At 49.4% G+C, this 141,780-nt stretch overlaps 3 protein-coding genes across 9 annotated transcripts in view; 1 reads left to right on the top strand and 2 right to left on the bottom strand.

Annotated features, from left to right (window-relative positions):
* Nucleotides 1-66,670, top strand: part of TTC7A (tetratricopeptide repeat domain 7A) — a 125,686-nt gene extending 59,016 nt beyond the window's left edge. For 5 of the 6 annotated variants that reach the window (XM_033838581.2, XM_073791382.1, XM_073791384.1 and 2 more), the window contains 12 exons: nt 8,128-8,265; nt 10,048-10,131; nt 13,908-14,012; nt 22,609-22,726; nt 24,212-24,269; nt 25,457-25,529; nt 28,198-28,358; nt 40,684-40,800; nt 44,217-44,314; nt 46,025-46,159; nt 51,938-52,140; nt 64,445-66,670. In XM_033838581.2, coding sequence (XP_033694472.1) covers nt 8,128-8,265; nt 10,048-10,131; nt 13,908-14,012; nt 22,609-22,726; nt 24,212-24,269; nt 25,457-25,529; nt 28,198-28,358; nt 40,684-40,800; nt 44,217-44,314; nt 46,025-46,159; nt 51,938-52,140; nt 64,445-64,666 — 1,512 coding nt within the window. In that variant the 3' untranslated portion in view covers nt 64,667-66,670. The remainder of the gene's footprint in view (nt 1-8,127; nt 8,266-10,047; nt 10,132-13,907; nt 14,013-22,608; nt 22,727-24,211; nt 24,270-25,456; nt 25,530-28,197; nt 28,359-40,683; nt 40,801-44,216; nt 44,315-46,024; nt 46,160-51,937; nt 52,141-64,444) is intronic. The other variant, XM_033838582.2, reaches the window with a different exon arrangement.
* A 14,363-nt stretch (nt 66,671-81,033) lies between these two features.
* On the bottom strand, nt 81,034-123,722 carry STPG4 (sperm-tail PG-rich repeat containing 4). Of its 2 annotated transcripts, XM_073791385.1 has the most exons (7): nt 119,767-120,231; nt 117,873-117,929; nt 116,475-116,732; nt 103,320-103,384; nt 102,476-102,530; nt 83,801-83,905; nt 81,034-81,176 (listed from the first exon to the last, which is right to left on the bottom strand). In XM_073791385.1, exons 1-7 carry the CDS (start codon nt 119,800-119,802, stop codon nt 81,060-81,062), a joined length of 693 nt encoding a protein of 230 aa, XP_073647486.1. In that variant the 5' UTR covers nt 119,803-120,231; the 3' UTR covers nt 81,034-81,059. The 2 variants fall into 2 exon arrangements, with proteins under 2 accessions (XP_073647486.1, XP_073647487.1); XM_073791386.1 differs by lacking the exons at nt 81,034-81,176; nt 83,801-83,905 and adding an exon at nt 83,914-87,033 and having other exon boundaries at nt 119,767-123,722.
* Nucleotides 123,723-123,867: 145 nt separating this feature from the next.
* On the bottom strand, nt 123,868-137,673 carry CALM2 (calmodulin 2). Its single transcript, XM_019942772.3, has 6 exons — nt 137,552-137,673; nt 131,662-131,692; nt 126,038-126,181; nt 125,845-125,951; nt 125,291-125,426; nt 123,868-124,524 (listed from the first exon to the last, which is right to left on the bottom strand). Exons 1-6 carry the CDS (start codon nt 137,552-137,554, stop codon nt 124,496-124,498), a joined length of 450 nt encoding a protein of 149 aa, XP_019798331.1. The 5' UTR covers nt 137,555-137,673; the 3' UTR covers nt 123,868-124,495.
* Between the last annotated feature and the right edge of the window lie 4,107 nt (nt 137,674-141,780).

Below are 141,780 nucleotides of genomic sequence, written 5' to 3'. Positions count from 1 at the left end.
TCAGTCTAATACTAATATGTTCCCATCTTACAGGTGAGAAAAGTAAGGTCCAGGACAGGTACATGTCTTGGTCAAGGTTACATACTAATAATCCTTGCAGCCATGATTCAGATCACGTCTGTGATTCACTGACGGCTCTAAGTCTTGGTTTTCTCATCTGTCAAAGGCTCAAGGGGGTAACTTTGAGGATCAAGTGCGACAGAGCTTGGGGAGGGCTTTGTAAACAGGGAAGGCCTTGGCTGTCTGTGTGAAAATGGTCAGCATTTTGATCCCTGGCAGGGATAGAGGCTGGGCTCTGTCTCCCTAAGTATTTTCTGTGGCCATTGCTTGATCCGGGTGCCCAGAACCAGAGCTGAGATGCCTTTCCATTAAAGTTATTCCCCCCAAACCCTCAAGCTGCCCGTAAATCTCAAAGTAGAGAATGGCCTTTTACTAAAAGGTGACCCATACTTGGAGCCAAGGTGGTTTCCCTCTAAGCAGCTCTTTCAAGAGGGTATGTGGCCGGCTGGCCTCCACTGGCCACTCGGGGGATCCAGGCCGGCTGGCCAGGCGGGTGTCGTGGGACTTCCCTGTGGCCTGCAGAGCAGCAGAAGTGCTCAGACGCCGAGTGTGCCGTAGCTGGGAGGAGGCAGTCTTCCAGGGCTGGCTGGTTGGTTTCCTCCTGCTCACACCCAGCCTGTCACACATCTAGAAGCTTCAGGTATTTGGGGGAGGATGTTGGCGATGGACGTAGCTTTGGTGTCTCATCTATCGAGGGCTTTCCACCTGGGATCCGGATCTGGCCGCTGTGGCTCCGCGCGGTTTCTCAGAGTGACCAGACCGCCTCTGACTTCTCACTCGCCCTTATTTTACGCCCTCCTTTCCTGCAGGTCACATTCTCCGTCAGGTGTGGGCGCCAGGCTCCTGCCCTGACCCTTCAGCCGACCCCTGAGGCTCAGCCCGGCCTCCATGTGCCAGCAGGGTTTTCCTCATCTCCCTTTAGTGCTGGCTGGCTTTGGCTCCAGATGATAGGGAGAAACCTCTAGAAGCAGCAGCTGCCTTGGCTGCTCCTTGGGTTCTCCTAATCCCTGCAGAATTCTTTATGCGGCAGTAACAGCTATTCCAGCACAGGCAGCCCAGGAGGCATAATCATCACAGCTCTCCACTTCTCCACAGCTAGCTGCTTCAGGAAAGGGTGTTGCAGGTTTCCTGAGCACGTCCGCCCCTATTTTGTGGTTTGCAGCTCAGAGGAGTAGGCTGCCTGGGGGCTGGGTGTGGGGTTGGTGCCTGAAGTATGGTTTTTGTTTCGGGCTGAGTGTGATCGGAATGAATCGGGCAGCCCTCGTCTTTCAAGAGGTAAATAGAAACCTTACAGATGCTTTCACAGAAGCGCAAGGGACGTGAGTTCTAACTGGCTAAAGGAGATTTGTGTTTTGAACTCAGTTTTGAGTTTTCAGCACCGAAAGGACACTTAAAAATGCCCATCCACCCACCCACCTACTCATCTCTCCACCATCCAGTCTTGTTTGAGCAGCGAGAGTGTGCTGAGCTGTGCCCAGCACCGGGGGTAGAATGAGGAATGGTTAAATCACAGCGCTCGTCCCAGGCGTCTTCCTACCCAGTGGAACATGTATGTGTCTGGGGACACGGAGGAAATCCTGGTCCCCAGATCAGAAGGAATTATCTCAGTCTGCTGAACCTCAAATGCATATTCTAGTTGTTTTTTTTTTAACACCTTTATTGGAATATAATTGCTCCACAATGGTGTGTTAGTTTCTGCTGTATAACAGTGTATCAGCTATACGTATACATACATCCCCATATGCCCTCCCTCTTGCGTCTCCCTCCCACCCTCCCTATCCCACCCCTCTAGGTGGTCACAAAGCACCAAGCTCATCTCACTGTGCTATGCGGCTGCTTCCCACTAGCTATCAGTTTTACGTTTGGTAGTGTATATATGTCCATGCCATTCTCTCACTTTGTCCCAGCTTACCCTTCCCCCTCCCCGTGTCCTCAAGTCCATTCTGTACATCTGTGTCTTTAGTCCTGTCCGGCCCCTAGGTTCTTCAAAAACTTTTTTTTTTTTTTTTTTTTAGATTCTATATATATGTGTTAGCATACGGTATTTGTTTTTCTCTTTCTGACTAGTGGTTGAAAGAACCATGTGTCAAAATCAGCCTGATTTTCTCAGTTGGGTAACCAGGAGGTACAGGACTCTGCCATTTCTCAAATCTTGATCTAAGGCATAAAAATATGTGTTAGAGCAAACTGAATCCTCGAGCCCCAGTTCCGTTCAGCTGGGGGAGAAGCTTCTTCCGGTGTCAGGCTTTGGGGAGCTGAAAGGACACAGAGGCTTGGGTTGAGAGAGGGTGGGGGGGGGGTAAGCCCCTGGGGCCTGGGATCCTGCAGGTTAACAAACGAACTGCCATCCGTACCCAACATCAGGCCCCCGCGACTTGCATCTTGAATTGGCCGTTCACAGCCTGTGCAGCCTGGGCAAGTCTCTTACTGCCCTGATCCTCAGTTTTCTGTAAAATGGGGCTAATAAGGTCTCTCTTGCAGGCATTGGGTGGATGAAGTAAGAAAATGAGCACGAAGCTGCCTGGTACATTGTGGGTGTTGAACATGTATTCGTCTTATCCTGATGACTACCTGGTTCTGAGTCATTAATTTTAGAAAACATTTAGATTCAGGTCTGGTTGGGAGAAAAATTGGTTTGAGGATATACTGTTTGGTTAAAAAAACAAAACAAAACAAAAACGCTTCTCGGGCTTGATTCCATTCGGGTCTCAGCAGATGAGCACAGATAGTTTCAGCTTCTGGCGCCCGGTTTGCTGTGACGTGAGGCCCTGCTGTGCTGCAGGCTGCAAGCAGAAAGGGTCTGTTAATGCTGCCAGCTCAGAACCCTCGGAGCAGTGGAGGTGGGAGAGCCTCGCGCCCTCGTTGGCAGGAAGATTTCTGCTGTAGGAGCCCGATGCGCAGGAGCATGGGCTGGCGGGGGCCTGGCTGGGGCCGCCGTGTAGATGGGACACAGCACAGAGCATGTTATTCCTTGGCTCTGTGGACTGGCGGCTCGAGAGCCGGTGGTGATGATGGCTGCCGGTGGGGGTGACAGCACGAGCAGAACGGGACAGCATCCTCCAGGGAGGAGGGGCAGGGGCCAGGCAGACTGGCACCAGGAGACTCCTTTCTGGGGTGATTGCTGGAGGTGAGCAGTGGGCCCTGAGGCTGGGTCCTTGGCCAGCAGAGAGGTTGTCCCTGAGAACAGGGCTGACGTGGTCCAAGGAGCTTGTTCTCTGCAGAGAAGCAGCACCTGAGGCCTGACTGAGAAAGTCCAGCCTGTGTTTTGCTTTGGTGCTTCCCTAAGCAGAGACATCTGAGGGCCTCTGATGGCATGGGCGGGGCTAGTGGACACTTCCTTGGAAGCACCTGGAGGCAGGGGAAGAGCCAGGGGTGAAGTCAGAATGTCTAGGCTCTAATCTGGGTCCTAAACCTCCTATATGTATGCCTCGAGGAGCCTCCCTGGTCTCTCTGGGCCTCAGTTTTCTCATCTGTAAAATAGGACAGTAGAACAGGAGATGTTGTTGTCAGCATTATGAGATACCACTTACAAAGTGCTCTACAAGTTAGTTTCCTTTCCTTCTCCTACCCTGCTTGTGTCCAGGATCAAAGGAGACACAGGACTGGGCGAAGTGAAGGTCAGTGCTGTCTGTGGCCCTGCAGCCAGCAGAGGGTGGGGACCAGGGCTGGCAGAGGAGCCCACAAGACAGCAGGTGCTCAGGGCAGCAGAAGCCATCCTGGACTGGCTATCGGAGGTTCAGCCTTAATTCCTGGAGACCCCGCACACGTTAGTACACCCTCTGGGGCTCAGTTTCCCTGCCTGCAAAGGGGGCATCAGCAGTTTCATCCTGCCCCTCTGTGGGGTTACTGTGAGATCATGGCAGTGATAATTCAGTTCCTAAAATGCATGGCACACACATGAGGGATGGCTGTTTGAGCAAGAACCATCTTGCCTGAGGTGTCACGTGGGCTGCCCCCACCTCGGGGAATGGCGATGCCCTTGTGGCCCCGTATTTGCTTCATGGATACGTGTCCAAAGACCACAAGTGGGTCACACTGGATGATGGTGGGGTGGGGAGGACCACGTTTCTTTGGCTTTTCCTCTTCTGACCTGCTGGAGGCCTGGGGTGAGCGTCCCTTAGTCTGGGGAGACTGCCCCTGGGAGGACAGCAGAGGGTCCAAGGCTAGGAGCTTGTCTCAGGGACAGCTGCTGAGCCCTGCCTGGGATTAAATGCATGGATTAAATAAGAGCAGGGCACCCCCAGAGGTGGGGGACCTGGGGGTTTTGCAGGGGAAAACAGAGGAAAATAGCCTGCCGTTATCCCCAAATCAGTAAGGAGTATGGTGTTGAGAAGACCATTTAGTTTCTGCACAATTCATGTCTGTCACTGCATCTGATCTGGAGGATTTCCATGTGAGGACTTTTTTTTTTTTTTTTTTTAACATCTTTATTGGGGTATGTGTGAGGACATTTAAATGGTGGAAGGGAAAGAGTGTGACTGGGACTAGTTAAAGGCAGGCTGCTGGTGGAGCTGGGAGCACTGTGTGGCCTGAGGGAGGTGAGTGCAGCAGAGGAGGGAATGGGACACCTGGGATGCCCTGGGTGGGGACTTGAAGCCCCCCGAGGGTCTGAGGCCCTGTGCACTGAGGCCTTCTGTGGCCCCTGAGCTGCACGTGAATTCCTACCCTGTTGCCAGCCCCCCCGAGGCTTCTTTTTTTTCTGCCCCAGTTCTCCCCACCCCACCCTGTTGCATGGTTACGTACACATGCTGCCCAGCTGCCCTGCACGCACTGGAGCATTTCACTGCAGCCCTGCCCCGAAGCCACAGCAACCACTCGGCAAACTTCTGCTTTTGGCTTTCCTTTGGGGACCCACGCTTTCCTCTTGGCACAAATGCCAAGTCCTGAGGACCCCCGAGAAGATGCCTTCCCCACTGTCTGTGTGTTGGGGGGCGGTCCCCAGGCAGAGGAGATGCTGCTGTGAGCCCCTCTTCTGTTCCTGTCCTGCCGACCTAATGCTTGCCCAGAGCTGGAAATTCATGCCTCCCTCCCACCAGGCACACACATTCAGAGACGCTGTTCTCTTAAAGGTCAAGGTCTAGGGCAACAGGAGGAAGTTTCCACACCAGGCCCAGAGATCCTTCTCTTTCTAATGTCACTTGAGAGTGCTGTGTGCAGGCCTGTGCTGGGGCTGGGAGGCTCGAGATGAGCGAGATGCATCCCTGCCCCGAAAACCCATGAGCCAGTGGGGTGTGCAGGGGCCCGGGTGTGTTCCCAGGGTTGGGAGAGGATGGGGGGGTGGGCAGCCTTGCCTGCTGAGATAAGTCGGGGACAGTGGCAGAAGGAAGGGATCCTTGAATTGAGTTTGAGGAGCCAAAAGGCATCCACATTGACAGATGGAACAAAGATGGGGCTCGGTTAGGAGAGGGAGCTGCAGGGAAGGACTTGGGAGCTAGTGGAGAGAAGCTGGCCAGGTGGGCAGCGTCTCATGGCAGCCACAGAAAGTGGGGGAGTTGGGAGGTGGGACCTGGCAGGGGCTGCGCACAGATAGGGTGACCAGAGCTCACTGCTCACCATCCCCTGCATGAGACTAGTCTGCATGGGTGGGTCCCGGATCCTGGATGTGTCCTGCAGGCAGCCTTCCATCAGGACCTCTCTCTCCCACCAGAGTTCTAGGTCAGATCCGCTCACTGTGTTCGTTGTGTACTGCGGCTGCGTCCCGTTTCCAGAGCCCCTCCCTGAGTGCAGGGACCGTGTCTCCCATCCTCTCATTCCCTGACCTCCTGCCCCGACCCCACCCCCATTGCTGCCTGGTGGGGGCCGCCTCTCCGGGGCCCACCCAGGGCGGCGAGAGCTGGGGCGTTGCTGGAGGTGGAGGAGTGGGGAGGTCCACGGCCAGGCGCAGAGCGAGTTTTGTGCTTCTCACTATAATAGTTCCTGCCGTGGCTCTCCTTAGAATCTCTTCTCTCTTCCTGTTGCTGCCTGTGTGGGTGGATATCACCAGGAAGGAGGGGGATTTCTCTGGCCCTTTCCCTCTCCATTCCTCTCCCTTAACCCTTTGGCACCTGACCGTCAGCTCTTGTTTACCAGGCTGGCACTGGTGCTCAGCCTTTCTGGGGATATCCTGGCATCCCCGGCACCCTTTCCTGGGGCAGGTCCACGCCCGTCAGGGCGGTGGGCAGCCCTTGCCTATTGTACCTAGAAGGGCAGCCATCAGGACCCCTGGCCCCTGGCCTGCCTTACTGAAATGCCCCCCCGGGTGAGTCACGTCCTTGGGTCTTACAGGTATTTTGGCTTCCAGAAGCCTCTGTGGGAATGTGCTTCAGGCCTGCACGGTAGGACACGTCCAGAGCCTACAGTCCAAAGGCCGTTGAGCTTCTGCCTCTGCAGTCATCACCCTGGGGAGCCTCAGCCCCTGACCAGGAGGAGGGGATAGTAGTCCTGCCCGGAAGAAGGTTGTGAGGACCACCTGTTGAAGCATTGTTTGAACCTGACCAGTGGGGATCTGGGTTTTAGGAGTCAGCAGGTCCCTTTTATTCTGTCAAAAAGGCCAAGTTCTTGGATCTGCAGTCCTTTGTGGGGAAGTAGAGGAGGGCGAGTCCCAACTCATGGAAGGGGGTTCAGCCTCTTCTACAGACGGAGGGGGATGCTGGGAAGAGACCCCTTTGGCAGAGGGGAGAAGAGGCAGGAGAGGGGAGGATGCTGGGAGCAGCCAGTGGGGGCGTCTGGCCAGAACCCAGCTTCGCTTCAGCTCAGGCACAGCCCTCAGTGTGTGTGTGTCTGTGTGTAGGAGACATGGGGGGCCCAGAGCATCCCCAGCCTGGTCCCCACCCTGCGGGGGATCCCCGTGACTCCTGTTTAGCTACTCTCGAGCCTGAGTGCTGTCCCCAGGATGTGAGTGTACAAGAGAGGGTGGGACCACAGGCCACAGAACAAGGGTCCCCGGTTCCTGATGGGGAGATTTCACCCTGATGGGGTGATAGAGTTCCCCCCTTCAGATCGTACAGAATCGCCCACTCCTAAAGCACGTTTCCCCTCGCCCCTCCCCTCTCTGAGCAGCAAACCCCGCCCCGCCCAGGCAGCTCTGAGCTACTGGACTCCTAAGTGCCACATGCCCAGCACAGAGACCCCGGGTTTTGAGGAGGGACAGAGAGGAGGGTTCCGTAGTCAGAAGGAGTCAGGGATAGGTCTGGGCTGGACGCAGGTGTGATAGGAAGGAGGTATGAGGTTCCTTATCAGAGGGACTTGGGGGGCCTGCAGAGGAAGAGAAGAGGGCACAGAGGGGCCACAGCCCAAACGCCCGTCCTGTGAGTCAAGCTGCAGAGCCGCCCATCTGATCTAGTCAGTCCCAGATGCTATCTGAAGCTCCTTCTGTGAGTGGACGGTTACACACACACAAGGAGCTGTCCCCCAGAACAGCTGGCCTGTATCCTCAATAATGCCAGTATCCTGGAGCCAGGCAAGGGCTGCAGGACTCTTCCCATTAAAGGGGGCACGAGAGACATGGCACCAATCCTGGGTTGGATCCTGGCATGATGACTTTACCAGAAAGGCCATCAATGGGATAGGCGGCAAAATCTGGATATGAGCTGGTATTAGAGAATAGGAATAACGGTGTTCCACTTCCTGAATTTGGCATTTCTGTTGTGGTTATAGAAAGACTGTCCTCTTTTCTTTAGGGGTGAAGGGCCAAGTTGCCTTAACTGACTACTACTACTACTACTATTATTATTATTAGAGAGACAAAGCCAGTGTGCTCAGTGTTAACAATTGGGTTTACTGCTGTGGTACTGTTCTTGTGGCTTTTCTGTAGATTTGACTGTTTGCAGAATAAAACACTGAAGTTCAGGAGCATGGGCCCTCAGGACTGCCGTCTCACCCCAGCCCGGGCTGTGGGTGGAGGGTTTGCTCTCACCCCAGGTTTGCTCTCCTGGGGGGTGGGGAAAGGCTCTGGCTGGTTCTAGGAGTGTGGCCTGGGTCAGCGGCGAAAGGGCGACGGTCACTGGGCCTCAGAGGCAGGGGCCCTGTGGGGACAGGCACCTGCTCATTTTCTGTCCTTGCTCTTTCCTAAACCGTGTCTCCCCACAGGCTACTCGGGATGTGGTGCTGAGCCGGGCACCGGAGCAGGAGGAGGACCGGGCAGTGAGCCTGCGGAACGCTGCGGCCATCTACGACCTCCTGAGCATCACGCTGGGCAGGAGGGGCCAGTACGTCATGCTCTCCGAGGTACAGCCTCCTCCGCTGCCCCTCCCCTGCCTCCACCAAGGGGTACAGCTCTGTTCTTGGGAGACCCAGCTGGGGACTGTCTTATTTCCAGTGCCGAGAGGGCTGCCCTTCACTGGCAGGGTGGTTTTTGTTTGTTTGTTTTACAGATTTTTTTTTTTTTTTTTTTTTTTTTGGCGGTAGGCGGACCTCTCACTGTTGTGGCCTCTCCCGTTGCGGAGCACAGGCTCCGGACGTGCGGGCTCAGCAGCCGTGGCTCACGGGCCCAGCCACTCCGCCCCATGCGGGATCCCGGACCGGGGCACGAACCCGTGTCCCCTGCATCGGCAGGCGGACTCTCAACCGCTGCGCCACCAGGGAAGCCCAGTTTTACAGATATTTTCATGTGTTTTTTTCTTGTGAAAGAACGCATGGTGTTGTATAGAGAAACACAGGAGGAAAGTTACGCACCCCTCAGTTTCCCCCAGAGGTGATGCTGCTGTTCTGTGACTACCTGTCCTGGCAGGGTTCTGAGCTGAGTGTGGTCGGGAGCCTGGAGCACGCCCACTGTACTGGGCAGACACTGCCGGGGCAGTGCTCCATGGGCTGGGCCCAGAGAGTGGTCCCTCTCCAGGATGTGGGGACCAGGAGCACAGAGCTGCCGCTCTCTCCTGCCCCCTCCCCACAGTGCGAATGGCTTGCGCGCTTCTTTGAGCTTTCAGATCCAGGCTGGGATCAAGGGTGGCATGGGGGCCCTCGGCCCCTTGTACAGGTGGCCTTCTCTTTGCACGTGTTTGGGAGGGCTCCCGAGAGGAGGGGCGGTCACGCCTGCTGAGCCCTTACTCACACCGAGGCACCGTGCGAGGTGCTTCCAGAAGATACCTTCTTTAACATGGGGGGATAAGCGGTCTCTCAAGTTCACCAGTGAGGAAGGCGAGGCCCAGAGAGGTGGGTTTCTGCCCAGGATGGTGCAGGGAGTGCAGTTGAGCCAGCATGGGGGGACCCAGGCCACCAAGCTCTGAAAGTACCTGCTGTGTGGTCCTGTACCCCTCACCTCTGTCCCCCACCTGCCTGACCACAGCCACACAGTGAATCCTGGCCTCGAATGCTGGCTTCTGCCTCTGTCACCTGGAACCACTTCTGATGGTGACTGTCAGATCTCGGAGGCAGCGTCTGACTTGGAATGGCCCAGGATCAGAGAGGCCAGGGAACAGACGGTTTTTCTCGGTGGTCGTAGAGGAGAGCAGAAGGAAGCGTGTACATTTGGGCAGCGTTTTATGCACGGGCTTTAGAGTCAGTACGTCTGCCACTGACTGGCCCTATGACTGTGGCAAGTCGTTTACTGAGCTTCCGCTTCTTCATCTGTGAAGTGGGGGGTAATTAGAGAACCCACTTCACTGGGTTGTTGGGAAGAGTAAATGAGTTAATACACGTAGAAAGCTGAGTATGGTGCCAGGCACAATAGTAAGAAGAATTGTCAGCTGTTATTATTTTTATTTGATGTTTACATTTTGAAAGCACTTTAACCAATCTCATTTGGTTTTCACCATCGCCCTTGTGAGGTGTTCACATGATATGGAGGCGGGAACCGAGGGCCAGAGAGGGTGAGAGACTTGCACAAGGTCACACAGCATGCAAGTGGCAGAGACAGGTTACCCCTGGAGTTTTCCGACAGGAACCAAGTGTGAGCTCTGGCGACCTCCTGCGGGAAGCGACTTGGGCAGAGATTCCCCTGGAAGGGTATGGGGTGGGCTGGTGTGGGAAGGATCCCTGGAGGGGAAGTACTGACCGTCTCCCTCTCCCCAGTGCCTGGAGCGAGCCATGAAGTTTGCATTTGGAGAATTTCACCTTTGGTACCAAGTGGCCCTCTCCATGGTGGCTTGTGGGAAGGTAAGACCCAGGGTGCGCTGGGGGTTGTACACTCACCCTTGGCGGGGGAGGTGGTCTGCTCTCCTCTAGTCCTTCCCAGAGGTGGGCGGAGGGCGGGGCAGTGATTCAGAAATATCGTCCAGCAGCTGATTTTAATCTCCAGGGAATGAGGGGCATGAAGGGTCCCACACAGACCCCTGTGTGAATCTGGTGCCTGCCTGTGAGTTACGACCGTGCCAGGTAGGCAGGTGTGTCTCCGGATGCTTTTCTCCGAGTATATGTGCACGCCTGGGGCATCGTAGCGTTTCCGCCTGTGAGTTGGTTGGTGTGACTGCCTGAGGCAGGCATGGACATGGGTTCCAGGCGAGGGGAACGTTGTTCCATTGGGGCCGCAGCTCTCTTCCTGCCCAGGAGGGAGCGTGGCATCAGGATAGGACATCCTGAACTCACCTAGGAGGGAGCAGGGGCCCCCCCCTCCCCTGAGGGAGTGTGGAGGGAGCGCTTCGAGGAGAGGAGGACGTGGCCGGGGGTGGTCAGGAGGAACCCTGCTCAGCGCGGGGCTGACCTTATTCCAGTTTCCAGAGCTGCGTTTGCTCTCCACCCGCCAAGCTCTGCCCCAGCACCCACTGGTTTTCCCTCCCATGAGAATCACACTTACGTAAGCCGCTATTCTCAGCAGTGACATGAAAGGAAAACCTTTCCGGAGCTGGGCGCTGAGGGTGTTGGGGCCGAGGATGCTACGAAGGCAGGAAGTGAGGAGGCATGAGCTCGCAGATGGTTCCAAGAGCTGTAACACCCGGAGCCCATTTGTGGGGCTGAGGGGATTCCTCCCTGCCCCCCGTCCCGCCCCGACCGCGCCACCTGCCATTTCTAGCCCCGCAGCCATCTCTGAGGAGGGCCCTCCCGGCCTTGCCAGCCGCTCCTCCATGAATGGAGGGTGGCCAGGTCCTGGCAGGAAAGGGCAAGAAGGGCAGGTGCTGCAGCCTGACGGGTGGGAAGGGCCCGGAGAGGTGAAGCCGAGAATCAAGTGGGAGCCTTCTCTGCACCCCACTTCCCTTGCCAGGCATTTGTCTCCCCAAACCTCTTCCCCTTCCCCCATCACACGGGCCACCTCCCCAAACATCCTGAAGTCATGACATGACGTACCCTGGCTCTGCACTCCGCAGAGTCTCGTCGAGGCTCAGAGTTCAGAACACAGACAGGGTGAGGCCCTCGGGGTGGCGAGGTGCTGGAGCTCGTGCGGAGCCTGGGCAGACAGCTTGCAGTGGGTTGCGACAGCTTCTTCCCACCTCCAGGGAACAGAGAAGGAGCCTCTAGTCTTGTAATAGTGAGTATGGTCCAAGAGGCCCAGGGCCAGGTTCTCACCCTTCTGTGGGTCATGGACCCCTTTGAGATGCTGAGGAAAGTGGTGACCCCTCCTGAGAAGAGTGCACTGTGCTCAGAAGTTATCTTTAATTTCTGAGGGTGCTCCTGGAAGCCCCCCCAGTCTCAGGAAAAGGTGTCACGTTACAGGGTCTTCAACCTCCTTACTGAGAAGAGCCAGGCTCAGAGAGGTCCAGATGCAGCCTGGCATACCCCTGGCACACCCCAAGATCCGGGGAGCTGGTGCCCAGACCAGCAAGGTGGATACGAGAATGGCCTTCCAGGCAGGAGGTTGGGGTGATCAGTGAGCTCCTCATGCGTGAGGCCCCCCAGGCTGGGTTACACCCGCCCCTGCCTTCAGTGCAGCAGGAGATCGTTCTGGAAGCGCACTCTCCACCCCCCGCCCCTCAGGAACCCCGCGCACTGGATCAGTCTGCCGGGTTGGCTCAGGCAGCCCTCGGAAGCGTGGCCAGACCTCGCCTTTGTCAAGAGCCTAAGGTGGGAATCAAGGTTCTGCACCTGCGATTGTGCGCAGAAGGTGAGGCTGAGTGGATATCAATATATCTGGCACCTCCACCTGCAGGAAGAGAGGAGGAGTCCCACGGCATGATTTAGGTCACTCTTCTCGGTCTCCTCGGCATTCACAGTGGCTGCGTTGCTAGGTAACCAGAATGACAAAAAAAGAGCCCGCAGCTCCGACTGTGGAGTCCTCAGATGGCTCCTTAAATAGCAGTGTTTTGTGGTCTGGGTAGGGGTGGGACGTGGAGGGTCAGGGTTAGAGAAGGCTGTGTTTCAGGGATGCAGAGGTCAGCAGCCAGGGAGGGGGCAGGCCTGCTGGAGTGTGTGGGCAGAGGGGGCCGTGCTGAGGGAGCTGGGAGCGACCTTCACGGGAGGGGGTCTCCGGAGAGGGGGATGGCCTGGTAGCTCTTGCAGAGTCCCTCACCGGCCTCCCTCGCCCCAGCCCAGGCACCTCCCTCCCCCGCAGCCTCCCAGCCGGTCATATGCTAACACCCTCTTGGTCTCATAGCCTCTTCTTTCATGAGAGAGCAGTGTGGTGGGGACTTTGTCGTCTCTCCCCAGCCTTTCTGTGGGCACCTGACAGGCAAGAGCCATGGTCTCTTCCCCCTCCGTGCAGTGACCCCACATCCCCCAGCCCCATGCTTGGGGCTGAGAAAAGCTCTCCTTTCTCAGGGGGGAAGGGAAAGGGAGCTAGAGAAAGGCAGGGGTCCGGAGTGGACACAGACCAGTGGGGCCCCAGGTCTCCATCAGCCAGTCTCCACACTGTGCTGTGGACAGGAGAGTCCTCTAGATCCCCCATTTCCCCAGCGGGGCCTGGGGAGGATGAGAGCTAACTAACGGCAGGGAGCTAGGCCCACTGCAGGGCCCAGCTTGTGGGAATTGTAGTTACACTCGCGCGCGCGCGTGCGTGCGTGCGTGCGTGCGTGCGTGTGTGTGGAGCAGGGAGAGAGAGGCCTCCTCTCTGGCCAAGGTAGTCACCACAGAGGCAGCATAGGGCAGTGGTTACAAGCTTAGAGCCAGACTGCTCAAACCCCAGCTCAGCCACTTAGGGGCAGTGTGGCTTCAAACACACTATTTAAGTTCTCTGCATTTCAGTTTCCTCATCTGTAAATAGGGACATAGCTACCTACCTCATAGAGCTGTGAAAAGCAAATGACTTCATATTTATAAAGCAGTTAGAACAGGGGTCAGCACACTTTCTGTAAAGCGTCAGAGAGTAAACATTTTTGACTTTGCGGGCCAAACAGTCTGTCTGGGAACTACTCCACTCTGCCTTTGCGTCACAAAAGCAGCCATAGGCAATATCCACATGAATGGACGTGGCCAAGTTTCAATAAAACTTTATTAACAAAAGCAGGCAGAGGGCCAGATTTGGCCTGTGAGCTGGGTTTTGCAGACCTTCCGCACTTAGCCATCCTCAGCACGTCTAGTGTGGCCCCATCCCCACGGCTTCTCTCCTGCTGCTTCTCTGCCGGCCTTTATGTTCCCCGCACTCCCCACCACTGGTCCTGCCTCCAGTCCCCATGTGGGCTTATCCTCATCTTGCCACCTATAAACTGAGGGTGTTGAACTCAGGGGTCTGAGAGAATTCCTTCTACCTCTAAAATTTCTGTGGTTCACATTTGAATTCATTTTGAAGAGCTTCCCTCTGTTCTCACCTTAGCTCTTATCACATCACTTCTGGGCAAGGGTCACAGCCTTCATTCTCCAGATGAGGAAACTGAGACCCGGGGAGGGGGACTTGCCTGCCACCACCGCCTGGGCTCCTCCCGCTGGGCCTCTTCCTGGCTTGGGAGGAACAGGGTGCAGAGCCGGGGCTGGCTGTTTGGGAGCTGCCCCCACTGTGGGCATGAGGCACCCAGTCTGCCACAGCCCAGGGCTGCGAGTGACTGTGTTGCCCACCCTTTCTCCTGCAGTCATCCTATGCCGTGTCGCTGCTGCGGGAGTGCGTGAAGCTGCGGCCCTCGGACCCCACGGTGCCCCTGATGGCCGCCAAGCTCTGCATAGGGTCCCTGCACTGGGTGAGTGAGCTACGGGCTCAGGGCCCAGGTCCTGGCGGCTTCCTGTGGGAGGATGGTGGCAGGTGGGCGCCAGGTGATCGTGTGGGCACCTCGCTGTGTGTGTAAGGGGTGGGGGAGCGTGGGGAGCTTCGAGGCGGGCAGGCCTGGAGGGGAGAGGGGGGTGGAGCATGGCTTCTGAGAAAACTCCAGCCTCCATCCCCAACTCAGGATGGTGTCAGGTTTGTGGTTCAGCCTTGAATGTCTCCAGGGAGCCAAATGTGGAGTCAAAAGTTGGGGTGCCCCCCGCCTGTCCAGCAGCAGGGGCAGTGGGCAGGACCTTGGAGTTACCTGGGCCAACGCACCATTTGGAGTCAGAACCAGCTCCTGGCCAATGGGAAGGTGGCCTCTCTGTCAGCCCCCTCCTTCCTCTGGGCTCCAGCCCCCTGGTCCCTGCCTTGTGCTCAGCTCCCTGCTTACCGCTCTGCTGAGGCGGCTGAACTAAAGATGAGCTCAACGTGTGCCCTCTGGCCAGCAGCACTTTACCTCGAGGAGGTCAGCAGGGGGAGTGAGCAAAGAGCCCTGGGCCAGGAACCCAGAGCCCCAGGCCTCGCCTTGGTGCTCCCTCCGCCAGGCTCCCAGCTGCTGCTCCCAGCCTGGGGGGTCTAGCAGCAGGGCCTCTGCACGGCTGTCTCCTCTCGCTGGGAGCTCCCTTGCCTACATTCCTGGCTTCCTCAGGTCCACATCAGCCTCCTGATGTCAGGGGAGGTCCTATTTCCACCCTCTTGAGTGACATAGAACAGTGCAGCATCTCTCCCATGTGTTGGCTGTCAGCCCCACCCACATCTCCTCTCTTCAGGCTAAATAAGCCCCGTTCCTTCACTGGCCCAGCGTCTCCCAAAGGGGGAGCTTCTCCCATACATGGTCCTCCCCTTCCTGATGTCGTGACACCCCAGCCTACCCTCGCTGTCGGGTGCCCAGCTTGTTCCAAGGCAAAGGGGCCAGGCTCCAGGTGCCTACAGCAGGCACTTCAGAATTAGCAGCCTCTGCAGCTCCTCCAGTCCTGGGGAGGGAGACTCCGCCAGGTATCCTGAGGACCCTCTCCGAGGGGTCCCTGCCTCACGGCCCAGCGGGCCTCATCCCCCCTGTGCTGCAGGGACTGACTCCCTCGCACGATTGGTGGAGGGGGGAGGAAGCAGCGCCTTTCCCTCTGTTCCCTGGTCCTCAGGTCCCCATGTATGATATGCACACATGGCCCTGCCTTGGCCCCAAACGACTGTGGATGATGGGGGAGGGAAGAGCCTGGCTTTGGCCCCAGGCTTTATGATGTTTTTCTATAAGACTGATCTATAATAGGCTCTAGGCATTTGGAAGAGGCTTCGGGATGAGGTGGGTAAGAGATTCACTGTTCCTCATATGTGGCGTAAATGGCATAAAGTATGGAGAGGGCTGGACAGGTCAGGGAGGCTTCCAGGAGGAGGAGGCCATGGACTGGGCTCCGAGGTGGGCCAGCGGCGGGCCCTTCCATCACAGCTTGCTTTCCTCAGCCGCATGATTAGTGGGGAAACTCGTCCCCCAAGTGTTTTTAGGGAGACTATTAGCGCTTACACCCCAGAGGGTAGGGTGCCGTTGAGATGTGGGTGCCGGCAGAGTGGGGACCCAGTCTGAGCGCATTGCAGCAGTGGGTGGTGGCGTGAGCCGGAGGGTGGGCTCGCTGACCCGTGGCTCACACCCCTGTGTGTTCCCAGGGCTCCTGAGAGGGGCCTCAAGTGCATCCCTGGGATGAAGCCCAAATACCCGCCTTGCCAGGAGCGGGGCGGGGAGGGCTTCTGTGCTCCCAAGGGCTGCCAGCTCTGAGTTGGCTGTGGGTCCACCCAGCCAATGGCCGCCCTTGCTGGGAAACCCTAAATGTAGGTCTTTCCGCAGCGGAGGAGCTGTTTCCCTCAGCAGCATAATTACAGTGATTATGTGCATTCAGATTACATGGTAATAAAATTAGGATCCAATCAGTCCAAATTGAAAACAGATGAGTTAGGAGCAAAGTAATCAATGACAACATAAATAGAAAAGCCCAAAAGGAAACTTAAACATGCAGACTGGACCTCAGAATCGGGGAGGAGGGTGAGTTGTTTAACCTCAGCGGAGAAGTTTATTTGGGTTTGGGGGCTGGTTTGAGCCAGGGTTCAACTCGGGTACAGGCTAGAGCGTGGTCCTGCTGGAGGGCTGGGGCTGGGCTCCAGGCAGCCTTCCCTGCCCTGAACAAAACCTCCTGTGCCTCCCTACCTGCCTTGGACACTTAGCACAAGGCATTGCATTTTTTGCTGCGTGTGTGTTTCTTGAAGGCAGGAACTCGCTCTCTTCTTTCTTGAAACCCTAGCCCAGAGTTAATGCCTAGTGCTTACTGGATGAATCCTACTTGCCAGTGAGCACAGTCACTTGTCAAGGAATTCTGCCTTGTTTGGTACTTGCCTTTCTATCTAAACGGGGAGCTTCTTCACTTACTGTTTCTCACACCCTCAGCCCTTCTCTCCCACAAAGAACCCTGCACATAGTAGGTGTTCAGAAATACAGAATAACACCTGCTTCAGCAGTCCACGAGGGACAGGTGTGGGAGGTCTACATCTGGCTCACGGTTCTCCCTGGCTCCCTGGGTTGGTGCTGGGCTGAGAGCAGGCTGTAGGTGGCCCAGGGCAGCCTGTTCTCCTAGGCGGCCAGGAGAGGGGCAGCCCAGCACTCTCTGTCCTCAGGGCCGAGAGCAGGAAGAATGGGTCTGACGGGAGGGCAGAGGGGTGCTGGTGCTTTATAACGGGGCACAGATCCTGCAAGGCGACCGATGCCACCTCCGCCTCCTGCCTTCACAGCTGTCCTGGCTCACCTCAGCCCCCAGCAGGCCCGGCCATTGCCCAGCCAAGCCCCATGAGCTGGGGCCCGAGATCTGGGGATAAACAGTTTGGCCCGGGTTGCAGGAAGGGAGGCTGAAACTGGGACACTGGAAAAACGAGTTGTGCTGGGTGAAAGCGGACCAGGTGGCCGTGTGCCCAGAGGTGGAGCACCTGCTGTCCCCGCGTCCCGTCCTTATGCCCAGAGCCAGCGTAGGATGCTCCAGACTGGGTCTGGGTCTGAGATCAAGGTTGCCCCTGGGTGAGGGCAGGTGAGGAGGGGCCTGGGCAGAGGTGCCGGCATTGTCCCATGCCGGCTGCCCTGGGTTTGAGAGCACTGGCCCCGCTGCTTAGCCTGAGGCTTGCCTCAGTGGGGGAGGGCGTCCCAGGCTCTGACCCAGTGACAGCAGTGGGGCAGCCCCCTGCCTCAGCATGACCAGCATCTTGCCGGGGTCCCCAGCCAGTTATTTGGGGCAGGAGAAAAGGGGAGCTGTAAATATTTTTTCACATCCCTCCAAACACAATTAGTTCAAATTCATTTAATTAAAAAAGTTAAAACCTTTCTAGGAGGACAGGAGATGGGGGTGTGCCTGTGTGTCACACACAGAAGGAGAGGAGGTTGTGGAATGGAAAAGCAGGCCATGCTCATCTTTGGAAAGGTCTGCGGTGCTGTCCCTCGGCCTCTTCCCCTAAGGGGGTGGGATGGGATGGTGGAAGGAGTGCAGGCTTTGGAGGCTGAGAGGATAGGGTTCAGATTCCTAGCTGTGTGACTTTGGGTGAGTCAGTTACCCTCTCTGTGCCTCATCAGTAACCTGGAAACAGTCACATCCACTGTTACAGGGTGGCTCTGACTATCAGAGCTGAGCAGTGTCCCTCTTATTTAGCATGTGGGAGGTACCTGGTAAATGGCGGCCATCCCTGTAGCCGACTCTCAGGAAGGATGTGCCTTTGTGGTTTTGCCTTCATTTTTGAGATTCAGGGATGGGGAGGGCCAGGAAGATGGATTAAGTGTTCAGGAGGCCAGAAAGAATGCCAGCTCTCCTGCCACGAGCTTGTGGAAATTAGGAAGAGTACCTGTTCCTTCCAGGAAGAAAAAAGTGCATTTTCAGTAGAGCAGATAACAACAGGTCCTGGATCCTATGGGAAGCAACTAAGGAGAAACTGGAGGTGCTGTTTAAGCAGAGCTCTGGGGGCTCAGAAATGACCTTTCTCTGGTTCCCAGGGAGGGAAGAAAAGGTGAAGATTCCAGGGGTACAAGCTCTTTGGCCCACTGCAAGATGAACCGGGCAGCCTGAGCCGGAGCAGAGTGTACAGGCCAGGAGCCTATCTGTGTGGGGACCAAATGAGGAGAACTGGAGAGATGCAGGAACTTGGAAAGGTGTGGGAATGCTTTCCGTACTTACAGAAAGCAAAAGCAAAGCATCAAAACATTACATCCTTCGATGCGTCCTTTTCCCAAAGGGACAGAGAGGAGAAAAATGAAGACCCACAGAGGGCAGCCATGAATCAGGCAGCTCAGAAAGATCCAAACGTAGACTCAGAAGACCTGGGTTGGAAATTCAGTTTTCTCACTTACCAGCCAGGTGACCTTGGATAGGTCCCCTAAGCACCCTGTGCCTCAGAACCTAAGCTGTAAGACACCCATTCCATCAAGTGGCTGCCGTGCTATGACACGCCAGGTGGGCACCCAGCTGCTCTAGAATTGCAAGGGAGGAAGAGAGAAAGGATCTCCACGTGGGTTTTGTGACAAAGTTACATGGCCTCCACAGGAAAGGAGGTATTAAAAAGCGGTGTAGGAGGAGAATGGTTGAAAGTTTTGGAAACCCCTCACCCTGGAAGTATTTTGATGAGCAAGGAGGTCCCAGTGCTGTAACCCGAGCAAATCTTGCAGAAGCAGCAGCACAACTCCAGAGCCATTAGCTGTTAACTTTGGAGGCCACAGGAGGAAGTATATGGAGATTGGAAAGGGCAGGTGAGGTGCTAGACGGCTGGGTGGTTGTAGATGGGCAGGCGCTGGGTGGATCAATCAGCCATTTACTTTTCACACTGTAGGTTGAGACCCATTAGTGGACTGTGAAATAGAACTTTTTCAAAAAAGAAATAGACAATCACAGAATAGCATAGAAAATATCCGAGTGTATTACCCACAGTAGAGGTGAGTATTGTGACAGGGTGGGTGGGTGGTTACACGTATGTGTATCCCAGACCACGGGACAGAGATGTTGACCGACCTGGCGCAGCTGACTGCACAGGGAGACCCCGCTGTCCTTGTGTAGAGTTGCTCCTTATCTGAGACGAAGGGTCAGGCCAGAGACAAAAGGCAGACAGTGGTGGCCCCTCTCTGGATTCCAGGAGGGTCTTTGATGCCACCTCCTAATTTGTCAGTGAGCTCATGTAGCCTTAGGCGACAGGGACTCTATTCAGATGGCACTCACCCCATGCGTGAGGCTGAGACTTAAAAAAAATTCTGGAAGATTAACTATAGATCTAAAATCACAACCAATAATAATAATAGTAGTTTATGTTTATTCAGGCACCGTTCTGAGCATTCATTGTGTCTTTATCTCATTCAGTCCTCCCCGCAACCCTGTGAGACACACGCCCGTTATCCTCATTTTACAGAAGAGGGAACGGAGGCACAGCAAAGTGAAGTGACTTGCCCAAGGTCACACAGTAAATAGCCACGCCAGGGTTTGAGCCCAGGAAGCCTGGCCCCAGAGCTTGTGTTCTAAGCTGCTAGGCCGTCCTGCTCTCTGCATGGAAAATTTACCCATGGACATGGTGCTGACTCTGGATTTAGGTGGGATTATCATACTTCAGAACAAAGGTGGCAAAGCCATATTTTCAAGGGCTTTAGGATTCCCCCTGCTGTCTTAGATGAACAGGACTTGTGCATTATGTATATATATTTTTAATATATATTTTATATTTGAAATACATACATATTGGGGTTTTTTGTTGATTTTTGATGTGACTTTTTCCCTTTTGCTCGCTAGTTAGAGCACCCATGTATAAATCTATTAATACTGTATGGTATCATATTGTATATTATCACATTTAAGAGAATTGATGATACTTCTTTTTGTTCATAATCCCATGACTCCACATGCAAAAAACTGTTTTGTGGTAGGTAAGAGAAATCAAAATGGTGTCGGCCATGTAAGAAAAGGGTCCATGGAAGCCTTGTGGGTTTGATTTGAGACAGATGCTGACACGACACCTGAAGACCATTTTAAACTATGTGGGCAAGGCTGCAAGTACTGGCCAAGGACAGCTACTAACCTGGGGTCAGAGGGGACCACAAGTTGGACAAGCTAAGGATGTACGTTGTCACTTTTTAAAGCTAAAGGAGGGTGAGCTTTGGTAATCCGGGATATGATATGTATAAACTGGAGAGGAATTTTCCCTGTTTGCCAGTAATTGCCGAGCTTTGTTCCTGGCACCCTCTGTACCTGGGCTGCCGGAGGTAGAAGCTGGCATTTGCTGAGGAAGGACATGGCCGTGAGAAGAGTGTACACACGTGGAGTGCAGGAGGTTTCTGAATTCTGTTTATAATTCGTACTTGGTGGTTTATAAAAAAGCTCGCTCCTGTTTGAATGGGGCATAATGATGCCTAAAGACAGTGTGGGAGACCAGCTGCACCAGCAGTAGGGATATTAACAAGGAGGCAAGATGCTGTTGCTCACCTACCCTTCCCTTGGTGCCTCCTGCCCGCCCCCGGCCACGAGGCCTCCTTGGACAACCCCAGCCAGGAGGTTGCCTGCTCCTGGGGAGCTCCCATGGCCCCAGGCCAGCACCATACAGTGGAGCCTTAATTAAGAGCCACCTTGTCCTGTGGGGTCTCTCCCTCCTTAGGGGTTCCGTGCGTGCTCATCCGGGCATCCTGCCCCCGTGTCACTGGGCCTCCCCAGCCAGGCCCAGCATAGAGCCTGGTGCTGCAGAAGCCTCAGTGGAGGTTTGTAGGGAGGAGTAGTTACATTGTGGGAGGGGGTCCAGCTCCCCATTTTGCAGGTAAGGCCCTTTGGGACGTAGAACTGAAGTGACTTGCTCAAGGCCCCGTGTCTGTTGGGCCGAGCCTGTGTCGCGAGGCTTGTCCTGTGCTTTTCACTCAGCCTGGCTCCGACTTCAGGGCCCCGCGGCTCTCCTGAGTCCTGCTGGGCCACGTGCTCCAGGGGACAGATCTCCGCATCTACAGACTTGGGTCCACCCGGCCAGCGGACACTGGGCAGCAGGCAGCTGTGGGGTTTACTGAGCTGCTGCCTCCCCCGAAGCCCGAGTCCTCAGGCCTGATGGTGTTACAGGCCCAGCTCCCCAGACTCCCATGTCCTTTCGGTGACCAGCCCACCCACCTGGAGGTGGCCCACTACCCAGGCCGGCAGCTTGAGCTCTGCCACAGGGGGGTAGAGAGCTGCCATTGTCGCCACTTGTCAGGGGTGGTGGCCAGGCCGCTGGGATCCAGCCCCCCTTCCACCATCTCCCTCTGCGCTGCCACCTCACCTGCTCTGCCTCTCTTGTAGTTTGAGGTTTTTTATCCCCTCTGTTCAGTGGGTTCTCTGCTCCATCAGCCTTTTTCCTGCACATAGCGCACCATGGCTGTGCCCAGATGGTGAACTCAGCCCAACTCGCCTCCCCACGGCTAATGGCCTCTATCTCAGGGTCCCCTCATACTCCAAGGAGGGAGAGTCCACCAGTGCCCCCAGCTGTGGCCAGTGGTGAGGCCACAAGATGCACAGAACTGTCCCTCTCCTGCTGGGTGGGGTGCGCCTGAGCAGGGACGGGAGCAGAGTGCGGGCTCACCGGCTGGGGTGCCAGAACCCAGCTTCACTTTGTGGGCCCCTCCGGATGGGGAAGGGGAGATGTTCCACGTAAGGGAGCCCTGACACCTGGGCAGCAGTGGGGCTGTGGGCATGAATCATTCAGCCCCTTGGTGAGGGCAGTACCAGTTGTTCTTGGTGACACTGCTACCGCAGGCACACGGGCAGATGACATTCCTGGGTGGGTAGGAGGGAGGAGCCCTCTGGGAGGCCTGTGGGCCCTGAGTGGGCACAGCTGAGGCCCCCAGCTGTTCCCGGCCTCCCAACAGGCCTGCCTGCCGTGGGTGCCCCGGAGGGCTGCCTGCGCGCCCCTCTCTCCGTGTCACATGCTGTGTGTGATGTGCACACGTGACCTGAGCCAGTTGGTCCCTTTCCAACTGGAACAGTCCCTCCTGCTCTCAGGACAAACACAACCCCAGGCCTGAAAAGTTAGAGCTCCCGGTGTCAGGGAGCAAGCCCACAGCCGGAGCCAGCATGGTGGCCTGCCCGCTCTGCAGGGCTGGCGGTGTCCCGGAGGCCCAGTCCCCGAGCCCTGCCTGCCCCCGGCTCCCGCTTCCCTCTCTCTGCCGAACGGGGCAGAGACGGACACGGGCAGAGTGAGGAAAGGAGCTGGCACAGACTGGCCTGCTCCTGGGTCCAGGCTCTCAGCAGAGCAGCTGTCGGGGAGCTGGGATCCTTGGAGCAAGGGAAGCTTTCCCTGTGAGAGGTGGCGTCCCGTGATCTTGAGCACAAGGCCTCTGGGTGGGGGAAAAGGTCCAGGTTGGTGCTTGTGGAAGAAGCAGCTCTCCTTCCATTCAGTGACTGTGTGGCCTCAGGAAGGCGCCTGGCCTTTGTGGTCGGGCGCAAGGAATTGCAGTTCTGAGGGTCCCGGGCTGGTGACTATGAATGGCGGCCCTCCGCGGTGACCTGCACCTCTCCTCTTTGCAGCTGAAGGAGGCGCAGCACTTCGCCATGATGGTGATTCAGCTCGGAGAGGAAGCCGGGGAGTTCCTCTCCAAGGGCTACCTGGCACTGGGTCTCACCTACAGCCTGCAGGCCACCGACGGTGAGTGCTGGGGCCGAGGAGCCTCTGCTCGGGGTGACTCAGGCCTCCTACTTGCCCCCCGGCACAGCCCACGCGGACCGCTGCCCCTGGAACTCCTGTGACGCTTGCCGTTTGTGATGCGCCACCAGCCCTTGCCCGCACAGTGTCTTCTTTCTGGTTCACCTTTACCGTCGGCACCACTGTCATCTTCTGGGGTCTTTTAAATCCCCCCAGTGCATGGCATAGAGCTGGGTACGCAGCAGGCGTTTGCTGAATACTTGTGCTTGGTGCGTGGGTTTGCCGCCTGGAGTCTGGTGTTCCATCCCCAACCCCGCCAGCTCAGCCGTGTGTTCCCCTAGGGATCGGCAGCCACCTACTTCTGTATCCTTGCAGCTTGAGGGAAAGGGAGTGATAGGCCCCCACCCAGACCAAACCCGGAATAGTAATCAGCTCCAACCCACACCGCCTATTCAGGCGGCGCCCCGGGAGCAGGCTTCAGAGGCCCCGCACAACGAGAGGTAAGAACAGCTGGCAGTGGCAAGACGAGGGCAGGAAGAGGGTGAGATCCTGGTGCCGTGCCAGCCGCTCGTTCTTGAGTGACAGTCGTCACTGTGTCTTCAAGGTATCGGTGAGGCTCTGATAAGGAACCCTGGGATCCCTCCACACTGGTCCAGTGAGGGAGTCATCAGTCCCTCAGTCAGAGTCCAGAGACCCTCCATGTGCCTTTAATCCTCTAGAAGCAGGGCTGCTTTATAAGCCGGGGACCCCTGACACCCATCCATGCCAGCAGCATCTTGACCTGGTCTGGTTGGAGGCTGACAACAGTCATTTTAAAGCTTCCCAGGGGTTCAGTGTGCTGGTAAGGCTTCGAATGCCTGTGCTCCCCTATTTAAAGTGATTTAATTTACCAGAAGGGTGCCCGGTTTGGGTTAAATCAAGAAGCCTCATGGGGAAAGTACAATAGAGGTTTCTGGTGGCCTAGTGGGAGGGGAGTTGGTGTTCAGTGGGTACAGACAGTCTGTTAGGGGCGATAAGAAAGATCTGGAGACGGATGGTGGTGATGGTGGCACGACATGGCGAACGTACTTAATGCCATGGAATCGTCCACTTGAAATTTGTTGAAATTGGTAGAAAAGAAGAAGCCTCATCAGTAAGGAAGCCCAGGGAGGCATGTGGCCAGGACAGAGGTGGTAACTTTTCCCTAGAGGCTCGGGCCTTTGGAAGGGTCAGGGTGGCCCAGGTGGCAAGGAAGGCAAAGGAGTACAAGGATCTGTTGTGTCAAGAATCATGCCAGGAGGCTAGGACCAGGGCGACACCTGCCCCCCTTCCCCCAGTAACCAGGGCAGACGGTGGCACCATTCTGGAGCTGCTCGAGTGCAAGCATTTGCCGGATGGGGTCCCGGGGGGGCCTCTCCCCGCAGAGCTCTGTGCCCTGGGTGGGACAGAGCTGGGTCGGCCCCCCTCCAGCAACCCCTCATGGCTTCGTCTCCATCCTGTCTCCTGCAGCGACTCTGAAATCCAAGCAAGATGAATTGCACCGGAAGGCACTGCAGACGCTGGAGAGGTGAGGGAGGCCCGACTGGCAGCGTTGCTCGAGGGGACTCCTTCTCCTGTTCTCTTAGGAGACCTTCTGGTGTAGACAGAGAGCAAAGGTTTCTGTCCCCATGTTGTTGACCAGCTGACCGAGGCTCTGAGAGCTCACACAGGAAGCAGGGACAGGCCTTTGGGGTTGGGTGGGCGGGTTGAGCCCTTCCACATGAGTAGAGCTCCCCCCAGGCTCAGCTCCCGTCCCCCTGAGCTCAGGGGACGCGAGCTATAGCAGGAAAGCACCTTGCAGTGACCTACAAGTATAGCAGGGACTCAGAAAGAGTGTTTGCCTCCTCCCAGCCCCTCTGCAACCTGAGGGCTGTGAGGAGCCCTACCCCAGGTCCTCACAGAGATTTCCTGGGAGCCCAGAGTCCAGGAGGGAGGAAGGGAGGGAGGGGGCGGCAGAGAAGCCCCTCCCCCAGCAGCAGCCCTTCCTCCCTCTCCAGGCCCATCCTGGCTGAGTCCCCTCTCCACCACAGCCCGGGCACCCACCTGAGCACCCCTCCCCTTCCTTCCTCTGGCCCATCGCAGGGCTCTTCCCCATGAGCCCCGTGTGTCTTTGTCCCTCAGAGCACGGATGGCGGCTGCTGGGTAGGGGCCTGCCCTGGACTCCTCATGCCAGCTTCCTGGGAACTCCCCTCTGGGGCAGGCTGTTCTCAAGCCCAGGGAGGAAGGAGAGGCCCATCCTGGCAAACCCCCTCTGAACTCCCAGGATCAGGGGACATCTCCTTCCCTCCCCCGCTGGCTCTTCATTCCCAGCGCTTCTTGCCCAGAGAGGCCATCCCAGCCCCACATCCTCCGGGAACCGTTCCCTTCTGTCGTGCGGTGGAGAGGGCAGACTCCAGGCTCTGTACCAGGCCACAGCCGGGTCAACAGCTGCCCGGAGGAGAGGGCTTCCCCCACCCAGCAGTCCTGTCCTCCCAGACGGCCCCCACCTCAGCCAGAGCCAGCTCTCTCGGCACCCACTGCCCCTGCCTTGGGCTGCCCGTGGGCTTTCTGCCCCAGCCATGGTCTCCCGCGGGGCACCCTCCAAAGCGGGCCCAGGCAGAATCTCCAACATTGGGCCCTGCAGCACCCAGCACAGGGGCGGGCACGCTGGAGACCCACGTCACACACTGGTTGTCGACGTTGATGGCTGACTTGCTGCTCCCTTGCCCCATACAGAGCCCAGCAGCTGGCGCCCGATGACCCCCAGGTCATCCTCTATGTCTCCCTGCAGCTGGCCCTCGTCCGCCAGGTGAGTCCTCACAATTCTAACACCCAGGTCTCTGGGGGCTGCTGATCTTCTCCTGGCTCCACTGCCTTTATCGGCTGTGTGACCCTTTGCAAGTGACTTGACCTCTCTGAGCCTCTGTTTCCTTGTCTGCTATGTCAGCACCTTCATACTCCACCTCAGAGGGCCCTAGTAAGGATTAAGTCAGCTAACGTGGTAAAGCCCCTGGCCCACGGTGGGCGCACAGGAAGGGGTTATTCTCTGCCCTCACTCCTCCTACAGTGTGTCCGTCTCCTGAGAAGTTGACAGGTGACCACAGTAAACATTTGCTTGTGTCCTCACCTTCTGTTGAGCTTTCCCCAGGGGTCTAGAGTAGAGTGATTGGCACGTGGAGCTGTTTCTGTGTGACCCAGAGCTTCCCTCTGACCCTGTGGACGCCACCGGCAGGCTCGGCCTCTGGGGCCTGACGGGGACCTGCTATCCGCCAACCATCTTCGACCTACATGGCTCTCCAGGCCGACCCACCTTCCTTCTCCAAGCTGTCCAGGGAGTGAGGCCGGGCAACCCACCCGGCCATTGCCTTTCAGAAGCGAGCGAGAGCTCCCGTCGCCCAGGCCCCTCAGAGCCTCTGCTTTCACATGTGCCCCGCAGGCTGGTGCTCTGTGTGAAGCAGGACCTCTCGGTAGCTTTGATCGAGTGGGCGTGGACGCTGGGCCACTCGGGACCTGCAGACGAGCCAGCAGGGACCCGGGCTGGGCTGCAGACTGTTGGAGAGGAGTCCACAGAGCCCCCATCTGCTCGTGGTCAGGTGACAGGCAGCCTGGCTGACGAGGGTGCTGCCGTACCCCCACTGGCCTGGGCGAGCCCTGCATCTGATGAGGAGGGCGCCGGTGGCCCCATTTGACACCTGAGGCGCTGAAGCTCTCCTGAGCTCAGGAACTGGGAACTGGCCAGGCCAGCACAGTGGCTGTTCCAGAGCCCACCCTGACCGAGTGAAGTAACCCCATGGGGCTCTAAGTATCCTGTCCCTCTGTCCCGTTTGGAGACTGGGCAATTGGAGCCTTGTCCACCGGCCGGGTGGTTGGTTTTACTGGTCGATGTCAACTTCTAGCCCCTGGTCTCATCTTCAGGGAGCTGTGTTCCCAGCCCCTCTCCCACTGTGCCCCTGGCTCCTGACTTCCAGGTCCCGGAGGAGGCACCTGTCCCTCTCTGCTGCTCTCTCCAGAAACATCAGTCTGCTCTGCTGCTCCCAGGAGCGTGGACGCAAAGATACCCGACACCAGTTTATTTTTAGCCCTCTGTAAAAGAACCGGTGCTTTCCTTGCCAATCAAGTTCCTGATAAACCTTCGGTGATGCATTTTTTAATATCTTTAAGTATTCAGCCGCCTCTGATGAATGGCGTCTGTCCTCCCAGAGAGATGGCTGGGCCGGGCCAGTGGAGCCTGGCACCCATTGTCCTTGGGGACCCAGATCTTGGTAACCTCGGGGTTGAAGGTCCCTGAACGAACTCTAAGCTAGTCCTGCTGCCTGGGTCCCTGAGCTCCTCTGGCCCATCCTGCCCAGAGCATGCATGGCTGCTCAAATAGTGAGGACCGAGGATTTGGACACCCAGCCCAGAATAACGGGGCAGGAGCAGCCCTGGGGAGGCATGGGCAGGCCAAGCCAGGAGCCACACTGACCTTAGCTTCCTCCTTTACTTTCCATGACCTTCCACAAAGGGAGGTCCCCGTGGGAGGACTCTGGGCCTGGCAGTAGTGCCCGCAGCCTGTGCAGAGGCTGGGTGGAGACGGGGCAGGTGCCGGGGACCAGAGGCCCCAGCTGACCTGTGTCCTGTAGGCCCCTCAAGGAGCCTTGGAGACCGGGGTCTGAGGTTTGGTGAAGAACAAGACTTCCTGAAAAGGGCTCCCGAGGTTCCTGGGAGGACGGGGTCCTGGTGTGGATAGAGTCACAGGAGCTGACACAGCTGCCAGGCCTGAGCGCCTGAGAGAACACGTCCCTCAGGACTGAGAGAAAGGGTCTTACCTGTTCGTTAGTTGCCTGGGCTCTGGGGGCTTGAAGAGGGAAACTCACATTTTCAAACGTGTTCAGTACTCAGCAGGACATTTTTCCTACGTCGTCTCACCCTCTCGGCCACTGTCATAGGTATGACCGTTATCCTCACTTTGCAGCGTAAGGACTGCAGCTCAGACAGGCGAAGTCCCCTGCCCTGGGCGCCAGCTAGGAAGTGGCAGAGCTGGGATCCATGCCCCCATCTGACCCCAGAGCCTAAGCTCTTGCCACTGTGAACCTCTGAGTAGGAGGCAGCATCTATCTGTCAGCCCCCAGCACTGCGTGAATAGGTTCGGAGAAGAGTCCTGTAGCCAGTGGTCCGGGTGGCCTCTCCTCGCAGCCTCACTCCTCCGGTTTAGTTGGTGCTTCCCGGCCGATCCTTCGTGGTACTCTGTGAACCTGCCCCTCTTTTCCCTCTTGCGTGGGCACAGCGCTAGCTTCCAGGGCCTGACTTTGGACAGCAGATCCCTCCTGGCCATGTGATTTGGGGGCGTGTTTTCTCATCAGAGCCCCTGCCTGCCCCACAGTGCCTGGGGTCTCATTGAGTCTGCTGCACCCTTGTTGGCTGGCACCTGGCCCCAGAGTCCAGGCTGAGGTGTGGGCCTTGGGGAAGGTCGCTCAGCTGGTGCCTTTCTCCGGCAGATCTCCAGCGCCATGGAGCAGCTGCAGGAGGCCCTGAAAGTGTGCAAGGATGACGCCAACGCCCTCCACCTGCTGGCGCTCCTTTTCTCGGCCCAGAAACACTATCAGCATGCCCTGGACGTCATCAACATGGCCATCACGGAGTATCCTGAGAACTTCAAGTGAGTTCCCCATGGACACTGCTGGGCTGGCGGGCTGGTCAGTGCACACACTGAGCGTCAGGGTGGGGCGGGGACCTGTGGGGGCAGAGCCTGGCTCTGGCATTCTGTTCTGGCCAGGTGTGAGCAGAAGGCACACACCTGCTGTGTGGTGTGAGGGCAGCTCCACATAGCCTGTTGTTTGTATTCGGGAGACAGCCCTGGCTCTTGGTCTGCACCCTGCATTTGAGAGATTATTAGAACTGAAATCGGTTCACTTTAAAAGACAGGTCGCTTAGGGAACACTACACGTAGATAAAACAACCTGTGCGGACAAGGGATTAGTTACCTAATCCCAAATATAATACAGCAAGACCTACTGTGTAGAAGTTTATTTTTTACTTTTATACAAATACACGAAGGACAAAGGTCCTCCTCTTCCAGTACCAGTTACCTGGCTTTTTTCCAAACTCCATTCTCACGCCTATCTGGCAGGGTCTGACGCACGGTCTGCTGCCAGCCATGTGTGTGCACATACGCGTGTATGAGTGTGCCTCTGTGTGTGTGCGTTTATTGTCGGTTACGCTTCGGTGGAAACAGAAACTGTCACGATGAGAGGGTTAGAATCCTAGAGCGGGGAGGGGTTGCCTCACCCGGCCCCTGGGTCAGAGTGCGTGTCACAGAAGAAACAAGAGGCTGGGCCAAGCATCAGACACTGTCCTTTTTCTGAGTGAAATCTTGCATGCAGGTGGAAACTGAACAGATGGGAGCAGAGCTGTCCAGTGGAAGCCAGGGAAGGGGGCCCACATGCTGGCCCCTCGGTGCCCCCAGCCCCGTGCAGGAGCCTCCCGTGCCCGCGTCTCCCATCTGACTGCACGAGTTGAGTGGGGGATGGAAAATCCACCTGCCACGCAGCCCTGTGGAGTGACCCTAGGGTGTGACCGTGGCTCTTCGCAAATAAGTCCGTACTTTTCCCCATGGATGAGACCCCTGGATTAGCAGGAAAGGTCGCTGAGTCCATTACTGGTCAGGGATCACTGAACAATGTCATTGCTCTTCAACTGAAAGTGCATCCTGCTTCTCCAGCTGCGTCCTGCATGGGGAACAAGCTGCGTGTGGCTTCCGCTATTGCCACGGCAGTTAATTAAACCCCGGATCCAGTAAATATCACTGCAGCCAAACAAAAGTCAGCCTCCTTCGCCCTGACCTCAGCGTCCTCAGCAAGGTCTGTATTGCAGGCACTTAAAGGCCCCTGGTCTGGGTCTGTCTGCCACCCAGTGCCTCGCTGGGCCCAGGTGGCTGAGACCTTGTAGAGGCTCTTCCTTTCTGCAGAGACTGCCTTAGTGTAGGAGAGGCTGGCAGGCTGGTGTCAGGGGTCTGGGAGGCCTGGCCCAGGGGGATGCTGCTGGGTGGAACAGACCCCTTTCCTCTTGCGCTTGTCCCCATGTGGGAGCCACAGCAAGTCCCTGGCTGTCACTTACCTGTGGTGCCTCCCGAAGCTTGCCCCTGCATCTTCTCAGCTGCTGAAAGACTGACATCTGTCCTGCCTCCAAGGACTATTGTGAGACTCAGACAAGAAAAGATCTCACAGTCAATTTACAACTGGTTTCAAGGACAGCAGTGGGGGTGGGTCTGGAAGATGGTCCACAGTGTAAGGCCGGGACCTGGAACCCGAGGGAGACGAGTGCCCTCAGTGGGCCGGAGTTGGGGGAGGGCATCCTGCACGTGAGGGCCGGTGTTCAAGCTCCTTAGCTGCACAGGAGGTTGCCGTTCCTGGGGGGCAGACTCAAGACTCCAGGAGAAAAACCCAGCTTTCGTGGAGTTGACTCTTGAAAATCTTCCTGAATTCGGGGATTAGAAAGCAAAGCAAAGAGAATCTTGATTTCCAAGCTGTGGGATGACCTTTAGTTAATGGAGCTTGAGTTTAAAAAGGCAGAAACGTGGTGAGGCAGAGACTGATGGGCCTGCAGGGACAGTGGGAACCTGGCACGGTGGGAACCAGACACCCGAGCAGCTTCCTGAAATCCTGAGGGCTTCCGACGGAGCCCTGGACACATGTGCTGGCCTGGCCGTTGCTGGCCAGTTTGCCGGGGGCCTCAAGGGGGCAGCAGGCTCCCTGTTTGCACCTGGGTTCCAAGCCAGGCCAGGCCTCAGAATGCAAGAGATCCCCACAGCAAGCTTGGAGATGCCTTTGCTGGTCCCTTCTCCAGTCCTGGGATTGGGAGGCTCAGCCGGGAGGGTCACGGGGAACAGGCCACTGCTAAGCTTGGTCCCTGAAGCCATGGGCTCCGTGGGGTGCTGGTTTTAGGTAACAGATTCCTTGTGCTTTAGTCAGGCCGCTTGTAGGGGAGGTCGCCATAGTAACCAAACAACATTCCTGGGCTAATGATGGGAGCTTTCCAATAACCAGCCTGTCAGTCACTGCTCCCACCCCAGACCTGGCAGCCTGCCAGACGGGTTTTGAAAGCCCAGGCTCTTGGGCTGACAGAAAAGGAGCAAACTGGTTTGCCCTTCCCTTCCCCTCCCACCCCTCTTGGGTTTCTGGCCAGCCCAGCCCAGGTCCTGGGGGCCTTGGAAGGTCCTGGGGAGAGGGGTGTCGGAGCGCTAGGGAGCTCTCCCCAGAGCAGGAGCTGTATGGCCCTCTTGACAAGCCAGAGCTCACCACTTGTAAGCAAATGGAACCGGTCACAGCATCTCCCCCAGGAAACCTGGGCTGTTTTGGAAAATGTTTGAGCTGAGAACTAGGCATTAGCTGGGGCCAGACCGTGACTGAATCCAGCCAAGGCCAAGTTGGCCTCGAGGGTTACCCCTCTGATCTCTCCCTGGCCTGCCTCACCTTTGTCTCAGGTTGCATGTGATAAATTTCTAGTGGTGCATTCCACTGAGCAGAAGGGATCAGAGTCCTGGGGCTTCTGTTAATGTCTCTGACTTAAACCCAGCGTGTTTATTGGACGGTTCTTATTAGGGACTTGGAGTAGATCAAAGGGACGCTTAAAATACCAGCACTCCAGTGAGGGGGCTGGAATCAAAGGTATTAGCACAAACATAGTTTATCACTTTGCCAGGTTCATGAAACATTTTTGGCTGCCACATCCCCTGATGAGGACAGGAGCCATGGGGTAAACTTGCAGGCCATGTGGTGGAGGGAAGTGTTAAACCAGGCATAATCACTGGCACCGGCACACTCTTCCCCAAAGGTCAGTTCCTCATCGGCGAAGCTGGTCTGACATTCAGCGTTTCCCTTTGCTGGTGGTTCTTTGGGGCCCTCCTGAAACCTCACTCCACGTGACGCTGCGGTCAGAGAGTCTTCAGCTGACCCTCCAACTAGGAGGGTAGATGATCTAGGTCACTTTGTTTGGGGAAGAATAAGGAAAGGAAGGAAGACAGATATTTGCAGGTTTCTCCAGAAGGAATTCTTTGTTTTAAAGCCATTTGAGCTCTTTGCTCCCTGATCCTCACGCCTGTGAACATTTTCTGGTGGCAGACACCGTGGCCTGGGGCCCTTGGCTTTCAAGCAAGAGTGGCCCAGCCTTTCTGCCCCTGGGAGAGGGCTCAGGAGGTGAATTCGTGCCCATGAAGTGGGGCTGGCCTCCCCTCTGCAGTGGGTGGTCTTCAGGTCCCCAGGTCTGCTCACTGGGCAGAGATTATAGACCAAGCCCAAGGTGTTTGCTTCGTGGTGTCTTATACCTGGCTGGGAGCCAACTTTTGTTCCGTCTGAGGACGTGCTTTCCGGAAGTTCTTCCACCCCAAGGTGGTTATGGAATGGCTCTGTGTGGTTTGTGCTCATATCTTTCAAGGTCAAGAATTTGTGTTTGGAGAGTCACCTGGAGGTACCTGGAGGTGACCTGCAGCTGAGGGAAGCTGGGTCAGCCATCGGTCAGCACAGATAAGGCCGGGGATGCCGTGGGCGCAGACGGCTGTTCTGCCGGTGGGCCAGAGCTTCTGAAGCAACAAGGCGCTAACTCCTGGATGTGGAAGCTTATGGGCTGTCGATTTTAAACGTCGGATCACATTGAATGAATTCATTAAGAGGTAGAGGATCAGTGTGAACCTTAAAAGGCTGGGGGACATGAGTCAGTGTCATCCTCCAGAGCCAAGGAAAAATTACTGTTTTTTTAGGTCTAAGAAAAGCTGCCATAAGCGTCCCTTGCAAGTTAGGGATTAGTCTATGGGAAGGTAATAAAGACGGGCCTGACTGCGGCCCTCTCCCTTTTAGGGAGGTCCCTCCTGTTAGAGCTTTAAAATAATACCCTCAACGAGCAAGTGTGTGAGCTTAGCCAGTTAATTGCCCTGGTGGAGTCTCTCCCAGGGGCATGGCATTTAGAGGAGCCTGAGACCTGTGTCCTTCAGCACTTCCCTGGCCAGGGTGAGAGCCAGGTGATGACAGCCCTTGGAGGCGAGGGAGCGGCTGGTTCCTACTCATATACGGGCTGCCCCTCCCCTTCTCCCTGAGCCCCACCTCCAGGCCTTCAGACCTGTCCCTGCCAGTCCAGCCCCAAGGAGTACCTTACCTCGCCTTGCTTCTAAATCCTGCCCATCCTCAGAGACTCCCCTTGGGCTCCACTTTGCCTTGAAGCTCCTGTACTCAGAGCTGAACCACTCAACTGAGTGTCTGATTCTCTTCTTCTGTTTCGTTTCCTAATGGCCTTGGATGTGTTTCTTGAGCTTCCCCGAGTGTGGAAGCACCTTTGGGGCAGAGATTATGGCCTGTCCTCTGCCTCCCCTTCCTCCCTGTAGGGAACCCACAGCTGGACACCCAGCACACCACTAGACCCCCCGACGGGTAGACCGTAGGAGTTGTTTTGTTCGTTGTTCTGGAAGGAGGGAAGGGAACACATGGGGATGCTGGCGCTTACAGCCCTCAGAGCACTCTCATACCCCTTAACCCTGTTTGGTCGTTGCTTTGGTTTGATTTGTTTACTTGGTCTTTACAACCCTCCTGCTCTAAAGGTAAAGACGCTAACGGGAGAGTTAAAGCGTCTCTCAAGGTCAGAAAGCTGATGAGTGGCAAAGCAGGGACTAGAACCCGAGGCGGCTGATTGACTGAACAGCCCCGGTACGCTTGAACCCCAAGTGCTTCAATAATGACAGAATAACAGCACACCCGGTGCTTGCTCTGTGCCAGGCACTGCTCTAAGCACTTTCCGTGCATTAACTCATCTCATCCCCTCAGCAGCTGTGGGAGGTGTAGGAACTATTGTTACTCCCACTTTCCAGATGAGGAAACAGAGGCACAGAGGGCTTAAGTAAGCAGCTGTACATAATAGGGGCTAGGTGAGTAGTAATGACAGGTCATACGTGGACTGAACCGTTTATGAAGTGCTAGGCCTTTTATGTGCATTGTTTCCTCATAACAGCCCCCAGGGTGTAGTGATACCATCATTCCCATTTTCCAGATAAGAAACTGAAGCTCTGAGAAGTTGAAATGACTGGCCAGAGGGTACATGGCTACAAGAAGGGCAGCTGGGATTTGAACTTGGGTCATCAGACTTGGGCCCCGTTTTCCGGGACAAGACCCACTTCCTGTAGAAGCCCACGCTGCATGCAGGCTCTGGCCTCCTGGCTGAGGACTTAGACTTTCCAGAGGCGTGGCCGCCTGACTCAGAGAATAACCTGCTTTTTCCACTCAATTATGTGTTTTCTATAAAAATAGAACTCTTCATTAAAACAATGCAGCACAGCCATCAGCTGGAATTACTAATTACCGTCCTTTAAAGAGATAATACCCCTTTTGTGCATTCACCATGCTTGCCGCCACCCTCTCCTCCACGACAGAGGGCCAGGAGCCAGAAACCAGGGCCCCGGAACGCACACGTGGGGCAGTGGGACCAGAGGATAGAGCTTCTGCAGCAGGCTCTGCAGCTTTGGTTGCTGGTCATGGGGACCCCACAGCTTTCCAGGCCTCCGTGAGTCCTTGTGACTCAGCTTTCTTCTTCTGTTATCCAACAAAGATTTGTTGAGTGACATTAGGTGAGGCACTGGGGAGACGGAGATAAGAAAGACGTGGTTCTGCCCCGAGCGTAGGGTCTGGTAGGAAAGACCGGTAATGATGGAGCGGTCTCAGGCTGAGGGCTGACCTTTCTTGAGGGGTGGCTGTGCACCAGGGCTGGCTGCCTTGACAGTTTCTGTTGCCCTTAGTCCTCCCAACAGCCCTGCTTGGTGGTGCCGTTACTGTCCCTATTTGACCAACATCCGGTAGAGCTCAGAGAGGTGAAGGCACCTGCTAGGAAGCAGCGGGACCTGGGTGTACCTGCATTGCCTGATGCCAAAGGCCGTGTTTCAGCACGACCTCCTCCTGTTTGCTGGGGAGTGAGTCAGGGGCCAGAGGTGCTTCCCTCAGGTACGCAGCAGGTATCGTGTTCAAGTGTTTACTGCACATGCTGAGTAAATTTTATAGGGAACTTCTTTCAAGGAACGTGGAAGTAAAAACGTGGGCCCGTTGTGCGGGCCCCCCACACAGCCCATGTCCCTCCCTGCAGCCAGCTCTGCTCTGCCAGCATCCCCCTGCCACCGAGAGTGGGGTGCTGGGAGGGAACGCCGGGGAAGATGGTTGGAGGCCCTGGGTGAGGGGGATGGACGAGATGACCTCTGACCCCAGGACAGTGCTGGCTTAGCCAGAGCTGCTGTCACAAAAATATCCCCCGTTTACAAAATAATTCTTTTTTTAAAAAAAAGGTTTTGGAAAGGCTCATGCTCACCCAGTTCTGAGGAGGCCCACCCTGAGATGGTTCCTCTTCACGGCAGTGGAAAGAAATGATTTGTCTTAGCCTCAAATGGGAATAGCTCCAAGTCTTAATCCTTTTGACAAATAATTAGCAGGCTGATCCCGGCCCAGGAGTTCAAGCCAGGCAGGGCCTGGGAGGAGAGAGAGGAGGCGGGTGCTAGGCCCACCCGAGCTTTCCCCTGGGAACCTCCATCATCAGCCCTTGGCCAGAGCTATCACGAAGTTTGGCAAAGCCAGTGACCTGTGGCGACACCCAGAGACGCTGACCTCGCTGGTGTCTCTCTTCCCCCACTGGAGGAGGGCTGGCCCAGATGCAGACAGACAGACTGACTGACTGCAGGGCTGAGATCGTTCACGGTTCAGCAGGGGCTGGCTCTGTTCAGGTGTGATGGGCACCTGTCTTTGGCCCCAGGTGCTGACCCATATTGGTGACTCGGAAGGTGGCCGGCGAGGGCTGCCAAGGCTCCAGTGGCCGTGAGGGAGGGCATGCGCTCTTAGAGGGTGGGCCCACGGCTACACTGGGCCTCCTTGCTAGGAACAGGGTTCACATGCCTCAGCCTTTGGAGTGCACAGAGTGCCAGGACCCGGGACTCTCCTCCCCGCAGCCCAGCAGCCTCACGCCTGCAGCGGGGACAGAGGGCATGGCGTTTACACTGACGCTTGCTCCTTCGCCTTCCCCAGAGAGAACTCTCATCTTTCACATCTGCCTTCAGATGCAATGGCGGCGCTGCAAAGGCGTTCGGCCTTAAAAGACCTCAGTGTTTATTCTGCAGCTTAAAAAACAGGAAGGTGCTTGCAAGACAAGGCCACAGCCGGCCGAGGTTCGTTCACCCCGACCGGGTTGGCTGTGGCTCTGTCCCTCCCTTCTGATCCTCTTCCTTTCTCATGCCCATCTTTGGTCCCAGGAACCACCTGGAGCCAAAGGTGCCACCTGCCTTGCTGAACAGGCCATGAAGCTCTGGGGTTTTCTGAGAGCCTTCAGAGACACCTGGCCTGGACACTGCTTTGGGGGGTCTGCTAGGCCTGCATTTTTAAAGGAATCCCTTCCCTGAGCCTTGGGCAGGCCTGTGCTTAAGGACTTAGTACAGCTGTAGGTTTCTCAGCTGCTGCTTCTGGGTCATCACAGTTCATGCTGCAGGAGTCCCTGGGGGCAGACAGGACAAGAGACTCCACTCCTACTTCACAGGTTTGGAACCTGTGACATGCCCAGCTGGGTAGCAGCAAAGCTGGGACTTTGGCTCGGGTTTCTCACTCCTGGGCCAGTGTCTGTCTACCGAGTGACGTTACAGTGCAGGGTTAGGACAGCAATGTGGCCATTCCTCTTCCGGAATGGCTTTTGTCAGGTCGTTGGAGGGCTGCAAGATTCCAATACCCCAGCCTTCCTGTCTCAGAGACTCTCCTCAGTTGTGCTGTTGGCTCTGCCTGGGTGACTGTCCTCTGGGATGAAGACCCCCAGTCACATGGAGCCAGACGCTTTCATGTCACGTCCAGAACTCCCTGTTCCTCCCCAGGCCTCAGGAAGCTTTGCTTCTGGACAGCTTAAAGTGGAATCAGCCAGCACTTTGCTTGTGGGCTGCGTGAGTCCAGCCCTCTCTGCAGTTCTGAGACATCAGTGAGCAGATTCCTCGCCTGCCTCCTAGCCAGGAGCCAGCAGCGGGACGTGGGGCTGTCACAAGCCGGCTCTGATTCAACAGGGATTGCGAGACGCAGAGCGTGGCTGGAGGGTTGTAACAACACGCATTTTCATAGTGTTAAGCTAAGCGGACACCATGTGCTCAGCTCCGTGCCAGGCACTGGGGAGGCGAGGAGGGCACTGACATAGAGGGAGGCAGGGTCCTGTCCTGCAGGCAGTCGTCATCCGGGTGGGGACATGCGGCAGGACACGGGACGAGATAAATGGTAGTTTTGCCATCTATAGGCAGGACTGGCTGCAGACTGTTTCTAGAGTATTTGAATTTTTCAATGCTTGATATGAGTTTATCTTCATTGTTAAAAGCATAAGCCTATGTGGCAAAAAAAAAAAGTGTGTGTACACACACACACACACACATACATACATACATACATACATACATACACACACACATACATACATATATGAGAGAGAGTAATTAAGTGCTAACTGAAGATTGTCCTGAGCGTTCAGAGAAGGGCAGGGGTGGCCACGCTTCTTGGAGGAGGACTGGAACCGTTGGATTAAAATTGTGGGGTTTTTTTTAAGTCTCAGAATCCTTTCTTCCGATGACATTTTAGACTCATTCAGCATATAAAACAGGTATGCCAGGGGCTGGGCTGTTTGCAGGGGGCGGGGAGCCCGGGCTTGCCCCCTCTGTTCCCCAGCCCTCACTGCAGCGGCCTCCGCACGGCCCCATCCACGAAGCACGGTGCTCTGATGAGGCTTTGGCCTGTTGGTGTGGACCCCAGCAGCCACAGTGGCATCTAGCGCACTGCCAGCCTCCTCGTACCGTTGTGTGAAGAACTGGGCCACCCATCCCGGCAGATGGGATAGAGAGGGAGACCTGTGCTCCAGCAAGACCAGTGGTTTGGTTGTCTCAGAAGAGTGGCAAGGAGTGGGGTTGTTTGCTGATCCCCGTTGCCAGGCGGAAAGAGTTCAGTGGTGACTTAGAGGCGTGGCCGCTGTGTGTGGATGACTAAGTCCCTATGATGTCGTAAAGGCCGTGGGGGTTGGGGCGGGGTGCAGCCCCCATGGGGACGCACAGAAGGTCAGAGGGTGACATCTGGTTAGGAGTTGGCCAGATGTCAGAGAGGAAGGGTGAGCCCCAGCAGGGGCGACAGTGTGAAACAAAGCCTGTCCTGCACGGCAGGGAGCCGCTTATACCCTGTGAGCAGCCCACAGGTACCCAAGGTCACGGGGAGAGGTGGCGGGAATGGAAGGTGGCACGGACAGTCGGGGCAGGGCCCCTTGCTGAGGAGGACGGTTCTGGCAGCGCGGAACTGCGAGGCCAAGGAAATCTCAGGAGCTAATCTGGAGGCTCCCAGGATCTGGGAGTGAGGGATCCAACCGGAGTGTGACTGTCGGAGTGCTTGCCCCAGCCCAGAAAGGATGTGGTTGGGTTGAGAAATTCCGCTCTGGGTCACTCATGCTAATGGAATGTCAGGGTCTGCGTTGGTAGAAGTCACTGTAATGCCAGCTCAGCATTCAGCCGCTTCTGTTCCGGGCACACAGTGTGGCCAGGTCTGCCACGGACCCCCGCTGGCTCTCAGGGGCGCAGGCAGCAGTAGGGGGAAGGGACGGGGCGGAGAGGGCCGAGCTGCAGAGGAGGCCTGTCTGGCGGGATTTGGGAGCAGGGGAATGCTGCAGGGCTGGTCTGCCCAGGGACGGCTCCCAGTGGCCCTGCCCAGGGGAGGTGCAGCCTTGGAGTGGACAAAGCCTGGGTGACCCGACCCTCCAGGGGGAGGAGCTTTCACTCACACCAACACCTGTTCCAGCCGCAGGCCCTCCTCCTCCCCCATGCTTCTCTTCCCTCCCCCAGCTCCCAACTGTATCTCACCCCACCCTCCTCTTCATCAAACACCAGCCCCGGCAAGACCCCTCATCTGTTCTTCCCTTGCACTGAGTCTGATCCAAAAATACAGCCCTGGATTCTCTGGGCACTTTGTCATCTTTAGCCCTGGTTGTCGCCTTGAAGGCAGAAATCATGTCTTCTATTTCACGTTCCTAAAGCAGAGGCTCCTGAAACTTGTGGAGTGTCGGACCTTTTGAGAGTCCGGGAGAGGGGAGTGGGGATGGCAAGACCAGGGTCCCCCGCAGCTCCCACAGGAGTCCTGAGACCACGTTCCTCACCAGGCCCGTGCAGTCTGCACTGCGGGGAACACACTTCCTGCCCTCTGGACCTCGTAGGCCTGCCGGGCGATTCGTTAGTAGATGTTCTAGGGAGGGTGCAGGGCATCCTGAGAATCTGGGAGGGCTTCCTGGGGGAGGTGGGATTTACAGTTGAGCATGGGGGAAGGGATGAAAAAGGAGAGGAGATGCCATGTGGTGGTGGGGACGACCCTGTGAGCAGGGGCAGAGAGGGACATGGATTTTTGAGGGAAAGTGAGGAAGAAAAATAATACTTGCCCAGAACCCAAACCCTCTCCACCGAAAAGGGGCAAATTCCACCCTTTTAATTCTCTGCCAACAAGTCACAATCTGAGAAAAACAAGGTGTGAGAAGAAAGGAATGGAGTGAAGCCATCCAAGTCCTTTGTGAGGCTGGAGGCCCAGGACTCAGTGCAAGCAGGGGAGGCCAGGGCCCTGACTGAGGGGGAAGGTCAGAGGGAGAAGCCCCCAGTTGGAGGCCTGGCCTCCCAGTGTGGGGCCTGCTCTCTGCTGCAGCCTCGGTCACGGGGGCGCACCCTGTCTCCAACGCAGGACTCGGCTTCTGTGATCCGCGAGGGCCCGTGTGCCACCCTCAGGTGGGCCGGCAGCACCACCAGGCAGCAGTCAGATTCAGGGCCTGACACTCGGGTCTGCCCAAAAGCAGTGCCGTGAACGGAAGGGCGTCACTGCTCACCACCCACAGAGAACCAGGAGTCGCAGCCTTGTTTGGGCCTCAGTGGCTCGGCCAGGTTCTCCGCAGGCTGGTGCGCGTCAGTGTGGCTGGCAGTACCCGTGGTAAAAAGATGGCAGTACTTCCGTATGTGTGGGTAAACAGCCACTGCCTTGACCGTCCCCAGGACCCCAGGCTCCCCAGCAGTTAAAGATCTATCGCTTGGCACCACAGGGCATCCAGGCCCCATCCTGGTCCTGCTGAGCCAGTGTTCTGCCGGTCTGTCTGTGTCCTGGGCAGAGGGAGGCAGCCGGCCAGCCCTGCGTCCTGCCTCCCGGTGGGCCAGCACTTTCTCTCTCTTCCCAGGCCCTCTCAGGGCCACATCCCCACTGCTTTTACCCCAGAGGACTTCAGGGTTGGGGGTTGAGAGAGATTCTCAGCGGTGACGGAATAAGACTTCACGTCACTTTCATCCTATTGAACGTATAAGGAGGGCTGGCAATTTGGGGCTATCCAGGGAAGCATCCTTCCACAGAGTACAACCTGACCCTCCTCAGGTGTACAGGGTCAGGATACAGTTTGCATTCAATTAGGAGATGTTGCCTGCTGGCGAGGCGGAAAGCAGAGCCCTGTGCCCTTCTGTGACCTTTTCACCAGCCCCTTGCTCAGCCTCATTCCTTGAGTCGAAGTTTGCTTCTGGGTCTGTCTCTTATATAAAGCCCCGTCATGGGCCTGGTGGGCCATATAAGTAAAAAGATAGGCACGTGTTCAGTGAGGATGCTGCGGAGCCGAGGGTGTGGAGGGAGAGGAGGGGCAGAGAAAGCAAGGCCGTAACCACCCTGGACAGTGCTTCAGAGGCCGGCCGGGCTAGTACACCATCGGGACAAACGTGAGCGACAGGGACACTGGTGAATGCAGAAGAGTGCTCTGCGCTTTGGCAGAGAGGATGGAGAAACTGAGGCACAGAGAGAACACGTGGTCCAGGGATACAGCTGAGGCCATTGTTCTTGTGGGCACTGTACCTTCTAAGGGCTGGGGAGGTGGGCAGAATCCCTCGGGGTTCCACCCTGGGAGGAAAGCCAGGGGAAGGGGGCCCCCTCAGGCATTCTCACTGCCGTGCTGTCTCCCCACAGCCTGATGTTCACCAAGGTGAAGCTGGAGCAGATACTGAAAGGCCCAGAGGAAGCCCTTGCGACCTGCAGACAGATGCTGCGGCTGTGGCAGACCCTGTACAGCTTCTCCCAGCTGGGGTGAGTGGCGGGTCCCTCCAGATGGAGTTGGGAGGCGGTGGTTGCCAAGGCAACAGCACACAGCTGAGTGCCCATGATGCCTGGTGGGTGGAGGTGGTGAGGATGTTTGCATGAGGGAATGGGACTTACTGCTTCTGGGGCCTTTTACATCCCTGCTCTAATTTTAACCTTTTGACAATCCTCGATGAAGGACAGAAAGAGGCTGTTTAGGAAACTAAAGTTCAGAGGGGTAAGAGGGAAGAGAAATCATTATTAAGCATCTCCCCCATCAGCTGCTTTTATCTTATCCACTGTCAGATGTTACCTCACCCCAGGGGGTAAACTGGGACTCAGAGACCTTATATAACATGCCAGAGCCGCTCCTGTAAATGGTAGCGGTGGAGCTGGAACCTGGCTCTCCGGAGCCCCAGCCTATGGAGCCTGTCACTTCTTTCCTGGTTCCATTTGGAAGCTGGGAGAGGAGGGGAGGAGGAAGCTGAGTGCTAAAAGGGCCCCCCACTCCTCCCCACTCACCCACTGACCCCACACATCCCATCTCCTTCTCCAGTTCCCAGCCCAAGCTCTGGGATTCTCCTGGGCCAGAGCAGGGCACTCTTGTCCAGGCTGAATCTGCAGAAAGTCTTTGCTCAGACCTGCTGGGACACCTGGGCTCAGCCTATACAGCCCAAAGCAGAAATGGGCCTCATTTCCAAGTGGGGCAGTGCACTGCCCCTTCCGGGTCCCTGGTACCACCTCCTCCCCTTGTCTGGCTGTGTCATCTCCTCAAGGGACCCCACTCTGGTAGGTATATGTATTTTCACAGGGACCCTGGCAGCCCAGCAGCCTCTTAGAATCCCCAGAGGAATATCTCTAAAGGTGCAATTTACAGAGGAGGCCTCAGGATAATCTGATGGAATAAAATGCTTGGGCAGGGTAGGGTCGGCCCTCTCTCTGCAGGCCTTTGGGCTTGGGAGATTCCAGGGCCCAACAGGACCGGTGGGTGGAAGCTGCCAGCAGGCGGCTCTGGGGTGAGGGACTTTTCAGAAGGGAAATGGGGAACCACCTGGCAGCTGGGTGCTGTGAGGGTGAGGGCCAGACTCTGGTGTGAGGGGGGCCCACATTTGGATGCCCCTCGCTCTGCCACTCACTGGCTGTGACAGGTCCCGCAGGTGCACAGCCTGGCTCCCCTTGCAGAGAGGAGCTGTCGCCAGAGCTGGCAGAGAGCGCCTCTTAGCCGGTGGCCAGTTGCCTGCTCATCCAGGCGATCATGATGGGGCCCCTCTGAGCTGCAGCCTCATCTCCAGCGTGTAGGGCTTAGCCTGGGCCACCCCTGCGGGAGCAGCAGAGCTGTGAAGCTGTCAGGTGCTCTCCAGGATGGGGCGGTCGGGTTTGCCTCGGGGTCTTTTCAAGTCACCACCTGCAGCCTCATCTCTGGGGAACTCCCCGGCAAACGGCCCCTGGCCCCACCAACCCAGGGTGGAGCAGAGCTCAGCCCCGCCAGCTACCTGCAGGCAAATTGTTGGAACCAAAGGATTGGATCCAGTCCCCTCCTGGCTTGCCCAAGAAGAGGAAGCATTCTTTCTGAACCTGGAGCCACAGAGCAGGAACTAGGGCTTGTAAAATCTGGGCTCGGGCAATCAAGGATCAAGGCCAGAATCCACAGCCTGAAGGTCTGGCCTGCCCCGCCCCACCCTGCCGGCTCCACCTCCGCTCTGCTCCCTGGCCGCCTTCCTCTGCTCTGCCTGGCGCCAGCCCACACAGCCCCTCCAGGAGGCTCCAGTGCCCGGCCTCTGATGGCCCAGCACAGCCCTCTCTCCATCTGGGTCTTTGTTAAACGCTCAACTTAGACTGTCTCCTTCCATCTGGCTGTCAGGTTCTTCAGGGTAGGGGCCTAGGACCAGGAGGCAAGAGGTCCCCAAGATGAGCTGTTTCTGGAGCCCTAGGAGAGCCCGCTTCAGGACGAGGAGCTGTGTCTGTGCATCTGCTCCAGGCCAGCACAGGCTGGGCACCTGCCCACGTTCTCATTTAGTCCTCACAACGACCTCGTGAGGTGGACATTCTCATGCTCATTAACTGCACAAAATAACTGTGATCATCTCAAGAAGAGAGGGCTAAGATCTAGAAAGGTTAAGCAGCTTTGCCGAGGCTCACATAGCTACGGAGGGCAGCCCCGTGGCTTTCCCCCAGTGTCCCTGGCTCTGCACTCAGGTGCCTCCCGGGAATGAGAAGTGGGTGTGAGAGGTGGGAACCAGCCCGACCAACTGTGTTTCTGTGGATGGTTTCCTCTAATGCCCACAAAGATGGCTGTGCACCCAAAGAACCAAGTTCAACGTGAACCGGAGTTAGGATGGCAAGGATACCCCGGCTCTGGCGTTATTTGTGGGACCATCGTCTTGGTGCCCCTCTGAAGGGAGGAGGCCTCTGGCCCCCAGCTGGGCCTGCCTTCTCCTCTCCTGCCCTTTCCGCCTCAGTCCTCTAAGCTTCCCCAACCAGCAGGTTCAAGGCCACAGACCGCCCCCCCCCCAGCAGGGGGCAGGGGCTGCCTGGGGGCTGTGTGTACTCCAGGATGGGCACAGCCAGTTGTGCTGCCTTTCTGAGCTGGTGGTCCCCCCGCATCCCCACTCTTGAGAAAAGAGGAGCCTCCCTAGCCCTGTGGGAGCTGCAAGGACCTGGGGAATTGGCGGGGCTTGTTTATCTCCCACCCTCGGGCCCCCTCTGGCTCTTCCGGGGCCACCCTGGCAGCCCCGGGGAGGGGGAACCTGAGGCAGGGAGCGGCATCTGGGCCTTCCTTCCCTGGAAGGTAGGGAGCTGCAAAACTAGGCTTCCCTTGGAAGCCGGTCCACAGTGCCTGTGGCTCTCTGCTAGACGTTGAGAGGGTAACGAAAAGTAGAAGAGGGAATAGATGGATGGGAGAGGTTCTCATCCTCGGCGTACGTGGTCCTGGGATCCACGCTGATGGAGAGCAGAGAGGGAAGGCAGCGTGAGGGCAGGGGAGCCACAGGAGGCCTCTGGATGGATGTTGGCCCTCGGGCTGGGTTCTAAACAATGCGGGGTTTGGGTGGACCGAGAAAAACGGCGAGAACATGCTTGGTGGCAGCGGCATGAGTAAGCATGTAGCTTTGGAAACAAGATGTGGCAGCGTTAGGGAATAGTGAGGGGGCTGACAGCCCCACAGGCACACAGCGGGCACCCTGTGCGTGTGTGTGATCAGGACTAACATGTCGGTTTAGCATCTGGGGTGAGCCACATTCTAGCATCCCAAGCCTGAGCTCCGCTCTGCCTGCTGCTCTGGTTGTCTCCATCCTTCCTAGTGGGCTTTGGCTCTGTTCTCGGGCCTGAACTCTTCAGCCCCAGAGCCTGCCTGGCATAAGGCTCCCCTCATTCTCCATGCCAGCCCCCTCCGCCTCACCGGGGCCTGGCCCTCCCTTACCTTCCAGAGGCCTGGAGAAGGATGGCAGCCTCGCCGAGGGCCTCACGCTGAAGAAGCAGAGTGGCATGCACTTGACTCTGCCCGATGCCCACGACGCAGACTCCGGTAAGAATGTGCCCTGTGGGCAGCCGTCCACGTGAGCCCGCAGCTCCCTCTCCCAGCCTGAGCATCTACCCGCCTGGTCAAACCCACCCCACCTCCTGCCAGCCGCTGTGCTAAGGGACCTGTGCTACCTCGGGCCTCTTTAGGGCCCATCTTGGCCGGATGGCTGCTGGCCCTGGGGCAGGAAGTGGGCAGCTGGTGTAGGCGAGCGAAGGACCCCACCCCCTGTGTGGGGAGTGAAGAGAGTGGGGGAGACTGGGGTGGAGAGGGCGCCGTGGAGCACGGAAACCGTTTCCCCTTAGGAAAGCTCCAGGCCAAGGTCTGCCGTGATAATGTCCACCGTAGTTCCATCGAGTAGAAAGGAAGGGCTGAGCTTCTGGTTACAACTGCAGACCCAAAGCTGACTTGTTTCCTGGAAAAACTCATCCTGACGTCCACGACTTGTGACATTCAAACAAGTTGGGGATCTGCAAACTTAACATGTTTTAACCCAGGACCTGATTAAAGCAAACACCTTCCTTAAAAACACAAGCAGAATTAGTCACGGGAATGGAAGCATCAGGGAGCTGTGTTTGGTGGCATTGCTCATCTTTTCCACTCCTGTGGCGGTGAACCAAGTTGTGCCTTCGTTGTCAAGTGATGGAGCTGATTTCCAAAGCCACGCCCAGCACCTGACTTGAGAGGCAGGTCTGAGGATTGCTGGGCTGGACGTGGAGCTGCGGACGCCAAGGAAGCAGTGGTGACGGAGAGTGTAGCTCCCTTGCAGTTAGAGAGGGAAGGACCTGGACAAGGTTATTAGGACTCTGTATACACTCGCCTTATAAACTGAAACCATCTGTGGTTTGCCCTGAGGTCTCCTGAGTTTACTGGAGCCTCTACTGCCTCTGAGAGAGAGGGAAAAAAGTGCTCGCACTTCACCTGCACGTGAATTGTAAATGTCAACGGCTTACATATCCTGGACGGGGACCCATGTCACTCTGAACTGCCACATGGAGAAGTTCTCCAGAGGGCACAGGGTCTGGCCTGAGCTGCTGCCCAAGGATCCTTCACAGCCCAACCGCCAATGGGACCTTTCTATCAAGAAATAATAGGCACTTGTGAAAACAGGAAGTAAAAATGTAAAAGGAAGAAAGGAAAAGTCGTCCGTCAGTTCATCACTCAGACCTTAATAAATGGCCTTTCAGACTTGCGGAAACATGGCCATATTTTCTTGTTTGTAAAAATGTGATCATACTCTTTTGCAATCTGCTTCTTTTTACCAAACTCTATAACGTCAGCCTCTTTCTGCATCAATACCCATATTTATGCATCGTTATTTTAATGACTGCATAGTCTTGTATGATTATACTCTCACTTATTTTTAATCAATCCCAGTTGGCAGACAGTCAGGCCATTTCTGTCTTCGGTATCCCAGGCAGTGGTAGAATGCCCGCAGTTGCCGACATTCATGGTGTTCTTCCCTAGTGATTAACTCCTAGAAGTGGGCTCACCGCCTGATTGCCCCTCAGAAAGCTCCTCTCTCCGGCCTGGGTGAGGGTAGGAGGTGGGCCCCTCCTAGTGGGTCTGTGCGCTGTTTAGCGGCTGCTGGGCCAGGCTGCCCTGCCCTGACACGGCGTGCCCTCTCGGTCCCGAGGGGCTGCGCAGCCTCTGTCCTGGGGCCTGCGGTGGGGCACTCGGACTCTGTGGCTCAGCCCCTCCCACCTTGCTCTGCAGGTTCTCGGCGGGCATCGTCCATCGCAGCCTCCCGGTTGGAGGAGGCCATGTCGGAGCTGACCGTGCCCAGCTCGGTTCTGAAGCAGGGCCCCATGCAGCTGTGGACCACGCTGGAACAGATCTGGCTCCAGGCTGGTGAGTGTCCCCAGCCTCAGTGACGCCCAGCCCCCTGCCTGCAGGCCACCAGGGCCCCCTCTGGCTCCTCCGGGTCTGCCCTGGCGGCCCAAGTTCGGGGAGCTGTGTCCTGAGGAAAACTAGTTAGGACTCAAACCCCCGAGAACTCATGGGAGAGCTAGAGCAGAGGTGAGATGTGCTGGCCCCAAGAAAGCGAGGCCTGGTGGTCAAGTTCGTCGAAGGCAGAGGGCTGGTAACCCTAGGGTTGCCATTCGGGTGACAATCTCTCTTGACAGCTGGTGGGCACTGTTGCCACCATGGAGTTTGAGGGTCTGTTAGTACTGGGGAGGCCGGCGGCTTCAGAGCTGCACGGCTCACTTACTGCCTGTCCTGATCTAAAATGAGCTAGTGTGTGTCAAGCAGTTAGCACATAGGAGGTGCTCGGTAGATGGTCCTGGGCTTCTGTCCTGTCCGCTATAATGACGGCAGAGGCAGAGGCAGCATGGTACCCCCAGCGGTGAGGTTCCTTGATGTTTGGCTAAGGGATGCTGAGGAGTGACTCGCTGAAGTGATAGAAAATTTAATCCCACAGTGGGGTGAGAGGTGGATTAGAGTGAAAAAAGAGAGAATCAAGGCCGAAGATGTACCTGAATGAGATAGAGTGGCAGCAGCAAAAGAAAGAAGAAGGCGGTAGGATAAGTGGAATCCTAAAAATGCACGAGGCCAACACGCTCCCTTGACCCAGGAGTGAAGCTCCTCACCTCTTACTGATTACCCTCCTATCTGCCCCGTCTCCAGCAAGGGGGTGGCGCCGATAGCCCCGAGGGCAGATGGAGAGGAGGCAAAGTAGATATTCCCTTCCTGGGACCTGCGGATTTTGCAAGTCAGAGTTAGAATGTGCTTGTTGATTGAGGATCTGAGGTTCCCCGCTGCATGGATTTCACATATGGACACATTAGTATGCAGGACGCCCCCGCTCTCCCCTCCACAGGCTCTAAATCTGGGGGGAAAAGTTGGACCAGGATTCACAGAAAGACTAGACCGGGAAGCATGTTAATAATGCAAATATTGCCCCAGTTAGCACATCAGGTTCCCTTAGGATGCTAGGGATATGGGGCTGTGCTCCACCGTCAGCTTGTTACATCTGAAGTAGGAAGAGGAACTTTGAAAAATCCAGAGGGATAACAAACAAGGCCTTAGTCTGGTTCAAGATAAATTGCATCCCAGTCTGTTTTGGCAGTAAGTTCCGTCATTAACCCAGTCTTAAGTTGGTTAACGTTATATCCTTCATCTCCCAACTGTCATTCTCCTCCCCTCCCTCTGCAAGCCTCTTTCCCATTCCAGTCTGATGTGAGAAGCCTCACGGAGGGTTTCCGCCCGAGAGATGAGTTTCAAAAATGTTGCCTCTTTGCCAGTGGGTTCATGTGAAAATGGGAGAGGCACCCGGCCCCATAGATGCTCCAGGCTCCTGAGTGTCAAGAGATGCCTTCCAGAAGGGCAGGATGGCCCACCTTTCTCTCTCACTGCAGCTCATGTCTCTGGGAGCTAACAACGTGCTAGAGAGAGGGAAATAGGTGTCGGGAGAGTTCCCCTGCCCTGGAGGTCCAGGGGCTCACAGGCGGCTGTGGGCTTTCCCTGGGTCAGAAGTTAGCCGGAGTCCCAGCTCCCAAATGGCAGGTCCACACTGTCTGGGCTGCCCTGGCTCTTTAGGTGGCCCCGAAGGTGGAAGCTACCCCTGCTGTCGGCCGGGCAGACTGGGGACCTGGGGTCGGGCAGTCAGGGCTGTGTCTAAGAGCGTATTTATTATAAAGATACAGTTGAGACGGAAGCTACGTCTGGCCCTTGGTCCGACAGGCTCCTCTAATTCTAGTTTCCTTCTTTCCTCCTCATTCTTCCCTTATCTTCCTCCACGCTCCATTCTTTCCCAGCTCCCTGCCCTTCTCCCTCCGGCCTTCTGTGCCCGCTTCCCATGGCCTCTTTTCCTTTGCTCCTGCCTGCCCTTCTTTCCTCCTCTCTGCCCGTCAGCCCCTCCTCCTGAGTCCGTGAGGAGAGCGCTCCCGGGGCAGGAAGCCGGGAGCCCAGGCCTGTGCAGCCCTGACATCTGTGTGGCCTGAGGAAAACGGTGCCCCTCGCTGCATCCCAGGGATGGAGGGTCTCAGACCAACCCGAAAAATCCCTTCAGACCTTTGCATTCTCTGTGTTACTCTCCCGGCCTTTCTCCCTTCCGGGCCCCTGCTCTTCTCTCTCATTCCTCCTCCCCCACCCTTCCTTCTCCTTTTTTCTGGGCATCCATATGTCCTGAGGGTTTGCTCCATGGGGAACTGCTTATTTCCTTTAGGGGACAGTTTGGGGGACCCCTCCTGGGGCTCAAGGTGTATTCTTTTTAGGGTCTAACCTTCTCTCCTGCCCTGGGGGCCCCTGCCCTTTTAGCTCCGGTGGTCCCCCTTCCTTTCTGGGGCCTCACGGAGGGCCTCTAGGAAGCGCATCTCCCCTGGCGAGGCCCCTACAGGCCTTAAGCGGGGCCCTGGGCCCTCCCTCACCCTGCTTCTCAGCTCAGCAGCAGCGAGCGAGGCCTTCCTTCCTGCAAAGAGGGCTCGGCACTGGCAAGACGGGCAGGAAGACTGCAGCCAGCGCTGGGTGCAGGGTTAGATCAGGATGCCTCAGAAAAACATCATAAAAGGGACTGTTGCAAAGCTCCAGGGAACAGATGTTTTCCATTTGGGGCCTGCTGAGAGAAAGCACAGAGGAGGGTGGGTGGAGAGGATGGAAGGAAGAAGAAAAGCCGAGACAGACAGACAGACAGGAGAGGAGGTCAGGAGCGGGCAGAGAGGGAGACGAGAGAAGTGAAAATCGGAAGGGAGGGGGAGAGAGAAGGAACCAAGGGGATCAGAGAGGGGCCTCTGACATGGAGCGGGCAGCAGGGCCCCTGTTTGCTGGAGGGGTGACCTCGACTATGAGAATTCAAGGGAAACCCAGTAACAGTGGTTGCTCATCCAGCCCTGGCCAGGGGAGGCCGGGATGGGTGTGGGCACCTCGGGGCCCTGGCAGCCAGGACTGGGACGTAGAGGATCGGGCAGTGGGTGGGCACCGTGCCACGCGGCTCCTGCTGCAGCCGAGGCCGGCTGTCTGGGGAGCACCAACTGCCCAGGGACGCTGAGGCTAGGAAAAAGGGGTGCATTGCAGCCCCCAGACCTGTGGGCCTGTGTGTAGGTCAGGGACCCCGCCCTGGAGGCTGGGCCTGCCAGGCTATCCATAAAGCGGCCAGGAGCCCTCACTTCTCTGGCTCTGTTCCGTGTCGTCTGGTTCCCTGCCTAACTGGTAATGTTCATCGGAGCAAAGCAGTCCTACCTATTTTTCAGGGTATGTTCTCTGGTGTGGGCCCAGGACAAGGCCCAGGGCCCCGAGGAAGAAAGAAGGTGGAGGTCCCTATAATTGAAATCTGTTGATGTGAAGGCACTGTGAAGAGTTCCCAAGGGAGTGACCGGGGCCAGCCTCCAGAGATGGGGCTCAGGAGACAGGGCAGCAAGTTGTAAACAGCTTAATGAGGCGGGCCAGGACCAGGTGGGCAGGTGGGCCAGGCCTGGGGAGGGTCAGCTGGGACAAGGTCCAAGGGAGTGGCGAGCTGGCCTCTGAGCTCAGCTCCTGGCGATGGAGGAAGCAGCCCCAGGGGCTGGTGCAGGACAGGCCTCCCCACGCCCAGCACTCACACCACACACTTCCTTCTGCTTCTCCCTTCTCCTCTGTGACCCTGAGAAGTCCTGCCGCAGGGGGTCCCAGCCCTCCACGTCAGCACAGCCTCCCTTCTCCTCTCTGCCAGTCCAAGTGTCCCTGTGCCTTCAGGCCCTGGCTCAGATGCCGCCTCCACCAAGAAGACTTCCCTGACCACACCAGCACAGCTAGCCTGACCCCGTCCGAGCGCCCAGAACACTCAGCGATGGCACTTGTCACTCCGCTGCCCTCGGTCACTCCAGTGGCTTGGTGGCTCAGCTGCTCTGCTTTCCCCTCCTCCTCATGGGAGGGCCAGGCACACGGTCAGTCCTCAGCAGCTGGACATCGGACCCACGTATGAAGGCAGCCGGCGGAGAGCCCCAGGCGGCAGCTCCGGAAGGGAACACAACAGCAGAGCAGAGGAGAGCGAGGCCGAGATAGCCAGCCCTCCCTGCCGGGCCCCAGGTTCAAAGCCCACCCCTCCTGGCCTGGCCTTCCAAGCTTTTCACCGTGGGAATCTCCAGTTCAGGCCGTCTCTGAGGACAAGAGCCTGTGCTTCTCTCGCACCTTATCATGGGAACCTGGCTCCTCTGAGTTTAATTAATTCTCTGATTCTCCCAAATTCTCTACTCCAGAAAAGAGAAAGAGTACCCTGCTCAGAATGCCTTCTGCAGCATTCAAGCTACTTTGATTACAGTGGACCTTAGGCCACATTCATGCTGAGTGCCCCCTGTGCTGTGTGCTACAGTCAAGGCCTTAGGCCTCCTTCCTGCTTCTTGTTGGAACCAGAAGACGGGCTGCCTGGGCCCAGGTCTTCCACCTTTTCTGGGAGCTTTCTTTGGGGAGTCTGTTATCCGCCCCCAGCCCCTGGACCTAATCTGAACTCGTGTAACCTCAGCTCTCGGCCTGTGCTGGGAACAGCTCTTGGCAAAGCCCCCAGCCAGGCTCTGCTTGCCCTTCTGTGCTCCCTCCCATCTGTGCGGGGCAGCCGGGCCCGCGCTGCCACGAGACGAAGGCTGAGTGGGCTGCGAGGCACCTCCGGTGCTCCGCGCTTCTGAGGGTGCCTCCAGTAGGTGTGTACCTGTGCAGCGTGGGTTTGAAATGCGCGTCTGTGTGGGTGGGCCCGCAATTGGAGAAACTGCCCTATTTTCTACTGATCTGGGGGAAGAAGGCAAACTGGTTGTGGGGCGGATCTTCCCCACCTGTTGGTTGAAGGGCGTGTGCATCCCTGATTCCTCTCCATGCGACAGAAAGTCCCAAGTTTGGAGGGAGGCCAGGAGCTGCCCCTTCCAACCGAGGGACTGGGGTGAGGCCCCCCCCCCTCAGCCTGGGGCACGGGAGAGTCTCCCTCCCAGACTCCTGAGGATTAAATGAGAGGAGATGCTTGCTTGGCCCACGGTCAGCTCTCAGTAAGTGCAGGCGGGTTTGTAGCTCCTCAGCGGGAGCCCCACCCCTGCCCTCCACGGGCGCTCCCTGGGCCTCCTTCCTCCCACCCCTCCGTGGTAGCATCACTTGGCTGTCCTCGTCCTGACCACGCAGGTGGATTAGCTCTTTAGTCAGCAGCCCTCCTTGGAAAGCGACCTCATCTGCCTCCCGCCCCCTGTTCCCAGATACGTGATGAATAGGTGAAGTGACGGGACAGAAGAGTCCCCCGAGCAAATGCTTAGCTGCAGGGGATCCCACTCGTGCCCCCACTGCCAGGCTCTGAAGTCAGACAGCCCCCTGCAAACCCTGGCTCCACTGCTTACTCTCCCTGTGGCCTTACGCGAGTTCCTCACCTTCTCTGTGCCCGTATCCTCCTCCCTGAAGTGGGTAATAGAAGTGCGTTGTTCACATAGGGTTTTGTGGGTGTTGGTGGAGTCGGACCGCGTGTAGCACAGAGCATGAACTTGACACAGAGTGAGCGCTCAGAAACCACGGCCTGTGCTACCGCCGCACCCCAGAGCGAGCCAGTCCCATGCTGGGTCTCGGTGGGGTGGTTTCCATCACCCAAGACCAGTTCCTAAACTCCGGGGGCTGATGGTCGGATGCGGGAGGGGGCCGCTGCCTCTGACTTTTCCCACCGCCTCACCTGCCCGTCTCGTTTCACAGCCGAGCTGTTCATGGAGCAGCAGCACCTCAAGGAAGCAGGCTTCTGCATCCAGGAGGCCGCGGGCCTCTTCCCCACATCACACTCGGTGCTCTACATGCGGGGCCGGCTGGCCGAGATGAAGGGCAGCCTGGAGGAGGCCAAGCAGCTGTACAAGGAGGCGCTCACGGTGAACCCCGACGGCGTGCGCATCATGCATAGCCTGGTGAGTCAGCCCCACACCCGCTCCGGAGGCCTCGGGGCCCCCTCCCTACCCCGCAGCCTCCACTGCCTGCAGCGCCTTTCTGCCACTGTTCCCTGCTGTCCTTCCTGCTCTGCTGGGAGAACAGAGACTGTTCTCTGTTCTTGTAGAGACAGGCCGTCCCCCTTCAATCAGAGCCTGCCTAAGGGGATGAGGAGAATTGGTTGATTCTTGGTGACTCCCTTTTGCTGTGTTTCTGTCAGGCGATCTAGCCCCAGAGGTTTTCACTGTTACTCATCAGGTCCCTGCCCTGGAGACTCTAGGCAGATACCAAAATGCGTTTTTTCGGGGGTCCCCAGGCCCTCCCTGATCACGGGGCTGCCTTGCCCTTTTGAGAGGAGCTCCATGCCTCCTTGTGGGATTCAGGCGATGTTTTGGGGTGGGCTGTCATGTCAGGCCTGACTCAATCAAGCACACATTGAGAATGGCCTCGGGGTGCTAAGAGGGGCCGGCAACCCCTAATCCTAGGGCACGGAGCCCAGGACTTGGGTGCCCAGGGCTCGGTGACTCTCCTGTGGGAAGGTTCAGAGGCTGGGAGCAGGATGCTGGTGCTTTTGTCCTGGCCTTGCCATTCTCTTCCTGGGTGATCACGGGCAAGTCAGCCCCTTCTTGGAACCTCAGTTTTACTCACCTGTGCAATGGGGATTCTCTGGTCCAGGAAACATCTAACAGGTGGCATAGCATACCCTAAGGAAGACTGTTTTTCCTCGCCTTCCTTATCTGCTTTCAGAGAGCAGGTATCAGGATAAATGTCGTGATTGAAAGTGTACAGGCCTGCATATGCACAGTGATTTCTGAAGTATAATTTAGGAGCCCGCAGCAACACAGTCTTTCCCAGTCCCAGGGTCTGGGTTCCACCTCAGACGTCTCACTTTGAGAGCTCTCTGAGGAGAATGGCCGTGAGGGTGTCACTGATGTCTGCCCCATGGAGAACACAGAAGCATCAGGAGCATGGCTCCAGGTGGCTGAAGGATTATCATTGACAAAAGGGGTCGCTTTGTTCGTGAGTAGAAGCTACGAGGAGTTAGATGTCAGCTCAGTGTCAGGAAAAACGACTTAACTCTTGGCATAGTCCAAGCACAGACTCATGAATCAACTGGTGAGGATGTTGCCCAGAGAATGTAAATGTCACATGTGGGAGGAGCTGGACCAGGTCATCTTCATAAGGTCCTTGCTAACCCTGAGAGTCCTTGAAAACAGACCAGTACGGAGATTCCCATCTCAGCCTGATCTCTTAAAGGATTTCTAGCTCAGGCCCACGTAGCAACAGCTTGGCCTGGTCTAGGTTCCCTCCACATGACGCCGTGTTGCCTTCCCGTCGGCTCAGCAAATGTTTGTTTTTTGCAAGGCACATCCTCCTTCCTCCCACAATTCAGATATTAGCTCCTCTGATAAATGCCTCCCCGGAGGTCACATCCAGAAACTTGATTAGGGATCTGGGAGGGGGGATGTGGGCTCTGTCGTTAGGCCTGCAGGCAGGCAGACGGCTGCCTTTCCCTGTGCTCGTGTATATGAGCCTGCCGTCTCGGTCTCGAAAACCCGACCAAATCCAATAACAAGTACAATTTTGAAGCAACATGTACCATTTTTCATTTATGCTTATTATTGTTTGTAGCTATTTTCCTAAAACTGAAGCAGTTTGCAAGGGTGGGTTTCCATGGTAACTGAATAAGTTGTCCGGAGTGGCTCCCTGCAGATGTTTCTGAAAAGGTCCCTTTTCTCTTCCTGGGGTGCCTTGCTGATTTGATATAATCGGAGAAGGGACTGCCCACTGTTAAGTTACAAGCAACCAGAGGGGCAGTCGGCTCCAGCGTGGGCAGCCCATCCCCTTTCCACACTCTGTGTTCCTGCCAGCATCCCACACATATGCATAAAGAATAGCAAATTTCAAGCCTGGGGAAGACTTACTAAGCACTGTTTTCCCAAAGACATGCGAACACTTTGGCTTGTTGGACTCCAGTGTTCCCTGAGCTAAGTGTCTTCCCCGTACAGTCCTCAGACTCAGGACATCTGGAATCTAATCCCGGCTCTGGCCCTAATTCACTTGGGTGATTTAGGAAAAGACACACTTAACTTCCATGCTCCTGATGTCTCCTTTTATAAATGAATAACGAGCTTCATCGTTACTAGACCAGTGTCGTTCTAATCAAATGAGGTGACGCATGTGAGAGTGCTTCTGAAAGTCTGCAGTGCTATATCAGAAAAGACAGAACATGCCACCGCCACACCGTCCAGTCCCTCGCCCGGGACAGACGTCGCTTATCGGTCACAGCATTTTTTTCCCACTGAGCACAGATGGGATCTTGGGATCTTTTTCAGCATGGTGTACTGCATGATGGGAGTCACTCCCCATCGGTCTAAGTCAGCTTGGCACTTATGTAAGGGATTCACAAATCCCTTAGATTTGATGTGAATCCCTTAGATTCACAAATCTAAAAATAGTAGCGCATAAGAGAGACACAGCAGTCGTCTCAGCGTGAGGCTGCTGCATCCTTGGAGAACTATCCAGAAAAAGGAATATGGAGGGGAACTGGTAACACACCCCCACTGGAGTCGTTGCCAAGGCAGGTTCCCAGGGAGGACGTCCTGGCCTTGCTATTGCCACTGTGGCTCTTGGAGGACATCGGCCTCTGCTAGGCACGAGGGGAAGGAGACACAGCCCTCCCCTGAGAGCACGGCCACCCATAGCCTGGTCTGGAAGAGCTCTGGGCTCCTCAGTGAGCCCTCTGATATAGTGGCTGAGTCCCACGCTCTGAGTTCCGGAGAGAGGAGGGCAGAGATGCACTCAGTGAGCTGTGTGGGTGCCCGGTTCTGCCCTGCAGTTCTTGGGCAGGATGGTCCAACACCAGGGGGCCGGCCTTGTGGCCTCTCCCGGGCTTTGTACATGGGACAGGAGATCTGGAGACAGGCTGGAGAAAGCCTCTAGGAGGGGAGAGTTGTTGTTTCCAGGAGCCAGGGTTCAGGCTTCCAAGAACATGAACTTCGGCCCAGAAGCATATTCTCTGCTCTTCCTGTCCTTCTGCCCTCCCGGCCCTGGATGTGATGGGGACGTTTCCATGGTTCCAGCTCCACCCTGGGCTCAGCTCAGGCTTTTCCACCCAGATCAGGCAGGAAAGAGACACGTCTTTGGCAGTGCTGTGTCAGCAAAGAGTTCCCGCCGCGCGCACAGCAGCGTCCCTGAGGAGTCTGTGCCGTCAAGCCCCGATCCTGCAGGCTGCCACCTCCACCAGGCTCAGGGATGGCCAGGTGGCTTTGGGAGACTGCCAGGTGTGGAAAGAGAAAGACATGCTCTCTGCCAATGGAAATTCCCAGTGAAATCCCAGGAGCAGGTCCCGACAGTCTCTGCCAGCTCTGTCTCAGCCTCCCCTCTAGGTAGCCGGAAACCCCACTCACTCAGCCTGGCTGCTCAGAACTTAATTTACTGGCAGAGAATCTAGTTAAGAAGGGGAAACCTGAACTTTACCTGCCTGTCCCTGAGGAAACCTGAGAAAGGAAGCAGGGTCCTTCCCAAGATCAGCAGAGGAGTTGTCCCTCGGGTGACGCTGTTTTTCAGAGAAGGCTCCATGGGCTTGGCCGAGAGGGGACGTCCAAAGGAACAGAGATGCTTAGGGAAGGCAAGGAGCCCAGGAGTGGCTGATGGAGTCATCAACTCCCTGAGAACCCTCCCAAGAGGGGGCTCCTTGGAGGTAGGTCACCTGACCTTAATGGCAGGAGGGTCCCCAGCCCTGGCCACAGGCTGCCTCACTCTCTCCACCCTCTCCTTTGAGGTAGGTCACCTGACCTTAATGGCAGGAGGGTCCCTAGCCCTGGCCACAGGCTGCCTCACTCTCCACCCTCTCCTTTGAGGTAGGTCACCTGACCTTAATGGCAGGAGGGTCCCCAGCCCTGGCCACACGCTGCCTCACTCTCTACCCTCCACTTGCCTGAGCCGGGACTGTGGATGTTTGGTGCAGACTGTCTCACTGCAGGTGGTAGCTTGAAAGCCTCAGCCAGGAGTGGGCAGGTGTGGCTGCGTCCCTGCCATCTGTGTTTGTGGTGGTTGGCGTCCCGCCCTCCTCTCCCAGGGACAGATCCTGGGGGGTAGTGGTTTCCTGGCCCCTCTCTGGGCAGGCTTCGTTGCTCTTCACTGGCCTCTGCCCCTGGTCATGCTTTCTTCTTGGGACAGAGCTTTAGCTCCTGCTGCCCCCTCTCCCCAGAACCCTTTCCACGTCGGACACCCCAGCAGTAGGGGGAGACAGCCCTGCATGAGCTTTGGCTCCTGTCATGTAATTCCCAGAGATGTGATTTCTGAAGCAATCCTGGCTGCGTGACCCGGCCTATCCTCTCTCCAGATGCCCCTGGAAAGACAGGAAGACAGTGTTTCTGTCATCTGTTGCCCCCTGATGAGAGCTGGTGATGAATTATTCCCCTGCATTCGTTCCCTCTGGCTCCCAGCATGGTTGTCTTTAAGTGGACTTGGGGCACGGCCATGGCATGCGGCCACCCCCAGTTTGCCCCAGAGCTCCTTGCCTCCCTCTCTCCAGGCTGGGGTGTGCCACTTCACGACTTAAGTCCCGCAGAAGCTCCCTCCCACCATCGCTCTCCCTCCCCAAGGCCGGGCCTGAGTCAGCGAGAACCAGGGCTCTGCCCCACCCAAACCTGAGGTTCTGGGTTGGGCCTTTTGCAGGTGCTCCAGGAATCTAACCTGGAAGGCTCTGCTCTCTAAGGTCAAAGAGGTGAACTCCACCCACCCTTCCCTGACTGGTCCTGTCCCCAGTCCTGGAGGGTAGGACCAGACGGGAGAGGTCTGAGACACGCAGTCAGCCCTGCCGGCCTTCAGGTTAGGGGGGCACTTGGAGATTACTTCCTCTTGCTGGTTCAGTTTCTCTTCTGTCAAATGGGGATAATAATTCAGGCCCTTGTGACCTGAAGGGGTAGTTTTAGGGGACGAGCCGAGAGCTGTGAAAAGATAAGTCAACACCGGGTATTTTTGCCACCATTCACGTGGAAGACCAGGTGGCCTGAGTTTGAGCCCCACCTTTGACAGGGCTGCTTGACCTCACTGCCATGGGACAAGGGTCATTGGCCCAAATCTCCTTGTGCTGCTGGGTGGCCCGTGGTGCCAACAGAGCTGCCTTTGGGGTTGCCTCTGGGGCTGGGGTGGTTTTTAAGCCCCCAGTATCACGTCTGGAGGTTGGAGCACAGCATTCGAGTATGACTGAGCTGGACTTGAGTTCCACTTTGCCTGTACTCACCATTTAACCTTGGCCAAGTTCTTCAACCTCCCAGAACCTCAGTGTCCTCCTCTGTAAAATGGGACTCGTGACGCCAAGCACCTAGGGCTCTTGTTAGGATCAGGTTAAAGAATTCTGTAAGTTAATGGCCCAGTAGACAGGGTTACTTTTACCTTTATTGATTTAATTATTTTTTATATTGGAGTATGTTTGATTTACAATGTTGTGTTAGTTTCAGGTGTACAGCAAAGTGATTCAGTTATACATATACACATATCCACTCTTTTTCAGATTCTTTTCCCATTTAGGTTATTACAGCATATTGAGTAGATTTCCCTGTGGTTTTTTAAGTCTGTTTTGTAAATAAATTCATCTGTATCATTTTTTAAGATTGCATGTATAGGTGGTATTGCACGTGTAAGTGGTATCATATGATGTTTGTCTTTCTCTGCCTGACTGACTTTGCTTAGTATGATCATCTCCAGGTCCATCCATGTTGCTGCAAATGGCCTTATTTCATTCTTTTTTATGGCTGAGTAAATAGTCCATTGTATATATGTACCACATCTTCTTTATCCATTTTTCTGTTGGTGGACACTTAGGTCGCTTCCATCTCTTGGCTATTGTAAATAGTGCTGCAGTGAACATTGGGGTGCCTGTATCTTTTCAAATTATCGTTTTCTCTAGATATGCCCAGGAGTGGGATTGCTGGAGCATATGGTAGTTTCTGGTTTTAGTCTTTTAAGGAACCTCCATACTGTCCTCCATAGTGGCTGTATGAATTTACATTCCCACCAGCAGTGCAGGAGGGTTCCCTTTCCCCACACCCTCTCCAGCATGTATTGTTTGTAGATCTTTTGATGATGGCCTTCTGACCGGTGTGAGGTGATTCCTCAGTGTAGTTTTGATTTGCATTTCTCTGTGATTAGCGATGTTGAGCGTCGTTTCAGGTGCTTCTTGGCCATCTGTGTGTCTTCTCTGGAGGAATGTCCGTTTAGACCTTCTGCCCACTTCTTGACCGGGTGGTTTTTGCAGTTGAGCTGCATGAGCTGTTTGTATATTCTGGAGATTAATCCCTGTCGGTCGCATCATTTGCAAATGTTTTCTCCCATTCTGTGAAGTTGTCTTTTCATTTTGCTCATGGTTTCCTTTGCTGTGCAAAAGCGTTTACTTTTTCATTTCAAAGTGTGGCTCCCAGGCCAGGTTCAGATGCTCTTGGTTTGCAGAGGGCAGGGGATGCCCAGAGCCGAGCCCCAGACACTCATTGTAGCGAAGCCTCCCCGTCCTCTGAGTCCACCCAGCGACTCTGACCCAGGCACAGAGGCCTGGGACATCAGCCCCAGCTGCCCTGCGGGTGGGACAAGACTGTGCACAGTGCGAGGCCAGGCTGCCCCTGGCTGAGAGCGAGAGCAGCCGGCCCAGTGAGCTAGAGTCTGCGTTGAGGGACGAGGGGGATTTGAGACCCCCTCTTGCCGTCGCATATGTCAGGTGAGGCTCTGCAGCTAAAGGGGCATGCTGGGCCCCGAGGCTGCTGGAGAGGAAGAGCAGGGAAGGCCAGGCTCGGGGAGGCCCTGCGCTCGGGCCCATAGTCTTGTTAGGCAGGTTCGGCCGCTGCTTCCTGACTTGAAGGAGGAAAGGTGTTCTGAGCGGCTGAGAAGTGAAACTCAGCACCCGGCCTTCTGGAGGTTCTCTGACGCTGGATGAGGCGGGCAGTAAGGTCTCTGGTTCCAGGGCCCCATGCCTCCGCATGCAGGACAGCCCGTCTGCTCTAGGCTTCTTCCTTGTTGGGCTTCCTGAGCCATGGCAGAGGGCTGAGGGTCCAGGCAGCCTGAGGCAAGGGGAGGACCTGGAAGTCTTGCCTGCGCTCGTGAGCGGAGTCTCCCCAGCTCCAGTGGGGCAGGAATACTGCTGCTGTGGGGCAGGAAAGCTCAATAGGAATGTCTTCTTGGCCATGTGACCTCCTAGGTTTTATCGGGAGCTCTCTTCCTGGTCCCTCTGCAGTGCTGCCTGCGGCCTGCATTCCCTGATGGGGCAGTGGAGAAGGGAGGAGGGGTGGGAGGTGTGAGGGCGTGTCCCCTCAGCCTGGGCCTCCCGTGTCCAGCGGCCGCCCCCAGCCCGCCTCATGCCCATGACGGCACAGCCGCAGCACTGCCCCTGAGCCCGCGCCCCGGGCTCGCAGAGGCAGGTCCCCCTGCCTCTGACCCAGGACTTTAGGCAAACCGTAGGCCAGTGTGTGGCCTCCTGAAGTCCACAGCAACCCTGATGAGGAAGTGGGCGGGAAGCTTTCTGGCAGTGGCACAGACTCAGCTCAGAGCCACGGTTAAGCACTGTTGGCTTAATTTAACCCCAGAATCAATGGTCGGAAAGACATGTCTGGAGGGTGTAGCAGGGTTCAGGTCTTTCCCCTTGTGCAGAAGGCCAGCACACCCCTTGGGCTCCTGCTTAGAGAGGAGCATCTGCCATGGGGTCCCCCTCTCGCTGCCCATCACAGGGTGTTCACTTCTAGAATCCAGAGTCCAGAGGCCTCGCTGCAGCCTCCTGACCTGGCCCCTTGGGCCTGGCCGTGCTCCAGGGTGGGCAGAGCCCCCAGCCAGCCCAGAGCCTGAAACCAACCTGAAAAGGCCCAGCCCCCTGCCTAGAAGCGGGACTGGCAAGACCCCCCTCCCCCGCAGGCCGTGCCCGCCCTCTGACCAAGCGGTGCTTGTCCTTGAGCCTGGCTGCGGCCCTCTGCAGACAGACACCACCCCCAGCCGAGGGGCCCGCTGGTGTTCATGACATGTCACCTGTGGAGGCCCTAGGAGGAAGGGACAGGCGTGAGTTCTGGTATGTGAAGAGCACAGCCACCTCTGCTGCCCCAGAAGCCCCCTAGCTAGGCTGGGCTCTGAGTGAGTCTGGGGGCTCTCTGGGCCGAGGCCTCTTCCTGTGAGAGCGCCAAGGGGAGCTCTGGGTGGGAGCTCATCAGGCCTCGAGTGGGTCTAGGAGTCATACCCTTCCCCACAACAAGGAGGTAGGACCAGCCTGTGGGCCGGGAGCTGCCCCAGCTCCAGGAGGGATGTGGTGATGTGTGGGCTAGGTTCTCAGCCGGGACAGATTCCTCATTCCCAGTGTGGTTGGACAGGTAGGGGCTGACACACCTGGGAGGATCTGGGAGTGCACACGGAGAGAGTTGTGAGCTCGGCTGGAATGTGGGCCTCCCTGAAGGGTGTGTCAGCCCCCCTCCCCTCCCATCCCCGCCCCTGGGGTGGGTGAAGGGAGGGAGCCTTGGGGCAGCCTCAGAGGTGGTCCTGCCCTGGGCTCCTTCCTGCAGCCCCATGGTCCCCAAGCAGGGGGCTCCAGGGACCGGGAGACTCCAGCAGCCTCCAGCTGATTCCTGGCTTCCCAGCTGGAAAGGCTGTTATAGAATCCCAGGAATGTGCCTTGAGCTCAGAAAGAAAATTCCCAAAATAACTTCTATAAATACTTGAGGGGAGGGGTGGGGAGGGAGCCCTCAGCCTGGCCTGCAGCTGGCCTAGCAGTCAGGGCTGCTTCCCAGGGCCGCCCTCCCCCCAAAGAAGAAAAAGGCTCACACAGCAGGACCTTCCTGCCGCCCCTCCCCTCTGGGGTACAGCGTCAGGCACTGAATCAACCGGATGAGATGGTGTGCAGTGGTAATTCTCTAAAAGGCAGATAGGACCCCCGCTCCCCTTCATCCCCATCCCAGGCTGTGGCTTCTGACCCCAACCTGTACTTCCCCAGAGAACCTGGGCTCCTAACAGGGAGCGTCCCTTCAGAGTCTCCACACAAACCGGAGACCAGACCCTAGCCAGGGAGGCGGCCCTCAGAGTGCCTGCCTTTGTGGCCCTAAGCAGGTCACTAAGTACGCATAAAGGCCTCCGGTGTGCCTGGCTTTGCACCCGCGACCACCACCATCCCCCCAAACTCTTGTGAGCTGCTGTCCTGTGGGAAATCACGGAGCAGGCAGGAGCCGGGGACCCTGTCTCTCTCAGCCTACGGGGGTGGGGTCAGGGGTGGCGTTCGAGAGCTACAGTGAGGAGCACACCCTCCAGGCGCTGGTGTGGCAGCACGTGCTGCCCTTAGGCAAGAAAGACAGACTTCCTCGAGGAGCAGGGGCCCGTCAGATGAGAGGAGGCCAGATGCTCCCTCCCTTCCTGAGATCCAGGAAGGGAGGGAAGGAAGAAGGAATGGACGACCTCGGGAATTTCTGGGGACTCCCCCACAGCCCTGCCCCTCCCTGAGCGCCGGTTATAGGCGCCGTCCTCCACCACCATCAGTGACTCGCACTTCTTTCTAATCCCTGTGTGGGCAGCACCGCGATGGCATCTCCCAGGTCAAGTGTCAGAAGCTGAGAGTCACTTAGCAGGTCTGGTCTCCTCTCTCGACACAGGGAGGGAAGGAGTCAGCTGGGATATTTGGATGGAATTGAGACCAGTTCTGTGTTCCCACCATCTCCCTGGAGACCTGTTCTCGGGGGGGCAGCTGGGGGTGGGGTGACTGACGGCAGGCCCTCGGCTCAGCGCCGGGCTTTGGGAGAGCAGGTGAGACCTCACATCCTCCTGGGGCAGGGCCCTGCCCAGTTGTCAGGCAGCAAACAGCTCTGAGTTGCTACCAAACATGAACCCAACGGGCTGGTGTCTCGGGCAGGTGGCAGCAGATCCTGTTACAGGCCCTGGGCCTCCAGACCCCAGCCTGACCCCGGTGTCTCCTTTCAGGCTCTGAGGTCAGCACCCCAGGGTGGGGGGGATGTGATCCAACCCCACGCCAGCCCACACAGTCTTCCCTCACAGGGAGCCTTGCCCTCCAGATCTTCTTTGCCCTCCCTGCCCCTCCACCCAGGACCCTCTGTTCCTCCTGGGGACACTTCCACTTGCTGTCAGCCCACCATGCACCCTGCTCTATAATTTCAAATTCATCCTTGCAGAACCCTCACAATAGCCTACGAGGTAGGACTGTTCTAGCCCCTGGTTTACAGACGAGGGAACAGCAGCTCAGAGAAAATGGGCCACTTCCCCATGGTCTTGGCACTTGTCAGTGGCACAGCTGGGATTCCAACCTGGCCAGGTCTTCCGGCTCTGTAGCCCTGGGCTGTTTTCCTCTACATAGAACATACAGAGGAGCCTGCCACAAACCTCCTAAACCAACACACACACACCCTGTTCAGCCTGCAGACACATCTGGCCCCTTCCCAAACACCTAAACACTTCTTGAGATCAGGGGTTTTCAGGCTTGTTTTTAGCTATAAAGCCCTCTTTTCAAACAAAAATCTCACATGGAAGCTCAATATAGAAAACTTGGTGTGTAAAAGCCACTGTGGCCCCGCCCCCGCCCTGGGTGGCCCCGCTGGCCTTCCCCATCTGTCCTCTGTTGCTCCCCCATGGGCAGCACTCACAGGGCTCAAACCTTCCATTTTTGGTGCTTAATTTTGGTGTCTGGCGGCCTGTTGTCTCGCCTTCCTGCCCTCCTCCTCGTGGGCCCTGTTCCATCATGAGCTGCTCAGGGTCCAGCTCCCAGGCCATGTGGACAGAGCAGCTTGGCCTGGAGCCCTGCTGGCCAGACTGGACACTGCCCATTGGTCCTGGACAGCCCTGAGTCAGCACTGCACCCATCTGGCCAGATCCAGGAGCCCTGCCTGAGGCTCTACCCTGCCCCTGGTTCCCCTGCCCTCCTCCCCATCCCTGTGGTCCCCTGGGGACAGCTTCCCCTCGGTTGAAGAGCTCCCCCCCCCTTTCCCTCCCCCTGGCCACCAGACCGCCAGCCAGTGCCTTCAGGGAAGGAGGCTTTTCCTAGGGCTTCCTGAGCACCATCTTTCACTCTTGCCTAATTGGTCGTATTCCAAGCCCTCGGAAGACTTCATGAAATCAGCCATGTGCCTCTTCCCCAGTGGGTCTCCATAGCAACGGAGGGCCTAACTCTGGGGAGTGCGGCGAGGAGGAAAATGTTCCAGCTAAAAATGTACATGGCCGTCAGTGGGCGGGCACCCGAGAGGGGGCTCCTGGCACACGGAAGGCAGCTCCCCACCCCCATTCCCTGTCCAGGAAGTCGCTGTTGTTTGGGCTTTACCTCATGTCTGAATGAGAGGATGCCCCCCCCCCCACCCCGTGCTGCGATACTGTGGCACCTTTGAGGGCTGGGACACAGATTAGTGGGAGGGTGCAAAGCAGTCTTTCTGGGACTGGAGGTCGAAAGAGGACCCTGGCCCTTCCCCCCCACCTCCCCACACCCCTCCCAGTGTGGGTGGACGTAGGGGGGACAAGGTGCCAGTTTCACTTCCCAACTCGGTGACAATTCCTGTCACTTCCTCTGTCTCTCCAAACAACAGGGCCAAGCTTCCCAGGCCCCTCCCAGAGGCCCTCCTTTCACCCAGCATCTGTCCCTGGTTCCCCGGCCATCTGACTCTCCTCCTGCGACCCTCACCCGCCTGGCCAGGCTGGGATGGGCTTTAGGTCCCAGGAAGACAGGCTACCGATGCGGGCACAGGAGCTGTCCATTCACCCACAGGCTTGAGGTCCTCCCCAGGCCTGTAGTGCACACTCCTTGGTCTCACAGGTCCCTGGGGAGAAGGGCAGCGCCACAGTGCAGCCCGGGGCCTTGGGGTAACAGATCCGTTGACTGAGAGCTCACACACATCAGGCACGGTTCAAGTGCTTTGCCTCTACTGTCGTGTAAACGTCATAACAACCCTAGAGGTGGACACAGTGGTCTTTCCCATTTACAGATGAGAAAACTGAGGGCCAGAGAGGGGTGACTTGCCCGGGATCCCTCAGCTGTAATGGGGAGACCCGAAGCCAGGTCTGCTGACCTTAAAGCCCAAATCCTGGGGCAAGGAGGATCAGAGCTGCCACAGTGGGTGACCCGGGAGGCCGGGCTGGAAGCAAGGCTGGGACGGACACAGGGAGGATTTGCATGGGTCAAGGGCACGGTCACTTGACAGTACCCGAGCCTGAGACGCAGGGCCCTCTCTGGCTCGTGGCTGTGCTGCTTCCACTCCTTACCCCGATGGCCAGGATGCCCCTGCCCCAGGACAGCCTCACTCACCCCACCCTGTGCTTGCTCCCCAGGGTGTGATGCTGAGTCAGCTGGGCCATAAGAGCCTGGCCCAGAAGGTGCTACGGGACGCCGTGGAGAGGCAGAGCACCTGCCACGAGGCATGGCAGGGCCTGGGCGAGGTGCTGCAGGCCCAGGGCCAGAGCGAGGCTGCCGTCGACTGCTTTCTCACCGCCCTCGAACTGGAGGCCAGCAGCCCAGTGCTGCCCTTCTCCATCATCCCCAGAGAGCTCTGATGAGGCCTCGCAGCTTTGGGGAGGGAGGGAGCTGCCCAGCGGGCCGGCGGGCAGCAGGGAGCGTGGGTCAGGGGAGGTACGGGGCCTCAGGGCGATACATCTCTAGGGAATGTGTCTGCAGGCTGCAGCCCTAATTCTCCTCGCCTCCCCCCGCCACCCCCGCTTTCCCTCCAGGGCCAGCTGGGACTGGGAGCTGCTCATCTGGAGCAGGGTGGACCAGGTCTGCATCAAAAACAAATCCCTTGTTCCTTGGGACTCAGACTGCATGGAGTTTGTGAGCAAGGAAGTAGCTGGGAGGCCACATCAACACGGGGGACGCTCCCCAGTGTATCTGCGCATCATCTAAATGCGCAGGAAGGGTCTGTGAGGCTTGGGTACCCCTCCCCCCCCCACCCCGTCTAAAAGCCCCTGTACTGTACCTGCCACCCTCCTTCAATATCTCTGACCCTGGATTTCCCGGCTTTGCACAAGCTTTAGTCTCGAACCTCAGCTCTCTGCTCCCCACGCCAAAGATGAGCTGCCCTTTGGCTGGGCCAAGAGGGTTCTCCTGGGTTCCTTCCTCGGCCCCTCGGGAGGCAGTCTGCTTGAACCCTCAGTGACTTAGAGTCATGGTGACTGGACTTGTTCCCCAAGAGCGCTAGTGGGGGAACCTCACAGCTGTACTTCACCACCTGCCCTCAGCAGGCCTCGGTGCCTGGGGGAGCCCCCTGGCCCTGGCCTCACACCCCACTCTCAGGTCGTGCCCAGGGCAGTCATGGCTTGAAGAATCTGCTGGCAGGCAGGAAGAGGACGGACCTCTGGGTCCTCTCCCAGGTTTAAGTTAGTGGACAGTGCCTGGCCGTGCCCCTCTTTGCTTGGGCCCGCCTTTAATCTTCCCCTCTGTTGCCAAGTGCCTCTGGGGCCTCTGGTGTCTGGCCAGGGGCACTCAGTTCTGGGCCTAACTAAACTTCCATTTCTGCCCACCTCCACCTCTCTAGAAACGGGCCTCAGCCACCTCCTCAGGCCCTGGGCTGTAGCCCCTAGGATACAAACATGGCCGCTGGACCCAGCCCTTCCTTGCATCAACACCTCATTCCTTCAAGCCTTACCTTTCTGGGCAATGGGTACAGTGTAGCTCCCTCTAGTGGTTATAATGTGGAGACTGGCAATCTCTAGGACTGCCCTTAACACCATCCACAGCCCATTTTCACCTCAGGCTCTCTTGGGTGACCCAAGCCCCGCCCTAGCCATTCGGTTTCCCCTGCCTGGGGCCAAACAGGGCCTGTAATTAGAGACCCAAGGAAGGGCCGGAGCCTAGCCCCTCCCTGGTTGTGCAGGCCTCTGTGTATGTGACACCCATCTCTACCGAGGTCCTGGGGGTGCTGGTGGGTGGTGTCTTCCCTGCTGCGTGATACTCTTGGAACTCTCCCCACAGGCCTATCGGGGAACTCCTTTCTTATCTGCACTTTGGGTTTCAGTTTTAAAGCCCCGTGTGGCGTATCTCTCACTTGAAGGTGTGTGGAAGGGTCAGCTGAGGGCTGCCCTGGCCCGTCAGAGCCCGGTCTGTTCCTCGGAGGCGAGGCAAGAGGCTGTTGGAAACCCACGCTCCTCCCAGCCCTGGCTCAGCACTCCACACCCCCAGGTGCCACCAGGGAGAGCCTGTGCCTCTAGCCTTCCCATGCCAGGCCAAGGGACACTGTAAGGACACCAGATCCTTCATCCCGCCTGGCTAAAGGATCTCTATATGTGTATGTATGTGTATAAATATATATATATATGATAGAGATCTATTTTTATTCTGGAATTCTGTTAGAAAAAAAATAAACAAGAAAAAGCAAATGCTGTTGGTTTACATTGGGATGCCCAAAGATGGTGGTAGTGAGTCCTTGGTAATAGGAAAGGCAAAGGCAACAAATGCATTTTGACTTGAAGCATTCCTTTTAGGAAGCCTCAGCGGGGCTGGGCAAGTTGCTTGACAATTCAAAATAAAGGTCTTGAATAAAGAGGCCCATGAAGGGAAAGCAGGTTTGTGTGAACCAGTGTGTTCATTTATCTACCAGGTACCCATGGGACAGGCCTTGAGGGAGGGAGCCCTGGAGAAGAGGCAGAGGCCTGAGAGGTCATGAAGGCCGGGGCGGGGACGCACAGGTGGGGAGGGCAGTGGGAGGGAGGGGCCCACTGAGGAGATTGTGATGAGTGCCTGGGGAGGGGACTAAAGACCTAAATTTAAGGCCAGACACTATCAAACTCTTAGAGGAAAACATAGGCAGAACACACTATGACATAAATCACAGCAAGATCCTTTTTGACCCACCTCCTAGAGAAACTAAAGACCTAAATTTAAGGCCAGACACTATCAAACTCTTAGAGGAAAACATAGGCAGAACACACTATGACATAAATCACAGCAAGATCCTTTTTGACCCACCTCCTAGAGAAATGGAAATAAAAACAAAAATAAACAAATGGGACCAATGAAACTTCAAAGCTTTTGCACAGCAAAGGAAACCATCAACAAGACCAAAAGACAACCCTCAGAATGTGAGAAAATATTTGCAAATGAAGCAACTGACAAAGGATTAATCTCCAACATTTATAAGCAGGTCATGCAGCTCAATAACAAAAAAACAACCCAATCCAAAAATGGGCAGAAAACCTAAATAGACATTTCTCTAAAGAAGATATACAGATTGCCAACAAACACATGAAAGAATGCTCAACATCACTAATCATCAGAGAAATGCAAATCAAAACTACAGTGGGGTATCACCTCACACCAGTCAGAATGGCCATCATCACAAAATCTAGAAACGATAAATGCTGGAGAGGGTGTGGAGAAAAGGGAACCCTCTTGCACTGCTGGTGGGAATGTAAATTGATACAGCCACTGTGGAGAACAGTATGGAGGTTCCTTAAAAAACTACAAATAGAACTACCATATGACCCAGCAATCCCACTACTGGGCATATACCCTGAGAAAACCATAATTCCAAAAGAGTCATGTACCAAAATGTTCATTGCAGCTCTATTTACAATAGCCCGGAGATGGAAACAACCTAAGTGTCCATCATCGGATGAATGGATAAAGAAGATGTGGCACATATATACAATGGAATATTACTCAGCCATAAAAAGAAACGAAATTGAGTTATTTGTAGTGAGGTGGATGGACCTAGAGTCTGTCATACAGAGTGAAGTAAGTCAGAAAGAGAGAGACAAATACCGTATGCTAACACATATATATGGAATTTAAGAAAAAAAAGTGTCATGAAGAACCTAGGGGTAAGACAGGAATAGAGACACAGACCTACTAGAGAATGGACTTGAGGATATGGGGAGGGGGAAGGGTAAGCTGTGACAAAGCGAGAGAGAGGCATGGACATATATACACTACCAAACGTAAGGTAGATAGCTAGTGGGAAGCAGCCGCATAGCACAGGGAGATCAGCTCGGTGCTTTGTGACCACCTAGAGGGGTGGGATAGGGAGGGAGAGGCAAGAGGGAAGAGAGATGGGAACATATGTATATGTATAACTGATTCACTTTGTTATAAAGCAGAAACTAACACACCATTGTAAAGTAATTATACTCCAATAAAGATGTAAAAAAAATAAAAAAAGCCTTGCAGAGGTGTGGCCAAAGCCTGGAGGGGGGTGGGAGGCAGCAGGGGGCGTCCAGACAGGGCCAGAGACCCCTGCTGCCTCCAGAGCCTGGCTGGGAGAAGCCAGGGCCAGACGTGCCACCTGAACAGGAGAGACTGCCCCAAAGGCACTGCCAATGGAGCAGCTTCAGCACCTGGGGGAAAACGCCAGGGTAGGGGTGTGTGCTGAGAATCCAGGCCACATCCAGATCGGCCACCTGCTCTGAGAAGTCCACACCAATATTCTCCTAATGGAAGTTATGCCACGTACAAATACACTATATAAAATGTGTATCAAACGATGACATCAGTTTACACAGAAGCCCTGTTTTCTTCGTGCACCCCAAGGGATTACCCCCAAGGCTGCACCCACACGGTCTGAAGACAGCTGCCCTTAAGGCTTCCCCTCGACCTCAGGGCCTGGCTTAGACAGAGCTGCCCGCTCAGCACCCTGGCCACCTCCACCCTGATCCTCAGCCCTGTTACTGGGGTTACGGTTTTGCTGTTAGTGAGGAAGGGCCCTTCTTGGAGCTCCTGGGTGCCCAGCTTTGATTTCCCTGTGATACTTTTTTAGAAAACACGTTCAGTCTTTAGTGGTTTAACAATTAGTATCAGATTACTTGTCACACACCCTCATCTGCCAGCTCACGGCCCCCTGGGGTGAGAATTAAAGGCTGCTTTAGGCTATAGATGGTGTCACTTGTCTGCCAGCCTGGGAGAAAGGCCTAGAAGAGCTCATCCTACAAGGACAAGAGGAGGGAATCTGGAGGGAGGGAGGGGCAGGGAGGGGCGGCCTTCCTGTCCCTGAGGAGGGCTTTGCTGAGCTGACCTCAGGGTGGTCAGATGTTGGAAAGTCAGGCAGTGGTGGAGACCCAGGCGCTTCCTGACCTCCAGCTCCCATCTGCAGACCCCTCATTCACACTCGAGCCCTCCCTGGAGAGGGAGGGGGCCAGCCCCGTGTCCAGCCCATTGTACCAACACGAGGGCTGGAGTTTGGGGCTGAGTGTCGGCTGCACTGTCACCCCCATGGACCTCCAGCCCACAGCCCTGCAGTATTAATAGTGTTTATCTGCAGACACAGGTATGAATGGAATTTCAGCCACCACCCCCAGACTCCTACCAAAGTACTCACTGTTGCATTCACACCCCGACCCCGAGCGCTCAGATGTCACTGTGCAAATATTTCTTGGCCTGGTTTTCGGGAAGCATCCAGCTAAACAAATATCCCCCAGCCCGTGCTGCCAGCTCTTGATGACAACCCACAGAGAGCCTCACACATGAGCGACCTGTGGGACCACCCCCACGTGGTGCAGACTTGGACTCTGGAAGCTAGGGAGGTCCTACTGGGAAAGTACCCCATGCCAGAAACGCCTTCGAATTTTCATCAAGCTTCTCAGTTGCGAAAAGCAGAGACCCACTGAAGGTAGCACCAGGAAAGAGACAAGGGGGGTTCCCTGGAGCCCTAGGGCAGGGACCGCAGTGCACAGATATGGGGCCGAAGCAGCCATGCATCCGTGTTTGGTGATGGAGTCAGCACCCAGACTGAGCTCAAAGGCCACTCTACCACTGGCTGGCCCTGTGCCCTTGAGCAAGTGACCTACCCTCTCTGTGCCTGTCTCCTCATCTGTAAAGTAAGGATAATCCTGGAATAGTGCCTGCTTTGTGGACTGTCATGATGATTAAGTGAGAAAAAACATGGAAAGAGCCTAGAACAGTGCCAGGCCCATAATAACCACTGGATACCTGTGTGATGATTTTCTCTGCCCCGCCTCTTCCCTCCTCCTCTCCCTGCTGGCTGACCTCGCTCACTCAGAGATGCTGCCATGGGACTACGTTCAACCTACATACCCTGGCTGGCCTTCCACCTCCACTGCTGCAGCGACACCCCTCTGTGCCTCTGAGCTTAGATTCTTGGATGAGACGATCCCACTGGTCCCGCTCATTTTTCCATGGGTCCCTAAGAACAACCAGCTGTGACCAGGGGATGGGCCTCAGGACACAAAATATGGCTGCCTGAGCAGCTGGAGTTCCGGGTGAGCAGTAACGGGCCCCTTCTGAGACCCCACATCAGCCCATCATTCCCTCAAGCCTTGCCCTCCTGGGCACTCGGTACGATGCAGGTCCCCCCGGAGGAGGAAGACAACAGAACTCACACCCCCTTGAACACCCACCCCACCCCTTCCCTATCATTGTCACTTATGGTACATCATGGGGGCTCCTGTCCTGTCTCTTCTCTTGATAGCAATGACAATCCTAACATTCTCCCTCTACTATACTAGGCATAAGGCACTTTGCTTATCGGTGGACTCTCTCCCCGACACTGCTCCTTTGGTAGTCAACAACCTAGGGAAGTGGGTTTTGTCCCCATGAAAGGTGACGAGACCATGGCGCCTCCACTCACAGCTAGGAATATGGCAAAGCTGAGAGTAAGGTCCTCACCCACAGAGCCAGCACCAGCTCACCAGACGATGGGAGAGAGGAAGGCAGTGCCTGTCACTGAAGCAGCAGAATGACCAGGAATCCTCCAGCAGGGGAGAACGGCCGATGCTCAGTGCTACCTGCCACCCTAGCCCCTTCTGCAGCCGGAGAGGAGGTTCCTTAAACAGAGACCACTCAACAAGCTGGAAAGTCCCCCAAAGAGCAAGAGGGTTCTCAAGATGTCAGGCAACCAGGAAACAAGAAAAGGTCACCATGGGAGCTGTGCGCCGGGCCATGTGACCCCACCATCCTGCCCACCAGCTGACTGAGCCATGGGTGGTTTCTAGAACCAAAGTTCCTCCTCTGTGCACTGGCCCACAGCCTATAAGGTGGCCTGGGCATCCCACACAGAGACCCCCAGACTGGTGGTGACCGTCCCTGCTCTCTCACACTCTCACTCATTCTCTTCCCCCCTTAACTGTCTCTGGAATTTGGCAAGGAGTAAGTCATTGTGGGCCTCTTTTAAAAACATATTTTTTTCCGAACCATCTGAGAATAGGTTGCATAAATCATGCCCCTTTACCCCTTAGTAATTCAGTGTGTTTTCGCTAAGAACACAGGTCCTTGTCTTACATAACCACAGCACAGTTCACAAATGAGGGAATTTAACCCCGACACAGTATTTTTCTCTCCTCTCCCGTCCATATGCCAGTTTGTCACCACTGCTCCTTGTAGCACTGTCTTCCCCTGGCCGGGGTCACATATTCCACTTAGTTGTCACATCTCTTTAGTCTCCTTTAATGTGGAATGGTCCCTCCACCTCTCCTTGCCTTGCATGACAGTGCTGAAGGGTGCAGAGGGTCTGGCCTCTGCAGTGAGAGTTGGGACAGAGACAGAAGCAGTTGGTGGTGGGAGCAGAGGCTGAAAAGCAGCAGAAGCCAAGGGCCAGAGGCAAGAAGGAAGAACAGCTGGGCAAGAAGATAGAAAAACGCAGAGCAGGTGAATCTCCATAAAGATGGAGCTCTCCAATCAAAAGAAATGGATGCCCATTTTCAAGGGGGCAAAAGACGATGGACTCAAGAGAGCTCCATTCTATCCCAGACGCCCTTTCCAGCTCCTGCAGCCTGAAGTCAAGATTCCCATCTGAATCCTTTCCTCGGTCCTTGCAATGACCCCCTGATGACGTAAGGGACCTCGAGTGTGTTTGTTCCTGGTGGCCCTGCCCATCCCCAGAGAGGCACACTCTCCTTCCCCAGGTCTCCTCTCAGTGTGCACCTGGAGACCAGCCTTTGGGGGTGGAGGGGCGCATGCCAGGGCACCCACCTATGGGGGAGGGGCTCCGACCCGAAGCAAAGGGGCACCGGTGGGCATGGCGAAAGCCCATCTCACAGGGGAGGGAAGGCAGTGCAGGAAGGTGAGGTGACCGGCCCGAGGCCTCCAGCCAGCAGGGCAGTGAGTGAGTGACACTCGGGCAGTCTGCATGCAAGAACCTCGGTCTATGGCATTCTTCCTGGGACACCCGCCAACCAGAGGAGGAGCGTGTATGCTGAAACGGGGATCAGAGCAGGCATAGGGACACTGTCACAAAGACTAACTGGCCTCAGGTGTCAGCTGTGACACCTGAGATGAGTCCCTTCTCTGTGCGGAGGTCAGAGCATAGGTGGCTTCCCCAGCTCCCCGTCCCCAGGTCTCAGCAGCTGGGGCAGTCTCTGTAACTGACTGTGACCTCCATGGCCTCAGCTTGGGCCCAGGAGGAGGCCGCTGCAAGCTCCCTCTCACCTGTCTCGTGCCCAGGAGCCCACAGCTCACTACCCGACCCCCAACAAGGCCCCCAGCTCACTGGCTGTGAGTGGGGCCCCCGACACCGCTCACACCCCTGAGAGCACCCCGCCAAGGGTGCAGGGGCTTTGACGGCTTGGCCCAGTGCAGGCTGGTGTGAGATCACAGAGGGCCCCGGCAGTTGCTAGCCTGGGGCCAGGCACTCTCCTCCATCCAGACAGTGTCTCCTCTGAGCTGGGAACACCCCATCCTGGGCCCTCGCCCTACCTGTGAGGGTGTCTCCTGTGCCCTCAATGACCCACACTCTCCCACGTCCACGCCACTCCTACTGGGCCTCTCTTCCCAGAATTCACCTTGTGCCCCTTCTTCTTCAAGACCCAGTTCCCACACCTCCCAGAAGTTTCTCTCCCTCCCTCCCTCCTCCCCTGCACCTCTCACCACTCACCTCATAGGACCCTTATGCTTTGTCAGAACACTCGGGCTGGCACACAGGCCCTGGGGGTTCTGCTTCCCAGGTGTGGCCCCCACATCCCACACACCTGGACTCAGCCACACCTACATGTGCCCTCATGAGCGGGACACCAGCTGGCCTTTAGGGAGGCTCTCCTGCCAGTGGGAGGCTTGGGGTACAAATGTGGAGTAAAGCCACCTTGGCCCCACCCACCGGCTGACCTTAGCCTTCCCTCTTGCCCAGCACACACACCATCCCAGTGCTTCACCCTGGGGGTGCCTGGGACAGGGCTCCGAAGAGAGACCTTAGCCCTCCTGAGTCTGTTATGGCTGTTCAAGGACCTACAGTTGGTCTCAATCCATTATATTTTCTTAATAGAGTTACATGTATGTTTCATCCCATTGTAGAAGTTATTTTAGAAATACTCATGCATCTTTGCCATTAGGATCTTCATCTGCACTACAGACACGTGGGTCATTAAACACAACTTTCCAGAAGCTTCATTTTCATTTCCATATAAGATAGGGTACGTTTAAATTTTTGGAATAACGTGGCTACTGGAGATTTTAACTGGAGCCATAAGTACCATATGTAAAACATTAGGAGCGTTCTCCCCCCGCCCAACCCCATTCCCCAGAATGTGACTTTTAATGTGACTGCTTTTTTACTTTTTTTATTTTTTACTTTTTTAACTTTTGGCTGCTCCTCACAGCTTGCGGGATCTCAGTTCCCCAACCAGGGATCGAACCTGGACCCACGGCAGTGAAAGTGCTGAGTCCTAACCACCAGACCACCAGGGAACTCCCAACGTGACTGCTTTTTAAGTGGTCTTAGAGAGCTTGTTTATAACATCTAACACCTACAATCCTAAGGTCAAACCTCCAGGAATGATTTCTAAAATCAGTACTAAGTTTCTTTACCTCCTCTTTTTAAAAACTTATTTCATCAGGTGACTTTTGTCAGCAAACACCAAAAATGGCTGATGATATTCAGGCTAACAGCCCTTCCCCAGACAATTCTTTGTGGTTCAAAATAATCAAAGGAACTTCCATAATATAAAAGATTTTATGAAACACAAAAGACCCCAAATAGCCAAAACAATCTTGAGAAAGAAGAACAAAACCGGAGGTATGACACTCTGACTTTTGGACTCTACTACAAAGCTACAGTAATCGAAACAGTATGGTACTGGCACAGAGACAGTCACATAAATCAATGGAACAAAACAGACAGCCCATAAATAAATCCACAAACTTATGGTCAATTAAGCTATGACAAAGGAGCCAAGAATATACAACGGGGAAAAGACCATCTCTTCAGTAAGTGGTGTAGGGAAAACAAGACAGCTACATGTAAAAGAATGAAATTAGAACACTTTTCCCACATCATATACAAAAATAAACTCCAAATGGATTAAAGACCTAAAGGTAACACCAGAAACCATAAAACTCCCAGAAGAAAACATAAGCAGAACCCTCTTTGACATAAATCATACCAATATTTTTTTGGATCTGTCTCCTAAGCCAAAAGAAATAAAAGCAAAAATAAACAAATGGGACCTAATTAAACGTAAAAGCTTTTGCACAGCAAAGGAAACCTATGACAAAATGAAAAGACAACCTACTGAATGGGAGAAAATATTTGCAAATGATATGACCAATAAGGGGTTAATATCCAAACTATATAAACAGCTCATACAACTCAACATCAAAAAAACAAATTGATTAAGAAATGGGGGGAAAACCTTAATAGACATTTCTCCAAAGAAGACACACAAATGGCCAACAGGCACATGAAAAGATGCTCAACATCGTCAATCATCAGAGAAATGCAAATTAAAACCACAATGAGATATCACATCTGTCAGAATGGCTACCATCAAAAAGAACACAAATAACAAATGTTGGCAAGGATGTAGAGAAATGGGAACGCTCCTACACTGTTGGTGGGAATGTAAACTGGTACAGCCACTGTGGAAAACCGTATGGAAGCTTCTCAAAAAGCTAAAAATAGAACTACCACATGACTCAGCAATTCTCCTTCTGCATATATATCCCAAAAGAAAAATAAAAAACAAAAACACTAATTCAAAAAGATAAATGCACTCCAATGTTCATAGCAGCATTATTTACAAGTGCCAAGATATGGAAGCAACCTAAGTGTCCATCAACAGATGAAAGGATAAAGAAGATGTGGCACACATATACACAATAGAATACTACTCGGCCATAAAAAAGTGAAATTTTGCCATTTGCAACAACATCGATGGACCTGGAGGGTATTACGCTCAGTGAAATATGTCAGACAGAGAAAGACAAATACTGTATGATCTCACTTATATGTGGAATCCAAAAACTAATACAAACTAGTGCATATAACAAAAAAATAAACAGATTCACAGATATAGAGAATGAACTAGTGGTTACCAGTGGGGAGAGGAAAGGGGCAAGATAGGCATAGAGGACTAAGAGGTACAAACTACCGTGTATAAAATAAATAAGCTACAAGCATATATAGTACAACACAGGGAATACAGCCAATATTTTATAATAGCTATAAATGGAGTATAACCTTTAAAATTGTAAATCATTATGTTTTACACCTGAAACTTACATAATGTTGTATCAACTATACCTCAGTAAAATATAATATTCAGTGAGTATCTACTATATGCTAACACTGTACTAGGCACCGGCAAATTCACCAATGCCCCAGTAGATCCCAACTCTATGATCTCAGAGCCTACAATCCAACGCTGGCCTCAGGCAAGGATCTGGGGACTACTGGAGCCCTTAGGAGAAGCACCAACCAGCTTGGGGAAGACTGGGGAAGGCGAAGATAGCACAAGAAGGGCCACGGGAGAGCAGCATTTCAGGCAAAAGGATGCCTCACATCCCCCCAGCTACAAGTTCGATAGGTGGTGTGGAATACTGAATAACGCCCTCCCGAAGGTGTCCCTGTCTAATCCCCAGAACCTTAGAATATGTTCTTTCACATGGTAAAGAGACTTTGCAAACGTGATTAAGTTAAGGGTCTTGAGATGGGGAGAGTATCCAGGTGGGCCCAATATAATAAGGATCCTTACAAGAGGAGAGGAAACCAGGTGGGTCAGCGTCAGGAGTGGATGTGATTGTGGGAACAGGAGTTTGCAGTGATTTGAGGAAGCTGCCGTGAGCAACAGAGTGCAGGTGGTCTCTAGAAGCTAAAGAAGAGAAGAAAATATTCTCCTCTCAGAGGTTCCAGAAAGAGACTCCTTCTGGAACCAGCCTGCCAGCACCTTGACTTTAGCCCAGTGAGACTGATTTGGGGACCCCTGACCTCCTGAACTGTAAGAGAATAAATTTGTGTTGTTTTAAGCACCAAAGTCTATGGAAATTTGTTACAGCGGCCATGGGAAACTAACAGATGGTCAGTTTCCACAGTGAGCTACCGCGGGCACACAGGTTCTCTGCAGTCCGGCTCCCATGCCCAGCCCAGGACGGGTTGCGGATTAGAAGCCTCAACAGCTGTGACCCTGCCTGGCGTGTTTCCAAGCGTCCCCTCTGGTCCTGATGAATAAGAGAAGCTCCAGCAACTTCCTTGCTCTGTGATGGCCCTCAGTCACCATGCAGGACCTCTGAGCTCTGGGACTTCAGAAAGGGGGTGAGGGGACAAAGGCCAGCCCTCATCAAGCCCAGAGCTCTGTTTGTGACCTGCACAGCTCCAGTGCACTGCTTTGCCATCCAACCCTGCCCCCTCCCAGGTCGCTCAGTTCCCTGGCTCCCCACCCCCATCCCCCGGAGCCCACTCTGCTGACCAGAGATGCAGTGTCACTGGGCCTGAGCTCCCTTCCTGCCTACACTTCTCAGGGACTAAGCCACACTCCGACCCAAAGCAGCCACATTGCCACCTCCCTCCCCTGATGGGCCTCTCTGAGCCCCTATCTCTCTTCAAAAGGGTGACACACTTTTCTGGGCTCTAATAGAGCTAAGGGTGCTGTCAACAAGGCAACGCGAAGCACCTGCTGGGAGACATCCTCCACGCGTCCACCCCCCGGGCCTCCCCTTCCTCTGGCTCCTCCTCCTTGTGTCCGCCCCCCCTGCCCCCCCCACCCGCCTACTCGCCGCCCCCAACATCCAGGCCTCCGTCAGCCTTGGCTCTTCCTGCCATCCAGAGTCGCCCCTTCTCTGGGGAGACAGTTGGCAAGCCGGACCAGCGTCTGGGTCTCTGGCACTGGCGCCCACAAGCCCACCCGGTCCCTGCGGCCTTGAAACCGGAACCCAAACCCCTCCCTTTGGGCCTGGCAGGCTCTGTATGCCTGCAGCCCCGCCCTTGGCCAAAGCCAAAGATCTGTGAGAAACCCCGCCAAGAGTCAGGCTGGCGAGAGGTGCCTGAGTTCAAGGGCCCTGCTGACCTCTCCACGCAGAATGACCTCCACCGGCAACGTTCCAGGAACTTACTTCGCTCAGACCATCCGGCCCGGCGCCATCCTCTTTCCTTAGGACTCAGCCAGATGGTAACACGGACCAACCTCTTCTTAGCTGGAGCGTGACTTCCTAGGGCAACGGGAAGTCTTCTTAAACCTTCAGGGGTGGGGGGAACTACCTGTGGCCCCGCCCAGAGTTACTGGTGATTGGTGCCTTCACACCATCTCAGCAGCTGTTCTCAGCCTTCGCTGACCATTGCAATCACCTGGGGGCGGGGGGGACGCGGAGGCACATTAGAAAAATCCTGGGCCTGAGTCCTACCCAAGAGAGTTTGATGTGATCTGTTTGGGCGCTGCCAGGCCCTGAGCTTTGTAAAGTCTCCCCCGGGGATTCTAAAATGCAGCTTAGAACAACTGATTCTGAACTTGTAGAAAGTGTTTTCAAGATAATAAGCCTTTCAAAGTAATCCTAGCCGCAGGGACCGGAGTCCAGGCAGCTGTGTGCTGCTTCGAGGCGGGTGGCACCGAGCGGGTGAGAGGTGATGCTGGAGGCCGGGCCGATCACCTGAGCAACCTATGGCCCTAGGTCTCCAGGTCTGCAAGGTGTCCCCTGTGGGTCCAGAAAGCAACGGGGGGGGGGGTGCCAGTGGGGGTGAGGAAGGAGGGAGAGAGATGCGGGGGGGAGGACAAGCTGTCCCCACGAGCGCTGCGACTTTTGACATGCTCTGACTTAACGCAGAGGGAATTTCACATGGCAACAGCAGAAGATATTTGCAGCCAGGAAAACCATTCGCTTTGGTTGAAGCCGAATTCAGAGGGCAGTTGGCGTGGGGGTGGGGGAGGGGAGAGGAACAGCAGGATACTCAGGGAAGCCAGGGCCAGACCTCGAGAAGCCAGTGTCACAGCGGTCCATGGGGGATGGAGGAGGGACCCTGCAAGGAAGGCCCCTCGGGACGTAGGATAAACACCACATTCCCTTCCATCTGCCGGCTCTTGGCTTTTCTAAGTCAGTTTGGACCTGTCACTGGATGCATACAACAGCAGTAGCTACTAGGTGTTTATATCCCAATCTCAAAGCTCAAGCTCAAAGTCAGCCCCAGTCTGTCCAGTCTGTCCATGTTGGAAAGGACAGAAGGAGGCCTTGCTCTTCCAACATTGTCCCAGTTTTTAGGCTTGTGGCAGGAAAAAGCCATCCAGAATCCCTCCGGTCTATTTGGAAAAGCCTCTCCCTACCTGTATGAGCTACTATAAAAAATGCTGGAATATGTCAAAGAAGAGAAGCAAAACACTGCTCTCCTCGCCGCCTGGTGCCTGCCAGCCCCTCTGCTAGCACCTAGGGAAAAGCCTCCGTCACATCACCACAGAGGAGACACAGAGGAGGGGGAGGCTGCATTATGGGCAGGTGGCAAGACTGGAAAGGAGGACAGGGCTGGGGTACCCCCAGCTGCAGAAAGAAGACAGGAGTCACAGGAGAAGGGCAAAGTTAGTGCATGGACTGGAGACTCAAGGGTGGCCCTGCAGAGTGTTCTCCAGCGGTTCCACCTCCAGGTGATGTCTCTGCAGGCCTCCCAAGCCCCCTTCTTGCAGGCCAGGCAGGAGACGCCCTCTCCTTATTCTGAAAGGGTCTTCATTCTCTTCTAGAACACAGTGGAGCTGCCCTCCATCCAGGCACAGCTGGCCCCTGCAGCTATGTCTGCACCAAGGGTCTAGGCCCTCCTGGCCACAGCTGCAGGGCCCAAGGGTGGACCTCTGACCCAAGCTGGCCAACTGGATTCTCTCTCCTGGGAACCTGATACTGGAACCAGGAGGGGCTGTTTACGTTCTTTAGGGCGTGGGCTCAGAAAATGATGGGAGGGGAAGGCTGCATTAGACCCTAAGCATGGGAAGAGGCTGGCCTGAGGGAGAAGCAGAGGGGAGACAGAGGGAGAGAGAGGCGGTTCCTGCCCGCCCCTGGTTCACACTGCTGTCGGGGAGATACCCCACATGCCTGCAACACAAGCTCCCTCCTGCCCTTGCCAGTGTGAGGGCTTCCCCTAACCTTCCACCCACGAGCCCCAAGACCTGTGACCGCCTCTCACCTCCCTCTCTCTAGAACTGCTGCCCTGAGCGCCAGGCACAACCCGACACACTGCTTCCTAGAGAAACACGCTCTGTCAGAACTGCCAGCATTACCTTCTGATCCTGCAGGGGCCTTTGACCCAGCTATCTGCCCTGCAGCCATCTGCTGATCAGAGCGGGACAGGAGCTGCCACCCCTGAGGCATCTGCCTCATCTTCCAAGGGGCCGTTTTCTGCTCTGAAGGAACACAGTGCAGGGAGTTTCTTCCACAAATGTGAGACGTGGATAAACCCAGGGAGATGATGACCTCCCCTTCCTTGAGCCCAATGCCCGCTTTATAATGGTGTTTATATGACTAGAGAAGAGAGCTGGGTTTTTTTTTTAATATAATAAAATATAGGGATTTATATTAGGTTTTCTTCTTTTAGTTAAAAAGAAAAAGATTCCTTCCTATTATTGATTAATGACTCTAGTCTGCCCATCCTTCATGAGACCCTGGCTGTCCAGCGTAGGGTCTGTCTGGCTAGAGCTCCCAGAGCAGGACTGACTGCTTGGCCTGTGGTCTGGGTGTTGCCCAAGCCCCCTCCCGCCCCCATCTGCACCCTCCACTCTAGTTGGGCCAAGCTCCCTCTGTTCCCCTCCAGCAAATGCTTCTTCCTGCTTTTCACCCAAACGGGGTTCCTTGCCCTCCATCTTCCTCCCTCTCCTCTCTGCCTATCTCGGCCTCCTGGTCCCTTGGGTACCAGCCAAGCTGCCTCCTGCACCCGGCCGTCCTTCCCCACTCGGGCCGTGCTGCCCTGTCCCTGCTCTGAGCGCCTGTTGTGGCCTTTGTTGTCAGAATTTGCTCCTCCACGCGCCAGGCGTGGTGATCTCGCAGTTTCCCGACACTAGGGCCTGTCTTGCTGGTGGAGCTGCCATCCACATGACGGCCACCCCTGAGCTGCACACACAAGGTGACCGGAAGGAGGCTCTTGGCATGGGTTTCAAAGCCTTCCTCAAGCCGGGAACTATTCCAAACTACCTTTCTGGCCTTGCCTCCCCTCCAACCCTCCCTAAACTCGGTCACATGCCTTGTTCATCTTTGTTTCAACCTCCACTCCCTAACCCCAGCACAGCACCTGACACGGAGCAGATCCTCAAAATATTTCTGTTGACTTGAAACTACAAATGCTCGTCGGGTTGAATCAATATTGTTCTCTTCAGGGAGTTGAGAAAGAGAAAGAACCATCTGTTGGGATCCCGTCAAGCTCGGGTTGGCCTTGGCTGAGTGCCGACCCCCCGAGAAAGTCTCCATGAGTCTGTGAGGCATGATAACCCCAGTGCAGTGGAGACCCAGCTAGAGAGCCTAAGGTCACACAGAGCCCATCTGACATATCAGGGCCTGTCCAGGTGCTGTGAGAGCAGCCCAGGGGCACAGCCTCTGGGGATACACCCTCTGACAACACACAGAGGGAACATATAACTGATTGTTCAAACCAGGAAACTTCTGCACGTGAACTGGACATTTTGCTGGGACTATTCCAGATAAGCGGGCTGGGTGGTCCCCGCAGGCCACCGATTATGGTCTGTGGTCAAACCCTCCTAAAGAAGAGACAAAATAGAGTTTTCTAAACATAAGAACTTACTAAAACTCAAAGTCGCTTAGGGTCAAGATGGGTTTATTTTAAAAGCCAATTGTGTTGTTGAAGAAAAGGCTATGTCCTCGGCCCATTTTGGCTACGGTCCGGGGCTGCTTGGGGAATTGTGCTGAAGATGTGTATGCTCCTGGGCCTGGCGTTTTCTGAAAACACAACAGAAAACAGGGAGTGATGAGATAGTGACGCCAGAACCTGAAGCCTCCTGAGCCTGGCTGTGCGCTCAGACGTGGCTGGCAAGTCCCCACGGAGGGAGACGAGGGCCACAGTGGCCGGGGCTGGGGCCTGTGCACCCTGGAATTGGAGCCTGTCCTAGGGGCTGAGACCTGATCCTGTCCACGGCTCTCCCCAAGGCTGCAGAGGTGCTGAGAGAAAACAGGACAAGCAAGTGACAGCCCAGGGGAGGCGGGCTCACATCCCACCCTCACCTCAAGGCACGCTTTCTCCAGGGCACCCCCTGTCCCTGGGGATGCCAGCGTCTCCCCCTGCCCTCCGCCCTCAATGACCTCAGTCTAGTGGTAATGGGTTGGAGAGGATGGATTCTGAACCTGGGTGGTTGACCTCAAAAGCCCAAACTCGTGTGTTTCCATCGTTTTCCCCAGGGTAATAGAGTAAGGTGCTTTACTACCAGGGGCTGTGGACCTCGGGCTCAGAGGGAGGTATTCTCAAGGGACTGACGAGTTCTAATTTTGAAAAGCCATGTTTTCATTTTGATGAAATTCTTGAAAAATTATTTAGCCAATTATTTAAACAAAGCTTCTCTTCTGTAGTGATAAGATATAAATGAATGTCATTCTCATAGACGAAGACTTTGATTTCTGAAGTCAGTGTTGCCCATGCTGAGGTGCACCCACACATTCTTGAATGCCCCAATATTTTATCTTAGCGACACACTGGTGTCTCTGGGTACCGTTAAGGGAAGGGTTTTAATGTCAGACGGGGCTGGGTTTGAGTCCTAGTCCTACCACCAATGGCTCAATATGACCCTGGGCCACATGCTTCCCACGCCTCACCCAGCAAATGAGGTTTTGAGGTTCACTGAGGGCCCCCAAAGACAGACAGCACCCCCAGGCTGGCAGCAGGTACTGCTCCACACGCTAGCCACCACCGCTATTATTATCCCCTATCATCACCTGCTTGTCATTGCCATCCTTCCTTGCAGTTTGTTATCTCTTCAGGAAACAGTGAGAGTGGAAACAGGATTACTAGAGCGTCAGCCCAGAGTGGATGAGATCAGCTGCCTGCAGACGCTGCTTTAGACAGGATGTTTTCCTTGCCAAAAGCAGGGGAGCAGCCTGGAAATCTAATCAACTCCTGGCCAGACGTCAAAGGAAGCTGAAGCCTTTATTAGTGCTCTTAATGAGGAAGCAGCATGCGTGTGGAGTCCTGGAAGGCCAGCCCCCAAACAGGAGGTTCGTGGGCCTGGGCCTCGCAAGGCCACCCCTCAGGAGGCTACTGGGTGTGGTTCTCAGACCTTGAGAACATCCGGCTCCGTCCCCCAGCCCTGATTCCACTGTCACCAAGCAAATTTCTGATTGTCGTTGGCTTCCTTCCGAGTTTCCTACAAGGGGAGACGCTCCACAGAGCAGCAGCCCCAGACACCAGCCCCCTTGCCGGACACTTGTAAATGAATACCACACCTTCCGGCTTCTCCATCAGTCTCCCTGGAGTTTGGTTAGCATGACTCCAACTTCCTGAGGAGCTGTGAGCTCTGACAAAAATCTGTGTTTGGGTCATGATAATGCCGCTAGGGTGTGAGGACCCGCTGAAGGGATCCACTAGCCTCCTGCTGTTGGTGTGTTTTTAATATTATTGGTGGGGCCTCCCCAGTATTCCTCCAGAGAAAGACCACACTGCTGCCACACTGTAGCACCGCAGCTGGCAGCTCTGCAGCGAGATGGCCTGGGACAACCCAGGGGGTGCTGGGGGAGGTGACCTGCAGGCAGCGGCCTCCTGCCCACCGCCCCAGCTCCTCCCACCCTCCTTGTTCGCCCCCCACCCCGGGGTGGTGCTGTTTTCTCATGAGCAGAATTCGTGTTTCTGTCTTCCTAACCATGTCCAATGAGGCTACAAACCACTGAGCTTGGGGGACTTTCAGACTGAGGTGCTGGCTAGGAACAACAAGGCCAGGGGAATTCAAACTTTTAGCATCAAACGAACAACAGCCCTAGCCACTTTCATAAGCTCCGTGTTATGCTTTTGCCATCCTTCTTGGTCTTCTCTAGGCCTCAGAGGCTCTCGCACACTCCCAGAATCCACCTTCTTTGTGTATCTCCAGGAACGTGAGCCTCTTCCCTGTCTGTCCCGAGTCCTTGGGGGCAGGATGACGGCTCAGGCCTTAATGGTGCCCTTTGGTTCAATCATAATGTTTCTGCTGTGACTTTTTGTTCCCAGAAGACACATACACAAAGAATGGCAGTTCTGGATGGGCGGGGGCAGCCTGTGCCCACTGCTGGCTTCAATGCGTTAAAGGAGTTTCCCCCCAGAGCATCCAGAACATAACACCGATGGCTAATTACTGTGCTGGCTGTTCGCAACTGGACCCATAATTCAGCCACGGCCTTCAGGTCTGGAGTCACTCTGAGCCTGAAGCTGGCCGAGGGCTTGCCGAGGAAGCTCTATGCCCTTTGCTGCCCTGAGAAGCAATTTTAGTGTATATATACTAGAATTGTATATAACTCTGCTACCCCCATCCGACCCCCAATGCCCACTCCCCACCCACCCACCAGCCACAAAACCTACAACCACATCTGTCTTTTAGGATACTTACTGAACAGGCCGGCAAGAATCGAGGTACTCTGGATTGAAAACAGGAAGTAACAGAACTTACTGAAGGTATTTTCAAGTCATAACGACCTGGTCCTGGGCCTTCACGCTGTAGAAAAAAAAATTTTTTTAAGTGTTTCATAAATAGTGATATCAGATATATTTTGATGCTATATTTGCCTTTTATGAATAAGCATATGAATCAGTGTGATAGGGTAGAAAAATCCCTGGATCGGGGCTCGGAAGATCTTATTAAGGTGTGCCCTGGCACAGGCCACTGTGAATGGGAATAATACCTGCTTTACCTGCCTCATGGATGACTGTGAAGACTGGAGTTAGGTGACCTGTGAAAGTCTCCCCTGTCCCTGCCTGGATGCCCTCTTCTCTCCCAGGCCCGCTGCCCACCCCTGCAGGCCTCACATCATTCTTTCCCTCTGTTGACGGTGACTTGCTGCTCTGAGCTGTTAGCTTTATAAAACATGCTCATTCTTTCATATAAATGCAGTACATGTTCTCTTAGTCCAAAAAAAAAAAAAAAGTATTCACAGCAATTCACTGACCTAAGTGTTGATACAATGCTATGAGGTTAACAGAAATGCATGAATACAATTTTAAAAAGACAAACACCTCTAAAGAAAAGTTAGCAAAAGGCAATTCACAATGCAGTGAGGAAACTGGGGGCTGGGGCGGGCTTTAAGGTCATTAATAACCAAATAAGGTGTCATTAAAACAAAGAGATACTTTTGTGGGGGCCAGGAAAGAAAGAGAGGGAGGGAGGGAGGAAGAAAGGGAGGGAGGGAGGAAGGAAGAGAGGGAAGGAGGAAGGGAGGGAGGGAGGGAGGAAAGGAGGGAGGAAAACTTTATCCACAGCGTGGACACTCCTATATGACTCTGGTGGAAGTATTAATTTGATTAGCCTTTCTGAAGCACACAATTTGGCAAGCTATGAAACATCTTAAAAACAGATATACCTATCCAAAGGGAGAGAAAGAAGAAAGGAGTCTGGTTACAAGATTGCTGCGGGAACCCAGAAGACAGATAATGAGTCCTGAGCCCAGGTATGGCAGGAAAATGAACACAGCCCAAACAGCACCGTAGATAACATAGACAAAATGTTAACCTTTCTTTATTTTCTAGCAATTCACTTCTTTTCCTCTCCCATTTTCAAATACCTGTGCTATTTGACAGAAAAGAGTCTTTCTGGCATGATGTCTTGGATCTGTTTCTAAACAACACAGGAACTAGGGGAAGTGGGTGGGGTATGGACTGGCCAGGAGCTGGTCACTTTCGAATGGGTACATGGGGGTTCTGTCTATGTGGTATATATTTTTAAACTTTCTACAGTACAAAGTTAAAGACAATATATATTTATCATTTTGACCCATCAATTCCATTTTTAGGAATTCTTCCTAAGAAAACAATTGAGGATGTGTGCAAACATTTGGCCACAGAGACATTCACTATAACATTGTTTCTAAAAGACGTGTGCCTGGTTAAATAAATTGTGATTCTTCCATCCAGCCATCCAGGTTGATGAATTTTTAGGGACATAAACACTATTCCCAAATATCGTTAACAATGCAAGCTTTAAAAAGTGTGCATAAAAAAACTGGAAATGGAATGTTCACTGACAGTAGTTTTCTCCAGGTGGTGCCGTGTTGAGTAAAAAGAAACTTTTTTTTTTTTTTTGCTTATTGGCAATTTCTAATTTTTTTAATGATGGACTTAAGTACTCTTGAAATATGAAAAAAAATTATACCTAATGTATAGATAAATGAATATGGAAATTGGGGAAGTGAAGAAGGGGGTAGGGAAAGAAAGAAAATGAGCAGTAAGGTTAGAACAGAAATGTTCCTGTAAGATCCTGTAACATAGGAGGCAGTAAGGTTAGAACAGAAATGTTCCTGTAAGATCCTGTAACATACGAGGCTGAGCCACAAGGTAGCTCAATGGCTTTGGCTGAACAAGCACCAGCTGCAGCCCCTTCTCAGGGTTTAAGGGCAAGGCTTTCAAAACCCTGTTCTCCTTTGGGTGGCACAGCAACGTAATTCGGGCTGCCATTCTCAATTATCCACCACGAATGAAGTCTGTTATTATCAGCCAAGCACAAATCTGATAAACAAGGGATGCGCCTCGTCATTTTACAGTTCGTGGCAGAGAGATGAAAACAGCCGTGTTTTCAACCTGACGCATCCATGGGACAAAGGTCGCTGTCAGGGCAAGGCTCTCCGTACGACGTGACCAACCTCTGCACTCCCACTGGAGAAGTCCACGCCACGATAAGAACACAGGCATAGAAAGGCGGGGAAATCTGGACAGGAATGGTTTGCACAAAGTCCCTTTGGTTTGGCCGTAAGAAATGTAAGCACTCAAGCCAAAGTGGTAGCTGGGGCAAAAGATGCTGCTACCACCGACTCTACGCCTACGACAGCCTAGCTGTCTGCAGGATGGCTAAGAAATGCTGTGACCTGCACCCTTTCCCCGCAAGCCTCATGTGGTTTCACTTCTAAGCTTCCAAGTCATGAGCTGCTTGGAAGGCCAGGTGCCAGGCCTGGCGAAGCCTATGCCATCCAGCAGCCTCCCTGCATGTGCCTGGTCATCTGAATCAAAGGGCCTGAGACTTGGGGCAGAAAGAAATTACTAAATGCTATTTGCCCCCCATGTGTTACATGGGATCTTTTAAGTGGGGAACATTAAGGAAGTGGATATGGGCCCAAGTTCATATTCCAGAAGCCACAGGAATCCTGCTCTAAGTGAGAAGTAATGGTCAGGCCAGGGCCCTGCAATGGGCGGGAAGCAGCTCCAGCAGAGTCCCCGATTCTGCCCTAACGGAGGATGGCAAGTGGGCAGAGCTGAAAGGAGGGAAGGGGACTTGGTCCAGGATGCCTCTGAATGTGTGTTGAGAAATGGACCTGGTTCAACGAGAGGGGCGTTTAAAACGAGAACAGGGAGGGGTAATATAGGGATAGGAGATTAAGAGGTACAAACTATTATGTATAAAATAAGCTACAAGGATATATTGTACCACACAGGGAATATGACCAATATTTTATAATAACTACCCTTTAAAAATTGTAAATCACTATACTGTACATCTGTAACTTACATAATATTGTACATCAACTATATATCGATTTAAAAAAAAAAAAAGAAGGACATTTACCTGTGTCCTACTCCTCCCTGAAGTTGGGGATTCTGCTCTCTGGTTTGCTGGCGATCTCTGAGCATGATCCAGAACTGTGGACCACATTACGTACGATGTGTGGGTGAAGGGTGGCACCCAGGTTCATCAAGCAGTGCTAAGCACCTCTTGCACAAATTGGGTGGACCATTTCTTAAACCTTCCTATCATCAGGGCCATGCTTTGGCAACTCTGGGTTTCCCAAACTAAACTTTTCAGAGACCGCTGACATCTGGTGCCAAGGGAGAACAGAACTATCACCTTCCTAGAATCCCAGAACCTGCTGCCAAAAGAAACGACAGGAACCTTTTATAGCTCCCCTTCCTCGATTCAGGGCGTGATTACACCTCAACACTCCTGGTAAGATGATCGTATCTTCCTCTTGCCTTGGAAAAAGTCTTATCTAATTGAGTTTCCACTTGAGGACAATCTTAACCTTAAGGGATTACACGGTATTTTATGTATGATAGTATTTGATGATGAATAAAATACGATCATCGACCTAGAGGAGTTTATGGTCCAGTGAGGGACACAGGCAAACAGAAACACCAAAAAAGAAGAAATGGAGATGTGAGGAGCTACCATGGTGCTGAGGGAGGGCAGAGCTAGCTGCATGGCTTCAAGATTCCAAACCAGGTCCTTGGTGTACCTGGCCTGTGCTACGTAAGTTTGATCTCAGTGGGATGTTACAAAGAGCTGGAGTTTTCCACTTACTGCAAAGGACTCGGAATGCATGGGTCTCACTCATTTTTCTGGAGTGCTCCTGGGACCGTGTCGTACCATGAAGACATACCATAGCCTCCACCTTGGCCTTCTTGACCAATTTGGTTCCAACCCCTAACGTGCAATAATGCTCAGTACCGTTGTAGGCCTTTGGTAAAAGCCTTGCCACCCCCTCACCTGCCACTGAACACACTCCTCCTCCGGGGCTGAGAGGACGGGACTGGCTTATCTACACAACACCGCTCAGGAACTGAGAGGTGCCAGGTGCCTCTGAAAGACTGTGTGAGAGTAGATGAAATTATCCCACGATTTTGTGTATTGAATTATGTCCTCCCAAATCCTATGAGTTTTTGGTGTGTGTAGAAGAGGTGTATGCAAATTCTAAGGAGCATCCTAAAGGAGGGGGCAGCTCATCCATCTTCCCTGCCCTCCTGCCTGCTAGCTGGTCCCATGTTTTCAGCTCTCTGGGACCATGGGTGTGGAAGCAATGCTTAGCAGAGCAGCACACAGAAATCTGAGGCTGCAGAACTACCACACCAGCCCTAAACTGCCTACTGCAGGTACTTTATATAAGAGAGAAATAAGTTCATATCTTGTTTCTAATATTGTTACCCGTGGGCTCTGTTAGTGGCAGCAGAACTCAGTCTTAATTGACCAAGGTAGGCATGTTTCCAACTCTCATGCGGTTTACATTCCAGTAGGGAATGTCTCCCTTACAAAAATATGATGAATGTGTGGAGTATCACACAGAGGACATATATGGTGCCACGAGAGCATGTAAGAGGGTACACTGACCTGGCCTGAGGGGCCTGAGAAGCTCTTTAAAGAAGTACATTTGAGCTAAGACCAAAAGAACAAGGAGGAGGAGGAGTTTGCAGGGCAAAAAGGCTGGAGGAAGGGTCTGTGTAAGAAGAAGTAATGCGCTTCCCTGGTGGCGCAGTGGTTGGGAGTCTGCCTGCCGATGCAGGGGACACGGGTTCGTGCCCCGGGCTGGGAAGATCCCACATGCCGCGGAGCGGCTGGGCCCGTGAGCCATGGCCGCTGAGCCCGCGTGTCCGGAGCCTGTGCTCTGCAACGGGAGAGGCCACAACAGTGAGAGGCCCGCGTACCGCAAAAAAAAAAAAAAAAAAAGCCTGAAAGGAGGATACTGTTTATTCTAACCCTGTTGGGACAAAATCACAGCATCACAGGAATAAAATGAAAAAGTGCATAGGCTCCTGTCAAAAAATAGGGTTAGGGACCTGAAATTCAATTTGCTTGTGACAGTTGTTACCACTTTGTTGTTTTTTCATACGTGTATTAACACTAAGAACGGTTTTACGATTTAATTGCAGATGTAAACTGTCAAATGTCACCTATGTATGTCCAATCTACGAGTCCTCAGTTTCCTGGAGTCTTCTCGTTTGCAGGCAGGTGTGCTGGTCATCCAGGGCACCTCTCCAGCCTGGTCTGAAGCAGACTTAGCAGGCAGTCTCCACCACTGCCCATGCGAGCTCCCAAGGACCTTCTGCATGGCCAGAGGGCTACCCCACCCCTGCCACCATCTCTAGCTCCCAGCCTTCATTCACATACCCTCTCATTTGATGCTCACAACAGCCCCGTGGAGGAAATGCTATTACCTCCACTTAACAGACAAATAAGTGAGGCTCAGTGGGGTTAGAAACAAATGACTTAGCAGCTGCAGAAGCCAGAACCAGTGACTGACCTTGCTTCTCAGCGCTGGGAGGTATCAGTACTTAGCTCTACGCTATTTTCCTTTAAAATCATAAAGCTAAAGGGAACCTAGAAAGAGCACACAGTCCGTCCCTACTGATCCTAGGCGCAAACAACTTTCAACGAATCATACTTGAAAAGAGAAAAGGTCAGAGATAAAATGTATGGCCCCAAATGTCTATATATACACATGTAAAACATAAGAAATATGCAACATAAACTGAAATTACTAGACGTGGTGGTAAAAATGATCTCCCCCAAATTTGGTGTGGTGGATGGGTGTGATAGCTGGACCACACTGCCCAAAATAAAACAGACGCCCCAGCAAGGAGGGTGGAACCCTGTGTGGTGGTGGGCAAAGAGAGGAGCTAGAGCTGCCTCTGTGGGAATTCAGGAGGAGGCATGTGGCAGGATGTAACCAACTTGGGAAATTCTAGAATTCTGTAACTATCGGTCTACAGGTTCAGAGAAAGGAGACATGCCTGCTGGTGGGTGGGGTAGCAACAAACCTGGCAGGGGCCAAAAGTTATTCACATTTGAAATTAAGAATTGATGATACCTCTGAAGCCCCATACTTCTTAAAAACCCTAGTGCATCTGTAGTTACATTTGAAAGGTTATATCGTTCCAAAAACGTTACCTACAAGCGAACTCATCTTTGAGGAGACTGACACTGGGACCTGTTTCACTCATCTAAACTTTCAGATTCCTTTCAGTCAGACGTCCATTTGGCTTTTTTTCAATGTGACCATGTTTACTAATTACTTTTCTGCTCCTCAAGGAATTTTAAACTAGCAGCTTAGTTTTTAATTGAAGTAATTCCTTAAATGCAGAAATAACTGAAATGATTCAGCATTCTTCCATAATGCTAATTTTAATGCAGGGAGTATGCCATGGATCTGCTATCCCCTTTTCAAACTTCTATCAAATGCGACTAAAACTGATAAATCCCATAACGCTCATTTGTGTCTGTACGGACTCTTCCCTGTTTATCTGATCCTTTCCTTATTTTTTTTTTTTTTTTTTTTTTTTTTGGTACGCGGGCCTCTCACTGTTGTGGCCTCTCCCGTTGAGGAGCACAGGCTCTGGACACTCAGGCTCAGGAGCCATGGTTCACGGGCCCAGCCGCTCCGCGGCATGTGGGATCTTCCCGGACCGGGGCACGAATCCGCGTCCCCTGCATCGGCAGGTGGACTCTCAACCACTGCACCGCCAGGGAAGCCCCTTTCCTTATTTTTTATAGGCTTGTCTGGTTTTAAGAAATACAGAAACATCTTGAAACACTTCTAATATCAAATAAAAGAAACCCATTTTTTCATTTGACATTGTAAGATTTTATTCCTACTGTCAGGAAAGATGCGTGTGTCTCATTTTTTCACTTTATGTACAACTGTGAGAAGGAATCACTGAAAAGAACCTGCTCAGCGAATCACTGTTGGAAGCCCCAAATCATATGAATGACTGAGTCCTAATTAAGTAGTAGTAATGGCACTATTTTTATTAGAGTAACAAAATATTTTTATGTTGACCATTTCCATGGCTCTTTTCTTCAAACTATCATTTTTCTGACTTTTAAAAATTATATTTTGAAAAATTATAAAAGCAACGCAAAAGAGAGAAAGGAAGCAAACAACCACCCTTAATCATAACACCTCAGCATAGAAACTAAAAGCATTTTGGTGCATTTCCTGTTTTTTCATACACATAATTTTTTTACATTATTTTAATCATGAGAGACATACCAACATGTATCTTGCATTTTCTCACTATGCATTAGATCATAAATATTTTTGGTACTAATTTATAAATTTTAACAATAATTGTTTTAATAGCTGTAAAATATTCCTTTGTGTAGATATGTAATATTCTTTTTTTTTTTTTTTTACGGTACGCGGGCCTCTCACTGTTGTGGCCTCTCCCGTTGTGGAGCACAGGCTCCGGACGTGCAGGCTCAGCGGCCATGGCTCACGGGCCCAGCCACTCTGCGGCATGTGGGATCTTCCTGGACCGGGGCACGAACCCGTGTCCCCTGCAACGGCAGGCGGACTCTCAACCACTGCGCCACCAGGGAAGCCCATGTAATATTCTTTTAAAATTATATCCTTCTCCTGAATACAAGATTGTTGCTATTGTTACCTTGCTATTATAAATAATCCCTTGATGATATTCTTTGTATAGATTAATATTACTGTATATAAATTATTACTTTATGAGGGTTTTCACACAATGGAATTAGTGGGCTAACAGAAACAGTTTTAATAGCTCAATACATACTCCCACCAGCAAGAGACAAGAAAAGCACTGATGTTATGGTCCAAGTAGATATTGGGGGAAAAAGATTTAGAAAAACAAAAATCTTCCTCACTCCTCCTCACTTTAATGGGAGTATTAAATAAAGTCATCAGTGTCCCCTATATGTTCAAAGTAGTTGTGCAGAATATCTGCTATCCTTAATGCCTGAATTTTGAAATGCATTCAGGAGGGAACAAAATTCATGCAATTTTTTTGTAGGTCAAGAGATTAATTTGAGTCATTTATAAAAGCTAAAATTAAAGGGAGGAATGAGGGGAAGAGAAACCAAAAATGACAAGTTTTACTTTGTCCACTTTGCTTGGATAAGAATGACTGGGGGGCTTCCCTGGTGGCGCAGTGGTTGAGAGTCCGCCTGCCAATGCAGGGGACACGGGTTCGTGCCCCGGTCCGGGAGGATCCCACATGCCACAGAGTGGCTGCGCCCATGAGCCATGGCTGCTGAGCCTACGCGTCCGGAGCCTGTGCTCCGCAACGGGAGAGGCCACAACAGTGAGAGGCCTGTGTACCACAAAGATAAAAAAAAAAAAAAAAAGAATGACTGGGATTTGTTGCAGTTCGTTTTTCTACTCTTTAAAAAAAATCCTGCTATGAGGGAACTGTGCCTTTGGGTCTGGGGATTTGAGGGCCTTGGTCATTATTATCAAAGTGCTAAAAGGGAATGGTGGGGCTTCCCTGGTGGCGCAGTGGTTGAGAGTCTACCTGCCGATGCAGGGGACACGGGTTCGTGCCCCGGTCCGGGAAGATCCCACATGCCGCGGGGCAGCTGGGCCCATGAGCCATGGCCGCTGAGCCTGCGCATACGGAGCCTGTGCTCCACAACGGGAGAGGCCACAACAGTGAGACGCCCGCGTACCGCAAAAAAAAAAAAAAGGGAATGGTGGCTGGCAGAATTTTCCAATACAATTCTTTTCTGTGGGTAAAAAAGGGCCCTTTTTACTTTTGGTAGAACATATCTTCTGGTGTCTATCCCAAAATGCTCACATAAACACTCTTCACAGTCTTTCCTATGGACAAAACAATTATGCTGATCCATAATCAATTATTATTATTATTTCAACAATAACAGAAATAGCCAATAAGTATGCAACCTTACATTGGTAATCTGAAGATTAGAAACCATCTTCCAACCAGACAAATCCCTTCCCAACTGCTGCTCCTGAGAGCCACCTACACCTTGGGACAGAGTGTAATTCATCAATGGAATCCTTGACATAAACAAGAAGGCTGCATCTTTTTAACAAGTGATAATGGCTCATCCACATGGAGGGGCCTTCAGGCACATAAGACCCTAGAGGATTTTCAAATTCCAAGTTACTGTACTTTTTACAACTAAAAAATGGTGTAGTAATCTGCCATGCCTTCACATGGTCATCCACTCATTTTTTTTTTTTTTTTTTTTGCGGTACGCGGGCCTCTCCCGTTGCGGAGCACAGGCTCCGGATGCGCAGGCCCAGCAGCCATGCGCTCACGGGCCCAGCCGCTCCGCGGCATGTGGGATCTTCCCGGACCGGGGCACGAACCCGTGTCCCCTGCATCGGCAGGCGGACTCTCAACCACTGCGCCACCAGGGAAGCCCCCATCCACTCATTTTTTGATAGGCTGCTCCTGGAGATTCTAGGCATAAATGATTAACACATTTCAATGAGCTCATTTTCACAGATGATGGAAAGAAAGAAGGAAGAGATACACACCTGTATGTATCCATCTTTTATAACCTGCCTCATTCCCTAAAGGGTTTAAAGTGACTTGGTGAATGTCTATAGGTTGTCGTACTCCATTGCACCTGATCTACAGGTCAGATTTCTGGTGATCGTAGGTTTCATGTATACCAACGGTGAGGCAACCTGTCCTAAATCAACAGGGCTCAAGTGGCACTGTGACCTTACACAAAATGCATTTCAGAAGAATTAAAGAATGACAAGTTGGTTAAAAAACAACCAAAATGCCAAAAAAAAAAACCAAAGAAAATTAAAGTGACGTCATGTCTCTGGAGAGAATTTTTTAAGCGGTGGAAAGGATACATACAAAAGGAATGGAAAATTGGAAATTTGGAAAAGGAAAGGATACATAGGTTTCATTCATTCATTCAACACATTTTTGGAGCACTGTCCTAGGTGCTGGGGACCTTGCAGCACCATTGAATAAGACAGCCCCTTCTTTGAAGGATCTTACATTCCAGAAGGTGATTACAAACCCTCTAATTTGATGACATAAACATTTTACATTTTAGGGACTTCCCTGGCAGTCTAGTGGTTAAGACTTCGCCTTCCAATGCAGGAGGTGTGGGTTCCATCCCTGGTCAGGGAGCTAAGATGCCACATGCCTCGCAGCCAAAAAACCAAAACAAAGAACAGAAGAAATGTTGTAACAAATTCAATGAAAGCTTTAAAAATGGTCCATATCAAAAAAACTTAAAAAAAAATTTTACATTTTAAACTTCTGGATATAAAAAAACACAAAGTAAAAGGCAAAAATCCCTGAAAAACTTCCACAAATAGAACTGCTAATGTCTCTTCACTATAGAGTTTATACAAATCAACAAAAAAGAATGTTAAAGCTCCACCCAATAGATAGCTGGGTAAAGAATGTGGCCGGAAAGTATGCAAGAAGGGCCACAAGGAACTGGCTAACAAATAATTAGAACGTGTAGCCTCCGATCCTACAGATTAAAATAATGAGATATCATTCTTTTGCCATCAAATTAACAACGATAAACAAGATTTATAAAAATTTTGTGAAATAGGCACTCTTTTTTTTTTTTTGGCCGAGCTCTGTGGCACACGAGATCTTAGTTCCCCTGCATTGGGAGCACAGCGTCTCAACCACTGGACCACCAGGGAAGTCCCGGTACTCTCTTTTGTTAATCTATCTATCTATCTATCTATTTATTTATTTTTGGCTGCATTGGGTCTTCACTGCTGTAAGCGGGCTTTTCTCTAGTTGTGGAGAGCAGGGGCTACTCTGTTGCAGTGCGCAGGCTTCTCATTGTGGTGGCTTCTCTTGTTGAGAAGCACGGGCTCTAGGCACGCGGGCTTCAGTAGTTGTGGCATGCAGGCTCAGTAGTTGTGGCTCGCGGGCTCTAGAGTACAGGCTCAGTAGTTATGGCACACGGGCTTAGCTGCTCCGCAGCATGTGGAAGCTTCCCAGACCAGGGTTTGAACCCACGTCCCCTGCACTGGCAGGCAGATTCTTAACCACTGTGCCACCTGGGAAGTCCCCCGGTACTCTCTTGATTGCCAGTGGAGATATATAAATTAATGTACTACTTTTTTAAACAGATCAAGAACCTGTATATAATCTCTACTCTAGTAAATCCTATTTGTGATGATTTATAAAAAATGATTCCCAAGTTTAGAAAAGACTTTATGCGTTGTCTTAGTCTTTTGATCTATGTATTCAGCACCATTGTCCTTGCATAACAAAGCTGTGAATGTAGACAGAATTTGTCATAGCACAAAAGAATTCTCCAAAGAGCTGACCACTAATAAAAGTATATCCTATTCAAATATCCCTCCCTGCTTAACACTAGCATCCACCACCGCAGACAGGTGAGGTTCTTTGTGAGTCAGTTTCTCTCCCTCATTAAATATTCAACAACACACTGCAAATAAAATGCAAATCCACTTCACATGAAAATGCAAATTTTACCAAATAATGCAAGATTTCGTGAAGTTGATGTAAGTAATGAAGCGCCTAAATCACAGGAACAGTCTTTGATTGACCAGTGAGGTTCCAGCAAAGTTAGATCAGCTAAAAAGAAAGAAGAAAAGCTGGACAAGGATTGTGACATTATTGGCACTCCAGTAAAGAATGATTTACAATATCAAAGAAGACACCCTTGGGAAAACTGATGAACCTTCAAATATTTTTTTCTAAAATTTGTTCTTTATGATTTCATTAGAATGTCAAATATGAAATGAAGGATGTCACTATGCTATCATAAAATACTGTCAGAAAAAATAAACTAAAATCAACACAATTTCCTTTTTTAATATGATTTAGTACATAGTTGCAGTTATATTTTCATGATATTTCGTTTAACTTTTTTTAATTGAAGTATGATTTATTTACAATGTGTTAATTTTTGCTGTACAGCCAAGCGATTCAGTTATATATACATATATACATTCTTTTAAAAATTATTTTCCATTATGGTTTATCACAGGATATTGAATATAGTTCCCTGTGCTCTACAGTAGGACCTTGTTGTTTATCCATTTTATATATATAATAGTTTGCATCTGCTAACCCCAAACTCTCAATCCATCCTGCCCCCACCGCCCCCCTCCTTGGCAACCACAAGCCTGTTCTCTATGTCTGTGAGTCTGTTTCTGTTTCATAGATAGGTTCATTTAGTTTAACTCTTTTTCAGTAAAGTTCAATAACTTTATTGATTACTCTGATATTTTGATTCCATTTCAAGTAGGTTCACCTTAATAGGTCTTTTTTGTGGGTTAAGTTATACTTAGATAATGAAGACTCTTGTATAAGGAATAATTGAAAACGAGGTTAATCATCAACAGGAGAATGGGTGAATAAACTGAGATGTGATAACTTGATTATTTACCCAGTAAAAAGAAAGTTTAACAGGATTTCTAATAACATGAAAGTGGTACATACGCTGATTGAAAACAAGGATATAAAATTGTAGTGTACCATAATCACAAGTATGTTTTTAAAACTGCACAGAAAAAAAGGGAGAAAATTACTTAACGTTATTGGTTGCTTATGAGTAATAGGAAATTTTAAAAATGTAATTTTCTACATTTTCCAAACTTTATTCACTCATTTTTATTCTAACTTAAATTTTTAAATATATTTTTACTTAAATTTTAAGATATTTTATTCACTTTATAGATAAAAATCGTTTTAAAAATCAACTGGAACCAAAAGCCTTATAATGAAAAACAGAAGTCTTTGGTCTCATCCCTCTCCAATTTCATTCCCTAATGGGTTTTGTTTTTAAGAGTGTATAACATGCAGCACAGGATGGTGAACACAGTTCGTTCGCTGAAATGATACTATTCTGATTCTTTTAGGCAACTAGCACTCTTAGAAACATCTTTTCCACATATGTCTTAGGCACACATGTCTGAGCAGGCTCTAGAGAGCCTAAGACAGCTATTTTTAACTCTTAGTTGTTCTTCTGGAAGTTATTTCCTTATCACTAAATAATATGTTCATATTGTTATTCTTTAATTTATATTTTAGAAATTATCTCTTGGTGACGTCCTGGAATAAATGAAGATATGGCTCTCTTGCTCTATCCACTATTTCTCCCTCCCCATCCACTCAAAATAGCATTTTAAATCACTAACCAATGTTTACTAAATAAACATTATTCCTTGCAGAGTCAAGTTATATAATACGATTTCTTGTCTTGCACCGTCTTTTGTTTTACCTGGAGTTAATTAGTGCCTTGTTTTTTCACTTGCACACTTTGCTATACATACTTTCTTAAATTTTCCCATCATATCAGCTGTTTTTGAGTCCCTTTTTCCTTAGAAACATTCCTTCTGGAGTTCTTTTGTTTCTTTCTCAAATGTGGATTGGTTTCTCTCTCAGCCTGCTGTACAGTGGTCCACTTGGGACATCTTTTAACTACTTTCCCAAATTGGATCCACTTTCTCCTGGATCCCATCCCTTACTCTTTCTGGATTACTCCTTTGTTTTGCTGTATTTTATCACCAATGGCATCTTTAAAAAGGGTATCTTGGAGGTAATTCTTATGAAGTTTTACATGTTTGAAAATGTCCTTTAGGAATTTAGGATTAACATATATACACTATAAAATAGATATATAAAATAGATAACCTACTGTATAGCACAGAAAACGATACTCAATATCTTATAATAACCTACAATGGAAAACAATCTGAAAAAGAATATATATATGTATATATATGTGTGTACGTATAACTGAATCACTGTGCTGTACCCCTGAAACTAATACAACATAGTAAATAAACTATACTTCAATAAAAAATTTTTTAGGGCTTCCCTGGTGGCGCAGTGGTTAAGAATCCGCCTGCCAATGCAGGGGACGCGGGTTTGAGCCCTGGTCCAGGAAGATCCCACGTGCGGTGGAGCAACTAAGCCCGTGCGCCACAACTACTGAGCCTGCGCTCTAGAGCCCGCGAGCCACAACTACGGAAGCCCACGTGCCTAGAGCCCGTGCTCCACAACAAGAGAAGCCACCGCATTGAGAAGCCTGCGCACCGCAATGAAGAGTAGCCCCCGCTCCCTGCAACTAGGGAAAGCCCGCGCGCAGCAATGGAGACCCAACGCAGCCAAAAAATTAAATAAATAAATAAATTTATTTATTAAAATAAAAAGTTAAAAAAAAAGAAAAGAAAAGCCAGGGTAGCAAGGCTCTCAGCGGGAACCTAAGCTGCGGCTCTCCATCGTAAGGATCTTCAATGATCAAGGCCCAGTAGGCGGGCTGGCATGTGGGCCTCGCAGGAGACAGAACTCATCCCACTGCAAACGGAGTCAAGCAGGCCAACCCGGCCCCATGAATAAGCCTCAGTCATCAGTGGGGAGTCGTGACTCCAGAGACGGTACAATGTCTGCCACTTGGATTTGACCCCAGATCAGCTCTACACATCTAAAGACATTAAGCAAGTCACTTGGTCAAGCCCACTCACGGTGCAGCTCAGGTTCTGAGTCACCATAGACTGGGTCTAAGTCCTGGCTCTACCTTGGGCCACTGCCTTCCATTTCCTAACCTATCAAAGAGAGATGATAAATAGCACCCTCCCCACACTGCAGTAAGGATGAAATGATATGGGGTATGTCAGTCACTGGGCACTGTGCCTGGCACCAGAAAACCAGTGAATGATGGTCACCACCATCATCAAAACTGACCCCAGCAGAACAGTTAAGTTTCTTCTAGTTCTAAGAGTCCTTGACAGTTCTATGACTATGACGTTAATATCTAGAACAAGGAAACTGAATGATAAAAGTGATCAAATCAGTTTCCAGATAAAGGCCTAAGGATTAATGCATTTATCTCCGGAAGGCCTGGGATGATGTCCTCCTAGGAAGCATCATTTCTTCACCACACTCACACTGCGTGCCACCATCTCCTACCGTTGGGATCAAAGCCATTTGCTCTGTGCCGCTTACAAGTTTGTGGATCTAACAAACCCGCAAGTCTGCTCCGGGAGTGTGTGTTTAGGACAGAAATGAATCACATCCCCGAGCTATTTCTTTGTCTTGGAACATTTTCCATGAAAGTATTCTTTTCATTTGGTTGAAGGACAGGATGCTCCAAATTGTGAATCACTTTTATTTATAAAATGGGATGAATGAGGTGACATCAATGAAAACGGCAGAATAAGGATGTCCGAAAAACCTCTCCTCCGTAAAGCAACGAGAACAAAGGCAAAAGCTGTCAGAATCAACTGCTTTGTGCTATTTCACATACCAGGCTGCTCATCCTTCAGGATGCCTAACCTGAACTAAAACCAAATTAATTTTAACTGAGTCCGTTTACTAATAGTAAATAAATCATTATTAACTCATGGCGTTCATTTAACACATGCATTTCAAAGGAAATACAGTATCAGCCAGTGGGGGGAAAAAAAAAACTGATGTCTTGACTACTTGCTGCCAAAGCGAACTGAACACATGCATTTATCTCCATTCCTCCCCGATCAAATAAAAAAGGCACAACTATCTCCCCCAGACATATACACCTGTACACACACACACACAACCAAGCGAAGAGACAACAGCCAACAGAGATCATGTGTTTGGGGAAGATGTGAAACGGTGTGGAGGAGTGGTCCCTGAGGTAGCAGCGTGGAGAATGCTAAAGCCCAGTATGTGGAGGGGGCCTGCTGATGAGAAGCAGGCTGATTTGCTCCACAGAAAACAAGAACAGCTCAGAAATTTCAGGCTTTAGACACCTGTGAGGTGGAGGTGAGGGTAAGGCTGAAAGCAGGAAGATTGACTGAGTGTCTTTTCCCCAGGTCCCTACCTACCTACTCCCAGCAGTCAGGTAGCTACCCTTCCCTCATCCCTGTAGGAGACGGAGGTTTTCATTTCCAGGGAGACTGAGCCAGAGATCTGGACCCAGGAGCCCCAGGCACTGTTAGGACAGGGGCTTTTACTGAAAACAGGAATTAAGAGAACTTCTAGACATAGGCAGGCACATGCCAACAGGCACATGAAAAGATGTTCAGCATCACTGCAAATCAAAACTACAATGAGGTATCACCTCACACTGGTAGGAATGACCATGATCAGAAGTCTACAAATAGGGCTTCCCTGGTGGCACAGTGGTTGGGAGTCTGCCTGCTAATGCAGGGGACACGGGTTCGAGCCCTGGTCTGGGAGGATCCCACATGCCGCGGAGCAACTGGGCCCATGAGCCACAATTACTGAGCCTACGCGCCTGGAGCCTGTGCTCTGCAAAAGAAGAGGCTGCGACAGTGAGAGGCCCACGCACCGCGATGAAGAGTGGCCCCCGCTTGCCACAACGAGAGAAAGCCCTCGCACAGAAACGAAGACCAACACAGCCATAAATAAATAAATAAAATTTTTTTTAAAAAGTCTACAAATAACAAATGCTGGAGAGGATGTGGAGAAAAGGGAATCCTCCTACACCGTTGGTAGGAATGTAAATTTGTGCAGCCACTATGGAGAACAGTATGGAGGTTCCTTAAAAAACTAAAAATAGAGTTACCATACCATCCAGCAACCTCATCTCTGAGCACATACCTGGAAAACATGAAAACTCTAATTTGAAAAGATACATGCACCCCAATTTTCATAGCAGCACTATTTACAACAGGCAAACATGGAGACAACTCAAATGCCCATCAACAGATGAATGGACAAAGTAGATGTGGTATGTATATATACAATGGAATATTACTCAGCCATAAAAAAGAATGAAATATTGCCATGTGCAGCAACATGGATGGACCTAGAGATTATCATACTAAGTGAAGTCAGAAAGAGAAAGACAAATACCATACGATATCACTCACATGTAGAATCTTAAAAATAATGCAAGGGAATCTATATACAAAACAGGAATAGACATAGAAAACAAACTTATGGTTACCATAGGTGGAGGGGAGGATAAAGTAGGAGTATGGGATTAATAGATATAAACTACTACACATAAAACAGATAAGCAACAAGGATTTACTGTATAGCACAGGGACTATATGCAATATCTTGTAATAGCCTGTAACTGAAAATAATCTGAAAATATATATATATATATATAAAAAACAGAATCACTTTGCTGTATACCTGAAACTAACAAAATATTGTAAATCAACTATACTTCAATTAAAAAAGAGAGAGAGAACTTCTGCACAATGAATGGTGAGACACCACCACCCCAGCACAGCCCGTTCCCCCACTCAGTAACCAGAACACTGGCAACCAGCTGATAGCCTAGGCAGGAGGCTGAGGAGTCATTCTGAAGCAACTGAGAAGTTCAAAAGAGAAAGCCTAACAGATACAAACATTTATGAGCTACAGAGAGGAAAAGCCAGTCCTCATCTTATCAGTCTACTGTGAAATCCACCTGGAAATAATCCCCACCTGTATTAGTTTCCTGTGGCTGCTATAACAAATTACCAGAAAGTTGGTGGCTTAAAACAACAGAATTTTACTCTCTCATAGTCCTAGAGGCCAGAAGTCCCAAATCAATGTCACTGAGCTAAAATCAAGGCGTCGAGAGGCCTGTGGTCCCTCTGGAGGCTGTTAGAATCCATTCCCTTCCTCTTCCAGCTTCTGGTGGTGCCGCCTTCCTTGGCTTTTGGCCGCATCACTCAAATCTCCACCTCCCTGGTCACATTGCTTTCTCCTCCTTTCTTAAATTTCCCTCTGCCTCTGTTTTATAAGGACATTTGTGATTGCATTTAGGGCCCACTGGATAATCCGGGATAATTTTTCCATCTCAAGATGCCTAACATACTCACATCTGCAAAGTTTTTGCCATCTGGTAACATTTATACGTTCTGGGCATTAGGACATGGGAACATCTTTGTGGTCTATTATTTAGCCCACCACACCACCCACATACAGAGGTTTTCAATTAGCTTTTTAGTTTCTCACACTTAAGTATTAGTGAAATAAAAATTTTTTCACCTTTACTGGATATCTGAATTTCTTATTTTATGAATTGTCTATTCACTGCCTTCATCCGTTTTACTTTTCTATTGGTGTTTTTCCTATAAATCATCAAGAGAATTTCAGATAAGGCCATTAACCATTTATCTGCCATGTATGTTGAAAATACTTTTCCTAATTCACATTTGCCTATTAATAACTTTGTTTACAGTTTGTTCCCTGATGTACAAAAAATTCAAAATGCTATGTAATCAAATCTAAGACTTCTTTTCCTTTGCAATTCATCCACTGCTGTTATCTCAGAAATCAGCCTTATCCTAAAATTAGATATATGCTAATATATTTTCTCCTGGTTTTATAGTCTCAAAAGTATTTAATTCCGGCTTCCCTGGTGGCGCAGTGGTTGAGAGTCCGCTTGCCGATGCAGGGGATACGGGTTCGTGCCCCGGTTCGGGAAGATCCCACATGCCGCGGAGCGGCTGGGCCCTTGAGCCATGGCCGCTGAGCCTGCGCGTCTGGAGCCTGGGCTCCGCAACAGGAGAGGCCACAACAGTGAGAGGCCCGCGTACCGCAAAAAAAAAAAAAAAAAGGAATCATGGCATATTTTAAACATCAAATTCATCATGAGTTAATTGTCTACCAACATACTTACAGGAGTGAAGCAGCCTGTTGGAAACCTTTGAACTGTAGAACGAAATACAAAGCTCCTATATTAAAAAAACAAAAAAAGATATGATCTTCTAAATTTATTTTTTTTTAATGTGAGGATCTTTAACATATTCCCTGTCTCTCATTAAATATTTAAAAATGCTAATCTGGGGACTTCCCTGGTGGCACAGTGGATAGGACTCTGTGCTCCCAGTGCAGGGGGCCCAGGTTCGATCCCTGGTCAGGGAACTAGATCCCACATGCATGACACAACTAAGAGTTCACATACCACAACAAGGAGCCCACGTGTTACAACTAACGAGCTCGCCAGTCACAACTAAGGAGCCTACCTGCCGCAACTAAGGAGCCCATGTGCTGCAACTGAGGAGCCGGCAAGCCGCAACTAAGACCCAGTGCGACCAAATAAATAAATAATAAATATTTTTTAAAATGCTAATCTAATATGATGGGCATAAATGAGGTTTAAAAGTCATTAGTGTTGGGACTTCCCTGGTGGTGCAGTGGTTAAGAATCCATCTGCCAGTGCAGGGGACACAGGTTAGATCCCTGGTCCTGGAATATCACACATGCCGCAGAGCAACTAAGCCTGAGCACCACAACTATTGAAGCCCGTGTGCCCTAGAGCCCACGCACCACAACTACTGAGCCCATGCGCCTAGAGCCCAGGCTCCACAAGAGAAGCCACAGCAATGAGAAGCCCATGCACAGCAACGAAGACCCAACGTAGCCAAAAAAAAAAAAAAAAGTCATTAGTGTTGGTGGTTAAGCATGTAAATAGAAAGGCATGAGTGAAATTAGTAAAAGCAATTTAATAAGTATATAATTACCTGGAAGCATGCTTGGGAACTGGTGCAGGAATTAGCTCATATTGTCCTGGCGAAAGCTGAACTGACTACACAGAATGGACAAGGACACCAATAATAGATTAATACAGGTCTCAAACTCACTTTATTATCTATCATTCATAATCCTTTATTTTATTACCATGCAACATTATATAATTTATTTTCTATTTTGAGAGTGGAAAAGGTACACTTTCAAAGGTAGAGTTTCAAAACACTCAACAGCTATTCACTTTTCATGGTGAATATTATGACAGTATGCCTACAGTGGTATGGAGGAAAATGCTGTACAATTAATCATATTTTAAATGTACTAGATTCAACAAACCCAACTGATCACCAATTAGTGAGCCTGCTCTGTTGGTAAAGAACTGTGCTAGGTATGGTGGGGAATACAGGAGTGTTCTCATAATACATAAACAATGCTAATATAAAACACTATAATCGACACTAAAAAAAAGATTGGAGATGTCGGGGATAGGGAGAGATTAACCCAACTGGGTGACCAACAGCTAACATCACATACTCAATGGTGAAAAGCTAAAAGCTTTTCCTCTAAGGTCAGGAACAGGACAAGGGTGCCTATGTCTCCATTCCTATTCAACATAGTACTGGAAGTCCTAGCCAGAGTAATTAGGCAAGAAGAAGAAATAAAAGGCAACCAAATTGGAAAGGAAGAAGTAAAACTGTCCCTGTTTGCAAATGACATAATCTTATATATAAAAAACTCTAAAGACTCCACCAAAAAACTGTTTGAACTAATAAGGAAATTCAGTAAAGTTGCAGGATACAAAAACAACATACAAAAATCAGTTGAGTTCCTATACACTAACAATGAAGTATCTGAAAAAGAAATTAAGAAAACAGTCTCACTTACAATAAATAGCATCAAAACATAAAATACTTAGGAATAAATTTAACTAAGGAGATGGAAGATCTGTACACTGAAAACTATAAGACACTGATGAAAGAAACTGAAGAAGACACAAATAAATGGAAAGATATCCCATGTTTATGGATTAGAAGAATTAATATTGTTAAAATATCCATATTATCCAAAGCAATCTACAGATTCAGTGCAATCCCTATCAAAATCCCAGTAGCATTTTTTCAAAGATATAGAAGAAACAATCCTAAATTCAGTATGGAACCACAAACAGTCCCAGATAGTCAAAGCAATCTTGAGAAAGAAGAACAAAGCTGGAGGGATCACACTTCCTGATTTCAAACTATATTGCAGAGCTACAGTAATCAAAACAGTATGATACCAGAATAAAAACAGACACATAGATTAATGGAACAAAATAGAGAGCCCAGAAATAAATCCACACAGAAACAGTCAACTAATCTTTGACAAGGGCACCAAGAATACACAATAGGGAAAGGATAGTCCCTTCAATAAATGGTACTGGGGAGACTGGATATCCACATGCAAGAGAACAAAACTAAACCCTATTTCATGCACAAATACTAACTCAAAATGATTGAATACTTAAACATAACATATGAAATGATAAAACACCTAAAAGAAAACATATAGAAAAATCTCCTTGACATTGGTCTCGGCAATGATTTTTTTAGATATGACACCAAAAGTACAGGCAACAAAAGCAAAAATAAACAAGTGGGACTACATCAAAGTATAGCCAAGGAAACAATCAATAAAATGCAAAGACAACCTAAGGAATGGGAGAAAATATTTGCAAACCATATATCTGATAAGGTGTTAATATCCAAAATATATAAGGAACTCATACAACTCAACAGCAAAAAGACAAGTAATCAAATTTAAAAATGGGCAAAAGACCTGAAGAGACATTTTTCCATAGAAGACATACAAATGACCAACAAGTACATGGAAAGGTGCTCAACATCACTAATCATCAGGGAAATGAAAATCAAAACCACAATGAGATATCACCTCACACCAGTTAGAATGGCTATTATCAAAAAGACAAGAAATAACTAGTGTTGGTGAGGATGTGGAGAAAAGGGAACCCTTGTGCACTTTGGTGGGAATATAAAATTGTATAGCCATTATGGAAAACAGTATGGAGGTTCCTCAAAAAATAAAAACAGAACTACCATATGATCTAGCAATCCCACCTCTGGGTATATATCTGAAGGAAACAAAATCAATATTTGGAAGAGATACCTGCAGTCCCATGTTCACTGCAGCATTATTCACAATAACCGAGCTATGGAAATAACCTAGGCGCCCATCCATGGATGAATGGATAATGAAAATGTGATATATATTCCCTTAATGCATATACTATATTGGAATGTTGTTCGGCCATAAAAAAGAAGGAAAGCCTACCATTTGCAACAACATGGATGAACCTGGAGAACATTATGCCAAGTTGAATAAGCCAGAGAAAGACAAATACCATTTTGTAACACTTATATGTGCAATCTAAAAGCGTTGTACTCATAGAAACAGAGAGTAAAATGGTGGTTCCCAGACTGGCAGGTGGTGGAAATGGGGAGATGTTGGTCAAAAGGTACAAACTTTATTATAAGATGAATAAGTTCTGGAGATAGAATGTACAGCATGGTGACTACAGCTAATAATACTGTATTGTATACTTGAAAATTGCTAAGACAGATCTTATGTGCTTTATGGCTTTGTTTTCTTGTTTTTCTTTTAATTATTTGGCTGCGTTGCATGGCATGTGGGATGTTAGTTCCACAACCAGGGATCGAACCCACACAGTAGAAGTGTGGAGTCTTAATCACTGGACTGCCAGGGAAGTCCCCATTCTTATGTGCTCTTATCACACACACACACCCACACACAAAATGGTAACTGTGTGAGGTGATGGATGTGCTAATTAACTTGATTGTGGTAATCATTTCACAATATGTGTGTGTGTGTTTGTATATATATATATATATACATACATACATACATACATATATATAAAACAAATCATCATGTTGTACACCTTAAATATATTCGGTTTTATTTGTCAATTACACCTCAATAACGCTGGGGGAAATAATTAAATAAATAAATCCAACTGGGGGATCTAAAGATGGTAAAGACAGTGAGATTTGAGTGGGGTTTTAAGGAAGGTAAGACTTCCTTGAGGGAGGCAAGAGAGGGATTCTAAGAAGGAGGAACACTGTAGAATCCTTCCATTTTGAGAAGGATTCTTTCCAGGATTCGGTAATATAACTCCTCCCTGCCAGCTCCTTGAACATAGGAAGTTCTGGAGGTCCGGTCAGTCTTCCCCTGGCTTCTCATTCTCTTTCCTTCCCTCCCTCCCTTCCTTCACACATCCCACTCTCTGTGCTTACCAGTTCCTGACACTCCCTTATTTCCCTTACCTCAGGGCTAATATCCACAGACCCAAGGATAGTGGAGCCACCCAGGTAGTTTGCAATGTTTCACAACGGGCAGAGAGACAGTCTCTTCTACGGTGGATTTTTCAGTCCATTAGAAATCCTACCAGGATACTCATAAGATGAATGCAGCCAAAAGACTGTCAGGTACAATATTTTTAGGTACTACTGGTGGAAATTTCATCCAGTGTGTCTTCTTCTTTGAGAAATGGTCTCTTGCTTCATGTGGAAGTATCAGTGACTCACCACCCAGACAACTTTATGGTCTGAGAAATAGACAGCATTGGACTCTCTCAGAAAGATGCCTGCCTAATGGTACCAATGATGTTGTTCTTACCAGCATCCTGTAATTTTCATCGGCTCCAGAAACTATGTGAGTCCCAGTCCCTGAGATGTCTTCTGTATCCGTCTTTCAGATTCACTTTCATTTACCATTCTCTTCACAAATTTACTTGTGACAATCACTGCTCTGCCTTGCAGTTGCTCTATGAGAGTTCATCCTCAAATAATACCTGCTAAATGAGCCAACTTTGAGCACCATTCTTTTTTCTTTTTTTTTGAGGTACGGGGGCCTCTCACTGTTGTGGCCTCTCCCGTTGCGGAGCACAGGCTCCAGACGCGCAGGCTCAGTGGCCATGGCTCAGGGGCCCAGCCGCTCCGCGGCATGTGGGATCCTCCCGAACTGGGGCACGAACCCATGTCCCCTGCATCGGCAGGCAGACTCTCAACCACTGCGCCACCAGGGAAGCCCATGAGCACCACTTTTTTTTCATTTAATTGCATGATGAATTGTTCCATCTTATCTATGCTTTGCTCTTCATTATTCTAACACTTAAGTCTTCAGTTCCCTGAAGTATTACCTGCCAGCCCCCTCCTAGGCACAAAATTTCTCTCTGTTGACACCTCGCTCAATGAAAAACCATCCTGTTGAAAATTCATTCTTTCAGCCATTATTTTACCATGGAGCACTTTGCAAATAACCATGTCTTCAGAGATACTTGATCACAGCTATGAACACAGCTAACAAAAACCAATGAACCGGTTAGATTTTCTCAACCGTCATCTCCCAATCAGCTGTTCAAGGATGTCTTTTGAACACATTGAAATGGATCCTTGGATTCATTCTCTGAGTTAATAGAGGTGCCACTCCATCCCACCTACCTCCTTTTGACCTAAAACAGATACTGGGAGGTGGGGAGGGGTGGGCAGAATCACCACATTTGTTTCTTTTCACATAAGTTTCATCTTCTAAGACAATGCTGAAGCTAACCTAGACAGAAGTTTGAGGCAATTTTAAATTTTGTTTAATTGTGCTTTTCATTGAAATGTCTCTAGCCTAGGAAGTGAATAAGTTTTAAAATGGAAAATGAAAAGAAATAATAGCAAAAATATTAGTTGGAAAATTTTTTGATTTCTACAAATGAACATGAATGAAAAGACTATTACTTGCACACTGAAAACAAGTCAAATCTACAGAAAGAAAAAAAAATTAAAGGTAAGTCTCTTTGCCCCCAACCTAACCTCTGCTTCCTTAATGGAAACCACTGTTAATGATTGCTTAAGTAACACCCAAGAAAACAAGTATGCATTTAACATCGTATATATATTTATTTTTATTTTTACAAATGGGATTATGCTGTAAATATTGGTCTGTTCCTTTTTTCATTTAATAATATATCTTGGAGGTGTTGCCATACCAACACAGATAGATATACCTCATTATTTTTAATGGTAGCACAGCATTGTATGGTTGTAGCATTATACAACTAGCCCTCTAGTTAGATAAATTTATGAACAATGCTGCAGTATTTTATATAAATATCTCACTGTACTTTCATAAGACTATTTGTAGGAACTATTGAGCTTGCGTGCCTCAAGGAGAGAGCCTGTGTGCCACAAACTATAGAGCCCAGGTGTGCCTGGAGCCAGTGCGCCACAACTAGAGAGAGAAAAAAAAAACCCACGCCACAACTAGAGAGAAGACGACACACCACAACTAGAGAAGCCCGCACGCAGCAGCGAAAGATCCCGCATGCTGCAACTAAGACCTGACGCAGCCAAAAAAATAAAGAAATTAAATAAATAAAATTAATATATTTTTTAAAAAGACCATTTTTAGGGTAAAGTCCTCACAGTGGAATGGTCCCTATGTGCATTTAAAATATGAACAAGAATCGTCAAACCACCCTCCAAAATACTTGCAACAATTTGTATGCATACAGAATATCTCTTTCTGTACTCCCTTTGCCAATATAATGGGTATCATCCAACTTAAATTGTTGATCATCTGACAGGCAAAAAATTGTGTCTACCTGCTTTTGTTCTTTTGTAATTATTTAATAATTAGTGGAAGCCAAGCATCACTTGATGTTTTTTAGCAACTGGTATATCTCTTTGTGAATTGCTAGCTCGTATCATTTGTTCATTTTTATTTGCATTTCTCTGATCATTAGCAATGTTGAACATCTTTTCATGTGTCTGCTGGCCATCTGTATGTCTTCTTTGGAAAAATGTCTATTCAGGTCTTCTACCATTTTTAATTGTCTTGGTTTTGGGTTTGTTTTTTTTTTTTATATTGAGTTGTGTGAACTGTTTATCTATTTTGTATACTAACACCTTCCTTATTGGTTATATCATTTGCAAATATTTTCTCCCACTTAGTAGGTTGTCTTTTCATTTTGTTGATGGTTTCCTTTGCTGTGCAAAAGCTTTTAAATTTAATTAGGTCCCATTTGTTTATTTTTGCTTTAGTTTCCTTTGCCTCAGGAGACATATCCAAAAAAATATTGCAGCAATTTATGTCAGAGAGTGTTCTGCCTATGTTTTGTTCTAGAAGTTTTATGGTTTCTGGTCTTACATTTAGGTCTTTAATCCGTTGAGCTTATTTTTGTATATGATGTGGGAAAATGTTCTAATTTCATTCTTTCAGATGTAGCTGCCCAGTTTTCCCAGCAGCACTTACTGATGAGACAGTCTTTTCCCCATTGTATATTCTTGCCTCCTTTGTCATAGCTTAACTGACCGTAAGTGCGTGGGTTTGCTTCTGGGCTCTCTATTCTGTTCCATTAATCTATGTGTCTGTTTTTGTGCCAGTACCATGCTGTTTTGCTCACTATAGCTTTGTAGTATAGTCTGAAGTCAGGGAGAGTCATAATTCCAGCTTCGTTCTTTTATCTCAAGATTGCTTTGGCTATTCAGGGTCTTCTGTGGTTCCGTATAAATTTTAAGATTATTTGTTCTAGTTATATGAAAAATGTCATGGGTATTTTCATAGGGATTACATTAAATCTGTAGATTTCTTTGGGAAGTATGGACGTTTTAACCATACTAACTCTTCCAAGCCATGAATGTGAAATATCTTTCCATCTCTTTGTATCACTTTCAATTTTGTTTCATCAGTATTTTATAGTTTTCAGAGTATAGGCCTTTCACCTCCTTGGTTAAGTTTATTCCTAGGTATTTTATTATTTTTGCTGTGATTTTAACTGAGATTGTCTTCTTGCTTTCTCTTTCATTATTAGAGTATAGAAAAGCAACAGATTTCTGTATATTAATCTTGTACCCTGCAACTTCACCAAATTCATTTAGAACTAATAGTTTTTTTTTGATGCCTCTGCTCATTTTTAAACCAGAATGTCCATTTCAATTGCATTATAAGAGAGCATGACTCATTTTTACCCTTTGATGCAAGAGTGTTGAAGCCATGCAGTTAGTGGTCGGTGTTTCTTGAAACTCCCTTGCAGCTTCACTACCTGATAGCACTCTACTCTTCTGCATTGGCTGACCTTGGCCAGTACTGACTCATTGCCTACAGACTGGGGCAGAGTCACTATCTTCTCCTCGCCCTGTTCATTGTAGGGAAACTCTGGCACTGACTTATTTGACTTTGGGTTGCTCTGAAACTCCCCTACCATGTTGATTTCAAGCTCAGGCTTTAAACTTTCCCATTTAAATCACTGGATCCAGGTTTCCAGTTGAAAACATAAACAGTGCATTTTAAATGGTCCTGGACTTATACTCTGCAAGGTGGAGTGGCACTAGGGCACAATTTTTCTGTGGGGCATTTTTGGCAATGCATCTCAGAAGACTTAGCTATCTACATGCCCGTTCCTCAACAACTCCACTCTCTGACTAAAAGCAGGAAATGACTGAATATGCAGTATTAGTATTAGGTTATGTCCTTACAGTAGAATACTATGCAGCTATTTAAAATGATGTAGAGAATACATGATGGTGTGGAAAAGATTCACAATATACTTCCAAGGGAAAAAAGAGTTCTGCTTTCTGCTAATGGCAGGCTAGGTTATTTGGATGATGAAACTTCCCACTGCAGACAACTACCAGAAATGAGAGTTGAAATATTAAAAATAGACAAGAGCTTTTAAAAAGATATGAAATTGATGACAATAAGGAATATAAACCCCCCAAACCAAGAGATAGCAAGAAACCAGACAGGCAAATGGCCCAGTTTTGCTCAGAGGATGTATGCTGGTCCAGACTAAACTCAGCAGAGGAACAGAGCTGGGTTTGAGTGAACTTCAGAGCCCTAGAAGGATCCAGAAGCCAAAGCCTGGACCATCAATGTCGCTGATTTAATGGAAGTCCTACCAACAGGAGTTGGAGGCCCTAAAAGGGGACTTCCTGAAAGCAAACCTACCACCTCACCCCAATGCTAGGGACTGCAAAAAGAGTTGTCTTGGTGCTAAGGAGAATTGGGAGAGGGGGAAGAAACACATCCTTGAGACACTGTAACCGTGGGCTGGTTCCTTTCATGGATTCAGTCCAAATGCCCATCACTAGAGTGATCCAAGAATACATAAGCAGTGTATTTCAAGTGGCACCAAACTGGTAGCTCCCCTAAGTATTAGCAGAACCAAAAGCAAACCTTCTCTGAAGGAAAAAGGCTTTCATCTTAGGGAATTCATGAAAACAACCTTTCAGTGGGAACGAGCAACACACAGTCAAAGGTAATCACACATCCAAGGAACCAAAATGAGTAAGGCCGAGTCAGATTTCAGAAATGTAAGCAATCATTAATTCGTTCATGCATTCAACAAATATTAACCATCAGACACTGTTCTAGAGGCGAAGATGTAGCACTGAACAAAGTGGGTAAGTATTCATGTCCTCATGAAGCTTCACTCTCACGGAAGGAGGCAGACAACAAATAATAAATGCAAAGTGCAAATAAATTATATAGTATATTGAGGGCTCTAGGTGCTATGGAAACCATGAAAGAGCAGGGTAGGAAGGTCAGAAGTGTCAGGTGGTCAATTTAAATGAGGCTCATTGAGAAGGTGACACTTGAACAAAGACTTGAAGGAGAGGGGATAAGCCATGCAGATGTCTGGGATAAGAGCATATGAAGGAACATCCAGTGCAAAGACCCTGAGGTCAGAGTGGGAGTAGCAAATTCAAGAAGCAGCCAGGATGAGGCCAGTGGGGCAGGATGAGAGTGAGGGGTGACACAAGAGATGAGGTCACAAATGAAGCCTATCCACCATCAACCTGTTGGCCCTGAAAACAGCCACTCAGAGATCACACCGACTATCACAAAGCTGAACCCCGAGGTTCTCAATCAGGAGTGTTTTTTTGGTTTTTGGTTCCCCCCTTCTTCAGGGGACACTTGGACAATGTCTGCAGACAGTTTCAGTTGTTACAACGGGGAGCGGGGGATTGCTAATTGGCATCTAATTATCCTGAAATGCTGCTAAACATCCTACAAAGCACTGAACCGCCTCCTACCACAGAGAATTATCCTGACCCAAGAGTCAGTAGTGCCAAGGGTGAGAAACCCTAAATTTCGACATAAAATGGAGAAGTCAAAAAGGCAGTTGGATATACAAGTCTGGAGTTCAACAGAGAAGGCTGGGCAGGAGATATACATTCAGAAATTATAAACAAATAACTGGTGTTCAAAGCCTTGAGACTGAATCAGATCAGCGGGGAGTGAGTGTAGATGGGGAAGAAGTGTTGTGTGCCTGGCGTTCCAACAGGAAGAGGGCAGGGAAGAGGGGCTGAATCGGCCAAAAGGCTGAGAAGAGGAAAACAAGAATGAAGATTGAGGAGGAGGTGTCAGGGGTTTGGAAAGAGGGGAGATGTGAGAGAAAGCTACCCTGGAGAATGGGAGAGTAAACAGACTAGGGAAGTCCATTCTGGGCCCACAGGAGGTGAAGAATTTAAAATGAGACTAGTCATTTGGTTACACAGATGCAGGTTCAAAGTTCGAAGAGAGATTTGACCAGGGTTGTGGCTTTGCCAAACAAGTAAGATGAGCCATCAGGGGCCAGGGAATTGAGGGCGTGTGCAGGGAATAACTCTAATGATTAACTTAAGCTTTGAAAGGAAGGAAAGCACTGAAAGTTGAGAGGCAATGAAAGGTGCTAGTATAAGCAGATAGGGTAGAGAGTCCCCAGAGAAAGAGAACGAGGCATGGCTTTCCTGACATAAGAGAAGCCATTTTTGGCCTAAGCCATTTTGTGATCTAAGCCTGGCCTCGGTAATTAATGATCTTAAGGGAAGTGAGGGAGTGAAGGAACAAAGGAAAAACAGTCAAGGAACAATAGGTCAGCAATAAAACAGAGTCCCAGCTCCTCCTCAAGGGATATACGTAACAACTGGATACGCGTCCTTGAGTTCTGCAGGAACTAAGGCCTCCACCCAGGTGGAGGATAGGATGATGCTGACCCTCCTGACTTCAATCAACTAAAGCTTGGACTCTGTCGACCTTTGCCCTGATCCTACGCTGAATTCTCCTCTGCTCAAGCCCCCTCATGAATATGCATGTACCTTTAGCTTTAGACTTCCCCAATTTTGCTGTTGGGGAGACACTGCTTTGGGAAAGATACCTGTTTTCTCCTAACTCGCTGCAAGTAATAAATCCTTCCTCCTCCCTCTCTTTGGCTTAGTTGTATCTTTTGGTTCGACACCCATCAGGAGGCAAACTCATTTTTTGGGCAACAGTGAGATCAATGGATTGTAGACTGGGTGAGAACAGAAAAATTGTTGAGGTTGGGACACTAGAGTGGGTAAGGCAGAAGATCAGGGGACAGTGATCAGAGTGGGATGCGTGCAACTGAAATTAAGGAGGGTAGAAATGATTGGTGTTGAAAAAAATTTAAGGAGTGAGGGCTGAAGTGCAGGAGAGTTCAAGGAACTGAGAAGCCAGATTGTTGGAAAATCATCATCTACGCGTGTACTGAAATTATGACAGGAGTAGTGGAAAAGAGTGACAGGGTGCAAAGGGAGCTAAAATCATCCAGAAATAAGGTGGAGTAACACAGGGGTTACTGGGATGACTGCAACACTGGGAAAAAGCAGGTCATAAAATTATATAATGGAGAGAAAAGTCCCACTTCTGTACATATATTCTAAAATAAAAACATTATTTCTCTAATAAGAAAAAAATTACTGTAGAAGTTGTAGGTCTATACCAAATACTCTTTGGAAAGAGCCAGATATAGATGAGTATGCACACATGCACATTCAAATGTGAATATAAATATAAATATATCTATGCACATATGATTCTTTGATATAGATTCTCCTCTTGAGTTACATGCTTCAGAATAAAGGTGTTAAAAATAGTAAAAACTTTCTTACAAATGAAGGACAGCACTAACAAGGTATAATGTGAATATTCTATTAAAAATCATGACGCTTGAGAATGCTGTTCTATCTTAATAAATAATAATGTATACTGTATCTACCTCGAATTCCAATTATTATTTTACTGAGTTCTGCTATTAAAAAAACAGAACTATGAATTTTTTTCTCCTCCTTCACTTCATACACTTTAATGCAAGCAGGATCATATGCCTAGATGCAAAAGATAGAACTATAAAGTTTCTAGAAGAAAGCATAGGAGAATATGTGTATAGCCTTAGAATAGGCAGGGATTTCTTTTATTTTTTTAATTAATTTTTATTGGAGTATAGTTGCTTTACCAGAATTATGAATTTTATTGGTCACTAAACAGGGTTACATCTGAATAGCTCTTCTCTCGTGAATATATTATTATATGCCTTTGAAACAGAAAATTAGGAAAACATTTAATTCTTCCAGTTTCTGGAGCTCAAGCCTTTGTGGGAGGTAGGGAGAGAGAGGAGAAGGAAAGAAACAGGAAAAGTATGTTTTCAGAAGGTTTTTATCCATCCCTCTGGGTAAGCCACACTCTTTTGGTCTTTTAAAGCTTTAAATTTTGCCTAATACCAACCATCTATGTTTTCTCCTTTCAGCAGTGGGCCTGGGCCTACCCTTAGAAACCTCTAAAAGCCAGAAGAGAGGAAGCAGAAGAGAAGTAAATGGCAAGGGAGGCTAACGAAGAATGATTTTGTATTGGAGGCGGCCAGAACAATTTCACACGTTGCCTGCTTACCTGACACCAAGTCATAAAAGTCTGATTTAGTGTTTGTATTCAGCCACTGAACTGAACGGGATAAGATTTATCCCATGAACGTTTATCATCCTGTCCTGTCGCAAAGCTATAATTTGCAAAGCTGCAGGAAGGGTTCACGGTTGGATACAACACGTGCTCATCCTGCTGAAGATTCCTTGTCCACCCTACTAACCATACCCCTTCCATTTAATTCAACCTCCTGTGGCAATGCATCTTCTCAGGTCATCACCATATTATTCTGATAAGGTGGCGAAGACTGATACTATTATTAGCTCCTTTATAAATGGGAGATATTAAGGCCCAAAGTCCCAAATAACAAAGTCCAAGTCCCAACTCTGGCCCTTGGGCAGGCCCCAGACAGTGCTCTGCCCCTCCCGTGAAACGCCTCCCTTGGATTCCACCCCCTGAAATCCTGCCCCTCATTCAAGGCCAGAGGCGCAAGGTAGACTGGGAAAAGCACCAAATTGGGGCTCAGAAGCTCTCCGTTAAAAGTACTGCCTCCGCTCTTTATTAGCTATGTGCCTCAGAACCAGTTACTTCATCTCTATTCACCGCAGTTTTCTCATCTGCAAAATGGGGATTAACATCCGTTTTGCCTATCTCGTCACAGAATGCCTGTGACGAACTACTAGGAGAATATATGTGGAAGCTCACAGCAAACCATTAAGAGTCACACGAATGTCATATGTTATCCAAGGTCCAGCTTGAGTCCTACTCAATCCAGGGAGCCTTCCAGACTTTCGATCCCACCCCCTGGCATTTCCTCTTACACTATTTATCTCTGTACTTGATCTATGGGCTCTTGTGTTGTTATTTAAATATTTCCAAGTCAGGAACATCTTCCCTCAGAAGAGTCTAGCCCAGGGCTATAAGCAAGCAGTTCTCTGTATTCTCAATGTGACGCATGAACTGGTGGAGCTGAGAGTACACCCTGACCCTCCTGGTACCAGGGTGCTCATTTCTACAAGAAATTCTTGCAAAAGCTTCCCTATGGTGTATAGTTATACTCACGCTCTAATAAGGGGACTACTGACTGAAAGGCAAAGTTTTCTCTTTAAAAGAAGAGGGCATACCATATCAATGCTTGAAGAGACCAGAAGCATGGGCCCATCACAGATAAGACCCCAAGTCAGAGGAATCCTGCCAACAGTTCCCAGCGAGGGAAAAAAAATTTCCCCATGCACTCACTTTAGGTTGAGGAGGTCTCACAGGGATACACCTTGCTGGATATATTTGCAAATGAGACAGCCCTCTGTTTGATTTCTGGATGAAATAAGGCATTCTACAGGTTTTCAGTTTCTCCTGGGGAAGATACACTCTAAGTATAGAGAATATTTTCCTCAGGGCCTCTTGGTAGCTTTCCCATACAAAGCCAGCTGCTAGTAGTGCTTTACCTGATCTCTGTAAACCAGCGTGCTGGGGTTTGACCGTGGTTTGTCTTTAAACGAGTAGGTGGCCACGTGCTTCTTTAACAAGTCCAAGGAGTCAGGAGGCATGTACTGGGGAAGGTCATTTAGTACCAGATCGTTTCTTTGCAGAAGAGGTGGTTTTTTCCTTCCTTCATTTTTAAAACTGTATGTTGCTATCACTGGATTTGATAGAGATTCTTCAATAAAAGTTTTCAAGTGGTAAGTGCCAGGATTAGGAGTGTTCTGTGGAGAATTGACATCATTTTTAAAGTCAGTGTGTAAACTGGTTAACATCTCTTAAAGCATCATTCTTGCAAAGGTCACTCCTAAGTAGCATTTCTCTTTGTTTTACAGTTTAATAAGATTCTATCAAATAGAGTCAACACTCCCGCCAGAACAATATTTCAAGACAATCACGATGATTTCCTTTCTGAGACAATTGCTAAATTATAGCAAATGGGTTACGGCCATAGCTGAAGTTTTAACTTTTTAAAAAGCAGCTTCAGAGATACTTAAACTTGAGATTCAATTTGACTGTAAATGTCAGGCCTCTCATGAGACCCCTCAGGATAAGCTTCGTGACTAAACAGAAGTTATCCTACTTCTTCTTAGTAGATACCACGTGTTTCTTTCTAGCCCTCAAGTGGGAAGCTAAAGGATAATAACACGAGACTGAGGATGAATTGGCAGAACACATGGCCTAATTAGTCCCATAAGAGGTTTGGTACTTTCAAATCACAGCCACAGTATGGCTGAATGGCCAGACCTGACAGTTTAGTTGCTGCTGCTTTTGTGGCCATCTTCCCACTGAGCACTCAGCTCAGTTCTACCATTAAAATTAGTTCAATTCCAAGGAGGCTTTAGCTCCTGAGGCCCCTCTGTTATAGAAAGGTGTGAACAGAAAATATTTCTGCCATATAGAAACAATGTATCTTGAGAGGCAGATCTTCCAGTCATCTTTCTTTTGTATATTACCGTCTTGTTTTCATACACTGATCATGTTAACAAAAGTTATCATAGACTCTTACTTTTTATCTAAGTAAGATAACAACCAAAATCAAACACATTTCCAGAATGCATGCTTTTTCTTCCTTGTGTAATCTCACCAAGGTCATAAACTAGGTTGACTTTATCAAGATATCCTGTAAAACACCTGGATTCCTAGAGTTTTTACTTCCAAGCTTTTACTGCATTCAAAATTTAAAGTTAGTTTCTCAGTCATATGCTGATACTAAAATTATAAATATGAAATAAGGCCCATGTAGATTTGAACAACCATTGTTTTCTTAAAATTAAGTATTAGTGACTTAATCAGGTTAGACTGATTATAATACTAATAAGAATGAGAATACTTTGAATAGGAAAGGATGAAAATATACATACTCTTAATGTTATTCTCCACCATGCTTCTCTTTCAAAAGATGACTTCTGGCTTGGTTTCTATTAATAAACATAAAATGTGCTTATTCATTTTAGAAGTGATCCCTGGAAGTTAAATATCACTTATAAAACATGTACTTGAAGAAATGGATACCAGTACCAAACTGGTCAGCCTGAATTAAAGTAAAAGCTACATAATGATAAATTTTGCCTGTAATATTTCCTTAAATTACTATTTTATGATCTTAATTGCTTTTTAAACAACTAAATTCCCTTTGGGTAAATTAGAGTAATAAACATCCCCATCTCACACAGGTGTCATGAGAATAATTAGAGGTGACAAAATTTGGTGCTCTTAGGAAGAAAAGAGTTGTATGAACCCAAAATTGTGTTAGTATAATTGTTATTAAGATTTATGGCTCAGGGAGCTCAAGGTAAAAACGTATAGTCATCAAATTAATGGCATATTGGGATACAAATTCCTGGCGATATGGCAAATGTTGAACACTGCCATTTCCTGGATTTACATATGCTATGACTTGGGCTTGAACTCCAGCTCGGCCACTGGCTAGGAGCACTAGGTAAGTTAACCCTCATGAACCTCAGCTTCCTCTTAGGAATACAAAAAAAGGCACCAGGCCTGGCATGAAAATAAGGCATTGTAAAACCCGTACCCACAACCAGGGCTCAGTAAGTGGCAGCTTTTATTTTTAACATCTCATCTGTCAAGTTAAGAAGCAGATTATTTTGATATTCTTCAGTTTCCAAGGACGCTCTTGTCTTCCATAGTTACACCCACTCATTATCCCACATTTGTTTCAGCTTCACTGTCAACAGAACACGGTTGTACGGTTGTTTAGTTTTTTCCTTTTGTGCTATTTGCAGTAGGTAAGAATCATTAAAATATTGAGTTCTACTTTCATTTAGAATACTTTTGTTATTACTATGAAATATAGATTATCTCAAGCAACAAGGCATTAAAAATAATAAACAATCTAATCAGTCAACAGATAAAATTGATTATTCCTGTCTAGCAACTTATAGCCACTTACAAGTACCCTTGGGTTTTAGTTTTACTGTGAAATATAGGCATTTCTCTAAAAAAGCATTGTTTCATACGCACTGCTAAGTCTGAATTTCTTCCTATACATTCCCTTTATTAGATTTATGTTGAATCTTCTCTGTTGCACATATATAGTCACAGAAATCAAACTTTTTCAGGCAGGTCGAGACAGGTCTCCACCTCTACCTAGGACCAAGGAAATGAGGTGGGAAGAAGGGAGAAGTAAACATGATACATCTAAAGGAAGATAATGGGCAGCTGCCGTTTTGTTTTGCCCAAGACAGGTGATCTCAACTTCCCCTATCTCCCACTTCCAATTCACTTCAGGGGTGAATCACTTTACACAAGACGGGCTAGACATCCCTTGCCCAAATTTATTTAAAAACTAAACAAAGATACTTTCAAATATTTTATAAACACTAAAGTAGGAAGCAGGGCAAAAACGTGTCCAATAGACTAAGGAAGGACAAACGCATTCTCTCGGCAGAGGGGAAAATGAAAGAAATCTAATTACCCTATTAAAACAGTTGTCCAGTGCAATTAGCAGCAGGTAAGGGGTGGGGGGGAACAACACAGAAAACAAAGGGCGAATGTGAAGGATAAGGGAGAGCGAGGGAAAAGGAGAGCAAACGGAGTGGCACTCAAATACCTATCGGGAAGAAAGGACCGCAGGCGCCGACGTGAAGGTAGGGAGAAGCGGAGTGGCGCCAGAGCCCGGGATTAGAAAGAGGTGGGACTTGGGGCGGAGCTCGGTGAGGGGAACTTTGTTGTGGAGGTGGGAGGGCAGGGAAGGAAGGCGGTACCGAGGCCGCCCCGCCTCCCTTCTTCCCTTACTGCGGCAGAGGCGATGGCCATGATTGGCTGGTCCATTGCTGCCGCCTCGCTCCGTAGGCCGAGGCTGGCGTCCGGTTGCCAGGAGGCGCCTCAGTCCGCCGGTTCCTGAGCGTGCGCAGGGCACCCGCCAGGTTCGTCTCCGGATGCGGGGGAAGGGAGGCGGGCACACGCTTGGAGGGCCCGCAGCAAGCCTCACGCAGAGGAAATGGGTCGAGACCGTCAGGCACATGCGTGGTAAGGAAACCTAAAGAGCGCGGGAGTCGCCAGAGAGCCGTCGGCAACAAGTTTCTGCGCCAAGGGAGGCCTGCAAAGGCTAAAGCGCCCCAGGATCTCCATCGGCCCTTTCCCAAATCACCTCAGGCTTGATACGCATAGATTTAAGGCAAAAATCAACCTCAGCACCCACTTTTTTTGAATTTTATTTTTTTATACAGCAGGTTATTAGTTACTTTACACATATTAGTGTATACGTGTCAATCCCAATCTCCCAATTCATCCCACCACCACCTCCACCGCTCCGCCACTTTCCCTCCTTGGATAGCACCCATTTCCTAAGATTGTTTCTAAACTCCTCCAGATGGAAATTCTGGGGGTGTCACTTTTGAGAAGTGGAGTGAGTACTAGACACAACAGGCTGTAAAACCACGGATTACCTTTTACCATCCGTATAGAGCCTCTTCATTTTCAACCTCTCCTGGCTGTAGCTTCTCAACCTATAAACATTACCATCTTTAAAAACAAACGTCCCCTTAAGCTTAACAGTTCCATTTTATGGAGTATCTGCTGTGTTCCAGATATTTCACACATAATTAATCCTCAAAACGACCCTGTGAAGTAGGTGTTAATCCCATTTATGAACAAGGAAACAAGCTTCCTTGGACAGTTTAGCATAGCTTACTCTGCATCACACAGAAGTAGCAGAGCCAGAGTTCAAATCCAGGTCTGACTCCAGTGCCCCACTGTCCACTACACCACGAAGTTTCTGCTTCCGTTCACAAACTTTCAAGAGTAATGTGGATTCAATACTTTCCTCACCCCCACCCCCATACTTTCCTAAAACCATCTTAATCTGACATGTGCAGGCACCTTTCAGTTAAAATTGCATTTAGTAACTAAGCTAGCCAGTTATCTAGTTGCCAAATCCAATGGGGATTTTTCAGGCTTTTAGCAAACTTGACCTCTATTTGTCATCATTGTATTGATTATTCCTCTCCCTGGCTGCATTTGCTGATTTATTGTGATTCTTTGTCTATAAGGAGGTGATAATATATTGGTACCTACATGGGGTGATTAACTTGAGTGAAATGTCTGGAACCACATCTGGCACAATGCATTCAAAACATATAATCACTGCCTTTAGGACAAAAGCAAAATTTACAAATTTACAATCCAGTCTCACCTCATTAGAACCTCATGATCTGATGTATACTTGCAAATCCCAAACATGCCATCTTCACACTTCTATTGTCTCCCCATATGCTAGCCCTTCTGCTTGAAATGCTATTCTCTTCTTCGATGGCCTGGCAGACCTCAAGGGTCAGCTCCTCTGAGAAGTCCTCCTAGGCCTAATCCCTCGTACCCCAAAGGACCCTGTTCCTCTCTTTACTGCAGGACTCACTGTGACAAATCATGTCTCCCCTAATTTTAAACATATCCAGAACACAGGTTTTTGTCTTAATTCTCAGCCCTTTGAACACAGGAAGAATTGAATATTTGTTAAGTTCTCCTTTTATAAATAAAACCAGAGGATGGACTACAGTAGTGGTTTTCAAAAACTAATGTGCATACAGATACCAGGAAAATAATGTTAAAATAAAGATTCTGATTGAGATTCTAGGGCAGGGCCTAACCCTCCGCATCGCTAACAAGCTCTCACAGGTGATTCTGCAGGTGACTTTCTGAGTAGCAAGAAACAGGAGGACGCCATTAAATTTCTCTTGAAATACTGGGATTCTGAATTCAACACAGCCTTAAAAATAGCAGGAAAAACGGGAGGGGAGGAGCCAGGCACCAGGTTTGAAATCAAAAACTGAAAAAGTAAGACCAAGAGACAAGTAAAAAAACAGAACTTTCACAAAACTGATTAAGCCAGTCCGTCACTGTGCCTCATTTCATTTTCTTATTTTGGCTCAGCCTGTAAAACTGGCTCAGCAGACTAGGGACTGGTACCCTAGAGACTGAATATGATGAAAGGTACAGAGAAGTCCAGAAACCCATGCACAGTGTGAAATATAAGGAAACACCTAGATGAGAAAATAGTTTTGGGTATCGCAAAAATAGAAACAGCATGGGTAAATGATTTCAAGGACTTCACCAATAAAGCAGACTAAGTATGCAGAATAAACAAAATGTCCCCTTAAGAAAACACTGTCTTGCATAATATCACTGAGAAAAGTTTAAGATTTATTTTCAGGTTATCATTACAGCAGTTTTAAAGGGAGGAACCATTTCTCTTTGCAAATACGAGACTATACTTCGTAGAGATCAACAGTGCCTCTGCTACGCATCAGATTTTTAATAAAAATTCTAGGTAAAATACTTCATATTCTACATATTCCAGGATCACTTTTAACTGCAACAGTGATAGTTTAGGTTAGAATCATCTGAAAGCAAACATACTACAGACAGTATTTGGGAAAAGAATCATCAATTACCATGATGCTAATATAAAACAGGTAATACGGGTAAGATTTGAAGATAAGGTTTTAAAATTATAGTCCTGATTTAAGATTATGTAATGCTTACTGTGTGATTTTCATGAAGATTACAAGAATATAAAATCAGTAACATGATACACAAAGTACCCCAAAGACGTGTTTTCCCCTTCCACCTTGTTATCAACAACTTTACTTCAAACTATTGGAACTGGAAAAGCACCAATATTAACTTTGCCCAATTCCCTCATTTTACAAGGATCATAACTGATTTAACAGCATAGATTGAACACTTAATGCAAATACCAGGAACTATGCTAAGTGCTTTACCTAACATTATTATAAAAACAAAGTTAGAAACCAGCTGGGTAAATCACACCCATTTTACAGGTAAGATAACCGAGGCTCAGGTAATACTGATCTCTTCAAAGTTATACAGAGCAATGATCTGAATACTGTTGCAATGAAACTCCAAAGCCCATGTTTAATATTCTGGAGATTACTGTGCCTCAACAGCTAGACACATGAATCTTCTCCCACCTTTGACTAAACTCTTATCTAATGAAGCTCTTCCTAATTAGTACTGCCTGCCTATCAATTCCTGTTAACTTCCCTCATCCTACCTAAAACATACTTAACTCTTTTCCTTCACTGACCATCCAGTTTTCCATTTTCCTGTAGAACTAATAACAGTGATATTAAAATAGTCAAAGATGCACAGTAAACAAATTGCGCCCCTGGGAAATTAAAAACCTTGTGGCTGTAATAATCAAGTAACAATTATACATAAATGTTTTAATCTTGGCTCTGCTTTGCTATGCAATCTTTCCTTAAGTATTTAAAAGGTAGTTAGAAAAACAGAAACCCTGATAACCACCTTTTGAGTACTTTATAGAGAAAGCAACAGTTTAGAAGCAAGCAAATACTAAAACAAGGTTTAGTTACTGTCAATCCACTACTAAAGATACCTTATTTGTAAAAGTATGTTGCAGACAGGCAGGCACAACTGAAAATTCTCCTTTGTTTTCTGGTAGTAGAATTAAAAAGCACTGAGTAAAACATTAAAAAATAGAGGCAAAACATAATGACCCACCCCCCATTTGGATTTTTTGTGTTTTTAAACACAAACATTTAAAAAAATCACTGCATGGCTGAAGTCTATATGGATAAACAAATGCCAAAGTTGAAAAATATATTAAAAAGGTAGGCAGCAACACTGAACACCTACCTTATGCCAGTCCCCATGCTAGGTACACTTACAAAACGTTTCTTAATCTTCCACTTAAACCTTTTGAAGGAAGTATAATTTAAAAACCAAACAGTCTTAAGTAGTCAAAAAAATTACTTATCTAAACTTAAATTATACCAAGTAGAAACCACCTCCCCACTTGATTCTCAAAATTATTTAACCTCAAGTTAAGTAAATGACTCAGATTCAGAGCAACAGTTGGGTAAATTGTAATTTTTTTATTGGAAAACAAATATACAACTTGGAATGGATTTGAGGCAAATTGTGCCATTAAGCAGATTTTCTTTAAGTGGCTAAAACAAAGTTTAAAAAGCAAGTAACAATAAAAGAAAATGTTTCTGGTACAGGACCAGCAGTACAAAAAAATAGTGTACGAGTACCTGGATAAAACACCCGTTTTGCAATAGTGCAACTTTTAAGTACATATTGTTGACTGTCCATAGTCCACGCAGAGTTACAACTCCACACTTCAACAACAACATGCTGACAGTTCCTAAAGAAAACTACTTAAAAAAAAAAAAGGCATAACCCAGATGTTCCCTCATTTGACCAACTCCATCTAAGTTTAGATGTGCAGAAGGGCTTATTAGATATATCCAGAGTAAGCCACATGCAACATGTTACTTGATCAATTTTTCTAAAATAAGGTTTCAGGACAATGACAGTAAGATAAGGGAAGAAAACATGGAGGAATGAAGTCCTAATTACTATACATGCATATTTTTTTTGACAACAGGGGGGAAACCTTTTACAGATAAGTTACAAACAAAGAAAAGGCAAATAAACAATTTTGTACAAGAAATTTAACACATTCTGTACAATGTCTTCACTTTGCTGTCATCATTTGTACAAACTCTGAAAAAGAAGTACACAAAAATGTTGAGTCAGAAGTACACAAAAATGTTGAGTCAATGGCAAAAGTCTGACAAAACCAATCACATTTACTCAATCACTAAGCAGTCTCCATTCCCCTTTCTTTCCTCAAAATTATCATGAAGTACAGAAGAAAGCTAGTTTACTGCCAAGGCTGGACCTTCAAAAACCAAAATTATTTATGATTATTAATGAATAAACCAAATTAATGCTTTAGATAAGCTATTACAAATAAAAAGCATTCTTGCTCTTAGTTCAATATCACATATGATACTTCTGAACTGAAGCATGTATAATTTTAGACTTAAAGCTAATTAGAGGGAAGGAAAATCCAATGAAAGAAAGTCACCTTAACTTTCAGGATCTTGAAATAAGTTTGAAGAAGCTTTTCACACTGTTCCACAATTGTTAACAAAAATTGTTTTATCATAATTTGGAGTGTAGTGCTTCTCAAACTTTAATGTGCATTATGAAGTCACCCAAGAATCTTATTAAAATGTAGATTCTAAGTAAAGGGACAGGATCTGATAATAAATAGTTCTAAAAAGCTCTCAGGTGACAATGATGTTGCCTAATCTGTGCACAACACTCTGAATAGCAAAAGGTTGGTAAATATCAGTAACTGTTTTAGCATCTCCAATTCTGGTGGTGGGGGGAATGTCACTAATTTTGACCTATCAGATACCTAACAAGAACCTCTACCTTAAAGTCAAAACACAGAATACGGCAGTGACAGTGAAAGACTTACCTTCATAGTTTACTTGACCATCACCATCGATATCTGCTTCCCTGATCATTTCATCAACCTCTTCATCTGTTAACTTCTCTCCAAGGTTTGTCATCACATGGCGGAGCTCTGCTGCACTAATATAGCCATTACCATCCTACAAAAAAATGTAGTAAAACGTCTAAGCAAAATTATAGACGTAACGAGTTGGAATAGAAGTTTATTAAACTTCACATTAGGGAGCAAAATATACTTTAGTAATCTATACAAACTAAAGAGAGTTTACAAATAGCTGACCTATATATTAAATGTCACTGAGAGTCAAGCAGGATATTCTATATTGAAATCACAATTTCTTGGTTCCAAAGTCAAGTGATGCCTCTTTCGCCACAAAACTAATGCAATATATATGTTATTAGGAAACCTCCATCTACACTGAATTCTTAAAAAGCTTTTGCTTGATATTAAAATATGTTGGTAAATCATCAGAAAAACAAGTCTTCACAGATTAAGAGGTCCTGATATCTTTTTATCCTCAAATTAAAATTGAACAAATCCAGTCTTTGGATACTTACCTTATCAAACACACGGAATGCTTCTCTAATTTCTTCTTCACTGTCTGTGTCTTTCATTTTTCTTGCCATCATTGTCAGAAATTCCGGGAAGTCAATTGTGCCGTTACCTGAAATGGTTTGTTTAGTTGAAACATTACAACAGAACTTAAATGCCAACTCCCCCTTCCCAAACCCTGAAACTAAAAAGACTTACCATCAGCATCCACCTCATTAATCATGTCCTGTAACTCTGCTTCTGTGGGATTCTGCCCAAGAGACCTCATTACAGTTCCCAACTCCTTTGTTGTTATAGTTCCATCACCATCCTTGTCAAATAGTGAAAAAGCTTCTTTGAATTCTGTTTGAAAGAGAGACCACAATCCAAATGCACAGGTTAACAATAAAAAAGTAACCTCCTAAATGAAATGTATTCATCAACCGTCAAAGCAAACATATATAGAGAGATAGGACCTGAAATGGGATTTTGATTCCTGAAGGATTAGGTGAGGAAACCTTGTGGTATTTCAAACATTTTTAGCTAATCATATGCTCATGTATTGATCTGAGAGTTTTTTCATCTAAAATCTTACAGGGAACTTCAAAATGTAGTCCAGATAAGAGTCAAACTATTGTTGAAAGAGGAAAACACTCAAAGCCCCAGATGACTGGCTTCTCTATTTTCTGTTGAAGCTGCTCTGTGGAACACAATTCAAAATTACAGATCTAACCTACACTCAGAATAGAAAAGGAAAACTACTGTTACTAAATACATACTTCTATATAGCAACTGTACTGCTTACAGTAATCCCCAAAGTTTAAATTAAGTCTATTTAATCACCTACTAAATTAAAAAGAAAAAAATTTAAATTTCAGAACAACCTGCAATAGGCCAGCTTCCTTTTCTCGAAGACAGAAGGGACCAAATAATCTATAATGATGTTAACAATGGGATGATCAAGATATGAATGGCCAGTTTTAACTAAGAGCTGTATCACTGAAAACAAAATTTAGACCTTTCTTCAGAATATAAAATCCCAAGCTTATAATAGAGTGAGATATATTATTGCCTAAAATCTTTTATATCTTCTTGTGAAATTATGTTGCTTTCAATTCACCACTAGATTACATGGAAAGCTACTGGAGCAACAGTCCAGAATACCTGAATATAGAGAAACTAAAGCAGAGATTTAATTTGGTAGTGCAAGGGCATATAAGTGAGCTAGTTAACAAAGCTAGCAAAGATATTAGGCCCAGTCAGCAAGCAAACACAAAAGCATACAGCACAGGAGCTAAAAGCGGACTTTGGAATTCAACTGCCTGGGCTAAAAAATTCCAGCTCTGCTACTTACTAGTAATATAAATAACCTTGGGCAAATTTTCTGCCTCAGCTTTCTCACGTGTGTTAAGTGGGGATAACTGTACCTACTTCCTAAATTTAAGAATTAGGATAGGTAAAGCACTTAGAACTATGCCTGGCAAATAAGTACTTAATAAATGTCGAGAAAAAGATGGTCTCATTTTCCTGCAGCATCCACAGCTACACTGGAAAACTCTCAAACTTCTCTTGGCTTTCACAACAGTAATTTACCTTCTACCTCCTACTGCCAAAGGGTCTTGCTCCTATTTGTCTCTTACATATAGACGTGACCAATTTTCTTATCCTTTTTTCTCTCCTTGGCCATTTCATCTATGCCCACTAATAATGAAGACTTCACATCTTTAGTCCACTCATCACTCTCAACATAATATTTTTATTTCTCACTCCTACAGGACATCTTCCCTGGCTGACCTCAAGGAAGACTTAATGAAAATCAATTCTATACTCCTCCGCAACCCTAGGAATGCAAACAAAAGCCACCTTAATTCTTTTTCCCTGAAACCTGTCAAGGCCTGCTGAATTCTGCTATTTAAATACTGCCTGATTCTTTGCTCATCTCTACATCCAACATTTTGGCTAATGACCCTATCATCTTTTATCTGGACTATCACAATAGCCTCCAAATGGATTCTTTATTTAAAATTACCCACACAACTACCTGAGTCCTATTACCTTTTTGGATTATCACACTATTTTCTTCTGCTTTGATTCTTTTAATTGCTTAGCTTTAGACCAGGTATCACTGACTAGTTATAGTTCGCTACACTCAGTAAGTAGTAAGTGCCACTTACTACTACTGAGTGCTAAACATTCCACTCCATTTAAATATTACTTGTCTTCAGAGGAACTCACCTGATATCAGAAGCTTAGTACCAAACTACTGACTGATCTTATGAAAATATGCAGTACTAACCTAGACCAACCCAATGACAAAAATAAATCAGAGTCCTACAAATAGCAGAATTTGATGAAAACATTTCCATTTTACACTCAGGTTTTTTAAAAAAAACAGGATGTACAAATACTGTCTAGAAATATATAAACTATTAGGTTCGGAACACAGTAGCATCTATCACCTAATAACTTAGGCTCCAAGAAAATTAAAGTACTTAGAGATTTATATTTATTTACATTACATTCTCTGCTATAATACAGTTATCGTGTAACACCACCATCATGTACAAAAATTCCCAGTATAACTAGCCATAATCATTTTACTACGTGATTTAACTTAAAGGACAAATTCTGAAAGATGCATGCTATAAGTTTATGTATGTGTGTTCTAAATTTCAAGAAGTTTAAACATCTAATAACTCTTAAAATATTTGCTGGAATAAGTGAAAAGCAGAAAATAAAACCATTTCTATGCTGTAACTAGTGTTTACTTCATGCATACAAAAAGGAACGAATAAAAATACTTTGAAGGTCAAGGTTTATTCCAAATCTCTATTTGTATTTTTACACTAAAGAGGCAGAAACACCTGCAAAAACTTAAAATAAGAATAAACTGAAAAGTACAATTTTACTTCACCTGCTTTTATAGCTCTCCACCTGTGCTTCAGAACAGTTTAATCTTAACGTATAGAAGCATATCATTCTAAACAGTTATTTCCCAGGAATGAGTTGAATATAAACCTAGGAGTCAAAACCTCAATTCACGTAAGAAAACAGGTCCTGAATGTCACAGAACAGCTATCTTCAACATAATTGATGGAACCTCCCCAAATCCATTCTAGTTATGCCCAAGTTGAAACTTTCAGAAATCATACTATTACTTGTTTTATTTGTTCATTAGCAACCCCAGGGTACCTTTCTAAATATTTTTTACATAAACTTATAATTCTATTAAAACAGGTCATCATGAAACAATCACAAGAAAAATCAAATGCCTGTTTATCAATTTCTATTTATTTATAAAAATTCCGAACTTATTAATCCTTTAAAGGCCATGTACCAAACCTTTATTGTTGAGTAAGATTAGTTTTTTATCAAATAAGTTTTATCCCTACACTGAACTTTAAAAGTTTAATGGTTTAGGCATAAATTTCTTTAAAGAAAAAAATTATTTTACATTTTTCCTTTAAACATTAAATACCAACAACTAATGACATCATGGCAGAGTCATCAACAAAACTAACTTGTTAGTGATGTCACACTAGACTGTTCTGGATTGCTCTTTAAGACCAAGGTAACGTAAACAACTCTAGAAACTTCACCTAAACAATAAGCATACTTTTTTCTAGACTAAGTTATCTGTTAGAGGAATTTCAAATCTGAAGTAGTAATGATTATCAGGTGAAGATAAAGCCAACTGAAAAAGTACCTTAGTATATTCAACCTTGCATTATATGTATGAAGCTTGTTAGCACAAGTAGAGCTAAGACTCTAAGATATTAACTGGTTACCAGCAATTACAATTTACCAGATTAAAAATATTTTTTGCCTTCACCTCAAAGGTAGATATTAAGAGGGGACTTTGGGAGGAGGCAGAATAATTCTTAGGAATAGGGTAGGTACTGTTCTAGAACATATATGTGTGGCACACCTCTTTGAAAATTTATCTATTCAAAGAAGTATTTATTCAAAGTTTAAGGGAATTTAATAAAACTGTAAATGGCAAAAAAGAAATATTTATTCAGTCCTTACTGTGTGGGAGGTACTGGGGATACAAGAGAAAATAAAAAGGTCCCCAATTTCACAGGATTTTTATTTTAATAGCATAAAAGCTTTGGCTCCTCTACCTTAAAGGTTTACTAAACCTAGGGTCCAAGAACAGCTTTATTAAAAGCCTAGGAAAAGGCAGGGTATGGAAAGAACCTAAAATAGATTTTCCTACCACTCTCACTAGAAATTTAATTGTATGATAGGAACCAATGAAAAGACAGACTTTATCTTAAAGACAATGTTCCATGAACTACAAGTATTCTTTACAAAAATGCAATCAGCCAGAGGATTGAGCCTCTTATATTAACAGACACAAACTACTTTTTAAAAGAGTTGCATGTGTGTTTGGGAGAGGAGTAATGCGCATCAACTATGTGACTGGCACCTTGAGGAATAATTTTCTATCCTGAAGTGAACATGCTGTGCCATGCAGAACTACCTGACTCGGACAACCGAGAAATGAAAGGCAAAGACAGGTGTATTAGAGAAGGTAAGAACTTAAGAGTGGAAATAATACCCCAAGTCATTTCCTCAAGACATTATATAGAAAACTATTTCAGAATAATCTACATTTCATCAATACACTTATATATGAAGAAAGAAATTATTTCCAAAGCTGTGCTTGACTACTTCAACACACCCTATACATGCAAGTTTACCAACCCTAAAAAGCAAATTCCCAGTTTAAGTCAAATGCACACAGTAAGAAATAAAAATAAAACCTGCTTAAATTGGTCCTTAATGCTAATAGCTTTGTACTTTACACAGTCCTAGCAAATACTATTTTGTGATGAGTATTTGAGGACACTAATGATTTCTGGCTCCACCAAATTTGTGTATGAGGGGTGGAGCTTACTTTAAATGGGCTACATAGCTCAGTTCCAACTGGGTTTCTCAGTTTATTCTAGCATTAAAAAAAAAAAAAATCTTTAGTGATTTTGAGCTCTTGAAATTCCTTGCCTACCAGGAAAACTATCGCAGCCAAAACTGCTTGATGCTTTTGTTAATAAGTCTATAAATCAAAGTCAAGGAATAGAGTTTGAAAAGCATTTCAACACTGCAATCAAAAAAACAAAACACCATTTATTAAGTTTCCCCAACATTTTGATGTTAACTAGCCATCTCAAAGTAGTAGAATAAAATCAAAAGTACTAATGGTTCGGCATATTAACATCATCTCATCAAGTTTTATGTAGCAATTTCACATACTTCCATAGCAAATCAAAGGATGCAAAACTTAAAACTGATTTCAACAGCTGTCACTGCTTTTTAAGATAAAGTTCAACTTACTACATCTGTAAAGTAGAATGCTAACTTTTACTAGAGAAGTTATTCCCTGAATGACCATATATGCAATTCTAAAGTTAAAATATTAGCTACTTTAAACCAGGGTAAATTCAACATTCATTTTCTGATTTTACATTTCGAGTTACCTATTAACTATTATTTGGCCTCTTTTCCTATGGAGACTGATATGAAGTGTTAAAAACTGCCCAGAATTCATGTTTTACAGCAAGATAATCTCTAAGAAAAACAAAGACCACCCCTACCAGGCTCAAAAGTATATCCACATAACCTAAAAACATGTCTTTAATTACAGTTAGCCCCACACATCTTTCATAGTCAAGTTTACTTTCTCACTTGCCAGAGTAGGTTCAATTACTGTATTACACTCATTTGTTACCATCTACTACATAGATCAAAGTTAATTCTGTCATACAAGTACCTTATTTTGAGAACAGCGCATCAATTTATAATAAAATCCGATGGGTATAATCTAGTAAGTAATTTCTCACCTGCAATCTGCTCTTCAGTCAGCTGGTCAGCCTACAAAGAGATCAAAGAAATAGTTAAGTGGCTTAAGAGTATGTAATTTAACACTTATAGAAATAAGTTTAAAAACATTCAAGGTGGGACTTGCCTGGCAGTGCAGTGGTTAAGAATCCACCTGCCAATGCAGGGGACAAGGGTTCGACCACTGGTCCAGGAAGATCCCACATGCTGCGGAGCAACTAAGCCCGTGTGCCACAACTATTGAGCCCATGTGCTGCAACTACTGAAGCCCGCGTGCCTACAGCCCGTGCTCCACAACAAGCTGCCACAATGAGAAGCACGTGCACCGCAATGAAAAGTAGCCTGTGTGCACCACAACTAGAGAATGCCCGCATGCAGCAACGAAGACCCAACCCAGCCATAAATAAATATTAAGAACAAAAAAAAACATTCAAGGTTCACCCTGTTCCATAAACTTTAGTTCAACACTCCTTAGTACCAAACACAGGTGGGCAGAAAATGCACACATCTTATCTTCAAAGCTAAGCTAACTCGCCCCCAAGTTTAAGATATGAAAATATTTCAGAATATGTTTGAAAGTCTAATTTTACACAAATTTTTAAAAAGCAAATCTAGCACACTAGAAAGTTTAATTGGAATTGGTATTCTTCTAAAGCAAGGATAGATCCAATAGAAATGTTTCCTTTTTCAAAATTAAGATATCTAAACTTAAGCTCACTTCCTCAGGTAAATACAAACCATTAATACCAGAAATCTCCATTGAATCAAAAATAATGAACAAGGACTACATTTAAAATTCCCCTGTAAGTGGCTAAATACTTCACTTGGACATATATGTGATTTTCCAAACCTCAACAACAAAATTACTAAGCAAAACTACCAAAAAGACAAAAATCCAAGCTGTCCTGGTTGGAGCAACATGAAAAGTACCAGTTTTTACTCCTCCTCACCTGCCATGCAACTGCAGAGAATCCAGGATTCTGAATATCTGAAGTACATTACTTACAAAATGTTAAGTCCAGCTACTTATTTTCTCTTGATGTTTGAAATTCCAAAGTGAGCATAAGATTTGTGATGTTTTTAGCAAATGGAGAAACGTTACTTGTTTTTACTTTTAAAAAAAACACATTCAGGCACTTGCTAAAACCCACTATATATGTTGTTTTTATTCAATCTTCACAACAACCCTTAATGGTATTAATAATATCTTACAGATGGGGAGAAAGGCTCAGGTTAAATTTCAGTGAGCAGGAGTACAAAACTAGTAGAGTCAGAATTAAACACTAAGGTGTCAGACATATTCAATACCTTCAATTTTAAATTCAGAGCACAGCATAATATAATAAAAATATTTGCAAAATAACATGCCTCCTTGTTCTTCATGTGGCCTTCACCCTTGGACATTTCATTGCTTATTGGTACATATATCCAGAGACACTGACAAGAAATAGCCTCCTATCTAATATTCCTACCTACGGAAGTCAAGTGTACTATGATTAATCCATTCACTTATTGGTATGAGAAAAATAATAAACACTGCCTGGTTTCCTTCATTTTAAGTGAACACACCCCTGGAAAGGATAAAACCTTAATACAGGATAGCATCACATTTTTTTCTCTAGGAGACAGCATGAGAACATTTGAGAAGAAACCCAGAAAAGAAGAAGTTTCTTTCCCTGATAAACAATTTTGACTTGACCTTGATGCAAACTCAACTCGTTGCTTTAGAAAAAAAGCCAATACTCTAGTAACTTAAAACTGAAGAGCCAATAATTAAGCTCAGATGCGGAAGTTTATAAAATAAAAATTATCTACTTTTTTCCTTACAAATCCCAATCCTCCAAGTATTTGGTATAAAATCAGTCGATTGTTTTCTCTAGGAATAAGATTTAAAACCCTGTAAATCCACTGAGTTAATTTTTACTTTGTTAGAGGCTATAGATGATTTACTTCTAGTCTCATTCCATTCTGCTGGACGTCTATCATTTTTGAAAGAAGGGCAACATGGCATGGTGCAAGAAAAAAGCATGGTGCTTTGAGTCATCACCGGGCTAGTATCCCAGCTCTGCCACTCAATAGCTGTGACCTTGGACATGTTACTCAACCTCTCATTGTCAACTTCACCTGTGACACAGAATATTAATACCTACCTTGCAGGGTTATTGTGCACAGTAAGTGAGAAGCTATGTAAAGGGCTAGCCCAAAGAGTTCAGTGATAACTATTTTATATAAATTAATTAACCGAAGAACCTACAATGTAATGTTAAACACCAACCTGACTAGGTCAACTTCCACACAGAAGGCAGACAGGTGGGGCATTATCAAGCCCTTTACAGCAACCTCACCACATTCCATGTTAACTTTAAGATGAGAAAATCTACTTCCACAAACTGAAACCATAAGGTGCAAGCCCACGGACAGATGTGGCAAGACACATCAGTTTAGGACTAGTTAAACCAAATGTGTGGAAGACACTGCAGCACATGTGAAAGCTGAAGGAATGACTGCTACGTGCAGAAACAGCAGGGATTTTTCTCTCGACAAGTTGTGCGGGAAGAGATTTTGAGAAGACTCATTTGTATGAAAGCTGAGAAGGCCTCAGGAAGAAAACTTTAAAATTATCCAATTTTGCTCGAAGAGTCAAAATTTTAATGGCCCCACACCATCCTGTCTGCGATCTCAGTAAAGATCACAAATGAGCTTCAAGGAATAAACAGGAGACTAAGTTACATAGCCTGAAAGTGCTGGATATTGCTTGTAATGTTTCAGGAAACTTAAAGACAATTTTTTTGTATTTACTACTAACCCAGAGTTCAAGGTTTTAAAATAACCTTTATCAGCAACATTCAGATTAAAACCTACTAAAAGCAAGAACACAAAGCTCCCTAGCACTGTAATTTGTAAGCCTTTTCCAAGAAATACAAATAAATTTGGTTCATTATTTCTGTCTGTGGAGAGAGTCATTTTCTTGGTAGAAGAACTAGGAATTATACTTTTGGGAAAACTCAAGCTCATCAAAATGTGTGTTTGTCTCAGTAAATAACTCACTAGAGAGATGACTAGTTCCTACTCCTTTGTTTCTACAAATACAAATATTGTTGTAATTCTTCCTGTTGCTCTTGTCAACTCTAGAGAAAGCTCCCAAGCATCAGTACACTCTCAGGTTCCACCTCAGACCTACTAGACTAGAATCTGCATTTTGGAGAAATGCAGGTGATTTGTCAACACTGAGAAAAACACTACTACTAATCTAGACTACATGTGTGACCTTAAGGAAATTACATACCTATTAAACATTTCCCAAATGGCATTCAAAAGTAGGTATGGATACCCTTGGAGTATTATCTAGTGAAAGGTGGTATAAAAATAATCCAAAATTTATATCAGAGTAAGTTTATCAGTCCATAGGCTTGAAATGAAACAAACTTCCGCCCTTCATTGATTCCTGTTTACTCCAAGTGCTACTTAGATACAACAAAGGCTTCATAAGTAAAAATTTTTCTACCATTTCAGAAATCAGGGTATTTGTTTTATCTATATCAAAAGCAATCTCAGTAGAGGTTAAGATACCTTTCATTCTGATAGAACAACACTTATACGGCATCTTGGCCCCAAAGAGAAAACGCTATTAGATATTACTTCTTAAAAATTACCTTTACTAAAGGCCTAATTTGATCAGTCTAGCCGAATCTAGAACTTTCTATATTTTAATAGAGCCTTGGTGAATTTCTTCAGTCTAGTAGAAACAGATCTTCTTGCTGTTAGATGGGATATTTAATTAGACTGAAGTGACCAAATTTTCTACCTCTTCACATCTTTTACTTATCACCCCAGCCTCAAGTCTTCTTAATGCAATCAATCTCCCTTCAACGAACAAGCCATCAACTATATGTAAACCCAAGAGCCATGTGAGCAAACTTATTCCATTTCCACATCAAATACATGTTCATTCTTTGACTTTACAGAGTCCTAATTTTAAATCGTCAGGTCTTATAATTATAAAATTACCTGAGGACAATTCCCAAATTAGTTAACAATGACTGTCAATTTAACTGAAACCCCCCCCCCCCCCCGCCAAACATCAATGATGTGAACAGTAACTACAAAAGCCTACCCTTGGCAAAGGACCCCGAAGGGTAGATACAAACTCTATGCCTCACCAAGACACTCCATTTGAGCTCTTGATTCAATTATCAGACTGATCAGGAAGAAACCTTACCTTTCATATGAGAAATAAAATAAAAAAAAAATTTACCCCACAATTTTGAATCTTAATTACATGCCTATAGTGTACACCCTGTTTCACCTAAAAGTAAACTCAACCAGCACATTCAAATTTATAATAATTTAGAATATCAAGATGGAAGAGTATATCAAACAAATGCGAACTCCCCTCCCCACACCCATACATGGTGGAGGTTTCAGTTGGCAAGGATTCCCAACTGTTTAAGATGTCACCTTGCCTCCTGGACACACCCATCTCCCGTAACCACTTGGCAGAAAAAACGACAAAATAAGTATTGCAAATTACCGCCCTCATTAGTTGTTTTTTTTAAAAAAAAAAAAAAAAGGAAAGAACTGGAGTTCCGCTCTCTAGTGACAGGAAAATGCTTTTTAAAATTCCCTGTTCCCATTCTTTCACGACGGTCTTTGACAGCCATTACTGTACAAATGAAGTGAACTGCACGTTAAGATAGCTGGCACTTTCTCTACGGAAATACCAGTTATTTTCAAGGGGGTTGGAGCGGGGCAACACTGTGTGTGGTAGTGGTTCTTTAACATTTTGGCGTGCACGTGCGCACTCAAGAAGAGGACTGGGGCCCTTCTCAAAAGCATCCTTCCAATTGTTACAGGAGAGTAAGACCGACTTTCACAACAGAACGACAGTCACCCCGGAGCTGGCGTTCGGTAGGTGAACAGGAAACGCCTTTCAGACCCTAGCTGAAGCCTCTGGCTTTCTCTAACGAGATGAATAGTGGGACGCTGCGCCTGACTTCAGATATACAGCCATTTCCTTCAACGACAAAACCACTTCAAAAATTTTTTTTAATTTTAAATGTCCAGCCTGGGAGGTGGAATTAGATCTCAAGGCGCAGACGGAGCAAAAGGATCAGGATTCACCGCTTCCTTCGCGCCGCCAGAGGGGGATGGGAACCTGCCGAGGCTGCCCTCCCCAACCTATGCCGGAACGGCCGGCCTCGCAGCGCCGCGGGCCGCCCAGACCTCCGCAGTCCTGCAGGTGCCAGCGCAGCAGCTGGGGCGCGAGCCTAGCCGGACGGGCGGCGGCCCCAGCCCCACGCCCGCCCCGCCCCGCCCCCGGCCGCTCCCCGCGCCGCACGGGCTCGGCCCACAGAGCGCGCCCGCCCCTCGCCCCCTCCCGGCCTGACCCGCGGGGCTGCGGGCTGACGGCCTCGCGCGCTCCCGCCCGCCCCCTCGGCGCAAGGCGGCCGCGCGCGGACAAAAGCGCTTCCTGGCGTCCGCACCAACCGTCCGTTGGGCTTTTGAATCCGGCCCCGGGCTGACCTTTCGAGATGCCCGACCCAAAGCTTCTGCGCTCCGGCTCACCCCCGCCCTTCCACTCTCGCCTCTCGCGGAGGCCGACCTGCCCCCCACCCGGGCTCCATCCTCATCCAGCCCCTGAGGAGCTCCGCAGAGCCGGGGGCGGTGCGCCCGGCCCCCAGTACACTAGAGGACACCTCCCTGAGGAGAATGGGGGGTGGGGAAGCACCTGCGACACAACGGCCGCGGGCGCCCCCAGCCTCATGTGCGCCATCCCCCTGGCGAAAACCATTCCTGGAGGGTGTAAGGGTGGCAAGTTCCCTTTCTTTCGTCAATTCGCTTCAGCCTCTTCCCCCCACAGGCCGAGCGCCGGCAGCTTAGCGACGCACTCACCATGCTGCAAGCGCTACCGGTCTCCGGGACTCGACTACACAACCACTCAGCTCGCTCGCTCCACACGGACTAATTCTCCCCCTCCGCCCCCAGCGCCTCATAAACACCTCCCTCCGCCAGATCCCTCCGCCGCACGCCAGATAACGGAACATCACAAACGAGTCCCGGCCAACCCCCTCCACTCCAACTCCTCTCGAGACCACTTTATCCACAGTTGTGTGGTCGACGATACAAGAAATAAAGGGAGGGGGGCGAGCGGATGGCGTAAGTGGGTTTCGCTTCCCAGCGAGCCGTTGAAGGGCCGGTGGAGTCTCGCCTGAGAGGCGCTACTTTGCGGCGCGGAAGAGCATCGTGGTAGCGACGCGTAACGCGACGATCGTTGAACCGGCCTCTGATTGGCTGGTTCGTACCTGCAATGCGTCACTGGGGCTCGCAGCCACCGCCGCCGGGACGCGGTGTGGTTTCTGCCGTTTGTGCCGTTGCTGCCCTGGCCGCACTGTCTTGGCAACTGCGCCAGGCGGCGGAGTCGCTTGCTTTGCGCTTGGCTGGAGAGTCTTCCTCCTCCACCCATCCTTTCTCTCCACCGTCGTACGCACACTTTCCCGCCCCTGGTATAGGGGTCTACGAAAACGCCGATTAAGAATGAAGCTGAAAGACCCAGTGAAACCCCTACCCCGCGCTCTTTTTCTCAGCTTCGGTTATTGGCCTCGTGGCGGCCGCACGCTTACCATTTTACTCCCTCACAAAACCCGAATATCTGAGTAAGGGCGAACGCACCTGCTCAGCTGACTAATCTGAAAGGGTCTTCCGTTTATACTTCCCTTTCGCCGCGTTTGTCTGGGGTAATTTACCGGGGGAAAAAAAAATCACTGAAAAAGCGCAGTATCCCGGATTCTGTGGGATTAGTCACTCCCAATAGCCACTTGATGTTGTGGAATAATAGGGGTCTGGCTTGGAGTGAGACCTGGTTATGAGTATCGTGGGCCACTTTCTTAGATGTATGACCTTGGATGAGCCGTTTAATCTTTAGCCTCATTTGTGAAATGGAGGTTTTATAATACCTATATTGAAAGATTATTGTAAGAATTAGAATCTTATAGAGACTGGCGTTCGGGTAAAATGTTAAAGTACCTGGCACAGGGTAGGCACCCAACAAGTGATTATTATAATAAAACCATAATACATATGGTCACAATGAATTTCATAATGAATTTGCCCCTTTGGGTCGCTAACCTCTCAGATTTAATAGAACATTTCTAAAGCCACATAAAAGTTAGCTCTTTGGAACTGGCACCCTTGTGCACTGTTGGTGAGAATGTAAAACGGTACAGCCACTGTGGAAAATAGTATGGTAGTTCCTTAAAAAATTAAAAATAGAATTACCATATGATCCAGCAAGTCAGCTTCTTGGTATATACCCGAAAGAACTGAAAGCAGGATCTTGAAGAGATATTGGTACACCCATGTTCATGGCACTCTTCACGATAGCTAAAATGTGGAAGTAACCCAAATGTCCATCAGTGGATGAATGGATAAGCAAAATGTGGTATATGCTTGTTGTTACATACAATGGAATATTATTCAGCCTTAAAAATTCTGTAATATGCCACAACATGGATGAAGCTTGTGGACATTATGCTAAGTGAAATAAGTCACACAAAAAAACAAATACTGTATGATTCCATTTATATGAGGTATTTAGAATAGTCAAAATCACAGAAACAGAAAGTAGAATGATGGTTGTCAGGGAAAGGGGGAATGGGGAGTTACTGTTTAATGGGTATAGATAAGAGTTTCAGTTTGACAAGATGAAAAGAGTTGGGATGAATGCTGGTGATGGTTGAATAACATTATGTATTCAGTACCACTGAACCCTACACTTTAAAATGGTTAAGATGGTAAATTTTATGTGCATTTTATCACACATGAAATTTTTTTTTAATTTTTGAACTTTTTTATTTGGAAAACTTTAGACATAAGCTATATACAAGTGGAGAGAAAAGTATAACCATCACTTAACCAAGTAGCCATCACTCAGCTTTACCAGTTAACAGCATTCTGTCATTCTTGTTTCGTATATTTCCCCCCATTTAAAAAAAAATCAACTCCTTGGTCCCACCCAAAATAAACAAGGGTGTGCATAACCTGGAATATTTAACAAACGAATAGCAATACTTTACCTACTGTGTAAACTCATTCGAATATAATGTCATTGTTACCTTAGAGGGGCCTTAGAAGGCACAGAGGTGAGGACCTTTGCTCACCACAGAGGTTCCAAAGAGGGTTCCCAAAGAACATGACTCCTAAATTGAGTCTGACATGATAATGGGCTAGGAAAAAGTGAAAAGCCAGTGAGGAAGAGAGAAACAAGTTTAGATGAAAGAAAGAACAGAGCAAAAGGCCCAGAGGCATGCAATTGCATGGCACAATGGAGGAGTGTCAGTGGTTAGGCATTACCAGGGCCAGCCGATCTCGGGAGAGGGTGCTGGGAAGTTAGAAAGGAACTAAGGGTCATGCTCAAACTGCAGTTCCTCAAGAAGGTTGGTAGAACCACTGTCCAGAAAGAATCCTCTTAGGCCACATCAAGGCTTTAGAATTTTCCAGTAAAAAGCACAGCCATGTGGACGCTTGAAACCTAGTGAACAGCATTTTCAGCAAGCCAAGGTGAAATCTGCCTACTGAGAAGGATCCTTCCAGAACACCTTCCTGCCCAGCAAGACCAAGATATTCTCTAACAGCTTATCTGCACCCACTTGGAAAGACTCAGTGGAATTTAACCTGCTTTAAACAATTTAGGCATTTTCTCAAGCCATCTAAAGTATTTACTAGGCCGGAGATGGATTCTTTCTTTCAGTCATACAAATCAGACACAAAGTAAGTGCTCTTTCAGTTAGTACTGGCAACCCTGTGACCTTCCTTTCAGATGAATGACTGTTCAGTAAAAACTCAGGACCCCCATGCTTCTATTGTCCTTTCTAATGTGATATAATGATTCCACAGGCGGAGTGGGTGGGCTTAATTAAGTTACCCCACAAATGAAATACACTGTACCATTGAGAATGTTACTTAAAAGTGGGTACCTCTGCTTCAGAATTGAGCTGAAAACAGAGCCCTAAGGCCACCATTCCATCACTCTCCATTGTGGTAGCGCCCAAGTCTTTCCAAGATTTTCCTCAGAAATTTGTCCCTGATTCTTCCTCAGAGGGAAGGGCTATAACAGTTTTTTACCCCATCAGTATGCAGTGCTTCTACATATGAAATTTTTAATGATGGGAAATTGAATGACAAAACGAATAATCACTTCTTCTAGAAAATGAATTTTTAAAAGGATTGATGCATAACGTATAACAAGCTTGAGTATAATATACAGGTTCATGCTTAGAGACGTATGTATTGAATCAAGGAGCTTTTAAACAAATATTTGGTAATGAAATATGTCTGTTAAAGAGAACACAGAAGAGTTCTTCCTGGTTTTTTAGGTTGAATTTCAGCAAGGCCTCTCTTGCAGAAACTTCCTTACTGAACTCTCCAATAAGAGAAAGAAAATGAGAAAAAAAGTCAAGACGTACATTTAAAGCCATTGTGGTTTTTGTGTATTTGAGACTGTTCCAAATCAATTTATTTATAGAGAATTTATCTTCCACAAGATGACATACAGTACAGCCTGACTTTGGCAACTTCCAGCTGAGAAGCAAAGTTGGTGACCACCATTACATCAAGGCCTAAGAGGTGGTTGGTTGTTTATTTTCCTCTCCTGTCTGGTGAGATATTACAGCTTTCTACCTTTGTCCATCCTGGGAAAATGAGAATGCACTTCCTCTCCAGGCCTCAGTTCCTCAATTTGCAGAATAGAGATGACACAAGCCCCATCCTTTGACACTTCCTTCCCATAGTTTCTCTCCTCCAGCCAGCTGTGCTATGAACAAGGGCAGAGGACAGTCACAGTGACATTCTTGATTGTAGGCCCTATGTGATTCTTGACAGGTGAAAGAATTAAGCCCTAAATTCTCTAAGGCACCAACAGTATGCATCAACTTCTCTCCTATGCATGTAGGATGGAACTTGTTAACGTGCCAACCTGGAGAGAATTCAGAAAATAGTACTCAAATGATCTTCTTGTTCTGTGGTTCAGATAAGGAGCCCTGGTTGAGAAAGTTAAGCTATCCCCTTCCAGGACTATGGGGAAAAACAGCTGGGACAGGAATCCAACCAGGTCATGAGAATGTCTC

Source organism: Tursiops truncatus, chromosome 14, assembly GCF_011762595.2.
Source record: "Tursiops truncatus isolate mTurTru1 chromosome 14, mTurTru1.mat.Y, whole genome shotgun sequence".
NCBI lineage: Eukaryota > Metazoa > Chordata > Mammalia > Artiodactyla > Delphinidae > Tursiops > Tursiops truncatus.
Note: the sequence above shows the minus strand (reverse complement) of the source record. Positions and strands in the feature narration are given on the sequence as shown.

What these genes read in the sequence shown, in the direction of transcription:
- STPG4 (XM_073791385.1), bottom strand. Translation starts at nt 119,802, where the DNA reads ATGGACCAGCCAATCATGGCCATCGCCTCTGCCGCA. An exon ending in GGTGGAGAATAACATTAAGA is followed by an intron (nt 116,733 to 117,872) that starts GTATGTATATTT and finishes AATTCTCCACAG; the next exon opens with AACACTCCTAATCCTGGCAC. An exon ending in CAACAGGCTGCTTCACTCCT is followed by an intron (nt 83,906 to 102,475) that starts GTAAGTATGTTG and finishes TTTTTTCTACAG; the next exon opens with CGTGAAGGCCCAGGACCAGG.
- CALM2 (XM_019942772.3), bottom strand. An exon ending in CATTCCGTGTGTTTGATAAG is followed by an intron (nt 125,427 to 125,844) that starts GTAAGTATCCAA and finishes ATTTTTTTGTAG; the next exon opens with GATGGTAATGGCTATATTAG. An exon ending in TGGTCAAGTAAACTATGAAG is followed by an intron (nt 124,525 to 125,290) that starts GTAAGTCTTTCA and finishes CTTCTTTTTCAG; the next exon opens with AGTTTGTACAAATGATGACA.